This window comes from Megalops cyprinoides, chromosome 9 (assembly GCF_013368585.1).
Source record: "Megalops cyprinoides isolate fMegCyp1 chromosome 9, fMegCyp1.pri, whole genome shotgun sequence".
Lineage (NCBI taxonomy): Eukaryota > Metazoa > Chordata > Actinopteri > Elopiformes > Megalopidae > Megalops > Megalops cyprinoides.
The window spans coordinates 22,410,681-22,524,799 of record NC_050591.1 but is presented as its reverse complement, the minus strand read 5'-3'; the positions used below and the strand labels follow the sequence as shown (position 1 = coordinate 22,524,799).

General features: G+C 43.2%; 5 protein-coding genes across 13 annotated transcripts; 3 read left to right on the top strand and 2 right to left on the bottom strand.

Annotated features, from left to right (window-relative positions):
* Nucleotides 1-2,734: 2,734 nt before the first annotated feature.
* tfdp2 (transcription factor Dp-2) lies at nucleotides 2,735-26,221 on the bottom strand. Of its 4 annotated transcripts, none has more exons than XM_036536709.1 (15): nucleotides 26,086-26,221; nucleotides 25,491-25,579; nucleotides 18,973-19,050; nucleotides 18,162-18,228; nucleotides 11,783-11,868; nucleotides 10,021-10,142; nucleotides 9,741-9,785; nucleotides 9,475-9,504; nucleotides 6,780-6,942; nucleotides 5,782-5,928; nucleotides 5,222-5,290; nucleotides 4,269-4,420; nucleotides 3,863-4,029; nucleotides 3,534-3,555; nucleotides 2,735-3,001 (listed from the first exon to the last, which is right to left on the bottom strand). In XM_036536709.1, exons 3-15 carry the CDS (start codon nucleotides 18,985-18,987, stop codon nucleotides 2,824-2,826), a joined length of 1,263 nt encoding a protein of 420 aa, XP_036392602.1. In that variant the 5' UTR covers nucleotides 18,988-19,050; nucleotides 25,491-25,579; nucleotides 26,086-26,221; the 3' UTR covers nucleotides 2,735-2,823. The 4 variants fall into 4 exon arrangements, with proteins under 4 accessions (XP_036392602.1, XP_036392603.1, XP_036392605.1 ...); XM_036536710.1 differs by having other exon boundaries at nucleotides 5,782-5,925; XM_036536712.1 differs by lacking the exons at nucleotides 18,162-18,228; nucleotides 18,973-19,050; nucleotides 25,491-25,579; nucleotides 26,086-26,221 and adding an exon at nucleotides 15,071-15,140.
* Nucleotides 26,222-35,701: 9,480 nt separating this feature from the next.
* ece2b (endothelin converting enzyme 2b) lies at nucleotides 35,702-70,164 on the top strand. 4 transcript variants are annotated; one of them, XM_036536124.1, is made up of 20 exons: nucleotides 35,702-35,838; nucleotides 35,949-36,070; nucleotides 52,282-52,368; nucleotides 56,007-56,151; nucleotides 56,429-56,644; nucleotides 58,569-58,693; nucleotides 62,394-62,540; nucleotides 63,070-63,135; nucleotides 63,441-63,629; nucleotides 65,203-65,345; nucleotides 66,315-66,429; nucleotides 66,672-66,782; nucleotides 67,315-67,413; nucleotides 67,698-67,775; nucleotides 68,007-68,110; nucleotides 68,224-68,334; nucleotides 68,428-68,495; nucleotides 68,661-68,851; nucleotides 69,464-69,559; nucleotides 69,680-70,164. In XM_036536124.1, exons 2-20 carry the CDS (start codon nucleotides 36,038-36,040, stop codon nucleotides 69,854-69,856), a joined length of 2,301 nt encoding a protein of 766 aa, XP_036392017.1. In that variant the 5' UTR covers nucleotides 35,702-35,838; nucleotides 35,949-36,037; the 3' UTR covers nucleotides 69,857-70,164. The 4 variants fall into 4 exon arrangements, with proteins under 4 accessions (XP_036392017.1, XP_036392018.1, XP_036392016.1 ...); XM_036536125.1 differs by lacking the exons at nucleotides 35,702-35,838; nucleotides 35,949-36,070 and adding an exon at nucleotides 43,732-43,843; XM_036536123.1 differs by lacking the exons at nucleotides 35,702-35,838; nucleotides 35,949-36,070 and adding an exon at nucleotides 43,732-43,860.
* Nucleotides 70,165-75,105: 4,941 nt separating this feature from the next.
* LOC118783520 lies at nucleotides 75,106-79,193 on the bottom strand. Its single transcript, XM_036537435.1, has 6 exons — nucleotides 78,838-79,193; nucleotides 78,094-78,300; nucleotides 76,971-77,243; nucleotides 76,652-76,747; nucleotides 76,081-76,107; nucleotides 75,106-75,279 (listed from the first exon to the last, which is right to left on the bottom strand). Exons 1-6 carry the CDS (start codon nucleotides 78,905-78,907, stop codon nucleotides 75,200-75,202), a joined length of 753 nt encoding a protein of 250 aa, XP_036393328.1. The 5' UTR covers nucleotides 78,908-79,193; the 3' UTR covers nucleotides 75,106-75,199.
* Nucleotides 79,194-85,708: 6,515 nt separating this feature from the next.
* Nucleotides 85,709-101,034, top strand: ano7 (anoctamin 7). The gene is made up of 24 exons (XM_036537454.1): nucleotides 85,709-85,993; nucleotides 87,044-87,201; nucleotides 87,536-87,584; nucleotides 88,245-88,399; nucleotides 88,936-89,043; nucleotides 89,672-89,808; nucleotides 91,196-91,253; nucleotides 92,034-92,144; nucleotides 92,273-92,438; nucleotides 92,676-92,766; nucleotides 92,944-93,040; nucleotides 93,129-93,272; nucleotides 93,865-94,002; nucleotides 94,314-94,412; nucleotides 94,525-94,627; nucleotides 94,945-95,056; nucleotides 95,885-95,939; nucleotides 96,398-96,495; nucleotides 96,818-96,981; nucleotides 98,101-98,306; nucleotides 98,456-98,595; nucleotides 99,218-99,308; nucleotides 99,788-99,907; nucleotides 100,316-101,034. Exons 2-24 carry the CDS (start codon nucleotides 87,109-87,111, stop codon nucleotides 100,475-100,477), a joined length of 2,697 nt encoding a protein of 898 aa, XP_036393347.1. The 5' UTR covers nucleotides 85,709-85,993; nucleotides 87,044-87,108; the 3' UTR covers nucleotides 100,478-101,034.
* A 1,751-nt stretch (nucleotides 101,035-102,785) lies between these two features.
* Nucleotides 102,786-108,979, top strand: rnf168 (ring finger protein 168). Of its 3 annotated transcripts, none has more exons than XM_036537190.1 (7): nucleotides 102,786-102,992; nucleotides 104,568-104,973; nucleotides 105,164-105,234; nucleotides 105,495-105,665; nucleotides 106,228-106,319; nucleotides 107,312-107,387; nucleotides 108,037-108,979. In XM_036537190.1, exons 2-7 carry the CDS (start codon nucleotides 104,637-104,639, stop codon nucleotides 108,817-108,819), a joined length of 1,530 nt encoding a protein of 509 aa, XP_036393083.1. In that variant the 5' UTR covers nucleotides 102,786-102,992; nucleotides 104,568-104,636; the 3' UTR covers nucleotides 108,820-108,979. The 3 variants fall into 3 exon arrangements, with proteins under 3 accessions (XP_036393083.1, XP_036393084.1, XP_036393082.1); XM_036537191.1 differs by having other exon boundaries at nucleotides 104,565-104,973; nucleotides 105,167-105,234; XM_036537189.1 differs by having other exon boundaries at nucleotides 104,565-104,973.
* The last annotated feature ends 5,140 nt before the right edge of the window (nucleotides 108,980-114,119 follow it).

Sequence of the window (114,119 nt, the reverse complement as noted above, 5' to 3'; positions counted from 1 at the left end):
TAGAAGCAGTCACACCATTTGCGTAAGTGAAAATACATACGTGCGCAACATAAATCTCATCAGGCAGTCAGTGTCTTGGACTACACGAATTGTCTAATTAGCTTTAGTAACTAAAATAGCAAAATGCATTAGTACCACCAACCTACTTGCCACGATTGACACTAAATGCCGGCCAGATAACCCGCCGACTTCGCCCCACTAGCTGCGTATTGTGCCAGCAATTTCGTTTTCATGTAATTTTATTTAGATTCTTATTTTACCTTACGGTGCAGTTCTTCTTTAAGACAGCACTGCATTATTGTCTCAGCACAAGACTGGCACTTGAGGACATTACTAGTCCTTGTATAAATTCAGCTCTGCAGCATGCAAAATTGCTCGTTCTGAACAGTTGATAAAGACTAAGAACTAAGAAGGTCGACTGAGGACATATCAGGGGGTCTCCGAATGCCTTTAAACATACGAATCGTATCAGCATCTAAACGGTACACATTTGGTGAAACGCCTGAACCAAACGTTGCCATAAAGACAGGCGTGCGATACACTGCACACAATGTTACTGCTGGGCCATTACAAAGGAACGTGACAGGGGGCTGACGCTGTGCTCTCTCAGAACCTCTTAGGTTGAGACTTGGGTCAACCACCAGACCATTTTTGCCTTCCGGTGCAGCACCTTTCCTGAAATCTCTTACGGCGCATGAAGTGTCTTGCAAACTCCAATCACATCCTGTAACAGCCCCCTTTCGTTTATGTCTGTCACATGCATCAAATGAAATACAACTAACCAAAACAGTATGATTTATTTAGTTGTTTAAAGGTTCCAAAGAACATAATTGTTTGACCGGGCATCTCCTGGCAGTCAAGCGACATCATCCGTTACGAATGAAAAGTCTGCTAAATGAAGTAATGTAATGTAATGAAAAGTGCATAAAGCAGACGTTGGATTTTAAGAGGGTATAAATGTAATGCTTTCTGTAGCGCAGATCAGTAAATATGATGCATAATTCCATCGATGAATATTTCTATGCAACAAAGGAAGCTTTTAAAACGTCCCTCTTCCAAATAAATTAAGTAAAGGGGTTGCTGTATAAGATGTTGCAAGTGGGCTTTGCGATTTTGTGATGAATTTATCTGAAATCATAGCGAGGGTTCCCTTAGCTTCTAGGATTACGTGATGATGCAGTTCGACCTCAACAGCCCCGCTGCGTGTGAGCCTGAGCGTGACAGAAATCTTCCGGGACCTGCACAGCGAGCCCCAGCAGGGCATCGCGCAAAAAGGGCTTTCCACTCTGCTGCGTCTTACGGCCAGTGCAGTGCCTGTTCTCGGCCAACATGAGGCGAAGAGAAACTCGGGGGTTTATGCCACTTTACTCACTTTATGCTTTACTCTGGAAGTGACAAGGAAGGCACTTGTGATAAGATGATGGGTCAAAGATAGGCTTTATCAGTACAAAACCTATTCAGTGCTCTTTTGGGTTAAAATGCATTCTTTCTTAAAGATGCGCAAAGACCTACTGCTGTGGGAAGTATCATGTTGGTTCAAGAGCATGGAGCTATTCGACCTTGTAAAGGTAAGTTTTCCTTCATACACACATATGAAAAGGCAGACCATATATTTGCAGACCCTACCCTGTATCACGCTGTGATACAGAACCTACATTTCTGTATCAGGAAGACAAAGTAGCTCGTGTTTAGATTCTGATGTTCCCATCACCACCCGTGCAGGGACCAAGTATGTAAGCATGTGTCAAAACTGTATTACACAGATGGACAGATATCAAGAGACCACGTGTGTGTGCTGATTTGTAAAGCTATGTACTGGATGTAAACTGCACATACTCAATACAAGAACGGCAATAACCAAAAGTTAGGTTTATATACGCATATATACATTCAAGATTATACTTACAAATGCACACACTCTGGGGAACCATAAGGAGTCAGGGGTTTTTCCAGTAACAAAAGGATTCAGTCCATTTTCAATCCCTCTGAGTCACAGAAGATCAGATGTAAAGGCTGTGATTGAATGAAACCTAGGCACTGGGGTGACTATTCCCTACTCAGGTGCACACTTCTCCAGACACTGACGGTCACAAGATGACTGAGGAGCTGTGGATATTAGATTCCCATACAAATGCAGCCAGAGGCAAGGAATAAACACTAGAAAATCACCAGGTTATTTTTTGAAGAGCAAGAAAAACAGAAACAGAATTTGTACAAAGTGTTTGATTTTTTTGTTTTGTTAAAGAAACATACAAATAACCTATCAGTTTCATGTAACTTAGATTAAGCTTACACCTTTTTGAGATTTTAGATCAGGGTTAGATGAGTTCAATTGTGGAATCTATCCCTTGTCCCAAAAATGAACACAACAGAAACAAAATTAGCATAAACCAACACAACACATTACTAAATAGGTTTTTATGTTTGAAAGTAGCTGGCGAAATATAAATATGAATGATATCTTTAGTTATTTTTTTAAAAAACACATCCTGCAGAATAAAGAAAGAAAACTTAGAATTTCGCAGACAGTGGGACAAATGCTCTTGCCTTCTGTGACAACAAGCATCTAGAAGCATATCACACCCCCTACCCCAAGCAGACTGCAGCAAACCCCTGCACTGGAATTAAAGCTCCCCACGCCCACAGACAGAGAGATAAAAAAGAGGGAAAATTATATTTAAAAAAAAAAAAAAAAAAAAAAAAACTCTTAATATAAACTACTGAGGCAGCGTGTTTCCCGTCTTCTTGCTCCTGCCATACATGAGTGGGAGTCCTGCCCCTGAGGGGGACAGTGCTGGCCGTCTGATGGGTCGAATCTGTCAGTCATTCAGGGGAGGAAGGCTCGTCCTCTTCGTCCTCGTCCTCCTCGTCCTCGTTGAAGGAGCTGGGCGTCTGTCCACGGGATTCAGAAGCGTGGGAGGGGGCGGTGCTACTGTGGCTGCGGCTCTGCCCACCAATCAAACACGAGGTGTCCTGGTCCGCACAGAGGCCTGACAGAGCACTGCACATCCCCAAAACACAGACACTGTCAATCACATAACAAAGACCCCCCCTAGCATAACAGACACTGCCTAGCATAAACTATAGCCACAGGAAACTTTGACAGACCTGACTTTTAAAGTTGAGGGTTTGTAAGTAGACAAATGCAGTTAAAAAAGGGACATACTTTCAATAAAGGTTGGCTGTCTTCAGGAAAAATACATTAAAACTGACATCTAAATTGACATCTCCAATATATCAACATGAAATTTTCCACCGAAATTTCCATTTAGACAGCCAATCTGCACCTCTCAAAAGCTGACAGTGTATGTCCTATACCACAATCCCTCTCCCTGAACCAAATGCACTGTCATGTACTACAGCCCCCCCTCTTAAACACTTTCATATACATATACTACATCATGAGTAATCGGCCGTTAGAGAGCAGGAGTGTACCTACTCTGAGTGTTTGCAGTATTTTGTATTAGTGTGTACGTAAGCACTACCTGATCAAACAATCTGCAGTGTTATATGGGTGAGAGGAAGGGTCATACCTGTCAGAGCTGTTTGCCATGCCTGTGGGGAGAAAAAGACAGCTACTGAAACACAGTCACACCCCTCACACACCCAGACCCAGCCTCCTGTTAAACCCTCACCACCAATCTTTACACCTGACACCTGCCCCCCCCCCCCTGCTTCCCACAGTTGTCAGGTCAGGGTTTTCACTACCTCATCTCACCGGCTAGGGAGTCCTGACACCCGCAGCCAAGCTTCTCATAACAACCCATACCTCTGTCACTACGGCAATATCAAGCTGGTCTATTACGAACTGAGCTGAGCTCTGTTTGGATCATATGCAAGAGAGCTGGGGGCAGTGTGTTACCTGTGACGTAGCTCTCCAGGGATTTGGGGACGAGAGACTTGGCGACCCGCAGGTTTTCTGGGGAACACTTCCCGCTCTCCAGACCCAGAGACATCCCCATGCGCTTCAGAATCTCGATGTCGTCATGGATCTCAAACGTGTTGTCAAAGTTGAAGAGGTACTCGCACCTGTGATGGAAGTATCAGGCAAAGTGGTATGAATGGTCAGCGAGTCCTTGACTCTCCCCCCAGCACTGCTATCCACTGAAACTGCAGTTCTCATTGATCAGACTAACCATGCTGTTAGACTGCAATTCATAAATCATCACAAACCAGTCAGAGTGTGACGACTTATGATTTGTAACCCATCTGGTCTAGTGCCTTATATTTGGTGATGTCACGAATGTGGCTGCAGGCGGAGTACCCACTTGTCGCCAGAGATGGAGCAGTCGATGACAGTGCGGACGCTGGTGTTGAGGATGATGAAGGGCAGCTGGATGACAGAGCCAGGAGGGGGCGGGGCCTGGGATGACATCTCGCTGGCCTGGTTCCTCTGGACCAGGCTCTTGAACGCGATTTGCTGAGTGACACCATGAGGGAGTGAAATATTAGGATCGCACGCGTTTGTGGAAACCTTCCCACGAGCAAACATAGTGCATACATAAGCACGCATTATCAAACATACACCATGCTCACTTATGCACATGTTCATGGTGACAATCTCTACAAAAGCACAGTCACACACACATACACAAACCCCATACCCTCTCAGATATAGTCATGCAATGCCCACGCTCATAAAATAATACATCTTCCATCTATGGGGTCAAGATGAAGGGTAATCTATTTGAAATGGACCCATTCAGTATATCCACAGTACCAGTACACATCTGATTTTATACTAGAAAGCCTAGTTTTCCAATTATTGGGAAAGCCAGTTGAGATCACATGGAAACTCCCAACACTCATCAGATTTATCCTTTACAAAGGGGCCCTAAATCACAGTTTTATCTAATCAATACAGTCCTTTCAGATGCTGGCGAGGTAACCTGTAGCAGTTTCAGTTAAACAATGAACATATGGCCTCCTATACCCATTACTGGAAACATATACAAACACACAAATTAAAACTGAAATTGACAGAAGGTATTTGGCATAAATCAATGGTCCAGAAAATCCAATCCTTATCTGGGTTGTAAATTTGAGAGCTAACTTAATCCATTATTGGAATTGCTGGTGTGTGCGCTGGGGGGGGGGGGGGGGGGGGGTCAGATCACTGTGCAGTTCAAAACCGACATGCATGCTACACACGCACAGATAAAGACAAACAAACACACACACGCACACACGCACACACACACACACACACAGTCAGCAGTACCTGTAGTATTAGCTCCTGTAGCTGAGCCCTCTTTTGCCTGATCCTCTCCATACGCTTCTGCTTCTCCAGCTGCTCCCGAGTTTGGAAACAAAACACACAGTGCGGGTGATTAGAGACAGGAGTCTTTCTCCCTCTCACTCGCCCTCCTTGTCCTTCATCTCGTTTCTGTGCCTTCCTCTCACTTTCTCAACCTCACCTTGTGAGTGAGTGTCACCACAGTGAACCAGAGGATCTGAGTGTGTAGCATAAATATAGCCTCCTTCCACAGATATTCAGTTTAAGAGAACAGAAACGTCAGTATCGTCAACTTGACAGAACAGAGGAAAATGCCTGAGACAACAATAAGATGTGGGATTGACATACAAGTAGTAGTTTTAGTAGTGGTGTAGGAGTAATCAGTTTGGAATTTACAAGTTTAGTAATGGTGTAAAAATAAGTATAAATACAGCAGTGGTGTAAGAGGAGCACCATCAATGTACATATACAGCTTGTGTACATTTGATGCCCATGTTGGTGTGGTACTGGTGCTGATGAAAGACTGCAGAGGTTCTGAGGCTCACCTCCAGGTTCTGACATTCCTGGGCTGAGTTGGTGGGCAGGCCGATCCAGCGGATCTCCTTCCTCTCCTTGGAGATGATGTTCATGGCCATCAGCACGTTCAGAGCATCATACACACGCCGGCGGATATTCTTCTGATCATACACCTGCTGGGAGAGCAAGCGCGCACACACAAGCACGTGCACAGATGTGCACACGTAAGCATGCATACACACACACAATCACATACACACATAAATACACACGCACACACCCCTCACTGTAAATAGCACCATATGGTAGAGTGGCTTCAGCCTTGCAAGTTCTGCCGTAGACAGAGCTGAGTTTGTGTGTAACACAGTCCACATTGTGTGGGTCATAGTGCATCTCATTAATGACCTCCACACTCACTCGCATCCCCACGCAGCCCGTAACGCCATCCCCAACCATCCTAAATCTTTTTTTAATTATAATTTAAACTTTCCTCAGGGAGTAAGCAGATTAGTTTTCTGGCAGGCTATTCTAGCCTTCCTGTCAGAAATAATACCGGAAAGTATTCAATGTTAGCTGACCTGGGTTCGTAGGGTGCACAGCTTTTAAATCGTTTAACCCTCGCTTTGTAGAAAGAGTAACAAAACTACACAGCTCTCTTCACAGCAATCGGGGAAAAAGCAAGTGGATTAACCACACAAACTATTCACAGGGTTTTTCACTGGGTTCATTCACATTGTTTTTTTCTTATCAATTCAAACACCAAGGCAAATAAATAAAAACCTACATAAATCATAGGTGTAGACATATAGACATCTCCACAAATGTAAAAATAAAAAATATCAAAAACTGTGATGACGATCCAGTTTTCAATACACTGTTTGGATCTTTAGTTAGGAAAAGAAAATACTGGACACGAGGCAAACTGGAGGGGGGTAAGCTCAGAGCCCTCGGTCGTGCCGAAGGTTCGATCTCTCAGATCCGTGTTCTCCCTCCCTCTCACCCCAGCCCCGCCCCAAAAGGGACTCACCGAATCGGCGGCCATCAGACTGCTGGAATTGGTGAATTCGGCCACCAGCTCGTCAGCCACCTCGTTGTAGGAGGTGGTGCCTTTCTGCTGCACCTTCTCGCACACCTTCATGGAGAAATGTCTCAGGCCTTTTCCATTCTTGTCACCCTTCTTCAGCCTCTTACTGCAGCGGGAGAGGGAAAAACGCACTGACATGGCCTCTGACACACCTCAACGCCTCGTGACTCATGTCTCTTACCACAGCAGAAGACGCTAACTCTTTAACACCGACGCACAACACCTGAACACTGACATAAATACACTTTAACGCTATACATTACTGACCATTACTCAACAGACTTGAATATGGGGTGTGTAACTTTAACAATGCAGTCTCATTAAGTCCTGGAGAAAATGTAAGATTTCAGAAAGATACACAGCAGCATAAATCCATTTTCAGCATCTGTAAATGTCCGTGACTGTGGGATCTGGGGGTTTGTCATCCCTCGTTTGTTTCTGAGGAAATCTCTCCGCTGTGCACGTGAAGCAACACCATGGTAACCTCTGCACCCACAACCCCCCCCCCCCCCCCCCTCCTCCCCCAAGGCCTTCCTGGGGGAATGCAGTCCTCATCCTCACTGGCAAAACCACACGCAAGATTCATTCAGAAGAATGAGAGGGAGGGAATGACGTGAGGAGTGAGTTTTCAGGCATCTGGATTATGCAGCAAGTACAAGATTAGCTCAGTATGAGCGAGAGCCCTCAGGATGCATGCGTTTCAACCCCTCGCTCTCTGCGCTAACATGGACACAAATCTCACACAGGCTGTGCTGAGGAAGAAACAGCCAGCCAGAGACACACACATACTCACATCTATCTACCTGCACACACACGTGCATCCACACACACACAAGTGCACGTTTCAGACGGGCAGAGCGATGCAGGGAGAGGTCTGTCTCTGTAATATTAATGAAAGCACTGCAGAGCGTGGAGTTACGTAACCACTGCTTCCAAAATCGACCTGCATGCTGCAGCAGAGCGCAAGGGGGCGGAGAAAAGGGAGAGAGCGGGGGGGGGGGGGGGGGTAGGGGGGGGGGGGGCTGCGCAGTGGCAGCTCAGGGTTCCAGTTGTCAGAGGGGATTAGTTCCAGACTCCCAGCTTGGGAAATGTGGGAATAATGAGGGAAAGCAGGCTGAAAAATGGCAAACGTGAGGGGCAGAGGAAAGGAGGGGAGAGAAGGCCAGAAAATAGGGAGATAGCTCAGACAGGACCAAAGTATTTACTCGCATACAGACTCATGTAAAGCATCTCAAAAAAAAAAAAAAAGGCACACACTAGCCACTCCCAACCACACACAGACCCACACACGCGGTCACAATTTCACACATATACACACATACACACACACAAACCATTAAGAACAGAACAGAAGAAAAAAAAAGGATTATTTGCAAACAGTCAAAGTCAGCTGCTAACTGCAAGGACTGCTCTCTACCCCCAAGCTGCAAGACTCTTCATCACAAGCACCTTGAGGAGCCAATCGCAGCCTGAAGGTCAAGGCCTGTCCCATTGCATGACGGTTCCTCTCCTTCATCCTCAACCTTGCAGTCCCTGACCCCCCCCGCACTCACCCACACCCGTGCTGACAGGTCCCCCACCCCCCACACCAAGCGGGTCTCACAGGGACTGTTTTTCAGTGACAACTTAAATGGCAATCTGCCACGAACCAGCAGAGACTCTGGTGAGGCGGAGGCGGGGGGGGGTCAGGTAGAGACGGGGGAGAAAAAAAAGGCATTAGGGGAAGGAAGAAAGGAAAGGACAGAGAGAGCTGCAGCATCCCCTGACAATCTCAGCCATGACTGGCTTATCCCTCTCACTCAGTCCTGAATTATTTACTCCCGGCACTGCACCAGCAGGAAACAGGAAGTCTCTTTAGCCTTTAATATTTCATTACCCGCACATTACCGCCCATCCACACACCTGTGCGTCTATCCACGCCAGCCGATTCACACACACCTGCACATCCACCTAGACCTGCACATCAGTCTTTAGATTCACCCAAAGCATCAGCACACTTTCCTAATGCTGCTGATTCACCGACAACTTCACAGCCACCCTTATAACTCCCTACACATCCTGATTCACATATACAACACCCACACCTTCAGACCCACCTGGACCTACAACCAACACCTGTGTATCCACCTACACCTCAGAACCTCTGCATCCATTTGCACATGCAGATTCACTCACATTGGTGATTCCCTCTATACCTACACATCCACCTCTGTACCCAATTGCACCCGTATGTAGAAACACCTTCCTTTCACTTCACCTGCCTTTCTGTGAGCGAGCATGTGCATGCATTTATGAGGGAGTCAGTGTTCCATCTACTGGGTTCTCCCATTTCCCAATGTACACGAGGGCGGGCGAGAGAGACCGTGTCCTCATTTGGCTAGCAGTCCAGTTTCACAGGGGAAACATCTAACACAGAGTGCAAAGACACAGAGATACCGGCAGGATGCAGAGATGGATTTCCACTCTTTCACTACCACAGGGCTCACAGACAAGCACTGAGACAACAGGAGCCTGTTAATGACATCACAGGAGCAGCGCCCCAGTATGGAGAGGAAGTATGGCCACAGGGGCATGGAACCCAGAGAAGTAAGACCAGATTATACCTCAGGTAAATGGGAAGCAAAGAGAGTACAGTTACCTGGATGAGTCGCCTGCACAGAGGGTGTCCCTGGGAGGAGAAGAAGAGACGGTTATCTGCTTGATCCGTTTGTACAAAAACATTTTACAAAAACTGAACATTGAATAAGAAGCAGTCGTTCCATGTTAAATCTCACTGCGCATACCATGATTTCGTCAGTCTTATCAGTTTCATTTTCAAACTGATATGAACGCAGGAAAATGAGTTTGATTTCTTGAGTGTTTATGCACAGTACTGTGTGCATGCACGCACATGAGCGTACTCACCGGTCAGAGAAGTATGACTCTATGATGTCATGAGTTCGTTTGGCCCTGGAACAACACAAAAAGAGGAAGACGTAAGAGCAGTGGGCTTCAATGTGAACAGCTGTAATGATGAAGCAGCTGGGGTGGGTGGGGTGCGTGTATGTGTGTGTGTGTGTGTGTGTGTGTGTGTGTGTGTGTGTGTGTGTGTGTGTGCGCGCGCGTAGGTCACTGATAACAGAAATGAGTTGAGCGAAAAGGCAGGTAAGGGGTGATCGAGGTGAAATGTTTTGAAGCAGCTCACCCAGGAGTCCACTCTGCAACCTGAGGGGGGCGGCTCTGGGCCACCATGGTGGGCGTGTGAGTGAACGGGCTCCCCACAAGAACGCTCCCTGAGTTGGCAACTCGCTGAGGTGTGCTGATGATCTGCATGGGGAGGGAGAGGGAGAGAGCAGAGAGGGGGTGGAATGAGGAGGCGACAGTGTCAACGCATAGCGACCTGCCTGACATGGGAGCAGGAAGCCCCTTACAGACACAGTCAGTTCCAGTACATTTTTATACAGAGAATAAAAAAAGTGATCAATATTTAATCTGAACAGAGACTGTTGGCTCCACTTGTCCTCAATCCACTTCTCAGAGTGTTCTGTTTATGAAATTGAAAGGACCATGATACAGAACACTGCAACAGAATCTGTTTCACTGAGCCAAACAAACACACAAGATGACAGAGAGATCATCCAGAAATAACAGAGCTAAAAATTGACTAGAATAATTATACCAGGCAACCCAATTACACACCGGCTTTTGACTGCACAAATGCACTCACATTTAAGGGGGAAACATGTCTGTTTGTCATATAAAGCCATTGTCTGCATTTTACAGACATGCACACGCATATAATCTTATATACACTAATATAAGAAGGTGCCTCTCTTCATAATGTGGCAAAATCCAGGGTTCTCCCTACATTGTCCAACACCACACGAGTTCACTAGAGCAGGCCTGACCTTCTTTCAATCACTGCATAATGATATAATATTACATCTTTACACATCTCCTTTCTCTTCCGAACATAACCTGGTTCTCTCCACCAGCCTAACCAGGTCGTGACCTGCAAACACACCAAGGACATCCATCACCACAGTAACTAATCACCAATGTCTCTAACCCCACAGCAGGTAACACCAAGCCCCCGACCCCAGCCTGTGCCTTTGGTGGAGGGGGGAGTGGAGCAGTGTTCACTCTGCCCGCAGAGTCACGCAGCTTCCTAACGAGCTCTCGGGCCTCTAACGAGCCTCTCTTTGACACAGTGCGGCTAATGAGCTCATTAAGAGGGGCATAGCAACACAGCACTGGTCTGTTCGCGCTAAACGAGGCTGAAGTGGGGTCCCATCTGGGCTGCCTCTACTCACTACAGGGGGGGCCCTGTGCCCTCCTATGGCCTGTGCGTGACAGGCACATGCCAGCCAGCTAGGATTCCCTCAGTACCTGGCCTTGTCATATGCTGCCACCTACAGGCCACTAACAGAACAGCAGGAGGTCCTCATTACGACCTTGCTGATTTATGGAAAGCAATGAGTACCATGCACTACAAGCAGCATTAAGAACGAAGAATCCACACACACAGAAGACACCGCATTGGGTAAAAAGCATCCAGTCCAGCTCTTCTTAGAGGAGCTCACAGCGACCCCATCCATACAGACTGCTTCAGTGACGCAGGCTGCTCTATTTTTGGTAAAGTAGGGCGTGCGCTTGACAGAGCGTAACACCCAACGCACAGAGGGAGATGCCCCTGAGAGAAATTACACACAGAGAGAACACGCACGTGTGCGCAGGCGTGAGTATGCGCGCAAGCAATCCTGGCGGCTGAGGGATGACAACAGGAGCAAAAGGTCACAACCTCACAGCGACACTGATTTACATGGAACACACACACTGTCACCACTCCCCCCACCTCCAGGCCACGCATCTAACCTCAGTCTCCTGATGAATGATGTCACCCAGTCACTCAGAGTCAGAAATATTACTGCCAGTGCAAATCCACACAGGTCATCATGGAGACTCACCATTGAGGGCCCCACATTCACACTAACTGGCCCTAAAGTGATCTTCGTTGGGTTGAAGTTAGATGGCGTTACCATGGAAATATTACCTGAAAAGCAGAAGACAAAATGAAAGCATCAGATTATGAAGTAAATTACAACAATTATGACGCAAATTATTATGATGCAAGAATAAATGATTCTTTTTATTTACAGATGATTACAAGAGAGCAGCTAAACACGCCACTAAGCTTGAGGATTTCAGACAAGGTCACAGTAAAGAAGGGAGGTTTCCGCATCTGACAGTTTTTGGACACAGCACAACTTTTTCCTGAGGTTAAGTGCACACCACTTTTTTTAAAAAAATCATAGGGGCTGTGAAGACAAGAGTGACAATGCAGAGCATAAATGGGGGGGGGGGGGGGTGATTCTTTACTGAAGCCCTACTCCCCAACCCTACAGGAGGGGGTCCCTAATACTAAACGGGTAGAGACAGGGCTGAGTTTGGGGTACGCATTACAATGGGCAAACCCAAGCAATTTCAAGGCAGGCAGGAACTGGGAGCGACTTTCCTGTTTAGCACTGCATGCGTCTCCACCATATGGCCAAGAGTTATTACTTGGGGCTACTCAGGGAAGCTACAGAGGAAAAGAGGGCACATATGTCTGCCTACCGTGCACCACCAGAAAACCGAGTATGTGCTTTAGAGAGTGACACTGACAGCCGTGAAGCACTTTCCTCAGTTCTTTTGTGGGGGAAAAAAAAAACATTGCTGCACATCAAGATGTGAATGCAGCCATGGTTTTTCAGCATGAAGAGTGAACACAGTCGTACAAACAAGGTTTGTTTTATTTTACTGCAGTCAACACACCATTGACAACTACATCGGGGCAATGTCGTCTAGAGTTTCCTAGGCTTTCCCAGCCATGTAGAGGTGTGCCAGCCTCTGCTGTAGGCATGGGCACAAAATAACGGGCTATCGATCGTCCAGGACAGGCATCCTGGATCTCTTTCTCCGTCCATAGTATTAAATTATCCTAAAAGGGCCTGCAGTGAAGCCACTGGATGAACTGAGGTATGACGCTTGCCACAACATCTATGATGCGTGCCAGTGAGCTTCACATGCTCTTCACACCATTCCTGTTTGAAGGCGAAGGAGACTAAGCCTATTCAGTCTCTCTCCTCCTAAATCCCCTGCCTCGCTCCTGACCAAGCCAAGAGGGGCATCAGAAAAAAAGGGAGAGGATAGTGTGTATGCAATACCAAATTGTTGAGGATTTTCAAAAGAATTGTGAAAGTCACCACTTTTGTCAGCTGACAGCAAGCTAACACATAAAAGTTGTAAGAAGTGGAAGTTAACGGATCAAGTGCACCTTCAGGGGCCAGAGTTTTCCTTTTGTACAGGCAGCACAGGTGCTTACAGATTTTAAGCATTAATTCCGGGCAGCCCGTTATTCCAGCTTGTCCCCATATCCTCCCCTTATTAGGGCTAGGTTAAAGGGGGTTCTGATCTTGAACAGGACCTTACCCCACAATAGGGACCAGCCTGTTTCAGGAAGGACTGCTCTGCCCACAGTAGACAGGGCCTCCCTGGAATTCCCCAATCTCTATAAGGGCCAACAATAAGCTGAGCTTCATTAGAATACAGCTGAGCCACACTGCAGTACACACACACACACACACACACACACACACACACACACACACACACACGCGCGCACACACACACAAACTCACAGAGATGCACACCTATTTAAAACAGAAACAAACTCTTATCATGAATTTCTCCAGCACATGAGCTGTGAGCACATATTATATAACTGAAAAATTCTGTGTATGTAAGGGAGTCTAAAACTTCTACATTATGCATTTCACTCTTGATTCAGCTACCAATGCACGGACTTTCAAAAGGTGAGCCCCAGAGGTAACGCATCCTTTTATTGAAACATTTAAATGCTAGATAATGACAAGAAATGAGGTAAAATCAATAAGAGTATTTCCCCTGGCATTCTACACAGAGCACCACAGATTATTCAACAGGACAGCTGGTGGTGCTTGGAATTTAGACTCTCATATCTGCCAAACTATTTGCAAATGTGCAGCATATGAAAGGACACTGTAATTTCCCCACCCATGAGATCAGCAGTGCGGCAATTCATATTCAAATTAGCGTCCTGTGGTTGGCTGTGAAATTTTTCATCATTCTGACCATAATTGGCTGGGAAGAAAAAAAAAAAAAGAAAAAAAACAGGACCATTATTTTTCAAAAGTGGGTAAAGCTCTAAAAGCTTGAGTATAACTTTAACTTTGAAATTTCATCTCATAAGGTAATACTGCCATTCAAAACTTACACTTTTTAGATGCAGAACATCCCATTATAGCTAGAACTGATCACAAATCAAGCTAATTACTACAAACAACATGTGCATAGGAGTTTAGTATTCATTAATGTAATTGGAAGTGTAATGATTTTAGCTTTTATCAAGACCAAGAGGCCTGGCCATAAGATTGTACTTTTCTACAAGCCTCAAAAATTGTTGCATGTTGTTAACATGCAACAAGTAGATATCAGAGATTATTCATAGCAATAAAAAATTGCATGGTCCATTTTCTTCTATTGCAGTATTTTTTACATATGGTTCATAAATTACATTTCATTTTGCTGAGCTTTTGAAGTCCTTATTGTTAATTATTTAAAAGACTGTTGCTTAACAACATTCAAAATAAAATATTGTTATTCATAAAATTCTTATCATTAAACAAAGTTTCACACAAAACCCAGATTAATTCTCTTACAATGACTGTGTATAAAGACACAGACAAAATATTATATGTGTACATTTTACAAAATTAATGAAAACAATTATCTACATTTTGTTACTCTCATGTTTCACAAAATGCAGTGACATGTAACTTCTGAACAGTTTTGGCTACAATAAGAAAAAAAAAAAAACCCTCAACAAGTCATCAGATAAACTGCATCACAGGTAAGTGAGAACAGCGCAGAATGACAGGAGAGCCGTCAGGAAGTGGGTAAACTGCGGCTGTGCCCGGGTATCACGCCAAGAGCGCTTTGGTTACCTGTGCGTTCCCACAGCACAGTCTGGCACTCTGAGCTCAGACCTGCACCCCTCCCCCCTCCCACATGCAGCGCCTGAAGAACTTCCACTCTGACAGAGGGAGAGGGGCACTTCCAGCCCCCCCAACAACATTCCCCCAACCCGAGACCCAAACCACAGCTAATCGGAGAGACCAAACGCAAACCTCAGCGAGAGGAGGGAGAGCGAGCGAGAGAAGAGGAATCAGACTCACTTTTACCTGGAGTGCAGGCAGCATGCTGCTCGGTCTCTGCAGCACGAGAACAGACCCCACTTGCACTCTTTGTTACCATTCAATGGAAACTTGAGACCCAGCAAGGCATTGCCAGCCGAGCACAGAGACAGTCCACCCGCCTACCCAAACAAAGTCTGAAGGCTGGGCTCCATTCACAGAGCACATGCTTGTGATCAGGAGATCAGTGTGCTGCTTCCTGGCTGACTCCGCCTGCATCCACACAGGGCAGCCATTCAGACAGAGCTTCTGCAGGGTGTGTGTGTGTGTGTGTGTGTGTGTGTGTGTGTGTGTGTGTGTGTGTGTTTGGGGGGGGCGTGTAGCACTCGCTTGCTCTAGCCTGTCTAAGAGTGTCAGAGTACTCCTGAGAACAAGTGCTGTGGGTTCCCCTACAGTGTGCTTTTCACACAGCAGCCACTCTGAGTGCTCCTATCAGATCTCCAACACCTTATTTATGACATCACCTTTTATTTCTGAGTGATACTGGTCTGATTGGTCTATAGACATTAAAACAGGACTCCAGTGTTTAGCAGAAGCATCTTATAATGTTTAAAACTGAGCACTTTAATATGGTCTGTGATGCATTTTTATTGGGAGCATACAGGAAAAAAGGAAACCCTTCTGGCTTGCTTTGTAGTTCCAATTTTACTAATTTTTAATGCTTTCCAAAAGTGCACAATTATACCAGTTTTGCATATATTTTACTCTGCAAGGGTATATCAGAGTACTCCTTAACTGTTTATACTGCAGAGCAACATGCACCTAAAAACACAGGAAATAAATGAAAAATATATTGGGAATCATTAACAGCCAGGCTGGTGACAGCTCATAAGCAAAATATTCCATGTTGTCAGTTGGCTGGCATTTAATGTTGGGCATTTGGATATACAATGACTTTTTAGGCCAAGCATTAAACTGCTCAGTGTGGCTTTGGTAACAAGAATTCATATAAAAAGACTGGCTTGGCTTTCAACTTCATCAGGCAATAAAGGTGTTTGCTTTGAAAACAGGCAGAACCCTGAAGCCCTGACATTACTAGTTATTGGCCAAACATGACCAGGACATAACTGGCCTCTCTGGAGTAAGGTGGGCTTACATCAGCCAGGGTTACTGCATCGGTAGCACCTAGCAATTCACCAGGCCTCCATAAAATGACTAGTACTAGCTTTCCAGTAAGACAGTGTTTCTCAAACCCCAGTCCAAGGAAGGTACAGACTAGTCTTTCAGTGCCCCTTGCAAAATATATATTTTACGATTGGGCAAAACCTTACTTCAATATATTAAATTTATAGCCTCTCAAACAATTTTAATCTTACACTATGTGTTAAGCCTTAACCCTGCTCTGCATGTTTTCCATCTTTCCCTGCTCTACCTACCTGACTGAACTCATCAGTGGCACTTTTGATTAGCTGGGCACACCTGATTTAATCAAGAGCTCACACTAATTTCAATCAGGTGTGTGTGGAGCAAGAATGGACAGAAGATATGCAGGACAGGGGGGCTCCAGGAGTAGGATTGACAAACACTGTGTTAAGGCAATTCAAGCTTGAGCGGACTGTGTAATCTGTCAGTAATGATGGTATGAGACCACTGCAAATGCTTAGTCATCTTTAAAAAAAAAAAATCTGCCACCAAAGTCAGAGGAGATGAAAACTCTGAGGGAACACGTACTTGAAACTGCTGAAAATGGTGTCAGCGGACACTGGACACAGTGAAATTTTCAGTGAGTATACATTTATTATCATCATCATCACCACGTTCTCGAGTACCTGAGCACTTCTGCAGACTATAGACAATAGATGCTAAAGATATTTAAAACTCAGAATATGCTGTAAGAAAAGCACAGTGGCCAAACAACCAGTTAAGTTAGCTGGCTGTTTCAAGGTTTAATACTCTGTACAACTGTAACATGCTTCTAGAAAGAGCATCTCAGCGTGAAATACTAGGCCTTTACTATGCTAAAGAGAAATCAAACATGTGGATAAGAGGTGAAAAAACAATGGCTCCTTTTCAATTTTAGCAAAAAGACAGGACAGAATCTCAGAAATATATAGAACCAAGGAAAAGGGCGGCAACATCAAAGGGATAGAGACACACAAAACCAGGGAGAGAGAGACATGCATGTGCACACGCACACACGCGCACACACACAACCACAGAAAGAGACATACAGAACCAGGAACAGGCATAGAACGAGGAGGAGAGGATGCAGAATTGCAGAACTGATAAAGAGATACTACAGTTGTAAAGAATGAGTTTTGTTTTTCACTTCCTTTTCTGAGTCAAATGTTTTGTTGGCTGTCAAAGAATTAAGACTTCAGCAAGCTGGTCCCTAGTATTACACAAGGCTGAAAAATACTGGTCTATTTATACATCTCATTAATTTCAAATCTCTAATCTATCCTGCCCCACTGCCCCCCAAGAATGAAATGACTTGTATTTGACGAGATGTTCACTGCAATTGCATCCCCGTACAGAGTTACTACTGAATGGACATTTGCTGTGACAAACTGATCTTCATTCTGGTGACCAGGCTTTTGGAACTGTATCATGGTGTAAAACTCTCGATTCAATGACAACCTTAACACACACAGAAACATACGCACAAAAACATAGAAACACCCCTGCACATGCACACACACACACACACACACACAAGCACATGCAAACGGAAACACTCATACATTCCATACATAGAGACTCCCTACATACATATACATAAGGACACACACACACACACACACACACGCACATACAAAAGGAAACACTCACACATTCCATACATAAGGACTCCCTTCCTTCTTTCATTGATTGAAGACTAGCAGACGTGAGCTGAGAATGAAACTGCCCATATAACAGACACACACTGCAGAATGTCAGGAGTGACGGACGTCACTCGTCCTGGCCAGTCAACGCAGCACCACAGCATTGTCCTACTCACCGCATGCTTCACTGCTGCAATGCCACAGGCCTGGAAGCACATTGCTGGAATAAGGAATGCGGCCCAAGTCCCACGATTTAACAAGGCCATGCACCCCTCCCCCCGCACCCCCATCCTGACAGCAGGTCTTACTTTTTGTGATGTTCTGACTGGTGCTCAAGAAAGCCTTCAGATCTCCACAAAGGGGAGCTGCTCCACCCTGCATAAAAAACAGTGGAGACACATGCAAAGGTTACAAGAGAAGATCGCACAACAAGGGGCCACACAGACAGAGGGTGGAGACAAGGGAGGGAAAGCACCAGGGAAAAAGTAGCCAGCATCAGCTCAACATACTAGCAGATCCGCTGAGTCAAGACTCACAGACATCGGATCACCGTTATGACTGAGGGTGGATACTGACTCATTTATATAATGTAAAGATCTGAACAGCGCCCGCTCTGCACCGAGTACCATTAACAAGCAGGATACTTTAACCAAAACCAGAGTACAGAGTGCCAGAGACCACATCCTCAGACCCTGACCAGACACCCCTGCACTGAGGGGCACTTTCAGAGGTGGGCCACTACCCACACAGGAGAAAGGCTGACTGAACAAGGACGTAAAGCAAATGCATTCAAGGCCCATAAATAATGACTAGCACTGGCTGCTGGCCTAGGAACAGACACCATCTTTCAAAAGCACATACATACATGTACACATAGAAAAACCGGGAGAACATTGTTGCGAGGGGCACAGTGGGTTATAGTGGGCTTGGGTGAGTTACAGACGCAGAGCCCAGAGTGGAGTGCAGTGCACATTCGGGGTACAGAGTGGGGTCTCGTCTGGTAAAGTGTGGGGATACAGGCTGGTATAGACAGTGCAGTAAAGTGGCCTGAAGGAGGGAATACAGAGCAGGGCAGAGCACAGGGTAAGGAGTGGATATGCGGGTAACACACATACTCACAGCATTGGTCATCATGTTGAGGGTCCCGGGCAGGCACGCCAAATGCCACAAATTCAGACTTCAAAAAAGAGAGGACCCCTGAGGACACACACACACAGAGCCATCAGCGAGTGTGCAAGACAGCTGAACACGTGCATGGAGTGTGACGTCAGCCAGTCCCACAACGGTTGCGATATAGAGGAGGATACAGAGGGCCCGAGCGCCCGAGGCGTCCGTGCCGTGATAAAGCCAAGCTGAGGGGAGCGGCTGCTCTGAGCTCCTGTCTAAGCAAAGAGGCAGATTCACACCCTCCCCCCACAGCCCCCGCAACCCCCCACAGCCCTCCTTCCCATAGAGAAACATGGTAAACTCATTCAGATCACAGACTAGTGAGCATAAAATGAGACTGGGATTCCACCTGTTTAATACCACAAAAAACACACACACACACAAACGCAGGTCATCACAACACATCACAACAGCATTTATGCTTAGAAGGAAGGTGTTTCTATGCACAGTTCACTCTGCACTGTAAAACAGATATAGAGGACCTGATCTCCACTGGTCCTCCACAACATAGATCAACAGAGTCACTTAAGTGAATAAGGCACAAACAGTCTTCAACATTTGCATTGTTGTAGATGACATTCACCTTTGCTCCTCACACTCTAGAACACTCAGCAGCATAGCAGCAAACCACACCAACAAGCACAATCCACAAGAAAGAGGGCTATTAGAAACCATTTTGTGTGTGTATGTGTGTATGTGCACCATTGTTTCTGCATGCTGAAGGCCTCAGGACAGCCATAAACCAAGACAGCTGGTGAGCCTGTGAGGGCTAAGGAACAAGAGCTAGGGAGCAACAGCAAGAGGGTGAAAGAGAGGGAGAGGGAGTGAGCAATCTCTATTCAATAGATCAATAGCAGGGAACCCCCCCTCGACCACCCCCAGCTACACTCCCCATAATGGGCTTTTGTCTGGAGGAGAAACTACACGGAAACAGGCAGGGGTTGAAAGTGGCTGCCTGCGGATCTCTGACAGAAATCTACTTCACTAATGGCACTATTGGGTAGGGCGGTTTGTCTGCTGCTGCCCCGCACATAGTGTGGAGGACAAAGCAGGAACACGATCACTAGAAATTCTGGACAGTGGCAACGAGACGTCACAGAAACTCGCCTGTCGTCACAGAATCTCTCCTGTCATCACAGAGGGAGCGTATCAGTCTACAGTCCCAGTGAGGGGGACATACAACCGATACTCACTTTTTCACTAATACTGAGTGGATAGACAGAGACCACCACCGGACCAGACAGAGAGATTTCCCTCTGTTTAAGGTGCTGTGTTGAACCTTACCACTGTAACTTTTCTGTGTCCCACAATAAAGACATTACAGTGCTGCACCACGTGCTCAGAGGTATCTTAACCATCACAGATGTTTTATTTAGCCCCTTACCTTTCAGGTGCTTGAAAAGACACATTATTTCCATTCCAAGTTTCAGATCTGTATAATTTAAAAACTCTTCCTTTCCGTCCCAAGCAAGCAGGCAGTACAGAATGACTGGCATGCTGGGTAAATGAACATAATCACTGCACTGCACTGATTTTTGTATTACTTGTGGAGTAACTGCTTTATCATTGGAAGCACAGCATTAATAAAATGCCATAAATTAATAACTCATGGAAATAATGCATGGAAAAAACACTTCCTAGCATCAGCAAGAAATTCATCTTTTAATTTAAACCTATACCTTCTGGACAGAGCTTCATCATCACTTACCTGTTTGATAAGCAGGATCACTTTGGCTGCCCTTTGTATGCCCTTTGCTGTACCTGTTGGAGTTTGAGGACGATCTTATAACTTGCTACTCAGAACAGGTATGGCACTGTGATTCCCTGTGACCTGACGTGATAACATTAACTTGGTCTCCTTTGGTTACATTCAATATTTCTGGCTTAATATCCCAGAATCCTACTGCCTATTTAAACTGCTTTTTAAAGCTTCAGCACAATACTGAAATCCACATGGACAATAGTGGCAATATTACAAAGTCTGGCAGTAGCTTAAGTGATCAAGAGTACACCCATTTTTTAATATAAAAGTGTGTACATAAATACAGACAGACACACACATACATGTACACATACACCCGCAAGTACAAAAGCAGTCAACATTGCAGAATTAGCTCATGTAATCAATTTAGAAATTAGTAAAACAATTTTTTAAAAGCAATAAATTGTGGCTTCCCTTTTTTATATACACACCAGCCACCACTGTTTCTTGGCAAGACAGAAGTGAGGCACTTTGCATGCTTGCCCAATGATGAGGAGGAAATGGAGGAAATATAGCAGATGGAGACAAATTACAGACAACAGGCCTACTGTGGTTTAAGGAAAGTTTATTTCTAAAAAACCTCCACATGATTGTTCGGAAAAAAAAAAACAAGGTTACTTGTATGAACTGATTTACGGTCAGTCTAAATTTCAGCATCAAGAACAACTAGTCTGCAATATTGGATTGCGTGATAAACATGAACTTGTTGCTGAAAATTGCCAAATTTGTCAGAGCACTTTGGAATCACAGAAAGTCCACATCACTGTCAGCATTCAACAAGTTCACTAGCTGCAAATACAACAGCAACTAACTGCATGCCACTCAGTACTGCGGAATAATTGTAGAAAAAAAGAAGATGTGCATCATGTGAACAGCTTTTCTCACTCTTAGGAATCACTGTAGTAATTAAGAGAGCAGCACTATCCCCTAAAAATACTGATAGGCAGGGTCTGTTTGAGTAACCTGCTCAGTAGGAAGAATTAAGAACAAACTGTAGCCCTGTTGATATTTATTCCCTGAGATCTGCAGCCAGGAATATAAAGCTGCCCATTTTCAATTATCAAGAGGATTTTCATACTGCGCATTCAAAGTGAGCACTTTATTTTCTTTAGTGCTTGCATGGCCTCTGTTTGCATTTTGAAATGCCTTGTTCTGATGCTCCACCGCCTTGTGGATTCTAAATGTTTTCACTTTAGAATTTTCAGTTTACTTTCAGTCTAACCAAAAATTGGCAGTGTTACTAACTTCAAGTGAAATTATTAATCTGAGCATCCATAATGAAACCTATGAACCTTGTGGTGATCTCCACCACAATCATTTATGTATGCACAATCTGGAGTGGCCCACTCGGACCCACCTCCATCTGTATCTACCCCAGTTCATTGCAGAGACATGATGAGACACAACCCCCACAAGCTAAAGGGTGCTGACCTGGAACGCCTGATTCTGAGCAAGCGGCTGGACAGAGGAACAATGCAGACGGCGGGTGGGGGTGGGGGGTGGTGGTGGCTACACGGATGGGGAGGGCTGCACTTGTGAGATGCGGGACACCCCACAGTGTGACCCCTCCATCTGTCGCTGTCCGAGTCTGCTTGGGGGGGGGGGGGGTGCGGAGGTGGGGGGGGGGCGGATGCTGGGACCACCAGCGCCCCTCACTCCCCCAAGCCTGTGGGGGGGCTTCCTTAAAGCGCATCACGATGAGGGAGGAGCATGTCACACTGACGGGGGGGAGGGGAGGGAGGGAGAGACTGATTCTACAGTGCGTACAGGACAGCTACATTTATACACGGGAGGAAGCAACTACATAGTGCTGTTCCACTTCATCTGGGACATGGGGGACATTTTCATATTATTGTGCTTTGATTTTACCATAATACATGAGGGTCATTCTGTGTGAAATGGGATAAACTTTGGCATATATCCCTCAGAATTCTTAAGCTGATGTATTGTTATTGATGTTTTATGTGGAGATCCAAAATTTCAAACTAATACTGTATATAATGTTTAAGATATGGTTAGCTGAGGATTCCACAAGTTGTTTCTATTCACAACTTGGACCTTTTTGTCCTACATAAAAGTGTCACAACTTTATTGTCCCATTAAAGCTTTTGATGTGCCTTGATACATTCTTGCCCTTTAAGGTCTGCTGAGAATGAGTACATGAATTAATTCTGTTAATTTTCAAAAAAACTTTTCAAATTTTTGTTTTTGGAAACTGAAATTAAAGACTATTATTTCACGCTGTTAGAATGTTGTGTGATATTCAGCAGATGTTTTTTTTTTTTTAAGCAGACTCCAATCTGGCTACACCTGGGCCCTTACAGAACACAGCAGAGGTAAGCAGTAGCCTCCTTCCTGTAACAGCTGGGCTGGCTCAGTCACTCTAATATCCAAGTGGGGATGATGTTCCTGTGGGAACCAACTCAAACTGTTTACTTAGCCAGCTTTCTGTTACATTTTTGTACAAGTTGGTTCACAATTTGGTGGCAGTCCTGAAAATTCATTTATAAAGCTGATGGGAGAACTGTCTCCATTTCAGAGATTACAGAATCATCATCATATACAAATGCTAAGGTGCTAGTATTTATGAAATGAAATACACTGTTGCTCCAGGATCTGTGTGCTAAGTAGAAAAGATAGTGGAATTTAATTTGACAGTTGGGGTTCACCTTGAAATTAACACATATTCACCCATTTAACATTGTAAGCTGGACATCACCTTAAAGTATCTTAGGAGGCAGTGTGCAAACTGGTAATCATCCACCACTAAGACAAACCATTTATATCTATTGTAAACATCTTCACTTGCAGAATTTTGTAAACCACATATCCTCATAAAAAACAAAATATCCATGGAAATCATATATGCCATCACTACCACTGACCATTTGTATACATACTGTGTCTTAATCTTTCAATCAAACACTGACCACTTTCTGTTAACAACCAGACGGGTGTCCCTGCTGGAGCTTTTAATATTATAATAATAATATCATCACTTAATCAAGTAATGTTTGTTAAAAGTATACTTGTCATTAGGATTATAATTATTACTCCATTTATTACTCCAATTATTAAATGCCTCCCCCACCGCATTCAACGGATCAAGACCTAGGGAAATCTGAGAAGCTGGCAATCATAATCTCCTGAACAGCTTTCATGACACCCCCAATTAACATGTTTCACTTTCTGTGCTCATACAGTAAACTGTATACACTTTATATCGAATTCTAACATAATGAAAGATGGTACTCTTACAATATCCATCCACGCTATTGAAATCTGAAAAATTAATATATAACTAACCCTCAAAAGCCACAAAATGTATCTGGGCACACCAAGATCTTTAAAATGACAAACTCCATTTTATGAAGATCAAAAAACGACATCTTTACGGCACCTGAGTAGGCAGAACATTGCAAAATGTGACAAGGAGTTCACATTGCAACAATTTTTTAAAGGAGACTGTTGCAATTGTGTCATTAGTCTTTCAAGCGTGAACTAGGCTTAGAACACATGACATCGCAAAGACCCACAAAGGACACTAGCCAATCAGAGCAGGAAGTATGATGCTGCAAGGTCCGCTCATCAAGGGAAACCTCACTGTTGTAATGTGAAGTGACAGATCGCACATCAGCACAAACACAAAGCCTCACAGACTCTATGCACCCATGCACACCCCAGATCTCTATCTAATGATGTGTGTCCACCTTGGTCCAACTGTGTGTGGACCTGACTGAGGAAAATGCAGCAGAACCAGTAAAGATATCTGGGGAACAGTGCGTTTAGAGGTTTGGAATGCAAAACTGCAACAATAGATACCACTGAAAACCAGAAACTCTACAGATGTAATCTGGCCTTCCCTGCAATCCCCTCCATGTCCCTGAACCACAATTACCTGCTGCTCGGGATATGAGCCGCAGTTACAGGCCATGCTGTTAAATCACAGCAGAGCTTACTGCACCAACAGCAAAGACAGAGAAACACACACATACACAACATGGTCAGCAGGTGGTGAACACTAGAGAGGCACCTGTTACATACGCTGCGATCTCAGGAGTGAGGGTCTCGCCTTTCACACAGACACACACACACACACACACACACACACACATACACCCCTCAAACCTTTCACTCCCACTCCAGGCTCCAGGGGGAGGATTACACAAGCGCGCCATTTGTAAGGGAACAGATGTCCCCATCAAATCTGACAGCTTGTTCTCCAGCCCCTGTACAGTAAGCCAACAAACCGCCTCTCACATTCCCTCCACAAATAACCTTCGAGACCTATCCTGAAGCTTTACACACCTGACCTAACCAGGTCACACAGCTAACTTGACAGACACACGCTTGACCTGACGGGGGCACCTGCTATGGAAGCACACTAAGCTCCCGGTCTGTGCCTTTAAAGTCGACCACAGCAACACACAACCCCCTTCTCCTCCTTAAGCTGCATCAGGTTAAGGCAGGTGTTTATGCCCCTTTTAACTTCTGTAATGCTTCAGAACAAGTAAAAAAATTTCTGCCACACAAAATTACCACACATTACCAAAGACAGAAAATTCTATCGCACAGGAATGCAATTCAATTAGCTAGACTAGCTAACTCGCTAGCAAAGGCTAGCAAAAAATCTGAACCTATATCGTGAACGCGAAACACACTGAACTGTTGAACAAAAGTGAAAGTATAAAACGTTGACAGGTCTTACCATATCTTTCAAACGTTCTTCGACAAACTGGTCCCTGGGCCACGACCTTCCGAGTCGGCGGTGTGTTTCGTTTTGCCTCAGGGCAGGTACTGTCAAAAACCCAAGCTTACACTCAGCTTTCAAAGAAACTAGCTAATGTTAACTAGCTAGCTAGACAAAAGCTGTACGGTACAGCTGGCTGACTGCAGTCACACCAAAAATCTAACCAGTTAACCCACGTTTCACCAGTCTCGTCGAACTTCACTTCAGTGTTAGTATATTACAGCCACTACCTTAATCAAAACAACTATGTAGTTAAATAGCAATATAAGTTATCTGATAATTAAAATAACAAAATGTACTTCAGGTTAGCGCATACTTTGCATCTGGAATTTGAACTAATTTTAAGAACCACAAACTCAGTCCTATAGTTGCTTTACAACTATAGCTAGCTAGCTACTTCACGGATTTGCCTATAGGGAGGGGGCTAGCTAGCTAATTACATTTTCCATAATTTAGCCACCTCGCTAGCCCGCTAGCACTGTTTGTTATTGCTCTGTTTAGCTAGCCACGTCTGTACTAGAGAACAAACTGGTTAGACAATTCGCTTATTTACCTTTGGCTGGATGTCTTGCAAGTGCTGTAGACGGCTCTCGAAAAGAAATTAAACGCAAATAAATATGACCAGAAATTACTTCAGGCTCGAGTTCGCAACTATCAGCTAGTGGGCAGAACCGCAACTACTTTATGCCGTCTTTCCCTGCTTCCTGTGTCAGATTCCGCACACAAGCTTGGCGGTGGCGGCCAGCTGTCGCCTCTGATTGGTCACGCGTATCAGTGACGCATGACGCCATATGGAAGCAGATTGGACCTTCCAGCTAATATGTAAACAGTTTTGCCAAACGCGACCGAGGCAGCATAATGCACATGCCACATGCTCGTCTGACGCTTTAATGCTTAAGGTCGGCGTGTTGCGTGGGGCTAGCTTCGTCACCAAAGAACCTAGCAAAGACAGTAGCATGCCAACTGACATACGGAGAAGGAATAGTACAACCAAAAAAACACACTTCAGAAGTTGATGTTTTAATGTTTTCTTTATTATTATTATTATTATTATTATTATTATTATTGTAGTATCCAAAGTGTAAACACTTGCCTACAGTTTTTATACTACTCGTGAAAATAAATACCATAAGGTTCCACCCTGCTTGCAGATTGTTGCTCTTCAAAATTTTGATACTACTCCTTCACACTGTACTTTTGAAAACGCAAACGCCTGTGTACAAATACACGCTAAATCCTCTCGACTTTCTGTGTTGAATTCTAAATAATCTGTGCATACCATTGGGACATTACAATGGAGAGGTGAATATTCTATTGTACTTTTGCGTGACAAAATACCAAAAGACTCGAATGAGAACATATAGGAACATGCAGTCGCCCGCCTGCTCAAATCACGCACATGCTAAACAACGTAGAATTGATCATTCTGTTGCACATAATGGATAACAGCAGGAGGGCTCGCCAATCGCCCAGGATATGCTCTTGTGATCACCCGCAGGTGGGGGAGACTGTAAAATACTGAATTTTACAAGTATATTAAATATACTTATGTGCAAACGAGGATTTTCCAGACACAATCATTTCTTGCTAATGGAGTGTGATATCCACACAGCTACTGTAAATGGCCATCATGCGCAAAGGATGGAGCAAATCATAAATTCTGTAGAAGCTACAATGGAAATCACAATCATGGTTCTGTACACTCTCTGATAAAGTGTACAGAATAAGCAAACCTACACACACAAATGTGCACATCCACACATACTGGAACATTACTCACAGAAGCCCAAACATTACATTCAAACCATTGTGACATCACAAAGGAGAGCTGATACTGTACTCATAATCATACCCCTAGTTCGTCATACACATTTAGTAGAACACAAAACTAAGCATGAACATGCACATACCTTAACAAACCAAACAATTCACATGGAATCCTTCAACATTCCTTGTACAAACCCCAGCATTACTCTCAATCTACTGTGATATCACAAGTCCTGAAAAGCATTCCAAAATTCGACCATACCAATAACGTTACTCCCAAACACATGCACACAAACAAACACAACAAGCAGTATATTTTCAATATACATATAGTGGAATACAAACCTGAACACAAGCATACAAAAACCTTAACAAACCAACAACCAGAAATGGAAGAACTCACATAGAATCCAATGCAAGATTCACGAGTATTCCTTACATTACCTTGAAACTATTATGACATCACAAAGGAGAGCTGAACATTCTGTTGAGTTAAAAACATTGACCCTGCAAACAAAATTTTTCTGCTAACGAAGCACACACACTCCACAGACATACACATACCATCAAAGCTAATATTGCAATTAATATTGTTAATACAAACCAAAAACCAAACCAATCCCATTGGTATTTACCCAATCCCACTTACCCATACCATGCAATGCCATACACAGAGAAACACAAATAACTGTCAAATGTTCAGGCTCCCAGTATGGATGCTGTATTCTGATACTGTACTCTCATTAACCCCTGCATTGCACCTGAAAACAGTGCCCTCACATTATAAGAAATATTTATATAATAATAAATGGCATATAGTGATTGAAAGCAATGGGACAGAATCATTACAATGCAACCAAGTCTCTACTAAAACTGTTTAAATACTCTGCTTGTAAGAATTAATCCACATGAGAATAATTTTGCTCATGTGTAATAGGATACTCAAAGGATTGTAATGGTGCAGAAAAAAACTCATTTGAAATTGAAATGTGAATCTCCTATCTGACAGAATTTACCATAGCACCTAACACTTCAAACATATTGTGAAAGGTTGTGCAGTTTAAGTAAGCTCGTGGATACAAGTCCACATGACAGAAAAAAGAGGAATACAGTCTACTAATGAAAAATAGAACCTTCTTGAGTCTTAAGACAGAGTATGAAGAGCAAATGGAAAAAAAGCTAATGCAAACTGACAAAGTCCATATGACTGAGGATGTACTAGGACTAACTGGATAGGTCTGTGGCCAAACAGCGGCGGTACTACAACACTGTCGACTAAACAGCACCAAATATCACGGAAATACAGAGAAAAATTAACAAAATAAAAATGTATTATGTACAAATGTAAAAATGTATAATGTAAATGTAAAATGTATAACTATTGTACAATCAAATATATTCTGTTCCATCTTTGAAGAATTTAGCTAAGGGCAGTGTTCCATTTAAATGGAAAAAAAAATCACATTGTATCAGACATAAATACCCATTTTATCCATCCATTTGTCATTCTGCTTATAAGATTCGCAATGTATAAAAATGAAACTGTCCCGATGTGATTCTGATAAACGGAGGGCACTGCACCATAGCTGACTGTGCCCGTTATAAAATGAGAGAATGAATAATATGCTTGTGCTTGTATGGCAGGGCAATATTCAATATCAAACCATTAAACTGCATATTGCAGAGGCATGATTTATGCCTCATTGAAAGGTGAAAATTTCCTGGAACTTTGCCGGAGAATAAAGCATGCATCGACAACATACTGCACTTGTTCTGAAAATGCTATGAAAATTCTTTCGGGTCTTTCGGACTTTCTGGTCATACTTGCATGTCCCTCGGGCCTGTGCACACTAGCTCAGATCATTCGCTGCAATATAAACAAAAGACATGAGGTACCTGCCAACTGTGGGTGCTCATTTGCAGGCACACATTAATGCTGCTTGTTTGTTTGTTGTACAAAAATTCAGTTGTGGTGCACACTTGTGGTCTTGGCCCAACATGTGTGTGTGTGAATGGTGGCGTCCTTGTGTAAGGTTTTGTGTTGTTTTCTTGGATGCACTTTGTGCTTGATGTCTGCTGGGCATCAAAAATATAAATGTGATGCTAAATGTACTTGCATCTTGGCAACAGGCATATTGTTCTGAATCAGTTTAATAAAATAAACCAAAATGTCTCTTCACAAACTGCTGGATCAGACATGACATCAACTGTACATCCACTATTGTACATGTTATTGATATCCATGAAAGAGAATTTTATGGACTTCAGTAGCCCTGGTAAGAGTCCAGTGTGATTGGTTGAATATGTTTGACCAGGGGTTAGCAGAATCTGAAATTCTTTCATGCATGTTAATTAACACAACAGTTTATCAGTGTCAATTTAACGTTGATTAGTTTAACATAGACTATATTATTCTTGGTGAGGTTTGACTGTATATCATTTTATTGAGGTTTAACTACACATTGCAGTTGGTAAGGGATTACTTCAAATTACTGTTGGTGGATTACTGTTCATATCTATTGATGAGGTTTTATATAGATTACACTTTGTGAGGGATTACTTTAGAATATTGTTGGTGGATTACTGTATATTAAGAGACATTTTACTATAGACTACTGACAAGAGTTTTTAAAGATTTATCATGTTCTACTCGTTGTGTATGTGTTAATATTTCTGTTCATTTCAAATCTGTAGCCACATATCTAACAGCCTTAAAGACATAACCACTTAGAAAATGGATATATAAGTGTAGGCCTACAATCTGCACTATAATAATAGCTATTTCATTTAAAGAGATATTTTTCTTCTGAGAGAACTAGGTGATGAAAATGATATAAAAAAGAGTCACCTGGATATTAAGGGAAGCCCTTGAAGAAAGCAAGTTGCAGTGCTCTCCCCTGCAATTCCATTTTTTAAAGTAGCGTTTGTGCAAACATAATATTCTCTTATAATGTAGCTTATTCCTCTTATTAAGATATAAATACATTCTCGAACATCAGTAGTGACTTAGAAAAATTTAAGTTATTTGTGAGAAGAATATCTGAAGCACTCGAAAGATTATTGCCACCAAGTTTCCTTGCCAAATTTGGTGGAACTAATATGTCTTTGATTATTTTTCAGTTTTTACAGCATCAATTACATGCATAAAACTGTCAGCACCCTAAGAAACCCATTACAATCATTGGCTTCTATTTCTTACACTAGTTAAAAACACAGCAGAAATAGGCCTATACATTTCCCTGAAGTCCACAAGAAGGCACATTGTACAATTATCTGTATTGTATGTGGACCGACTGATGTGGTGGGCTCAGTGGGTAGGTTATAAGTGAATCTGTGCTGAATCTATCCAGCATTTATTGAAAAACACTAATATCTGTAGATGAGTTCATTGCGCGCAAGACATTGCACAGTATATTCAAGAGGTCATGTGACAAAGAGGCGAAAATGTAAACTAACTTCGCTAGTCGCTACTTGTGGATTATAGTAATCGGTATGCGTATATTTTTGCGGTGAAAAACACATAGCAGTCTGATACTTGGCTTGCTTGGTACTTGGCAATTTAGTTCTTGAAAGCTGGGATTGCAAATTACTCACGTCCCTCAGGAAATGCACGGCTGTTGCTCAAGCTTGACTCGCGACCAGAGTAATTTCAAACAATTGTTACCATTCTATTTAGCATTAAGAGCTGAATAGTAACGAAACGATACAGTAGGCCTACTTGTTGCGCCTGTGTTGCTTTATATTTATACATTGTGGCTGAGAGAGAAGGAAGAGGGTGATACGAGCGTAAAACCCATTACTTGACACTGTGGGAAGGAGTTCTAACGGATTTGCCGAAACTATGAGTACTAAGACTGTATACTTCTCCTGGCCACTAGAGTGAGCCAAAGCACTGTTGGCCCGCATATGTGAAAGTGAAAAAACGTTCTTCAATAATATACAGTATATTCATAAATTAATTATTTCAATACATTTAAATATTTATCAGCATATTTACAAATATGTCGACATCTAATTTACATTTGACACGTTCATTTATAAAATAATGAGAATGAGAAGGAATGCAAAATTCTGGCTTGTCCCAGAAGCCCAAATGAGAAAATATTGATTATAAATCAGTCCACCCATTTTGCATACCTGCTGTTTTTGTTGTCCTTGTTTTTTTAATGTGTTCTGAACTAACAGCTCTTTTTATCTTGTACTGTTTAGAAATGCTACATACATGAATTAGAACCTTAAAGTGGGAAATATTGAAAAAGGTAATATTGGTGGAATCAGAATTGATGTTCTAGCAGAAGTTGAGAGCTGGAAAGAAACCTGGGTGCTTTGAATCAAAACCACAGGGTGTTTTTGTCACATTATGAGCTGAAAAGCTCACGCTGGCCTAGTAAACCACACAAAGTACAGCTCTGTTACTCTAAATGAAGAAAAAAGTAGGTAAATAGATGAATAAATGATGTTTGAGTGGAAAGCCATTATATATTCAGCGTTGCTGCGGTTTTTGGTGAAAATGTCCTGGGTTGAGCCTTGAGTTTTGTGTTTAATAATAGATTTCGCAAAGCCCTGGGAACTGAATAATTGACAGCATCTTGATAGTGATTTTGAGGGTCTTGCAGGGCTGCAACTTTGGTTTTTTTCTTCTCCAAGATTAAAAAAAGAAAAACAGGCAAGGCAGTCTTAACTACAGAGCCCAAAAACTTCACAACAATCAGTGATTAACTGCAGAGCCACACAAGTGAGCAAAGACTGGTAATTAGTAACAGAGAACCAACACTTATATGAAGAGCTTCAGACTTCAAGAAAGTGCCTCAGAATATAGGCCAGACTTTACTCAGCCCTTCAATCTATTACACCAGGAGAATTCTACCTTAATTGAACTGATGCACTGTTGTTTTACTATGTCACACATTCACCAGGATGAAGCATTAAGCACTTCTGCAGAAGGCTTCCTAATTTCCTAGGGGTATGAAAGGAGGTAACATATGCAGGATTTTCTTTGGGAGCATGTAGTACCACAGTTAAGGTGAGCCGGACCAAGCTCAATGAAGATTGCTGGCAAATGGTCACTGACCCACATGCATTGGGACATGGTTATGAAATTATTCACAAAAAGCTGAATCTACCACATTCCACTGTAGTTATTATGTAGTTAGTATGCATTAAGAAATTTAAGGCTACCGGTAAAGTGGCAAGGCTGTCAGCAAGGGGACACAAGTCAATAATGCCGCCATAGGCTGTGAAGCAAGTAGTTCAAGAGGGAATTGTAAATCCAACAGCAACAGCTGGACAGTGACAAAAATGGCACTTTCAGGATACAGAATGTGAAAATTCTACATCATCTGAATAAATGTGGTCTTCATGGCCAGGTTGCAAGGAAAAAGCCTCCTCTGAAGTCAAACCACAAAAAGATGTGACGTGAATTTGCTGGAATACATCTGAATGGTGCTTGGAAGCATGTTTCATGGTCCCATGACATGAGAACTGTGCTATTTTGTCATTGTCATTGTGTTTGATGAATCCTCTGTTGAGAAAAGATCCGTGCACATTTTGAAATATGCTGGGTTCCCCAGCCTCATACCTGGTTCCCTCTGTCAAAGGGCTCATGCTTGGATGAAAATGGACATTGCAGCATAACACCGATCCAAAGAATAAATCCAAATCTACAAAGACATGCTTAACACAGTACAAAATGAATGTCCTCAACTGGTCATCTTGATTTCCAGACCTTAGTCTAATCTAGCATTTATGGTCTGAATCCAAGAAAGTAGTTCATAAACAAAATCCAAAAGATCTGAATGACCTAGACCAATTCTGGGTGGAGAAATGGTTGAAAATATCCTCTCAGAAACATTTTAACCTCATAAAACACAACAGAAAGCCTTTTGGCTGTGTAGTTACAAAATACTAACTATAGGGGTATGAATAAATGTGACCCTTTTCTGTACATTGCTATTAAAAGCATAACATTTGCTTTTATTTTTTTTTTCAGTTATATCATCTTTTCTGTTGCCGTTTAATGATGAATAGATAAAGATTAATCTTCTTTTCATCTTTTCACTCATGCACTGAACATGGACAGCATGCACTATGATCACCAGTCCTCTTGTTTTCTGAGAAACAAGTACAGAGCAGAAATAAGCTGGAAATTCACTCTCAGCCAATAACCATCACAGTTATGCCTTTGGTGCAAATAAAGATCAATCAATTGGTATATCCCCTCCCCCATCAAACACCGCCCAACCCTCCCTCCCTCTTCCTCTCCTTTCTCTGGAGATACTCTGGCCTCTGCTGAAGACAGTTGCTATGGCAATACTATGACAACGCCTCAGCTCATCTCCGTTGTGATGCCATGACCAACCCCGAACATAAAATTCAAACATTATCGCTGGGAGGTGTCCGTGTGTGTGTGTCCGTGTGTGTATGTGTGTCTGTGTGTGCTTGCGTGCTTGACAGTGCCTACCTAAAGGCCTTGAGGGTGCACAAATTGTCTTCCTGTTTGTTTCACCACATGGAGAAAATCCAGAGCCCATGCCTCTAATGAAGTGAACTTAAATCATAGAAGAATACATTTATAGTGACATCTCACACAACACGGCCTCCAGGCCCACACTAAGACAGAACCCAACCTACATGTACACAGTTTGTTTCACACACGCGCAGAAATACACACACACATACAACACCTTCTGCCAGTGTTACATAAGCAGTGTGCAGAAAACCCTCTGAGCTCTCACATGCAAACGAACAGAATTGCACACACACGCACACAAATACACATACACCTTCCACAGTATTCTGTAAGCATTATGATTACAGTTTTCTGAGGTATGTCACACATGCAAATCCCAAGGTAAAACTGCGGAGGTTTTGCACTGATGCAGGATGTAAAAAAAAGAAACTCCAGAGCCACACTCAAGGTGAGCATTGTGTGTGTGTGTAACATATATGCATTGTCTGTGCATGTGCAGATCTGTAGCATTCTTTGAGTATGTGCAGTTCTGTAGTGTTGTCTGAGTATGTACAGTTTGGTAGAGTGTGTTTTTGTAGTTTTGCCTGAGTGAGTGTTGTGCTGTTTGAGAATGCACAGTTCTTTTCTGTTGTCTGAGCATGTGAATGATATAATGTAATGTAATATACTGTACTGTTTTCTGAGCATGTTCAGTTCTGTAATGTATGGCTCTATAGTAATGTCTCTGTTGCATTTTGTAACAAAAAGCAGCGTATCTGAGTGTGTGCAAAGAGGTGCTCGCAGCTTTTAAATGCTTATCGCTCTGCTGTCCTTGTATCTCACAGGGAAGAAAAAGGAATTAAAAAAAAAAAACTCAGTGTTGCAGAGTCAACAGTGGGGCCTTGGCATTTGATCAGAGAGTGAATTGAGGTGTTTAGAAATCTGGACTGTATGCAAGTCCAAGTGCTGTGTGGTGCTGTGCTGCATATGTGTCACACACCCTTTCTACTCTATTGCCATCGCCATGACAGTCATCAGGACTTTTTACCAATGGTATCCAAAAGTTACTGATTCTGACGATTAGTGAGTCTATGTGGTGATTCCTGGACTAATTGGTATGTCATGTCTTGATTTAAAGCCAATCAGAGAGCCTTTGTGTTTTGGTTCAGAGCCAATCAGTGAGTCTATGTTTTGGTCGAGGGCCAATAAAGCACTCTGCAGCAGCTGCTGGCCACTCTGGAGGTTCGATTGATGAAGAGGGCGGTGGGGACAACACTGCAGAGAGATTAAAGTGAGGGTCCACACGTACATACACAACATACCACATTCACAGATATACACACACACACACACACACACACACACACACACAAATATACTTTCTCAGATGCCTGTTTGTGTGCACACAAGCTCACACAAACCTCTGCCTCTCTCACACACACACTGATGCACACGTGCATACACACGCTGTCTCTGTTGCGTAATAAATATACACAATCCATTAATAGGTCTTAAATTAAAAAAAAATAAATAAAAAAGGGAAAAATGGATCTGCATCAAAACGCAACACATCTGATCATAATAAGCCAGCAAGTTAGCAGAAACCAGTGCAACCATTTTCTTTTGAGTTAGTTGCTTTGGTATATAGTCACATTTGCATATTGCTCATGTTCTGCAAAACACCTCTACTCTTTGCTGAACTCCGGGTATCTCAGAGCTGCCTCACACAGTTTAGAAACAGAGAATGGTTTGAGATAATGACCTGTTGATTTTACATTTGACTTTCTAGTGATATAGCTTTGGTAATATAGGGAAATATGTCATGCCAATAAATCATTTGAAATTGAATCAGACGGAGGAGGGGGGAGGGAGAGACTGAGAAAAAGAGATAGAGAGAGAGAGAGAGAGAGAGAGAGAGAGCAAACTGATTGTAATCTCCTGCAGTCGTGCTTGTGCTTCTGTGCTGCCACATAGACGCTAAGAGAGGGGAAAGCACGCACACGGCAGAAAGAGGGGTGTCTTGGCAATGGAAAATCCATTATTATGATCACATTAGCTAGTTACTAAGAACATTGGATATACTGATATTAGGTAACTGGGAGCTCGACATAAACTCGCACGCACGCACGTTAAACCAATTTGAAGCAAGTGCGAAAACACAGAATGAATAACAACCAGGGTGATTTTGTCTCTTTCCACAGGACATGAACGGGATGGCATCGCGATCCAACCAGTGGAATCTCGAGCAGAGATAGAGAGTGCCTCGCTCGTGTTCGCAGCCTTCTGCACGATGAGCGTAGCTCTGCAAGATCTGCGGAACAATGTAAGTGGTGACGATGTTTGTTTTTCCCACGTCATTTTGTCGTATCTGTCTTGTTGTTGATCACTGAAACAACTGCAGTGAATGTTATGAGTGTAGCGTAATACTACACGGCAACCCTTCGATTTTTTGTTTGTTGTTGTCACTCTCTGATGTTTGGCATTACACGATGCTTACATGATGCTTAAAGATGTAGCCAGTTAGCTAGCAGAGCAGATAGAGTTTTTATTAGTGTACGTTTCGGAACGAGTAGCGTGTTCGATAGTTCTCCTTTCCATTCACACATACAGAGGTCTCACAAGTAGCGATGTTATCTAGTCATAATTTATGTTTATCACTGCAAATCAAAGATATCCGGTGTTTCGCGAGTGAGCGGTGTGTAATCGTAAAGCGTCTGACTCTTTCCAGAAGTGCTACGGATTGACAGGTACTATAGTACTTTTACATCTTTACTATGCGGCGGCGGATTAACATCGAGTAATGTAATATATACAGTGGTTCTAACAGTCTTGTTTGCTCACTGGCTTGACAATTATCTCGTAAGACCTGTAGTTCTAGAATCTAGTTGATGGCTGGCTGGCTCTGGAAAATGCTGCTTCCCGATGATAATAACGCATCTAATGAAATTAACATAATTATTTCCTGGGCAGTCAGGCGTTTCTTTGTATAAATAATTGTAGAAAATCCTGTTTCTGCATTGAACCCATGAATAGCTAGATCTCACAACTAGCTAGTTAATTGTGGTCACTCCCGGCGGTCCCTCTGGCTATTTACATAGATTGACGGCCACGGTAAGGCTTCGTGGTGATGTTAGTTAATTATTAGCTGTAATCTCATCAACTACGTCCGGTGCCCTTCGGGTTTCTACCAAAGAAAGGCTAAATGTAGTTGGTTCCTGTAATTAAATCAGCCTACCGAAATAGTTGTTTGTCAACACAATAGGCTACAATACCATTTCACTCTTCCTTAACGGTTTCCTGTTTTTTCCAATAAGGCCAGCTAATAGTTGTTATCTGTCTTACGTGAAAGAATATCCTTATAGTGACAGTGGCTGAAGTGAAAACCGTTTTATTGAAGACCAGTACGTTACACACTTCTCTAAAATGTTACTTTAGGCGATCTGACAGTCAGCTGTTGCATACAAGAACATGGAATACTCCTTGACTTCCATCTACTCCTTCTTCTACTTATTTATTCTACCATGAATAATGGTTATAATTCTCGTTTTGGCATCACTCGTTTAGATATCGTTCACTGAAGGTTGTAGTCATGGCTGTTTGTTAATGCACTGCATGTTTCTTTCGATGTGCAGTGTAGTCTAGGGGTGCCTCGGGACTGAAATAATCAGAAGCGCCGTGTTTTCTGGCATTGAGTTTCCATGACAACAGCGCAGCCGTCAGTCCGGTCGCGGGGATGGGTCTGAAGAGCGGCTGGCGATGGCTCGCTCGGCCTGTGCACGGATTGCCGTCTGACAGGCTGGACCTGCTACTGCGCCTTGTTACCGGTTAAACTCATTCATGACAGGAACTAAACGCTGTATGAATCCGAAAAAAGAATCTGTTACAGGAAACAAAGCAACCACAAGCATTTTCCTGCAAGAGATATGGAGAACAGTAATGCTGTCTGCAATGAGGGAGGACAAGCAGAACGAGACAGAGAGCAGGAAAAATTTGCTGCCCACCCTTTGACTCAATGGAGAATGGAGCGGAACTGCTCTAATTAGGGAAACTCCAATATGCTCTAAATTAGTGCCTGTAGACTGAGGGATATTTGTATTAATTTGCCCTTTACATCTAAAGAGGATCAGAAAGAACAGTATCTGTGTGGCCAAGCCCTGGGTGCATTTAGGAGTGATACAGTGTTTCAGCTTGATCCACTACACACTGATAAAGGCAAGACAGGTTGCATGTAGATCCATTGTGCTTAAAAGTCAGAGATCTTTACAGACATGCTTGTGTGTGTGTGTGTGTGCGCGCAAGGCATGTGTGTATGCATGTTTGTGTGTGGTGAGCTATTGTAGGAAAAGGAACAGAGTGTTTCATTGCAGATGCCTTTGTGCCCTGAAGGAGGCACTGCACCTTTCCTCAGTGGGTGTGGTGGGAAAGGCCTGGAGGTGGGCTGTGATTTGTGTGACCTCTGCGTGACCTCTGCACGGGGGTCAGGGCCTTGGAGCGTGGCAGCATCCTGCCGCAGGGTGTGTGAGTGTCGGGAGATCGTGGCGCTTTCCTGTCTGCGCTGGGACTCCCATCTCCAACGGCTCCAAGGGGGCAGGCAAAGGTCACTACAACCTGGTTGAGGAAGAGGAGGGGGGGGGGCAGGAGAGTGGGTTTGGGTGTGGTGCTGCTGCTGATGAAGGGAGTGATGAAGACAGAACTGAAAGAGAGGAGATGAGTAGACTGAGACTGATGGCTGGTTTGTTGGTGTATTTAAGGTAGGCAGGCTGCAGTGTGTATGCGAGTCTGCCTGTGTGTGTGTGTGAGAGAGAGAGAGAGAGAGAGATATTCCTCTCCTGTTACATTCTAGTCCTGTCAATCACTGTCAATGTCCTTATGATCGGGCTCAGGGGGGTGGTCAGGGCAGGGTGGCATACAAGGGCTCAAAACAGAGTGACTTGTCAGCTACTGTGTACTGCGTATGAATTAATAGGTTTTCAGACTGGGCTTTAACAGTTAAACGTTTCTTCCATAATTAAACAAACAGGCGTGGCCTTTGCATTATACATGCAGACAGACTCCTGTATTACACTGAGGGGTAAACAAACCCAGGTTCACAGACAGAGAAACAGGGAGAGTACGAGAGGAGGTTTCAAGCAACGCAAGCTTCAGGGTTTTAGAAATGGTGGAACTGTATGTGAATAGGCCTCAAATTCAGGTTCTTTCTCTGCTGGTGCTCTTTCTCCATCTTCCTCTTTCTCCTCTCACTGTATCACCTTACTCTTCACCTGTCTCCCTGTCTCTCAGCACCTTTGCTTCCTCATCCTCTCTCTCCCTGAACTTCTACGCCGTGCCTCTTCTTACTTTTCTCTCTAAACCACCTGTCTTTTAAATATTTTATTTAGTTTCGTCTTTTATTTGGTTTTCACTTTTTAAGTCGATGAAAAATCATTTTCTTGAGCTTTGTGGTTTATTGTTCTAAATAAAGTAGGCTTAAAACCAAAAAGCCAGAATTTTCCACGGACTCTCTCCTCACCTTTCTCTCTCTGCACTTCCTCAGTCTCTGTGTTGCTACCTGCTGTTTCTTCGCTCCCTTCCTCTCTGCACACACCGTCTTTTCATCCTTCCCCCTCTGCACCTGTACTCCCTCTCCCTCTGCACCTCTTCTCCTTGTGCCTTCCTCTCTCAGTAATTGTCCTGGTCTGTGTATTTAGCATTCTGCCAATTCTGCACTGCAGCTGTCCAAAGGGGCAGTGATGAGGACATGGGAAGGGAGGAAGGGAGGAGTGGAGAGGGGGACTGAAGGTAAGAGAGGAATGGAGGCACAGATGGAGTCGGAGACCATGGCAGATACTGGACGCAGGGGAAGGGTATATTCAGGGACATCAAAAATGAATTAATTGCACGACTTTACAAAGTGCAGTACTGTCCCTTACAAGTGGGAAATATATGTTACTCCACCAACAGTAATGTTGTAATGTTGTAAGTAAGTGTGTGAAGTTTTATCAAATTCTTTTTTGACAGGTGTGTTTTGAAATCAGTGCTTCAGAATGAGTGGGCCATTTTTGAACATAACAGTTTTCCATCAAAATTTAGATTCTCCGGTAGCCCTAACAAAGTTTTTTAAATAAGATTTGTAATAAGGGGCCAAACGATTTTTAACAGCCTTAAAGAATTCTGTGTATTCATTTGCTGTTTGCATCCATGTTTTATGATATGCCTTTCAACTTTGGGACACTATTCAAGAGTGGTGAACATTGTGTACATATCTAATCTGACAACGAGTTATCCAGTGCTGAATGACATTTGTTTATTTACAGTGTCTGTTAGCAGTGAAAATTTACTATCTTGTGCTAGCCATTTTCATCCACTAACTAGTCCTTCACAATTTTGATAAGTCTACTACAAAGTGTAAAATTGTAGTAGGAGGTAATACATTAAGGTCAGTCAGGATCCCCTCGTCATACTACTCTTTAGCAGCCTCTGGTGACTCATCAGGTGTCTGTGAGTTGATCAGATGACGTCAGGGTGATGTGACTATTCTCTGTTTGGTGTTTGCTTGCCTGGTGTAGTGTGGGACCTTCAGTGTGGAAAAAATAGTTATTGCTGATGTGTGAGTGTATTGAAGGGCTGCATTAATTGTTCGTTAGCACTCCCGGGCAATTAGGTTACAGAGGATATAAGTCATGAGGTGAGCCTATTATACAAGCAGCCAAGCACCAACAAGGCAATTCGTGTCTACGCAAATACTGCAGACATATTTTTCTAATTATGTGAGAAATTTCATGGCTTCGTGCCGCAATGAAAAAATGTAGAACTCAACATATCCCTAGGTGGGATTTAAACTGGTGACCTTGAGATTAAATTTATCATACCCTTACAAGGCAATGCTACCAATGCAATCCCAGCTAAAGTGTTCTGTGCAGCAATCAAACAGATCAATTACAAAGATGAGCAGAAAGTGTGTATTTATCTACTTTTTTTTCCAAAATGGCAGACAGAAAAAAGGATGATCAATGCTCTGAATAGGTTGGCTCATGATAACCATTGTTCTTATTGCAGAAACTACCTGTGAATAATGTTTAAAGAGGAGTGGAGAAGTACAAAATTATGAAAATTATAATGCAAAAGGCAAATCATAAGGCAAAATGTCAAACAGTTTAAGAGGAGATGACATTTTAGTACTACATGTATTATCACCAAAATGGGTAAAATTCAGTGGCTGCTAGCCATTTTCAAACATACCACTGTAAAATTCTTAGATATGTTTAAAGATGTATTGAAATATATGTGTATGTATTTTTATGTCAGCAGCCATGATGGTTATCATACTTGAATGTAATTTGCATATTGCAAAAATGATCCTAATAGATAGGAATATATAATAGAATATAGAATGCAAGAATCAGAAAAAACTCTGTGAATTACTTTAAGATGAGCATCCAAAGGACAAATTAGTGAAACTTGCTTGTTGATGTTATAAATGGCCTTCCATTATAAAAAACAGGTAAAATAGGGTAATTCTCTTTTTAGATGAGGGTAAGAGGACATGGCCTATGATTGTTCAGGGTCTTGTGGGTGGGTGACCGGGTCTAGTGAGTTCTGACTTCTGAGCTAGTTTGTGAGACTTGGCTTCTGATTCAGAGGTCACTTTAACTATTTCTGTAAATTGCATGCGAGAAGTCTTCATGTGAATAGTGAAGTTTTCCCTTCTACAGTTAGGTATAAAATATCCTTAATTGATGAGCATGTGAGTGCTTGACTGCGCTTGTTCCTGTGTGTGAAATGCTGTGTGTGCTTTTAGTGAAGGGGGTGATGCTTTTATTACCTGGCTTGCACATCTTGAATTCAAACACAGAAAGAGTAGCCGAAATGCAGCTGAATATTTTCTTTGAAGTAACGGATCCTTTTCCCTTTATTTCCCACTTTGAGCCCCTCCTAGTTTTGTTCTCCCTCTTCTTCTTTCCTTCCTTCTCTCCTTCCTTCTGTTTCCTTCCCTTCCTCTGCTCCCTGTGTCAGTACTGCAGTGGGAACTGTGCTGTAACCTTGATGCTCAGATCAATGACGTCACCCTCCCCTCCCCAGGGAGGACTCTTCTGTCTTCCTCCCTCACTCTCTCCCTCCCTCCGTTTCGCTCCCTTTCCCTCCCTCTGCTGTGCTGTTAATTTATGACGTACTGAAGGGGAAGGCCGGAGATAAAAAGATGGAGTGAGACAGAGAGACAGCTATTTATTTAGTCAGATGGTGTAGTGTCACTGTCCACACACACATACACGTGTACACACAAAAGCACACTACACACCCCGATGCACACACTTTTGTGTACATGAAGCCTCCCAGCTTTCTACGTGCATTTCCATGCCCATTTGCACATAAGCATGTTTTACAATAGAGAAAGAGAGAATGTTCAGTGGCTGTGTCATTATGTATGCTTGTGTACATAAGTAGCAGCGTTACTGGTACGTGTGTATGTCTGGTGTGTATTCGAGCATGTGTTAGTATGTTTATGCCTCTGGTGTGCACAGTGATTCTTAAGCCTTTCCCAGATCCTTGTCATTTAACACAAGAACAGCTTCACTTTAAAATAACATCGTTGTACAGCATTAGACCAGTGTTGCTTATGTAAGATTTACATAATAAAAAAATTGCAGCTCCCTGGTTGTTGTTTGTCCTTTTGGTTGGTTTACAGTTTTGGGAGTTCACTACTGAAGTGCACTGAAGTGGCTAACTGCATCAGGGAACATTATTTGTCAGCAGAGAAGAGAATGTCCTTTTTGTGCAACAACAACAGTGAACCTCTCTGTGTTCTCTGACTCTGTTCTGGCGGTAGAACCCCCTGCTGGAAGCTCCATGAAATGGCAGGTTGACTGAACATTCTGAATGGGTTTGGATGTGAGAAGCTCAGCCTGTCACTGTGATTTGAATGGATGCTTTATTATCAGATGTTCTGCGAGGTATCTTCCTGTCCCTCTGCCCTGGCCTGTCATGATTCACAGTTTTTAAGGATGGTATGAGCAGAGGTATTCTCTCTACCCTCAAATAAGTTGATATAAAAAAAAAATCAGAAAGAAAACTGAAGTGTACTACTAAATTTAAATTGGCACAAAGGAGTGGATTTGAGCTTCCAGTGGTGTAATGATATGTTAACACCCTAAAAGTTTTATCTCTTAGCAGTTAATTACAGTGTGTCTGAGTATGTGAGTATCTGAGTATGTTTGCACATGTATATTAGAGAGGGAGATTCTGCATATGTGAGAGAGTGGGAAAATCAAGAGAAGAGTCTTAGAGACAAAATCATGACTTCCCCTCTTCCCACCCTCCCCTCCCCCATTCCCTCTCTCTTAGGAACTGGGAAGAGGGATGGGCGTTTCCTCCTTTCTTTCAGAACCTTCTGTTCTTTTTTATAACACACACTCACGCATATACACATGCACTAAATCTCACACACTGAAACAGATATACACATATGCACATACACACATACACATATGCAAACAAGTACACCCATGGACATGGACACACACACAAGAATGTATGTAGGAAAACACATCTACACACATGCACACGGGTTGAGTTTTCCATGAGTCTTTCTCCTCTTTCCTTCCTCCGTGTATCTCCATCACTGGCTTTCTCTCTTCTCCTTTCTTCATCTGTACATGCTGTTTGCTGTCTTCCCCTCTGCCTCTCTGTGTTACCTTGCCTGTATATCCCCCCCCCCCCCCCCCCCCCCCCCCCCCCCCCCCCCCCCCCCCCCCCCCCCCCCCCCCCCCCCCCCAACCCCCACAACCCCTCAGCCCCCACTGCTATCTAACCCTCTGTCTTTCTCAACAACATTGCGGCTTATCTGAGTCCCTCGACATGCGGGTTCCCTGCTCTCGCTCCCCCCCCCCCCCCCTCTCTCTCTCTGTCTCCCCCACCCTCTCCCTGCCTCCCTCCCTCCCATTCTATCCCTCCCTCTTTCTCAGTCTTCAAGTGCTGTGCACTCAGTGTTTACAGTCATTCAGTGACAAATGCACACTGAGTGAAAGACAGAGAGAGAGAGAGAGAGAGAGACAGAGACAGAGAAACGGAGAGAGAGGAGAAGAAGAAGCAGTCTTTTACATGAGTATTCTTTCCAAGAGAGGTATGACTCTTTGTAAGGTGGGTACCTGCTGCTGTGTCTGTTTCTCTCACTCTTTCTCCTTATTTCTTTCTCTCCCTAACCCCCCTCTCCCTCTCTCCCTTGCTGTCTGTGCTTGCAGTTGAAGCATGACGTGGTAGAGGCAGCTGTTGACAGCTGTGCTGGTTAGGGGGAAATGTGGGGATGTTGCAAGCAAAACTGTGTGTCCTTGTATGTGTGTGTCTGTGTGAATGTGCCTATGTGTGTGAGTGAATGTTATGAGTGTGTGTGTGTGTTTGTGTTGTATATATATTATTGTAAGCGAGTGTGTGTCAGTGGATTTATGTGAATCTGTGTGTGTGTGTGTGTGTGTGTGTGTGTGTGTGTGTGTGTGTGTGTAGTGTGTGTGTGTGTGAGTATGTGTGTGTAGTGTGAGAGAGTGTGTGTGTGTGTGTGTGTGTGTAGTGTGAGTGTGTGTGTGTGAGTGTGTGTGTGTAGTGTGAGTGTGTGTGTGTGTGTGTGCAGTGTGAGTGTGTGTGTGTGTGTGCAGTGTGAGTGTGTGTAGTGTGAGTGAGGGCTGACAGGGTCCAGCTCTGCTCTACATTGACAGGGAGAGAAGGTCACGAATTGGAGAAAAGAGGAACAGGAGATTGCTGAACTCTGACTTCCGTTCTGTGTTTTTGGTGTAGGCACAGTAAGTGTTCTCTCTTACCTCTGGGGGGTGAGGAGGGAGGGGGCTGACTGATAGCTTGGGGGATGTTTGTGGTGAGAGACGAGCTGGACAGGGATGTACAGGGTCCGCCTTCTTCTTTCAGAGGTTTTGAGAGGTTCAGTTCCTCTGTGAGTGAAATACGTAGATTTTGTGGATCAGTGCTGTGTGTGTGTGTGTGCGTGCACCTTAATGTGTCTATCTTACTGTGTGATGTATATTGTGTGTGTGAGTGTGTGTGTGTGTGTGTTTGTTGTGTGTGTGTGTGCTTTATAAGGTTGATTCCTGACGCTATTGGAGTACTGTTTTTACTCTGTTCCAGGGAAGACTGTGTGACTGTGACTGTTGTATAAGGTCAGTTGTGAATGCATAGAGAAGCTATACATAGTATCTGCCTTAACTGAACAAGGTTAGTTAGTGTTTGTTGTGACAGAGTAAAACTAGTGTGTAAGGTCATTGTGTGTCTGTTGTGACAGTGTGGGAATAGTTGAAGGTCACTGAGTTTCTGTCATGATAGTGTGGGATTAGTGTCCTTCCACAAGCATTACATAAAATGCTAAGGATTAAGTCGTTTCCATTACATGAACAGTGTTTGAACAGTGTCTTTCTGTCTTGACACTGTGGGAATATTGTTTAAGGACAGTGAGTGTCTGATGGAACAGAGTTGAATAGTGTGTAAAGTAAGTGATTTTTCACTATGGGAACCACTGTAACTAGTGGTTCCCCTAACAAGCATATCTCTGTATATATATGTGTGTGTGTGTGTGTGTGTGTGTGTGTGTGTTTGGGTTTTTTACGTGTGAGACTAGGAAGAGTGTATGTACAGCATGTGTGTAAGTGTTTGAGAATGCATTTGTCTGTGTGAGAACTTCAAAGCAGAGAGTGTGTAAGACTGAATATGTGTGAGATGCATATGAGACTGACAGTATGTGCACATAAGGTATTTGTGAGTTATGTATGAGATTAAAAGTTTGTATGTGAGGTACATTTGAGACTGAGCGGATGTACATGTGAGGTACTTGTGAGATTGAGAGTGTGTGTGAGGTGTGTGTGTGTGTAGGACTGAGGGTCAGTGCATGAGAGGTATGTGTGAGAGACTGCGTGTGGGACTGAGTGTGTGCGTGTGTGGTGTAAGTATTCTGCGCAGTGAGATTTCTTTCTGCAGAAGTAGTTACTGTGAAAGCACATGGTGATTATTGTACTTGTGATTTGGACCTCGCCCATCACGGCTTCTCATGGCGTCTGTTTGTCTGAGCACCTTAACTGGGGGGGTGCTAGGGGGCCTAGACAAGGGGGTCCCACCCATCCCACCCTCCCCTCAGTTTCTCTCTCTCCTTCTCATGCCCTCAATCTCTGTGTCTCTTGCTCTATCTGCTGTTCATTATTCTAGTCACTGCTTCTCCAAGGTTGTGCTGTGTAGGCACAAAGCATGCTTTGTGACACTGGCTTTCTCATCCCATACGAAAGTAGTATTATACAGCAATTGTGTGTGTGCATGTGTGTGTGTGTGTCTGTGTGTTTGCATGTCCATCTGTGTGTGCATGAGTATGTGTGTATGAGCATGTCAGGGCTGTGTGTCTGCTCCCCTGGGCACCCTGGCTGTGAAGACTGAGAGTTGTTACTGCGTTGTAACTGTGTTGTTAGCATGTTGTTACTGTGGGTTTACCATGTTTTCACCTCCTCGGGGCAGAGTGCTGGGCTCTCTCTATGATGGCGCTTCCTTTAAAAAACACTCGGCAGGAAACCACTTCAAACAATCGCATTCTGCTTAGTGAAAGTTCTTCGCCGCTCCCAGAGTTCGGAAAAACCGCTCCCTTCCCCTCACCGCCCTGAACACTGGCACTCACACACATTCTCACATACGGACACATGCATTCTCAGTCACACAACAGGCTCGTGCGGGCACACCGCACACTCAGCCAGTCCCTCAGCTGACGCGCGCTGTCGGCCTCGGACAGTCATTTACATTTTTACGCCTGCATTCACAGACACATCATACACACACATATCATACATTTCTGTACAATCTGTTTTCTGATGTGTTTCTGTGTGATTGTGTGTGTGTGTGTGTGTGTGAGAGAGAGAGAGAGAGAGATCAAGAGAAAGAGATGCAGAAGCTGTATACTGTGTTCTGCGGTATATGTAAAAATACAACGATTCGTTTTGGCACACTCAGCAGAGCACTGCAGTGCTGCAATCTGAAGTGCAGTATCTGCAAAAGATAACTGATTATACTGACTCTAGATCAGCCCTTGTTGTTTCTCTGTGTTTAATCCATTGTTATCACATCTTTGTACAGATAATCCTTCAATTAAAAACTGTTGATATATTGGCTGATTGGAGTCAGCAGTTATTATTTTTGTCTTTCAAAAGTGATAGAGGTCCATAGTATTCAGGGCAGAATACAGTAGAGCAGATTTCAGTCTACAGTTTGTACAGTACAGTACTTTTTTCTGTGCCAGTTTCCTGTTATTGTTGTAATTTTGGTTTTGTTTGGTGTTAGTACCACAGAATTTGGGAAATGTTTGTGGGTGCAGGCCGACACCCCCGTGGTCAGGTTTCCAGTAACCAGTCACACATGTGTCAGTATACTTCTGACCCCATCTGACCCCTGAGGCGTTTGCTCTTGCCGGCTCTGATTGGTCAGACTACAGCCGCTGGCCAATGATGTGGGCTGTGAAATGGTCCAGCACACATTGCTTTAATTTGACTCAGCAGAATCACGTGACCATCTCTGCTCGGTTGCCATGGAGATGCTGTGACGGGGTGAACTTGCTTATAGGAGAGGGAATTTAAACATGCAGAGAACCCCTGAGCTCTAGGTATTCAGCACCACCTCAGCCTAGCATCATTTATTGATATTTTAGTTTGCTTTACAGGAATGGCAGCAAATGGTGTGAAAATGAAAGATGGTAAATATCATTGTTAATGTCCTTTATACAAAGAAGCTGTGAGCATTAACATGGCTCATGACAGTTATTGAGGGTTTTTTTTTTCCACACACACAAAGAAACATTACTGTTCAGAATCTCTCAAATTCTTGATAAGATCCAGTGGAAGACTGGAAATATCTTTGCCAGCTGGTTTATCAAAAACATGTCCATGTAAACATGTCTGCTCTGCTCCACCCACTCCAGTCTGCAACATTTCCCGAAAAAATTCCCCCTCCTTCCCGCAGAAGGGCCCCAGACGAAATGGAGTAAACACCTAGGGACTTAGGGCAAGCCAGAGAGTGGGAAAATACCCATAGAGATTCAGAAGGAGACCAACAACAGCATAGGGACTCAGGAGGAGAATGAGGGAGAAATACCACAGAGACACAGAGTGACACAGAGACAGAAAAACAGCATAGATACTCAGGAGGAGAAAGAGAGGGTGAAACACGACAGAGACATAGGGCAAAACAAAGAGAGAGAAATACTGTAGAGACTCAGGGTGAAACCAAGGGAGTGACACACCATAGAAATCACCTGGGAAAAGAAGAGTGGCACACCATGGAGATTAAGGGTGAGATGAAGAAACATCATAGGCTCCATTGACACCATGCTTAAGAGAGAGAGTAGAGACAGAGAATTCTGATTTCATGTGGATTCAGTCTGGGTTGCATTGTTTTAAATATTATGTTTACTATTTATCCAACCCAGTTTTGGAATTGGCAATTGATAATTAAGCCCGTCTGACTGCAACAACTTCTCTACTCACACAGGTGTACTGTGATAGTACTGTGTCCTCAAACAGACCTTGCTCTCAGCTGAGAACTGTCTCATTGTGGAACTGTACACATCCTGTCCCCGTACTGCCGCTGTACTTACTGTATGCACTTTTGTAAGTCGCTTTGGATAAAAGCGTCTGCTAAATAAATAAATGTAAATGTAAATGTGTACCGGTGTGAGACAAATGCAATTCTCTGATACACTCACTTGCAGCCAAAGGCTATTTTTCAAGTCACATATCACACTGCAGTGAAGCTTAGTGGAGGATAGGTGAGGAAACCCTGGCTAACCTACCCATCCCTATGCTCAACAGAAAGGAGCCTATTTGTTATACCCTTGTGGTATTCTGGTCCTTATTGCTGTAGGGCTTACACTGAAAGCAATCAAAGCTTTGTCAACTCAGCTACTCAGGACCTCCATTTTTTTAACCTGCTGTGTTCACACCAAAATGCTTTTTGTATGTCCAATACCAACACAGACTGATTCACATTTAACTGTTGTCCAACTCATGTCTGGATGTTTAAACCTGTGCAAACCGGTTTTCAGCATCACATGTGTCATCCTCCAAGGCTATCATATTATGCCCCAATCAGTCTCTCACTGCCACTGAGCTTGAAATGGAGTATAAATTTGGCAGCAGCATCTTCTATGATGTTATTTTATAATGTAGAAATGGTACATATTCTGGTAGGAATCCCATATGATATAACAACAAAAGAAATATAATTTCTCAACAAATAAAACTAAATTGTATTCTGAAAAATCAGTCATATGTAAAGTGAAATAAAACTTAGAGAAAAAGTATCCAGGAAATACTGCACATACAAATTTTATGTCATAGTGCAGCAGCTGTGGTCATTGTAACTGTGTAGATTATTGTTTGTAGTGTCAATGGTTGTTTAATGTGCTTTTTTCTAATTGCAGTCTAATGTGAAAAGAAGCAGCACCATTTATCATACACCAGTCCCTGTCATTTTGATAAATTTGGGGGCACTTTAGGATTACGCTGAACTTTGATTATATAGAGAGCATTGTAGCTCAGAGTGAATGAACCAAATCCAATAAATGGCACACCTGAGAATGTGTGGGGAGAGAAGGACATCATACCGTGTCAGCAGTGTGATGCAATGATTAAGAAACTCAGCTTGTGACCCAAAGGTTGCCGGCTCAATTTACAGGGAGTAAAGTGCTGCTCTACCGAAAGCAAGGCAGTTAGCCATAACTGTATATCAAATATTCAGCTATACAAAGCTATAATATGTAAAAGCAAGATCATAGTTATCCTCCAAAACAGTCATGCAAAAACAGTCTATGTTTTGCAGTGCAAATTACACAGTACAGTACTGTGGAGTAGACACCAAAAGGAGAACAGGCATTAATGTGACGTAATTCAAGCAGCTTTCAGGCACCTGATGAATAACAGGGTGCCTGAGAGCATTGAGACAAGGACAGCCTGACTAATCTATCCACCCTTGTCCCCAGTGGAATGAAGCCAGTTCTCCCACTGTGGAATCGTGGTCGTTTTTGGCAGATGGGACAGCCAGTTTTGAGCGCAGCTCATATGGCACCCAAGACAGGCGCCTTGCTGACTAAGGCACTTAGGAGCCTCCCACTGACAGATCTGAGTGTAAACATAGCGCTTGAGACTCAGTGGGGAAGTGGTCTTTGGGGACTGTGATGCATAGAGATGAGTGTAGGAGCCTAGGATGGAAGATGGGTGAAAAAGAGGACTTACCTTTCAGAGTAGCTTATTCTTAAGGTCATTTAGAGTGTGGGTTAACAGATTTTTTTGCCAGACATTTGCTTCGGAGTATGGAGGCAGAGAGAAGGAGAGACAGAGAAAGAGGGAGAGTGAGAGAGAGAGCAGCAGCCACTTCAAGATAGAGAAGAAGGTAAAGATTGTCACCATGTTTGTTTGGTTGGCTAAGTCCAGTACCCAGTCTACCCCAGCTGATCAGTACTCAATATCTGATGGTTAAAAGTCTTTAAACTGTGAACGTGTGTATGTGCCTGTCTGCCTGGCTACATTTCAGCTCCTGCTCTCTCTCTGCTGTGTAACTTCAGTTAAGGTCAGCTCAGACGCAAGCATGCCCTCAGCAGAGATGCATTCCTGAGGGGGATGCTTTTCCTGTGAGCTCCCCTCACACAGAACTCTTGGCTCCAGTATAGAGGTCAAAGTGCCTGACCCATATCACCATGGAGACAGCAGAGGAGTGTAACAGCAGGATAGATGGTGGCTGTCTGTGATCAACTGATACAGCGTACTATTTACCCTCTGGCCTTTCTCATGTTACTGTATTACGTCTTAAGCAAAGATGGGTGTCACTGTTCCTTTGTCTGTGTGCTTTTGGTAGCAGTCAGTCTATATTTGTTTATCAGGTGAGTGTGGCTGAGAAGTGATTCAGTGCCTGGTTGTCTGTGACAGTTCTCTCTTTCTCCCTATTATTTTAGGATTGGGTTTGGTTCCTTGTTCTCCACTCAGTGAGTTTGTCTCTCTGTCCCTTGTGACTAAATCATCTGTTAAATCATGTGTGTGTCACTGCATGTGAGAGAATGAGTATGTGGGTGAGGGTGGTTCAGTGTCCTCTTTCTACAGCAGCTGAATCCCCCTGTGTGTCCTAGCATCCCTGAGGCACAGAAACAATCCAGTGTTTCAGTCCAAACCTCCTTGAAGACCAAAGAGTTTTGGCCACAGTGCTGGCATGTGAATCACTTCCACATGGCTCAGTGCATCCTGGGATAGCCGCTGGGGGAGCCCACAGCAAACATGAGCCCACAGCAAACATCACTGTCTACCTCACCACTTTGTCCTATGAGGCTGAGGTTTGTTGGAAAGGGGAGTGGGAAAAATGGAGGTTGAATAAAAATACAGAAGGACTGGGAATACTCACGTGGTTCCCTGTTGTTGATCTCCCCCCTCCTGTTCTTTCTTCCTCTTGCTCTATCATACTCTTGTAGTAAAGTTAACAATGAGATATTAAGCTTTGCGCAGTGCTGTACCCTCAGGACAGGAAGGCAGAATGGGATTACTGTGTTTCTGGCTGAGACGGGAAAAACATCTCAAGAAAGGGTCAGGTCCCCCACCCACTCACTAAATTACTGAGTTTGTAGCTCCCTCGGCAGTCATCAGCAGTTACAAAATTTTACCACTAGAGGGTGAAAAAAGTGCAGCAAATTGTGGGAGCCTTTGAGCATGGCCTAGTCAGTTAGTGTTTAGACTATCCGCCCTGAATTACTTAATGTGTTTAATGTAATATGCAGTGGAGTTGAATTTAGGGTATAACATCAGTTTTGCATAGTACATTTTAAGCCAATGTGCATAAATATTATGTTAATATGATGAGCACAAATAAATTAGATTGTTAATATGATGAGCATGAATAAGTTATATACAGGAAATTGTGGAAAGGACATAGCCGTAAAACTTTGACAAGATTTTTATTTCTTCAGCCATAGCAGTACTGTTTGAATTACACAGCAGCTATCAGGGCTGTGTGATTTTAATATTGTGACAGTATGCTTGTTGTATGTATGTATATATATATGTATGTGAATAGAGTATATTTATGTCTCACTGTAGGTGTGGATGTGCATGTGAGTAGATGTTTGACCACGGGTGCATGCAAAGGTATCTTTGTGTCTATCTTTGTGAGGATGTGTGTGTGTGTTTCTGTGTGAGGGCTTTATGTGTGTTGAGGTGGTGTGTGAGTGAGTGTATGTGTTCGGAGAAAAGGACTGTGTATGAGAGTGCAGGTATGTGTGTGTGTGGACGGGGGTGGTATGTTGTAACCTTAAAGCTTTAATAAACACAGAGGGATTTGGATACCTCTCTCCACACTCCAGTGTTTAGTCTACCTCCTTGCACTGGGAGATGGATAATGCCTGCAGGAGCTACAGGGGATGTGGGGGGGGGGGGGGGGGTCAGGATCTGAACACAGTTAGTCAGAGATTCCTTCTGATGGCAGTGTGACACGTCGAGTCTGCCAGTGTCTCAGCGCATACATTTTTCTCATGCTATTCTCTCTCTCGGCTCCTTGCAGATGTCCAACTACAAGCGCACAACATTTGAAGAGGATGAGGTGGCTGACATCCCGGCTGATGGAGCCATCTCCCCTGACAGTGTGGAGGTCAGTGTGGGGTCAGGGGTCAGTGTGGCATTAATGTGAGGTCGGAGTGATGAGGGAAGAAGGGGTTCTGTGCACCATCTCCTCTTCCTTTTGGGGGCAATGTTCACTCATCACTACAAACACACACTAACACACGTTTTTATCCACGGCTTTGCATTTAGGGAGAATTAATATGGTGAGGTTTATATGTGTTATTACTCTGTTTGTTTTCCACTGCACTCTGCGGGTACATGTTATAGTGTTAGGTCAACTGTCTGATCAAATTCATCAAAACAATTTATGTAAGAAGGTGGCCATTTGTCTGCCTACATAATACCAAAGAGCCCTGCTCTTTGTCCCCTACTGGGCTGTAAGGCAACACCAGACATTAAAATGTTTGGTATTTTCAAATGATATTTGCTGATCTTCAGACTAAGAACAGAATAGTAGCTCTTTTTTCCTGTCATTGTTGAAAGTATGGAAATACACCTGAAATGACATTTCACAGTCCCCAAACAGGGGGCTGCAGCATTGAATTTCAGCAGGAGTAGACACAAAGTGCTACATGTACTCTTGCGTTCATTTCATGGACATAGCAAACTAGCTATCTGTGGTTACAATGTGGTCTTTTTCCCCTGTATGATACCCTAAGAAAGGTTTATTTTTTGTATAGATAAGGGGTATTCCCCACCAACCCTAACTTGGTAATTGGCATACCTACCAACCTAGTTAAGGCACTGTAAGAAACTACTACGAAAATGAACAGTCTAATGATCATTTTTGACACACTCATCATAATGAATATTTACTACATATTTTTCTTTAGCACTGTGTTATATAATATAATATATGCTATATATTTTTATGTATTACAGTTATATTTACAGCTGTTTTGTACTCCTTTCATTGAGACATTTCTGGTAGTTGCTGACTGGACATATCACTATAGATGTGTAGACTACCGTGTATCATGTGACAGTTGCTTTAAGAATTTACCAGTATTGATGTTTCAGTCCCTTGACTAGCAAGCTTGTCCGGTCAGCTTCATCTTTTGAAAAAAAGAAAAAAAAATCAGGGATTTTACCTGTTATCCTCATTTCTAAAGTAACTATATCTAAATGCAACTGCTTAGATGAATGGACATTTTGCTTAATTATGTTTTAAATTTTATGGATATTAATCATAGTGGAAAGTTCAAAAGAACTTTTTTTTGATTTGCTTGTTTTTACAGAATGCATGAACAAATACAGTAAGGACATTTTTGGTTAAATTATACTTTTTTTCTGTTTGGGAGCTTGACATTTCACTTGGATATTGGTGTGCGTCAGTTGGCCAAGTTGCTTATACTCCCAGAAGCAGGGAGCGGTCACAGAAATTGTCTCACAGGATGTTTTATTTCCTACTACGCAAACAGGCTAATCCAGGTTAGATGCAATGCTGAATGAAACAACAAAACTCTCTCATTTCTCAATAACCTCTGTGTCTGCCTCTTTCTCTCACTGTAACAGTGCAATTTAATCACTGTCTCCAGTATATCTCCCAACCCTTCGGTGAGGTGTTTTCCACATATAATTGTTATGTATGAATGTAATAATTAGACCTCCATTCCCCTATTATTTCCCATTTGCATTGCATTCCCCAATAATGAATACAGCTAGTCCCCGAATTCTGCACCCATGTGAAACCTGTTCACCATGTGCTCATTCCCCTGTGAGGAGTCTGTTAACTCCCACCTCGAATGCAATGATATTATTTCAGTCAACCCCCAAGAAAGATAAGTAAGAGTTACTTAACAGCTACCTAGTCAACACTTATGTCCTCAAGTGAAAGCCACATCTCCTCATTTTAAGTCTCACCAAATCAGAGTCTAGTGCCCTAGCTCATTTCTTTGAACATTAGTTTTATTATTACTGTGTCCTAAAAACAAAACAAAAAATAATCGGCACAAGATCATATTTCCTATTATGTTCTTGTGCCGATTACGTTTAAACCGATGAGATCCGTATTCTAGTGATTGCATAGACGACGTTCTGCAGCAACAAGCCCCCACACACGCATATGAGAGCAACAACCTCTACCAGCCAACGTGAAATGAACTTGTAGATGAGGCCACTTTACTCTTTCAGTAATTGTGGAGTTTGTGAGCCTCAAAATATGGCGACGAGTGGCGTCAACGTCAGACGCCATACTTCGAGCCATAATGTGACATGAGTGGAAATGAGTCGATGAGTTTACAAATAAACGATGATGAATACAATACAAATACAATAATAGCCTTCTACAATCAATTGTTTTTGGTAGTTTTTGATAGGTCAAAAATAAACAGAAAATATATTTAATGCGATCCACGTGGATAGTTCGCTAGGTTCCGGGTATGATGGATATAGGTCGCCTGTTGATGTAGCCTACTCGTTAAATGCGATCAGAAATCCCCACGTATAATCATTAATTAGCGAGCAATTCAGTGCATTGGTGGCTACCCAACTCAGGTCTAATTTCAACTACATTACCCACTATTCGGACCTTATCCAGGCATAGGGTTCGTTTTTCTAGATCAGTGCTGCGCAGATTCACTGATCTTTAAACCGTCTGGATAGCCCTTATTCTTGTTCAGTGAGTCCGGCACATATGGCGATGCACAGACTGAAATGAATGAATCTACGCAGCATTGATCTGATCTCGAAAGGGAAGAGCTTAATTTCTGTCCAGTAACCCTTACTTATGCTATCACAATGAATTAAACACACGCTACTAAGCACCTGTCCGAGCCAGAGAGGACGTGCGTGCGAAAGGTTAGGGATGGAAACCCAGGCACCAACCACGATGTGGGTGAGTTTAAATTCCGATGGCAGCACAGTCCCCAAAAAACATGCTAGCTTTATGCTGTACTTTTCCCCCAGCAACAGCTGCCACCCTCTTGCCTGTGGTTAGGCATAAGAATACTCGTTCTTTGCCCTGTCTGTGTGTGCCTTTCTCGTTGAAGAAAATTGGTTTAACTGGTGTGATATAAAGGAGTAAACGGGCGAAGAGTAGCCAAACAGCCTCACACCGATAAAACTGGTTCTTGCATACATTTTTGAAGGGATGTTTATCTGAGCGTTTCACAGGGATCCAAGGGCATCGAGACGAAGGATCGAGTAGCCCGGAAACTCATTATTTGCAGTTAATCGGCGAAGTACGACACACATATCTCAACTAGGATTGTTCTTATCCTGCATTTCATCGATGAGCACTACCTCATTAGGAAAGTGTTTTATGAAATTATCAGCTGTTTTACTCAAAGTTACAATGTCACCAAGCACCTGGTTAATAGTAGCGTTGGATTATTTACATTTTTTTTCCCGAAAGCCACACTACATTTGCAAGTGTGTGTTAATCATGTTTGACCGGTCTTTGTATTTCGATTATTTATATTCTTTTTCTTCGAATATTGTGATTTACTTGGGTGAGCTGACTGCAGACTTAAACTGTTTCTTTTCCTTTTCCATATAGAGACAAATTGTTAAATATATATGACGCAAGCCATGTCGGGAATGTTGCCAGGATCACCTCTGCAGTCGGGTACTGCACTGACTAGGGGTGTGTGCATGCAGGCTTCTGATGCTGTGTGTGTGTGTGTGTGTTTAATGAGGGTGTGCTGATAGCCTTTTGTGTTGCAGGTTGGGTTCCGAAAGGGCGGGGTCCAGCTTCTGGGTCCGCTGGGTAGGAGGACGCAGTTGGAGGTGGTTCTGTCGGGTTTGCTGCTGGCCTCTCTGCTGGCGCTGTTTGGCTGTGCCCTGACCTTAGGCGTCCGCTACAGCACCGGTAGGATGCGCTTCCAAAACTTTGGGAATAAATGAAGTTATGATGCTCTTATTTCAACAGCAACCGGCAGGCAACATTGTTAAGAAAACCCTGTCCACATAAACTGTGCATATTATAAACCAAATATTCCAGATCAAAAGATATGTGGCCATTACCACGTCAATGTAGATGGGTGTAAAGATCAGAGACCAGTGTGGCTATGGTGTTTCTACACTTATTTGAATCAATGTTGAGACTTATTTTGTTGTAATTGTAATTGTGACCCTCTCTCCTCCAGACCCAGCTCGTAACCTGTGCCTCACAGAGGCCTGTGTCAGGGTAGCCAGTAAGATTGTGGAGGCTCTGGACCGCCAAGCAGATCCCTGCCAGGACTTCTACCAGTACGCCTGTGGGGGCTGGGTCCGCAAGAATCCCCTGCCCGATGGGAGGTCCCGCTGGAGCACCTTCAACAGCATCTGGGACCAGAACCAGGCTGTGCTCAAGCACCTGCTGGGTGAGAGAGATGTTACAACATGTCTACCTCAAGGAGAAGGGGGACATGCACACACACACACACGCACACACACACACACACACACACACACACACAGACTCGTGTAGTCTTCTGCATTTTGGTCTTGAGCTGCAGACACTTGCAGAGCAGTGACTATAAATACCCTCCTGCCAGCTGAGCAGTCTGTGCTGGATGCTCCATTGAATATTAAATTAAAATGTTCCCTAATGGGCAACCCCTCCCTCTCCTCATCTCCACTGGGCCACGGGAGAGGCCCTCTAGAACTGGTCCCAGCCAGCGTCTGTGAGTGAGAAGGAGTGCGAGTTAGCATGTTTATCAGTGTTTGTATGTGTGTGTGTGTGTGTGTGTGTGTCTGTCTGTCTGTCTGTCTGTGGTGTGTGTGTGTGTGTGTGTGAGAGAGAGTGAGAGAGAGAGAAAGAGAGATGAAGAGAGAGTGGTGTACCCATTGTGTCTGTACAAACACCTAGATGGTGCAGCTACCTTCTAGCTCAACAAACATAAACAGAACGAACCGAACTCTAAATGAACTGCAGAGGTGGTGTTGTGTTTCACATCATCAGTGGTGTGCTATGCCAGAAGTGGGTCTCGCAGGCCAGACTAACAAGACCAACAGAACACTGGGCCTTGTGCCGCAGTGGATTTATTGATGTATTCCTCGTACTGAGTATTCCAGCCTTGGGTTGTTTAATTTAATCACTGTTTTTGGACGTCCTACCAAGGTCTATTTATTGTACACAATGGAGAAATTACAGTTCAGGTGCTGGATAACAATAGTTTTTTTTTCTGAAGCGGACGTAATTTAGTGATGCCTTGCTGAGACTGCGGTGTCAGAGAATAAGTGTGTGTAACAGCAGAAAACTAGTGAAGCAGGAGCTACGCTTTCCTCTCTCTCTTCTCCTCTTCTCTTGCTTGCTCTCTCTGTCTGGTAGTGGGGGAGGCAAGTGCGGTCGCGTGGCAGTTTGAGTTTCTCTACGTTGCAGACAGAGGCTAGCAGACGCTGACAGAAATGAGCTGGAGTAGATAATGTGTTCCACAGATAGTGCAGTACAAAAGCTGTTTTGTGGATATGCAAGCCATCACACATGCTCATGAGCACAAACATTAATGCAGCTCTAAGTTGCTCTGCTGATGGAAGCAAAAGAGCAGTACATATTCAGAGACTGATGCTGCTTGTCTGTCACAAGTTCACACCAAGCAGAGGGTGTAGAGCATACTTCAGTGATGTGACTCAGCAACTGTTACATATGCTGTGTGTGTTTGTGTGTCCGCGCATGTGTGTGTGTGTGTGTGTGTATGTGTTCGTGTGTGAGTGTGATTGCATTTTTATGACTGTGTACATTTGCACCAGGGGAGATTGATATCAGGAGTAAATGGACATGAAACACAGCTCAGGGAGCTGACAGAGTAACAGGAGTGCTGTGGGTCTGGTCTGTGTCAGGGAAAAAACAGCTCCTGTTTTTGAAACCTGCCTGCCTCAAGGAGATGGATGGCAAATGGCTCTCAGCAGTCCTGCCTCTGCTCCTGCTGCTTAGGAGAGGGATGACATCTGGGACCAATCAGAGGGTTTCCGAACTATCAGGGACCAATTGGAAAATGCCTCTGCTTTTAGTGGCTAATTGGAAGGCTGCTCAGCTGTTAGGCCTCACATTAGAAACCTGACCCCACGTGCCTCACCCAGCAGGCCCCATGGAAGGGCACATATAACAGGCCTCATCTCTGCAGTTAGACCACTGTGCAGACGAGCAGCAAAATCACATTGCAAGAATCTCTACAGAGTACAGCCCTACATAGAGGAAAGGGAAACGTGCTTCCTGGCAATTAAAAAATAAATAAATAAAAACAAAAAACAAAACTAAACCTGTGTTTGTCGCATGTTTGTTCCATATGACCCCTTCATTCCCAGAGAATGGCACCTTTAACTCCAGCAGTGAGGCAGAGAGGAAGACCCGGGATTACTACCTGTCCTGCCTGAACGAACAGCGCATCGAGGAGCTGGGAGCCCAGCCACTGATCGACCTCATCGCCAAGGTGAGCCACACCACAGCGCCCCCCCAAATGCTTACATCACACCAGAGTGACACACACACATCACACCACATCAAACCAGAGTGGAACATTTGAGTAAATCATAGTCAGTATGTAGCCCTGCATTTAACAAGTGCTAGAAACATTAAGCGATATACATTTTAAACCATCCGTTTCCAAACAGGCACATAGGTCACGTCTGTAAGAGAATTCAAGTCAGGAAAGTTTTTTTTTTTTTTTTTTGTTTTTATTTTTGATTTTGATAATGTTGACTCGAGGACAGTTTTTATGTCCTCCCTCGGGTCTGTCCGTACAGAATTTAGCTTTGTAACATATTTACATGCAACCAGTGGCTTAAGTGTGGGTGACCAAACTATTGGTCGACAGCAGTTGTGCAAGTGCTTGTTGGGGGGAGAGACAAGCTTTGCTTTAAAAGCAACCAGCTGTGCAACTTGGCATTTGACATGAGTCACGTGCACCTATTAGTGATCTAATTTTTTTTAAAGTCAAATTCCAGTCACTGAGAGAATTTTAAAGCAGCCTTGAGCCTTTGAAAGTAGTCTACGGTACAGTTAAATAAAATGTCATCAAGGATGGGGAAGAGATACTATCGGGTAGCTGGCAGAGGTGCTAGTGGAGTGGAGTGATGCTGTGCGAAGGCATCAATAGGAGCTGTAGAAAACGGCCCCTTAGCTAGAGGAAATGGCGCAGCTGCTGAGAGAAGATGAGCCCTTAACTCTAAAGGCCCTGTCCTTTATATGGTACTCTCTAGGACAATGCGCTCTCAAGAACAAATCGAGTAAGAGGGAGTCTACAACAGGTCAGCCCACCATGTGATGGTTTACTCTCCTCCTTTGGGAAGAAACATGTGACTCGGAGGTAAATTGAATCCAACCTGCTGAGTTTATAATGGCCACTTGCTATGCCACTTTCAGCAGTTTCGTAGCAGTAAGTAGCACTATGTAACAATACGTAGCAGTAATATAGCAACTCTATACTGTAGTTAGTGGGAGGTGTTCTGATGTCATCCTGCCTGACAGGCTATAATATAATAAACTAGCTATGTAGCAGGCATATTAAGGTGGAGATACAAATGATGAACAGATTATACCATTTTGTTTTAGTAAAGGTTCCTATTCCAGTAATAATGAATATTTTCACAGTGGTATGATTGGGGACAGAGTGATTTGACTAATTACCCATTTATTTGTCATATACTGTAGCAGTTAGTACATGCTTTTCAGGAATAGGCTTTAAAACTTTCTTCCTGCAAGTATGAGAATATAACACATAAACGGGTTGCAGCTTCAAATGTTATATCTGTAGAATAACCCTGGAGGACATGTTGCTGGCTACCAGAAGTGTAGGGTGAACAGACAGCTGCCTATAACAAAGCTGCATGATCTTAGATTTTGTTGTGCAAGCAAGTTGTCTAAGTATGGCCTTAGATTGAAGACCTCATTTTGTGGAGTTAGAAATGACAGTTCATACATAGGTGACTGAAACGTAAGTTATAACATTTATAAGGCTGCTGATTCGAGACAATGTTAATGAGCACATGAGTATATATAATCAACATTGCCAAAACTTCAGCACCCATATTATCTTTTAGGATGCATGGTGGTAGTCATGTCATTATCTGTTAGTGGTGAATATAATGGTGCTGACTGATGATGTTTTTAAGTGCGTTCCAGAGTGTCAGCTTTTTACAGGTCCTTGACCCCTTGCTTTCATAGGCCATGGTGATGTCAGCTTATGTCACATGAAGTGATCACTCCGAATTCAGATTCTTATGTACTTTTCTGGACAACTTAAAACTGATTGTGAGATCCAATTAGAAATTTCACAGTGCTGACTGTGAAGTGCTGATCATTTTTTCAGAACAGCCCTTGAGGTCATGTCTGTAGGTTTGTGGGAGCATTTAATTTTAGTAACTAAATTTTTTTGTCCATTTACGGATTAGAAAATGGGCACTTGAAACAAGTGTTGATTCATAGCTTTGATAGTAAGCCAGTTTGAATGAAAATAAAAAACCACAGAAAAGATACAGGGAAAAAGACAGTGCTCTAGATTACTCTAGATTGTGCACGTAAAGTCATTACAGCTTCCTTTTTGCTGAAGTCATGTCATCAGCGTAGTGTGTCAGAAGGGGCAGGGTTTAGACTGAAGACAAGTGAAGAACAGAGCACTCTGTGGAACTGAAATGAAACCTGTTTGAGGCCAGACCTCTTCTCTTTTCATTTGAAATGATGCTTTATTCCCGGAGCTGATGGTGCACGCTGAGCAGAGAGAACCTTTGTGTCCAGATTTCGCCCTGCACGACCTCTGCTGTCGTTGCCTTGGCGACGACGGCCACCCCCCCATGCTCCCCTCAGATGACAGAACTCTGTGGCTGTCAGATAAAAGCCTTGAGCCACAGAGCCGGTAGGCACACGCAAAAACATACACACTCACAGACATGCATCCACATACACGTACATATGCGCACACACACTTGCACGCTGATGGTTACATGTGTACACACATGCAGATCCACAGTGGGATGTTCGGTGGTTAGTTGGTTAGTCTCTCACAGTGAACGATATCTTTTACTTGTAGATCTACTACAAGTAAAAAAATGAAGATGCAGCATGAGAGTGCAGTGAAAGTGAGAGTGCAGCGGGGATCAACTCCACATATTCAACTGAGTTTCAGTTCCCCCCATTCCTAAATTCTGTCAATTCAGTTCCATCTTTAGATCATTTTTTCCAATTCAGATTCATTTCAGCTCCATTCAGTTCTGATTAATATTGTTATTTTTCTCTTTCTATCAGTTCTTTCAGATGACCAAGTCATTTAATTATTGATTTCAATACATTTATGTAATGCAAAGTGATTAAAATTAAACAGTGGATTGGAAATGAAACTATGTATATTCCAAATTAGTTATGGTAATATATTTACATGGAATTATTGAAGAACACTTACGCTGTTCCAGAAAAAGAAGGTATTACAATAAGAAGACCAGCAGACACATGAGGTTGTCTGCTTTTATTTTTCATTTAAAGTACTCCAGTGCTTAAAGCACTGTGCAGACTACCGCAGCATGTGTGCAGTTAATTTGAGATTTATGGTTTTATGAATTGCCCCAATAAATTCATATACATTGGAAGCATGTTGAGGGACAGTCATCTGACTTGCATCTTCTCAGTCAAGCATGGTTCAGTCTTCTGCTTGCAGAATGTTGCTAAAGGCTGTGCTGTCAACAACAAGAGATAGGTGGATCAGATCACTGGAAATGAATTGAATAATGTTGGTCATGTTAACTTGATCAGACTCTGTGGCATCCCACTTCCTGTGATGTCTGAGCAGACTCCATAGATATCAGGGTGCTTTTTCTCAGAATTGCATTGCATCTGAAAATGCAGAGTTATATTTTACAATGAGCGTTCCTTGATCTAATTGCATCATTTTTCAAACTGTTTCGCTCATAATGTAAATGGGATCCACGTATGCATTCATCAGTTTACTGGCGCAATTTAAAGTGATATTTAGATAGAGTTCTTACCTTTAGATGCCTTATAAGGTTTTAGGTAGTACCACAGCTGTTCCTCACCCAGTCTTAGTCAACACAAAGTGAGGGACTATATGAATTGGAATTGACCTTATCCCTGGAATGTAACAACATGCATGTTTATTTCTGTGTATATCTGCCTTTCTGCAGACAGGTGGCTGGAACATCACAGGCCCCTGGGACAAGGACAATTTCATGGAGGTTCTGAAGACGGTGTCCGGACCGTACCGGGCCCAGCCTTTCTTTACCATAGGGGTCAGCGTGGACCCCAAGAACTCCAACAGCAATGTCATCCAGGTCAGGACCTCCTAGTCACAAGAGTCATAGGAGCAAGGATCAGGGTCTGTGCTTTTGACTACAGAGGAAATGTTATCTTCTGATTGTTTATGCACCATTTTTTCATTGTGTTGTTACCACTAATATTTTTTAATATTTGGGGGGTTTTTCTTTTTTGTGAATGTGGAGCGGTTTGTTTTGTTTTTTTATTTCTGACTTTGAATCATTATTCCAGAACATACTGCAGCAAGCACGTTTGCAGAGTTTCATCAAGGAAAGGCTTTTTGTAGCTTGAGGCTGAGGGTTAGGAGTGCCTCTGTAGGAAACTATGTGCTCTTAATCAGAGAGAGACTTTTTTTTCAGTTCCCTGGGTTGTGTGAGTAAGTGACAAGTGTTGAGCATCTGGGAACTCTAAACTGAGGGACCTGGGCTATCAACTGTGTATGTGTGTGTGTGTGTGTGTGTGTGTTTGTTGGCGTGCGGGTACATGCACACGTACAAATATTTCCGTGTGTGTGTACACGCATATTTTTGTGTCCTGTGCTCTCAGGTTGACCAATCGGGGCTGTTCCTACCTTCCCGAGACTATTACCTCAACAAAACAGCTAATGAGAAGGTAAGAGGGAGAGGGCAGGCAAACTGGAGCTTGTTGAGGGGGTTAAAGCATAAAGCCAGAACTGTGGTCCAGTCTGCTTAATTAAATTTTAAAAAACATCATGCGGCCATCTGGTCAGACTCTAGTAAACACCATGTTACTCATTTCTCCTCTGCCCTTCCACTCTTCCCATCATGTCTCCCACACATTGGCACGTCTGTTGTTCTCTGATGTCTCTCAATCCACATCTCATCTCTGTGTGTGTGTGTGTGTGTGTGTGTATGTGCGTGCGGGCACGTGTGTACGTGCGCATATGTGTTGCTTAGGTGTTGAAGGCATACCTGGACTACATGGTGGAGCTGGGCATGCTTCTGGGTGGGGACCATGCCTCCACCCAGAGCCAGATGCAGCAGATCCTGGACTTTGAGACAGCACTCGCCAATATCACTGTCCCTCAGGATGAGCGCCGAGACGAGGAGAAGATCTATCACAAGATCACCATTTCTGAGCTGCAGGTTTGTGTGTGGGTGTTTCACACTGTTACACATTGTGTGTAATAAATGTACTAAGCACAATATGGATATGAGTGTGTGCTTAAATTAGAGTGCTCTGGCTGTTGTCCTCACTATTATAGAGGCCCCAGCAGTCTGGAGCAGACAAGGGTTGGATGGGCACATTGCTCAGAACCTCATGGCCAAGCTCCAGTGGCTGCTGGATTCTCAGGCAGAAGGTTTTGGAACAAGCAAAGTCTTTGTGGTGGGGGGTTATGCTTCTGTCCGTTCTGATTAATAACTCTGAGATTACAATACTGACGGAAGCACTGGTTGTCAGGGTGGCGGTGGGGGATATCGCAGGAAATGAGGTCTCTCAGAGACTTGGAAGGAGATATCTGTCCTGTCCTGTGTTTTCTTCAGCAGCCACTGCAGAGAGAGAAGGGGTGGTGGAGGGAGGTGATGGGAAATCCAGTGTATTCACACCTTTTTTTGGAGGATTATTTTTCTGTCCTTGTTGTCATCCTTTCCTTTTGTTTGTGAAGGCCCTCCATGGTTTCTGTGGCAACGGTTGCTAAGAGATGCAGATCTTTGTTCCTTGCAGCCAATGGCAGCAGCATAATTGTTGAAACCAATGGGGGCAGGGTGACAGATGCGGAAGGTGTGATTGTTCTGTTGGATTCGGCGCCCACTTTGTTAACCCTCTGTGGTGAGATGAGAAGAGAGTGATCATTGTGCTTCTTAGTCTGGATGTAAAACTACACTAGCTTTCACTTCTTCACTTCGCTCCATTTCACTTCTTACTCTTGCCAGTGTCTAAGGACACATTCAATATAGTACAAAGGGGGACCCAAGCTGCAATCCATCAACCTGTCCTGCAGAGGGAGTCATGATTCAGTAGTGTCCAGATAACCGAAAGAAGAGCATTCCATTAAAATGGATCAGAACTGGTGATGGTCAAATGGTCTAATATGATAACATTTGTTTAACAATTGTTGGGGCTAGTACGTTTTGGGGGCCTTTTGGTTCACAAGACCAAAAATTTATATATACCAATACAGGAAGTGAGCCTTTGGCGGGGGGGGGGAATAAAGACATTTCTTGGAACTCCTGCCTTACTGGAACTTTGCGGGGACCACAGCCACTCGGTCACATATCCCACTGTCCCTTTTCTGTTCCCACTTTCACATTAAGGGCATTGTGAGTTGAGGGAGGTCCTTAATAAGTAGCTGGTTTTACTAGCTTTAGTGTAATATCTCTCCTGGGCTGGTGATTTCAGAGTGGCTGTAATTGCGTCTGGGCTCTGTGACGCAGACAGGCAGACATGTTTTCCTCTGCTGTGGGACTGGTCCTAGACAAGGATTAGGACTGAATGTTTGCATCTTTGCGTCTGGGTTTGTGTTTTTTAAATGATGCAGCTTCACTAATCCTTCAGTCATCTGAGTGGCTTGTTCATCTTACTCACAGAGTCCACCTTGTCAGTGCTATACAGTTCAGAGACTCAGGCAGAATCTTTTCAGCATCGATGGAGGAACAAGCCCTGTGGATTTGTGTGTCTGTGTGAACTCTGACCTCTGACCTCTGTATTCCTGGGCAGCTTCTGGCTCCAGCTGTGGACTGGCTGGATTACCTGTCCTCTGCATTGTCTCCGTTGGACCTGAACGACACCGAGCCTGTGGTGGTCTATGCCAAGGACTACCTGCAGCAGGTGTCTGACCTTATAAACAAGACAGACCGCAGGTGAGAGCAGCACTGCTCTGGGAGTGAACCCCCTGAGCTTTCAGTTCAGTTCAGTTCAGTGCAGAATAATGAAAATAAGTTTAAAGAGAAATGTCGTTACATTACATTACATTCAGTTAGCAGACATTCTTATCCAGAGCAACTTCCAGCACAAAAGAACAGAAGTGTATCCATTCAAGTTGAATGAGGAACAGTGTCAGACCAGTTACTAAAAACAGCATCTTTGATTAAACGATTTCCTTCCTACATTAGTCTGTCTGCTCTGATTCCACTTCCCCAACCCCTGTAGAAGCCTGTTCCTACTCTGACCCCACTCCCAGCACCTTCCCTCTCAGCATGAGAGATGGTAGTTGGCTGGCAGCTGTAGTTGTGTGAGCTGCACCCTAATGTGAGTGAGGCCAGTGAGTCCCTACTTCTAATGATGTCACATTAGTACATATTTAGGACGGGCGGGTAGGGTGTTAACTTGGGTGAGGAGTTGGCACACACACTGCCATCGTCATTCCAGCACCCTGGATTGTGATGGAACAAGTGACTCCAAAAATATACGCGAGTCTACATGAAACTATGGAAACGGCAGAAGTTGCGAAATCATGTCAGAATCGTACTCTAACAATGTGGAATGAATTAAACACAAATCAGGCAGTGGGATGTAACAATACATATTTTTTAAAAAAATCATGTACATGCATGTTAAACCTGGGCAAAGGTCCATGTAACTGTAAGCACGATCTTGAGGGGAAGTGCTTAGGGCGAGCGATCAAAAATGCAGATTGGAATACAGCCGAATGTCTGGACACTGGGAGCAGCCTTTTATGCAATTTACTGTAAGTCTCACAGGAAGTTTGGTCGATTTGTTTCATACAGTAATCCCTCTTCCCGACCCCCCCTCTGTTCTCTTCTTTCTCCCTGCTCCTTCATTCCTTCTCTCCCCACCTTCCCTCTCTCCCTCCCCGCCTCCTGCCACAGCTTGCTGAATAACTACATGATGTGGAACCTGGTTCAGAAGGGGGCATCCAGTCTAGACCAGCGCTTTGAGAATGCTCAGGACAAACTGCTGGAGAGTCTCTATGGTACCAAGAAGGTGTGTGTGTGTGTGGGTGTACATGGGAAGGCACAGATGGCGTGGATGTGGGATAAGCCTCCAGGTTGTGATGGGAACAGATCAAGGCCTGACCTACGAATTACTGCCCTGAGACTCAGTCTTTGCTGAAGCCTGATCTGACGCTTTGGTCAGATTCTGACTTGGTTCAGTTTGTGAACCGGAGTGTGCGTGCTCTCAATGTGTGCAGGAACTGACCTAGCTCTGTGTGTGGTTCCCCTCAGTCTTGCACGCCGCGGTGGCAGACGTGCATCGGAAACACGGACGACACGCTGGGATTCGCCCTCGGAGCCCTTTTCGTCAAGGCGACCTTCGACAAACACAGCAAGGACGTCGTGAGTTGCTTAGATCAAAAGATAAACACCATGAAGTGCAAGGTTTCATACTTGTGGTCACTGGGTACTGAGATTTCCAAGTGGGCAGGCTTTCTTACTGTTCACGTAGATTCAGACAGACTGTTGGTGTGGGTTTTAAGTCCGTCATGGAAATGCTTCAGATGAGAGAATTTGTAATGCTGGTTACAACCAATTTATAGATTACAGACATTTGTATTGGTAAGTTTTTGAGTAATGTGTAAAAGGTTGTTATGAGATTGGGAGAGCCAGTCACTCAGCAAAGAACTACAGTACCATTCGTCTTTAATAATGATTTGTTTCACTGCCACCTTGTGTTTGTCATGTGTAGTGCATGCAGCGTTATCTGCAGTGTAGATAACTTTTACCTGGTCATTTTCACCTCTTTATCATTCAGTTTTCATGCACCAGCCTTTGAAGTGAACAGTTATTAAAGTTTTTTTCTACCCACTTTTTTTTCTCTCTCCATCTCCCTCCTCCTGTCTCCTTCCCTTGCTTTCTCTTTTTTAAAAAGGCAGAGGGGATGATCAATGAGATCCGCACAGCATTTAAAGATGCGCTGGACAAATTGAGCTGGATGGACAGACAGACACGTCAGGCAGCCAAGGACAAGGTGAGGGGGTGGGGCCTCAGAGTGAGTGACAGGACAGAGGGTGTGGCATGTGTTTATGAGTGAAATGGCAGTGGGAGGGACCTCGGTGCATGATTGGCAGGGCAGGTCTCTGATGTCTGAAGCAGGATTACAGTTATTTCTTTGTGGCATAATGAGCATGTTGTCCTGTCAGTGCTATCAAAGCATCCTCTGTTTGATGACATTATTGAACCAGCGCACATTTTTTAGTGGACCAATGTGCATGTAACTGAAATCCCTCCCTTTTCCTTTCCATGAAAACACAGGCAGATGCAATCTACGACATGATCGGATTCCCAGATTTCATCTTGGACAACAAGGAGCTGGATGATGTTTATGATGGGGTGAGAAAAAAGAGGGGAATGGGAATTATGAGTTGGGTCACTAAGCCTTAGAATGAGACCTTTCTGTACTCCTTTGTCTTTTATCTGTCCAGTTTCTCAAGAGCAAGAAGTAGATCAGACAGTTTATTGACTCAGTGCATTTTTAGCAGATGCACAGCAGTCCTCCAGGACCAGAGTGGAAAAAAAGACAAACAGCCGCAGGGAGTCTGATTTCACTTTGTTTCTCTGCAGTACGACGTGTCCGAGGACAATTTCTTCCAAAACATGCTCAACTTCTACAACTTCTCTGCCAAGGTGATGGCTGACCAGCTACGCAAACCACCAAATAGAGACCAGTGAGTCTTCATCATCTGCATCATCATCATCATCATCATCCCACAAGTTATTTATTTGTATACACACATACACACACATACACATACTGCTGTTTTGTCTCCGCTCCTTGCAGGTGGAGCATGACCCCACCCACTGTCAATGCTTACTACATGCCTACCAAGAATGGCATTGTGTTCCCTGCTGGAATCCTGCAGGCACCCTTCTACGCCCAGGACCACCCCAAGTGAGCCTCCCAGAATACCTTCTGTGTGTTTTGTGACCCGCCCACTTCCAGCTGCAGCAGGGCTGACATCTCTCTGTGTCGTTCTCCCGACAGGGCACTAAACTTTGGAGGGATCGGAGTGGTGATGGGGCACGAGCTGACCCACGCCTTCGATGACCAGGGTGAGCTTGCCTGTCACAAAGACCTCCGCGGTTTTAATCTCAGGACCTATTATTATTCGTGGCATTTCATATTAAGCTCCCGTTTCAGCTATGTGTGTTTGTGTGTAATGCCTGCATGTGAGTGTGGATTTAAAGTTTCCCCTTTGTCAATGCTTTCTCCAACAGGGAGAGAGTATGACAAGGATGGTAACCTTCGCCCCTGGTGGCAGAATTCCTCAGTGGAGGCATTTAAGAACCGCACTGAGTGCATGGTGGACCAGTATTCCCAATACACAATCAATGGGGAGCACATCAATGGCAAACAGACACTTGGAGAGAACATTGCAGACAATGGAGGACTGAAGGCTGCTTACCATGTAAGTGGGTAGAGACTACATTCCCACACTCCCCAGAAGTTCACTTTTGAGGCCAGTTTACTATATTGCAGTGGGGGCAGTTGGTCTGTTCCTGAACTGGTGCCATGGTATCTTGGGTTGGAAAAGTGAACTCATTCATAGGGCATTGGAAAACTGCAAGCTTTTATGACAAACATAAGAATCTGGCAATTATAGGAACAATATTACATTGTTGTTGTCTTTTTTTTTTTTTTTTTTTTAAATATGATAATCATTTTAGGGATGTTTTTTATGACTAACAAGCCAGCGCTAGCACCACATTACTGTCTTTGGTTTAGATTTAGCTGATTTGGGCTTTTTATCATTTTTAGGAACAAAATTAACAAAATGAGAGCAGTGGAAATTAGCTCATTAGTCAGTTATACACCTTACCAAGTCGGTGAATAGCTAAATTATTTTGTTTGAGAACCTAGTTTCCTCAGCAGCTCAGAAACAATGCTCAGTGTCAGGCTACTACATTCCAGGCTGCTTTTTGGAGAGAAGTTTAATCTACTACTTCGGTCCATCTGCCCCCATGTTCTGTCCCGCAGTTGTCACAGTAAGAGACATGTTATGGGTGGTCTGTCTCCACAGGCATATAAGTCGTGGGTGCAAGCAAATGGAGAGGAGAAGCGGCTACCGGCGGTCGGGCTCACCAACGACCAGCTGTTTTTCGTGGGATTTGCACAGGTGAGGCAATAGGGGATAGTGTTGGGGGGGCTATCATTTCATTGGAAATGGAGCTTGGAGTTTGGTGGGAGCTGAGAGTCAAATGTATTAAGAACATCCATCCCCCCCCCCCCCCCCCAGGTGTGGTGCTCGGTTCGGACCCCAGAGAGTGCCCATGAGGGCCTGATGACTGACCCCCACAGCCCCCCCAAGTATCGGGTAATTGGTACCCTCTCCAATTCCCCAGACTTCGCCCAACACTTCAGTTGCCCAGCCGGCACACCCATGAACTCTGGCCACCGCTGCGAGGTGTGGTAGGACGTGAGGTCGAGAAGGGCGAGACGAGGGACAAGCTGCTCCCCCACAGCACTGGACTTCTTTTATCACATTTTTTTCCCTTTTTTTGTAGTAGAAAACAACAATGCTGGATAAGTACAGGGGTTCCCGGAGAAAGAAAAGGCAAAGGAAGAAAGTGAAAGGAACAGAGGGAGAGGGAAAGTGTGTGTTTATTTCTCTGTCGCTGGTTGAACACAACAGTGTCACCTCACTCTACAGCTCTTGTTGGTCTCTGCATTCTCCGAGGGGCAGGCTTGTGTTTATTTATTGTGAGCTGAACTGGGGGGGGGGGGGGGGTGACGAAGGAAACTCCCCTTATCTTTCTGTGCTTCTGTGTTTCCCTGGCTTTGTGCCCTGTTTACAACTTCAACTTCCTGTTGAGGGGGAAGAAAACTGTGACCTCACAGGAAGTGCTGGACTCCACTGTGATCTCACAGGAAGTGCTGAACTGGCCGTGATTCAGACTGCAAGGATTCCCACTACTCGCTCACACACCTGTTTTCTTTTTTTGTCATTTGCGTGTTTCGATGTCAACAAAGTTTGAAATTAGATGCTCATTTTATACTTCTTCTGCCAAAGAATAATCTCTCTTAACATGGTTATCTGTGTGTAAAGGGGAAGTGCCCTCTGGAGTCCTATCTAGTCAAAGGAAATGCAGAAGCTGTTAGAGGAAATGTGCCACCAATGTGTGTGATGTTTACAGCCGGGGAGGTGTCTGTAGGAGTGCGATCCATCCTATGTGTGCATGTGGGTCATGTACATTTGTGTGCGTGCATGTGTTTAGGGTCCTGTGCTCATGTCAAGTCAGCTGCAGCAGTGCTACACTCGCAGTTATATCAGATTTAACATGTTAAATGCCACTCTGCTGTAAAAAAAAAAAAAAGGGATTTTAAGCGTTCTCACCTTTCTTGCCAAAGCATTGGAGACTATTCTTAATACTTGTACAGGTGGCAGCGATGTTGCCGTGACTTCCCCGACCCACCCGCAATGACGTTGTCGAGCCACACCCTGAATGTTAAGTTCATTCTGTGTGAAGTATTGACAACGCTGTCACAATGGTTTCGGTTTGTGCTGAAGAGGAGGAGATGGAAGCTGAATGGTGGTGGGTGTGGCCTGGCCCCGATGTGCTGTCTGTTCCCAAGCTGTCCTGGCATCTGTGCCAGGCTGGCCTGCCCCTGTGCCAGGCTGCTTCTTCCCAGTCACGTTATTTGTCATTGCTGCTACTGGAGACCTCCAGCTCCACGTAACCTTTCTCAGTGCTGACACCTGCTGGCCGCTTGGGTCCAATGCACCGCATTGGTGCAACACTGGCAGCTCTGACTGTGTTGTATGTATGTGTGTGAGAGACTGATGTCGTTGAAGGTGAAAGTGATCCAGATTTTAATGTGTGCCATGTTTTTATATGTGTCCATGCAGCGCGCATCTGAACTATCTGGCCTGCCACCTGTTCCACCACCTGTGACTGTGTCTGTTGTCCAACAGATGTCACCGATTTGAACAGGCCAGAGGTCCCAAGCAGGGCTTAGACATTAAAGGTCATGTGTGAATGTGTGCAAATGTGTGTTAGGGTGGATGGGCGGGTTTGTCGTGGGGGGAGGGGGGGTAGGTAGCCTTAAGTATTTACGAGAAAGGAATAAAAAAGTCTAAATGTCTATTTAAAGCGCAAGCAAAAATTGAAACTTGAAGTGTAAATGCCTTTAAGCAGCAAGCTCTTGCCATTAAGTGATCTCGCTCTCTCTCTGAATTGGTGTGCCGTAACCCTGATTCCTCGCAAAGGTTTTCTCTGTGCGCTTCCTCATCTTCCCTATGACTCTGCCAGGTGGCCCACCAATCAGGCATCACCTGATATCTCGCAGAATTGTCTTACCAGGTTTGATTCTGAACTGAGAGAGTGGTTCTGGAGGAAAGTGATTCGTTTTGTGACAAAGTTGTGTCAAACAGTGCAGTGTTAGAAACTCTGACTGGGGCCATGATTATTCTGCACTGACTGGACAGGAAGGAAATGCTGAAATAGCCTGTCTGCACTGTCTGATATTTCTGTGACCACTGCAAAGTGTTTCATGGTTAACCTGTGTTGAATTTTGCCTTATTTAATTTCAGTTCATGTCCTGATTGAATGTGGTATTTTTATTTTCTGTATCAATTGTTTATTTTTTATCAGAGTGCTTTATTCCAACCCACAGTATTTCCATCATTTCGTTAGAATTTTTCATCTGTTCTTGTTGAATAGAAGGAAAAGGCCAGTTGTACCTGACATGGGGAGACATATAGTCCCACCTGCATTCTGCTGTAGTACATGACTGTAAATGGAAACAAAACTGAAATAAAGGATATATATATATAAATAAATAAATGAAAGATTCATCTAGTCATGTGTATGCAAAAATCACTTAACGAGAATGCTCTGAAGAACATACACAATAATGCACACTGAATGACAGCTGTTAGTAACCATTAACCATTGGTTCTCAACATACACTTAGCAATGTTTTTTGCCAGATTTGTATTTCATTATTCTGTCATTCATGAACATGCTGAGAAGCTTTTTGACGTACGTTAGGAGCTTCTGACACAAAAGAAGAAAGAATTTGAACGTACTGTACTTGACAGGAAATGGAGAGTACCTGGCTGGGTAAAGAAGTGGGGGGGATGAACAAAAAAATGAAATAATGGCATCACTAAATGGATTTATTGACACAGAATAAGGACTAAACCTACCGGTTGTTCCCAGTGCAAGGTTCCTGTGCAGAAGATGAGAAAACCAGATAGTGTTTGTGTTCTTTTTGATTTCACAGAAAATTTCAGCCACTGCTGCCTACATGCAGATACACATACAAACATATTGCGCTAAAAGGTAGAGGCCTACAGCAGGGGTGGTCAATTTGTGACTGTAGGGACCCTTGTGGCCCTTCAGAGCTTCATATGTGGCCCCTGAATGAAAACAAAAACATCCATTACAGATTGAGCTAATGCTATGACAAAAAAAAATGTTGGAGACTGTAAAATATGATGAATGCTATAACACCATAGACAAACATGAGGATGTTTAAGCCCGCTACACATCAGGCTAATGTCTCCCAATGAGACTTGTCATCTGACCCCTTATACAATATGCAATTTGCAGTGAACAGGACAGATTGGTGCAAGTCTGTCTTGCAAAATTCCACATGTAAATCCCTGAGGAGCCTTTGGCCATGTCTGAGCCAATTGGATCTGAAAGGAGCACTTGGCATACCAACATGGTGACGCATCTGTTGGGGGTACGGAGTGTTTGCACTGTGAAATAAAATGTGAAGAAAAATAAACTCAGAGCACACAACTGCATGCTCTTCGCCAGGTCCTCAGTTTGACTGTGCTTTGTTTTGTGGAAAGAAATTGGAGAGAGAAGGAAGAGTAGTTGGTGGACCTGGTTTCAAGCTCTGTGACAGTGTTTTAGGCAACATACTATAAAAAGTATGGCGTTAAACAAATACAGAGCAACAAAACATGTGGTAATGTACAGTGGGCCTCATGGAAATACAATACATAAAAGTAAAATAAACAATTGTAAGGGATATTGAATATTGAAGAAAGAATGAATGGTAATTACGTCTGTCTTTCTTTTCTATTTTTTTTTTCTTCAATCAGTCCCATTGTTCTTGTGTTTATTTTGCCCATCTTCCACAGATTCAGCAGGAAAAAACCCTGGGGTCTGTGCCAGTAGGTGCCATATGTCCATCTGGTGAAATGTCCTGACCAAATGTCTATGCCCTGCCAAACAAATGCAGCCTGTTAGGATTCTGTTGGTCAGGAGTGGTCAGTTTGATGTGCAGAGGCATTCGTGCCAGTTATTCTGGTGTAACAGGGAATGGGACTAGCTGCAGTGATGCAGGGAGGAACCAAACCATCGGAATATTGCATCACTCAGAACATTCTCAGCTTTCTCTAGTATTGCACACATCTAATTTGCATAACAGTTTCTCCATACCTGCTCACTGTTCACAAACCCACCCTTCCCATCCCACAGAAGATTCATGTGTTATGTATTGTTTTGCCAGAATAGCTGGTTTTGGGGGGGTTTTAAATCAGCAACATTCAAATGACCAGAATATGCCACTCATCCCATCACTCATTTTGTTCTTCACCAAGCCTGTTACAAAGCATGATGACTTTTTATTTGGCTGCTGTGTCATTCTAATAATTGCTTATGAATTGTGTTTCATTGCGGATAGCTTCAGCATTGCTATTGGAATTGCTGACATGGAACATATAGCTGTGCTGCAATATGAAAGTTTCAACAAATCTGACGAGTTTTATTTCTGTGGCAGAGGGTCCTGCAAAATCCAAAAATACGTGGCTGTCCTCAGAAAGTAAGGGAAATTAATGCAGTGGAAATACACTTATTGAAAATACATAATGTTTGGCAATGTAGTTTTTTTATTTTAAAACCAGTATGACAAATAAAAGCAATTAACACACATCCTTCAATGAACCACAGGAAAACAACAGAAGCCCATCTGTACTGAAAACTGGTGCTAACTGTAGCCGGAACAGCTGACAAAACACAACTCACACTGAAAGACAACAGCAATGAACTCAGTTTCCCTGACAGCTTTACAGTACATTACATGCATTTGCATTACATGTAAAACGCAACTAATGTAATGTAAGGTAATCATAGTACAACTGTCATTTCAAAGGGTTCCCACACAAAAATGGCATTACATGAAATTACTTTCAGGTAAAGACACATAATACATAGCTAAATAAACACAAAGTTTAAAAATCATAATCAGAAACACAAGACATAAAACAGACAAGGCACTGACTGGCTGGAGGTCACTTGGTGTCAAACAAGTCAATCAGTGGCAGCTGGATCACTCCTTGTCTTGCCCAGGGCTTGTTTGTAGCCTTTGTCTGACGGTTACTGTGGCATACTTTGCACCTCACACCTGCACAAGCTGCAGCCAAGGTGCTAAACTCACTACATTACCTGCAATGGTAGTAGACAGACCCTCTTTGGTTTCCTACACTGAGGATTGTTGGATCTACACCAACAGATGTTGAATCCAGTTTTATTTGGACCAGCCACAATACCCTGATGTCACAGACCAATACAGATTATTATAAAACAAAGAGTCACAACTACTGACTCAGTCTCTGACAGAATTCCAATGTCAAAAATATGAAAGAGGCTTCTGTAACGACCTTCTCTACACTGTGTCAGAGGTGACATAAGAGTTGCACTGAAGGGGAGTATTGGAATGGTGGACAACGGTGAACATGGAATGGTTACGTAGCAACTATTCCACAGGAAGAAGTGAATGATTGGGTTTGGAGGCCATTTCAGAGGGGGTGGTACCCATGGGTCTCTTGGACAACCTCACTGAGGTTTGGAGGGTAGTGGATGATAGAACCCACAGCAGCTGTGCAAGGGAAACAGAAAAGCACATCTGGGTGAGACTGCAGGTAATGTTACTGAGCTGAAAGTGAAGTGAATATTGGTTGAGTTGATTTTAATGCATGCAGACTTGTTACAGGGAAACTTTGCAGAAAATCTCAAATTTAATACCATTCCTTATCTTTAGTACAGTGAACATATTTTAATATCTAAGAATGAGCCAATCTAAAAATTTTTGCATGACCGTATCTGAGCTAAATTCCATCCATTGCTCCACCTCTCTCTCTGTGAAAATTACAATTGCAAATCATGTTATTACTCACTTCAAAAATATTACTTACACTCATATATAAACTCTAAGTTCCACATATACCCACTATATGTCCTGGTTTTCATTCTAGCCGAGCTATCATTTAGTACAAGTAAAGGAGTGTCTGCAGGTTATTTCTTTTCATTGGAGCCCTTTCAACAAATGAGTAACACAGACAGGTTGTAAAATTTATTATGGTTAAATGGTTGCTGCATGTGGCCCGGAACCAGTATCTGAACAACTGAGTAAGCTATACAAAGACTGGTACAAATATGTTCAAAGGACAGGTAACCAGAAAATTCATGCTGAATAAATCACTTCATATTAGCACCTCATAGCTACACCTCCAACAGCACACTACTTGTTTCAAAGAAGTTACAGATTTTACTGTAGAGGATTTGAGATGTCAAATAAAGATCAGTACTCAGTTAACAGCTTAGTGAAACGTGATTGGGAGGGTTTGTCTGCTGTGAGGTGAACAAGTCAAAACAGGAGCTACAAAAAAAAGGTTCCTACCTCCAGCATATCCTGAACCTTTGGAACCTGAAGAGAAACAACATGAGATTACACTGTCTCACAATATGAGCAAGAGTGGCTGTAAAACAGAAATCCACCCGGTAAATCAGTCTTATTGTGACAAAAAAAAAAATGAGCTTAGAAAAAAGGGACTTTAAGGATGCATCTAGTTTCAGTCTATGAGCTTCATCATAAAGAACACAGTAGGATGCAGATACTGTACTATTTACCATTTAATTACTTCATACACAAATTATGAGTAATGAATATAGGCCTGCTATGAGTATCATGCAGTGTCTGAAGTATCTTTGGATTCTGAGATGAATGATTGACTTTGGATTATGTAAAAGAGTAACAAATTAAATATATGCATGGGCTGATATTGACTTTTTTTAAAGAGCTTGTGAAATCTGCAGAGATGACCCTTAAGTTCACGAAAGATTTGTTTTTTTAGTTTTAGTGGTCTTCTCATATAGACATATACCCCACTACAGGAGCCTAAACCATATAGCACAAATCCCTCTGAATGAGTATAACCACCACTTGAGCCAATTTTGGCAGTCTCACCCACCTTGTTTTTTAAAGACCAAGACGCTGACAAGTACCAGCCCCACCAATAACAGTGCTGCCAGGACTGGCAGCCAAAAGGAAAATGCTTCCCGTCTCTCTGTAACAAAAAGCAGCACATTTCTGAGTTACACCTGGGTTCACGCCGCCTTACACATGGGGTGGAATGCATCACGTTGATGCAAGCCCTGATGTATGCTCAAGGTAAGTACTTGTGACACTACATTTCAGCAGCTTGTTGCAGTCCACACCTTGGCATTGCCTGGATACAGTGAATTACAGAAATGCTGATGACCAGATGTGCTGTCAGCGTTATTATTCACCTGGCTCCGTCACAGTATCTTTGGAGTGCGTGATGTCCTTCAGTAGCTGTATGCAAGCTCTCTCCAAACGCATCCTCTCATGCTGCGTGCGAGCCTTGTCACTGTCCCACAGCTCCTGGAGCACTCGTGCCTGCGGGACGGTGGCCATCCAGGTGTCCGTGGTTTTGTCCAGACTCAGGAACCTGGTGCCGTCATACTGCACCTGGTCTGACACGCTCAAAACTCTGTACTCATCCAGCCGGCACTCACGTAAGCGCCGGTACGTATGGTTACCTGAAACACATACAGAGGGGAAAAAAGCTTGATATCTGCACCCTTAGTTGTAAGATTAACTGACAGTCCCAGTGCTCTCTTTTTCCAAGTCTGTGGCTCCTGGTCATTGGGGTCTGTCATGCACCCTGCCTGAGTGGCTTACTGCTCTACATTTCTCAGCTCTGGCTCTGGGCAGGTTGGTTTTCATTCTGGCTGAGACCTCAATGAAATGAGTTTTATTGAGCTGTTGACAAGTACCACACCTGCAGTTATTGGATATGCATTTGTCCTAGTAGGAGGACACAAGTAAAGGTATTTCTGTAAGTTATTTACATTCATCTGAGCTTCTGGAGCAAACTGCTTATAGAGATGGGTATTTGGACTGTACTAGTAAAAAGAAATTAGTTTTTTGGTCCTTGATCCTGTAATTAAACGCAGAAAATACATGTCAAATAGACAACTTACATACCAATACAACTCCAGTAGCCTTTTATTCCGATAACAATGTATAACACATTGAACGAAGATGTCAAATGACTAGGCAACAGCTCAATCAAACGTAATTAACTCTCCTGCCAGGAGAAAGGTGGACAAGGATAACGGACAAGGATAATCTGAGCAATCAGGCAATCTGATGTGGACATGTTAGCGAAAATGGCAGGGGAGAGGAAGTATCACTCCACCCCCTTCATGACAACAAACCCTCTCAAATTCTCATTTAAGCATTTCGGACAGGACACGACTACGTCGACTTAAGGGACAAATTCGATCAAATCTCAACGCGATCTGGAATCCCAAAACCGGGGTGCCAAGATCGACGACAAAATAAAATGTACAACGATAATATAAAATGTAAATACAATGTACTTACTCGCTGTGGTGTGGTTCGAACTATCCACCATTATCTTAAGCGAATTTATTAAGAAAGGATCGTGTTTGGTCTTGATGAAGAACTCATGAAGAATGTTCCGGTCTTGAACATCACTCCACAGGACGGGGACTCCATTTAAAGCCACCGTTGCCACGGCAGTCTCTGCTCTTCCCACCACTTCCGTATATACAAACTGAATTACAGTCTCTGTAGAAAGTCGTAAACAAACGTTACGTCTAATCAGCTGACTTAAATAATAATGAAAATATATATTTTTTTTATTTTTTGCATGTGGACATTTATCGTAGGATCAAATTGGATTATTTGCAGAAAAACGTATGGGCTGCATTAGCTTGCCTCCTGTGGTAGTGACAAAACGTGATTCCATGGACAGAAATCCATTGTTGTTTCCAGACTGGCGATACTAATGTGTGATAAATGTCCATACCAATATATACCTATATTTTAATTTAAAGTGTTCAGATAAGTTCAATGCAGGCCTACAGCACTGAGCGTGGCTCATAACACGATATTGGGAAGAAAAAAAAAACAGGACGTAACATATCGTTTCATTTTAGTTATTTCCAGAATTATTTAGCTTTAGTTGACTGAAAAATGCACTCTATTTAAATTTCAACAACTATATTTAACAGCACGCATAATACCGCTACAGTCAATGCACAGTTAACAAGATGGCCAAATTTGTTTGTTGCATTGAGAATCGACAGTTTAACTTCACCTTACCTTTCTGCAGGGATACTGTCAGTTTAAAGAGCAGCAAACACATTAAAAACCCGACCTTAAAATACTCCATGACCTCTCTTCGGAAAACTGTAAAATTGAGATACGCTGCACCAGCCAGAGAATAAATAGCTGGGTGGTGGTGATGTTTTTTTTTTTTTACTTTCGGTTTTTAGTCGCCTGTCTACGGATAAATTAAAATTAATTATTCGACCTTGTAATTCAATTAAAGCTATACGGTTTCTCTAATTTCACTGCACATTACGCAGACATTGCCGTTTTCCTATGGTTATTGTTTTACTATTGCAAGACAACTCCTGACTGAAGCGGTTATCTTTGCAAGGTTACTGCTACAGGTTATTAGCTACAGATGAGGAGAGGGGAGGTCCCATGCGTGAGCGTCATCATGTCAAGGCATTTAAATTTGTTCTATTATAAATACGTAACATTATTTTTCAGCTGTTTTGCGCAAATGCATGTAAAGTCAAGGTTTTGGCTAAATGGGTGGCTATTGGTGCGCTGTCAGCGATAAATATGCGTAGAGTTTAATATTACTGCGCTGTCGTTGAGCATCCGCGCTCTGTTGAATACTACAGCGAACCATGTTGATGTATTAACACTAGAAACATAATCTTGAATGTAAAGTGTAATAGGTGCATGATCTATTGTTTCTGTAAATGATGCATTTACAACCAATCACGTCTATAGAATTTCCTTGGTTGTATAGGTTCTGTAGCCTATTGTTAGGTCTCTGAAATGGATGTTAAAATAACATGAATGCTATATATGCATACATACGTACACTCACTTAACTCTTACTTTGTTTTTCTTTTTTAAAACCTGCTGTGCAAACCACGAATGATTTCAAAGTTAAATGAGCCTCTCCCATCGCTGGAAAACCGGTTTATTTTACTTCCTTAAAAGTTTTGTGCTCAGGTGTATAGTTTCGAAAGAATTTATTTAACCAATAATATAATGGCAGAGAAACTTTGAAGAGCCAATCGAAGTCAGCGGGCGGTGTTACAAAGTAACCACCCAGCAGACAAACTGGTTAGGAAAGCTTGGTGTAACTGCGCTGGGCATGCAGTCCTAGCTGAAGTTGCGTTGGTGTTATAGAGGGTTAGTTTTGCAGTTTAGCTAGTAATGGTTAAGGTTTAATTCAGAAAAGGAAGACGAAGAGTCATAAACGGTTATTTTCCTGGATACTGTTTCTGTCATGTTAGTAGACAAAGATGTCCCTTCCAGATGCAGTTTAGATGACCCATATGCGATATGCAAGGAATACATTTCACGTGGAAAATATGTTTATTGTTGCGGGAAAATCGTATTTGTATATAAAGTTAGGTATTTACATGAGCCTACAGCAACGAGCCATTTATTGACATACGTTCCAATAGCAAAAATTAGCCTCCTATTGGTCAACGAAATTAGTGTAGGCAGTCTGGCAGTGAACTTCGAGTTTACAATGGACAATGGACTGTATTTGAAATGTTAGGGGAAAAAAGCACTACAGGTGTACTTGGCAGTAGAATTTTTATACTCACTACTTTTAAACACGTTCCTAGCCTTCTGTTAGGCTTAATATAAGCGTGTAGCCATCTTAAAAATATCTTGCTTCTGGGGGAATTGGGTCAGCTAAGGGTCAATTATGGTCATTTAATTCCTTTCCATCCTTTATTTGAGTAACAAACAGTCGCCACGTGTGTTCACAAGATCGGTACGGATTTCCACAAACGGAAAAAATATGAGAACGTTGCAACAAGAATCAGAGAAAGGGACCATCACTTAGACTGTTGGATTTTATCTCTTCACGTATTGTGCCTCTGCAAATCCAGTTGTTAGCAGCATGCTAAACAAAGTTTACGGGAATTCGTCCCTACTGATCTACATCATTGGTTGGTTCCATCAGAAGCCCCGGAGCGACGTGGAAAAACAGGCTAGTGCGACAAGCTCAACAAAACAGGGATAATTCACTGAGTTTGCAAGTTGCATAACCAGTCTGAGGCAACCCTTGGCTCACAAGGAAATCTGAAATTGTAATCGAGTAACCTAAATTACTATGACGACAAATCGTCAGTCTCCAACCGGTTCAGGGGGAGGTTAATTTGACGCAGTACGAGTTTGTATTTAAAAGCACGCGCTCTTTACTAATGAAATCAGATTTTCAGAACTCCATCAGTCACTGTCACTGCTCCTCGAGGATCTTGTTGATATCTGGGCTCGCATGGTAAGGCTAAGGCCGTATTTGCATGGTCAGGGTATCATATAAGTAGCCTATTTCCCCACAAAATTCCTTCGACAGCTACATTTTAGGTCTATGTACTGTTAATAATTATTAACAAAAGGGATTATTTGCTGTGAAACATTCTGACAGTTTTTCATGTTGCACCTGGCAACCACCACTGTCTTTTAATTAATACGGCTAAACTACTCATGATAACCAAATTTCTTGCCTTGCCTGTATTACTGTGGTTTCAAAGTTTTGACTGGCATGCATGCTTATCACTTCTTACAAGTCAAGCCTGAGTTGGCTAGATCTTTAATTTGTGCTGTATTGGCCTAAACCCGCCCTAGATTATCTTATTAACTGAAGCCTGATAAATTAGAGTAAATTTTAGTTTGCCAAACCAACTTTGTGCAGTAGTCACTATGTAGCTGGCATTTAACTCTGACAGCTAAAGTTCCCTGAATTTTTCTGCTCCCCAAGAAAATGTAAGTGTTGAATTCTAGCTGCTTGTTTCAGTTGTCTTTAAAGTCTTTGGAGGCTTTTAGCAGTGGCAATAAGGAAATTATTAAGCTTGTTTACTCTTAAAAGGCCATGGGCGTCTCTACATTAGGGGCTGTGGGGCCCGGCCCCACCACTAGATGGCGGTATTGAGTTCTTTAATTGAGTTTCTTATCTCTCAGACACAGCAGTTCAATGAATAAAATTCATTTTGAATAACTCAGTCTTTGATAGATATTATCTGTAATATCTCTTTTAAAATGCACTCAAAGAAATAAAAATTGTTTGTGCACTGTACTGTACCCTAAGGCGCTTGATGCTGGCAAGTATCCTCTGTGCCTGTCATAACGGATTTTCTATGTTGGCCTGTGGGGCCCAATCATCTCGGCCCCACGACCTACATAAAGGTCAACTGCAGGGCGCAGAAATCATAGCTGTGTGACACATCTGCATAGATGTGTCAATTGGCTAGCTAGCTGTAGATCTTCTCCTGACTGTAGGTGTGTTAGCTGTCTCCTTACGATCGCGTTATTGATACGAGATTGCATTATACTGTCGTAGTAACCTAGCTGTAGCTGTCCATAGCTGTAACTTTTGAAATAGCCTATCACCATGAACGAGGTTGAAAACCCCTTGACCACCAAATTCAGTTCTCTACCTTTTGAAGAGAAGCTGGCGATCAAAAGGTTGGGACCCCGCCACCGTTTGCGTTTCATTCTGACATGTTCACTTGGCTGAGAAGGGGGGTCTGAGAATGAGGAGACATAGGGGAAGAATCTCAGTGTTGGTGTGGACTCCCAGCAGTCCCCTGACACAGGTGTGATCTCTCCCTCTTATCACTCTCTAATCCTGGGGCAAGTAGTAGCATATTCCACATATCCATCAGGTATAACTGCATCGCACCCCTTTTCTTTCTATCTTCTTCAGGTATCAATGAAGGACCAATCAAGACCTGTCAAGACCAATGGATATGGAAACCACTCCCCTTGACCCAGAGGAAGAGGTGAAGGGGCCTCCAGTGAAGATGGATTGGACCATATCTGGGGAAGCAGTTTTTTTGTTTGTGACAAAGCTTACATCCCTTTTCACCCACCTCTGTTCTTACTCCCTTTCCTCCGATCTGCTGTTTTCCCATAGAGCATGGGATTAGTTCACTGTCGGGCTGAAAATATTGAGTGCCTGGAGGTGCTACTAAAAATGAATGTAAGAACTATCCCACAACCCTCTGTGTCTTTATTTGAGCCTGGCCCCAGTGTCGTGTGCTGTCATTCAGTTTGAGTGTTTTGAATGAACACCATTACGGAATGTCCCAAGACTGATTACTGCCTAATTATGCCATCGCCTATGTATCCCCGCTGTTTCTAAATCTGAAATCACTCTCTTTCCGTTCATTTCCTGGAAATTTCAGTCATCAGTCATGGATACACGTGTGTTCTATTGTGCTGGAAGTCGCACTGGATAAGAGCATCTGATAAGTGAATGTAATATAATAACTAAAAAAGAGCTTAAAAGCAACAAGAACATGGGACTGTGGTATTTCTTCCGAAAAGCGATTAAAGGTCCTTTTCCTTCTGCACGCATCACATCTCCCCGTGTCCTGAATTGCCCTCACCCCCATCCCTTCCTACTCTGCTCCAGCATGGCCAGCTCAGTCACTCAGCGCTGGCACTGTAATTAGCCATGATTATGATTAGTGCATGAGTGTCTGCCAGCACAAAGGGGAGGTGATTTAAAGGCTGATAGCAGATGATTGATAGATTAAAGCAGGGGAAATGGAGCTGGTGACAGGCAATCACAGAGTGTCTCAGACTGACTGGCTGAGAGACTTCCTGCGCTTGGATCAGTCTATGCCCTTCTGCACTGCCAAATTTCTATCACACACAACCAAACACAAATAACTTATACCCACTCAAGACCCATAGAAATCTCTCTAATGGACACAAAGACACACTCATATCATTCTCGTACATGCTGTCAGACTTGCACACAGATGTAAGCGTGCATCCCTTCACATTTCACTTCACACTGGTACTGGCATTGCTTTAGTTAACACCCACAGCAGCAGTGGCATTCTTTTTTTTTTATCTGACTACACAAGAGCAACATTGTTGCCCACCCTTCCCACCCTCCCCCATTGCTAGCTATGTGATTACAGTAAGCTGTTTCATTGCTTTTTCATGCCCTCTGGTATTAACTCTGAATCGCAGTGCAATCATTGATGGTTAGATATGATGAATACTGTAACTAAGAAAACACAGGGTGGCAGTGGGGCCTAATGATAAGGAACAGGGCTCATAACCAAAAGGTTGCTGGTTAGATTGCCTGCTGGGACACTGCTGTTGAACCCCGGGGCAAGGTACTTAACGCACATTTGCCTAAGTAAATATTTAGTTGTATGAATGGATAAAATTGTATTCTATGTAAGACGCTCTGGATAAGAGAGTGACAATAATGTCATGTAATGTAACTACACATGGCCAATTGACTACGGTGGCTCTGAAGTGCAAAACACGAAAACAAAAAGGAAACGCAAAAATAAAAACTTTTGGCATTGAGGTGCAGAGGCAACCTACAAAAACAAAAAGGAGTGGTCCTGAGGTGCATTTTTGCACTCCAGAGCCACCGTAATTCCTTCCTGCTTTTGCTTCAGGAGTTATACCTTCTCAGTTTTTGAGGAATTAAGATATTCTAGGGATAGGACCATTAGCTGCTTGGAAGCACAGTATGTAGTCTGCAGTATCCTATTGCTGTAAAGAATCTTGGTGTGGCTGTTGTGTGACACCAAAACATTAGTGTCTCTCTACTCACCTTCACACTCTTTGGAACATATAGTCTTTGAGAGTTCATTTTACGAGGAAAGGAGACATTTTGTAGGGATAACAAATGTAGTAAGCAATATGTAAAAGTCATTTTTGCCTGTCCATTCTGTGGCCCCAGGCTTGTGTTGTCTGTATTAAATATGATGTTTCTGACATATACTCTAGTGCAAGGTGCAATGCTAACACCTATTCACGTGTGTTGTTACCTGGTTTAAACTAACTACACATTCATGTTCTGTACCAGTTGACACTAGACATTGACGTTCAGCAAATGCATATTCTATATTTGCATTTACAGCCATATTGCAGGGTTGCAATATGTCTTTTCTCTGCAGGTTCACAAAACCTGCTCTAGGTGGCAGCAGGCTTACATTAGATTTTTTCAAATGTATATCATAAAACAAATATTAGCTGTATGTCAAATATTTAGTCTGAAATGAATTCAGATAGAAAAACCAGTGACGCTGAACGATTTGAGGTAACGCTGAATACCAGGACTCGCACGCATCCCATAATCTTTTTGCACAGTAAAGGGTATTCTGCAGCCCACAGAACAAACTAAGAGGCTTTGGTTTCCAGCCAGCACAGTGCAGGTTTCTTGAAGAATAGTGCAAAAATCACAGGGCAAAACAAACTGAAATAAATCAAATCCAAAGAGACCAGGATGCTTTGAAATTATCTTCCATCTGACAAGGGAGCTTGATGCAGTTTGTCATGAAAATGTCCTTCCATTTCTGCTACTGGAAACAAAACCAAAATTGTTTCTCGTTTGTTGTTGGAAACAATCAGTTTAATTCTGATCATTTACTGAGGTGGAATTATGTGATACAAATGCTGCTGGCTTGAAATGAGGCTGGTACAGTACTGCCCTGCTGATCTGAAATTATTAGCAAAGGTGTGGTGGATGGTGGTTTGGTGGGGTTGCAGTTGCAGGTTTTTATTCTCACAATTTGTGGCACCATATTTGTATATGACTGTGCTCCAGCTAGCTGTCAATCTCTTCACATTCCATCTTTCTGTATCCAGACAGATCAAGGGCAGGAGGCACATTGGCAGGCATGACCTTAGGGAAGTCACCAATGAGATGGGTCACAGGTGGGTGTGAAGGTCCAAAGAAAGGACACATACACAAACACACACACACACACACACACACATACAGTCTCTGTCCAGGATGTTCTTGTCATTTGTTAATGTTTGGTTGGTCCTATAGCCTCAGGGGGATAGAGGAAGGGAGGGAATGAGCTCCGCCTTCTCAGCAAACATGAGTAAGAGCACTGGCTTCTCTATCTCTCTCGCTCTCATTTGCTCTCTCCCTCCCTCTCATTCAGCCTGCCTCCTTCCTCTCTCTCCCCCCCTCTCTCTCTCTCTTTCTCTCCTGTCAGGAAATATTCTGGTCAGTGCTTTTGTTCTCATGTTTGAAACACAAACTCCACCCTGGATATCTCTGTTTCATGCAAGGGACTGAGTGGGGCTGGAACCACTGAGTCCAATCTGACCCTCCAGAACCACTGAGTTGATCTGGCAACCTGCAGAACCACTGAGTCCATGGCAAGTGTGTCCTGCTGTACCTGTGAATTTTGCTGGTGAGAGAGGAGAGACTGCAGAGTGGCAGGTATGCACGTGTATTAGTGTGATTGTGTATATATTTGTAGCTGTTTGTGGAAGTTTGTGCTCTGCCTGTGAGTCCATGCCTGCATGTGAGTGAAATTGAGCATGTATGTGTTGTGTGTATGCGAATGTGTGTGTATGTGTGTTTGTGTGTATGAGAGAGACTATGTGTTATTAGATCTCTGACAGCATCATTACCCAGAGTCCTTAGTGTTTCCTGCTCATCTGAGCTCCTGTTCTGTCATTCAGTGTCAGATCCCATGTCCTTTAAATTAAGTGGAACTCAGACTGAGAAAAGGAGAGACAAAATTATTTGAAATATGCCACAAGAGAAATTCTAATTTGTAAGGCAGCTGTGGGGCTGGCTACTCCCCATCTATGGTATAAGTGACTCACTCACTCTTGCAGTAGTTATGAAATGCATGTACCAGTGGTAACTGCCCTGGGCTTGAGGCTAAATGGCATGTGGCTCAAGGCACATAGCTCTAATCCCACAACCTGGTGTGAAACTGAGTGGTAGCTGTGGAAGCTGCTCTGGGTTCAAGCCCGACTGGGGAATGGCACATGGCTTAAATCCTGCAACCTGGCGTGAAGTAGGGTCTCACAGTGCAGTGCTGCATAGCAATCCCGGTGTTCTGGAGTCTGGGGTAACTGGGTATAGGAGATGCAGGTCAGTCTGACATGACCTGCTTATGGTAACCCACTCAGTTAAACTGACACTCTCCACGGAAAGCTGCAGTCAGGCACCGTCAGGTATGACCAGAGAGAGCTCACACCTTGCCCAAACAATAGGTGCTTGATAATAATTATAACTGCACCATAATGACTCTAAAACTGACTCTCCAGTTCTGCACAACCTTCTTTGTGTATATCTATCTCTCTATGTCTGCTTCAGCAATGCTTCTGCAGTTGTTGTGGATGTGTGTGTCAAATGTATGTGTTGTGTCCGAAAGCCGGGGGTCATGAAATCTGAAGAAATTTTGATTCTGCGTGTTTGTGTGTGCACATCTGCATTTGTGCATTCCAAGGTAAATTGTATGTGTGCGTATCCCAGGGTGGTGGGTCTTGGGAGTCTGATTACAGTGAGAAAGAGGAAGACAGACTTGAAACAGGGCTGCCATGGTGAAGAAGAAGGGAGAGGGAGATGACAGTGCCACTCTCATCGCTATGGAGTCTCAGCCAGACAAGAACTATGGCAGCTTGAATGTTGGAGTAAGAATCTGAAATCTGAAAGTGTGTATGTGTGTGTGTGTGGGAGCTCCTATTTGTGTTTTGGAATGTGGCAGGAACCTTGCTTCCTGTTTGGGGTGCAATTAGTGGCTGCCTACAAAGAGAGGAAGTTGAGAGAGTGACGACAAGTCTATTAACAATGACTATTAACAGTGCTCTTTCCACCCTGATACAGTACAATAAACATACTCTGAGAAAAACTGAGAAAAACACTTTTTGATGGGGGACAGGTGTAACTAATACGCACAAGTGTTCGACAAATATTTACAGTCTGTCTGTCTGCCTATCTGTGTGTCTTCACTGTCTGTCTGTCCAGGGTCAGATGAGTACCAGGAACGTGTTCAGCAATGGGATCACCCAAATTGGTGAGGAACGTGCAGGGAATGGGAACAGTGTGTTGGAGGGGGCCTTGAGGAGTCTCACTATCGCTGCAATTACAATATACCCCCTTAGGGTCTTGATGTAATGTGCCTGTTTGCTGCCTGACTACTTTGTTTGCTCTAAAGCCACTTCTCTTTAAAACAGCCCTGTGGCTTGAGCATTGACATTTATGCTTCTTTGTAACTTCCTTAAGTCCATGTAAATGTATTTGCCTTGGAGCTAACAGAACTTTCTGGTCTCTGGCGTTGCCTCTATTGTATTAAAATTTTTTGTTTGCACATTTTCTCATGCTGAATGTGCTTACATTATGTGTATGTGCTTGTGTGTGTGTGTGTGTGTGTATGTGTGTGTGTGTGTGTGTATGTATGTGTGTGTGTGTGTGTGTGTGTGTGTGTGTGTGTGTGTGTGTGTGTATTTTTTTTGCTCTGTATGTGTATGTATGCCCACACATGCATGTATGTTTTATGTGTGTGTGTGCACATTTATTACCTGTATATGTTGTGACTCTGGGCGTGTGTGTATGTGTGTGTACATATGCATGGCTGAACCATATGTGTATTTATGCACATGCACATGTGCATATTTGCATGTGCATGTATGGGTGTGTTTGTGTGTGTGTGGGTGAGGGCTCCCTCTCTATATAGACTTTGTACTGGTGTGGGAGGACAGCCTGACACACAGCTCACCAAAGGATGGGCAAGCTGAAGACAAAGTGTCTCCTGCTCCTCATGACGCACACTGGAAGTGGAGGGAGAACTTCCTGTCCAGGCTGCAGGCTGCAGGCATCCAGCTGGAGAAGGTGCACAAGACGGCCGGGGTCAGAGGGGGGGTCAGAACTGCTCCTCACTCCCTGCAGGAGCTGCTCCTGTTTGCGGATAGCGATATCTAGGATGTTGCCGGGAGCAACATTGTGTAAATATTTGATCATTTTCTCCTCATGCAAGCATAAAGCACCTCTCTTCCTGGTATTCCACTAAGTTCCTCGGTATAGGTTATTTCAGTCAACATGCCTCACTGGTTGTCAAAAAGCCTCACTGACCTTATAACCAATTAAAGACCTCAGACTCCAGTACAGTCAAGGCAGTCATCTGGCCCATACTGTTTGAGTATGTGTTCAATAATACATGCATACTGTACTTCAGTGTTGGCAATATAATACTAGTTGCATTAGATTTTTTAAATTACGGTGGAAAGGTAAGTATATGTAAGCATACAGTAAATCAATAAGATTAAAGCATCATCAGGCAAATATTAACCTGCATATGTTTTAGAATGTAGAGTGCATGTCACTCTGTTTGTCTGTATTGTGTGTGTGTGTGTATGTGGGTTTGTCAGAGGGTGGTTGAAGAAGAAAAGACGCAGATCACCTATGTGCTCCTCAGCGCCCCCTGGAGTGTTTTGTGTTATTATGCTGAGGAGATCAGCCTCAGGGTTCCTCTGCAGGTTAGTTCGTCCTTCTCGCTCACACACAGATGCACTGACACATGATTGACTGACAGAGACTGACTGACAAAAGTCAGTGACACACTGAGAGTCTTAATCACACAGAGACACAAGCAGAGACTAAAATTCACTGATATATTAAGACACATGGTATTGGAATATTGTAGATAGTTGTGTAATTAATTACGATTGCTGCATTTATTGTAAAAAATGAGTTGTAAAATAAGGGTTATCAGACATCTCCAAAGAGAATACTTGTATTGCAGGACTTTATTATAACACATTACGCATTTCAGTGTTATATTAGGGTAAGACTGGAAGGTAGGCTGTGCATAAAATACATTCAAGTTCAATGACATCAGAGGCTAACATGAGATATTAATCTAAAGTTGCAAATCAAAATCTAATAAATTTGAATGAATAGGTAAGTGAGCAATATGAATTACAACACTATACTCTGTAAAGCTTCACAGTGGAAACATAATTTTAATGATCATGTAATAGCAGTAATTAGTGTGGGGTGCACATTGCTATTGTCAAGTAAACAGAGAAATGTGTATGTGTGTGTATCTGTGTTTTGTACACACTGGTGTGTGTCCTATATGACAAGTCTGGTACTTGTCCTCAGGTTGTGCCTCTAGACATATCCAACTGGACAGAGAAGCTCCTTGAGAAACTGTCCATCCCAAACCTGATGGCTCAAGATGTTCCCAACCAGCCAGCAGACTTCTACACATGTCAATTCCGCACCAACAAGCTGGAGAGGTACGAAGAGGGTGGGATCACTTCAAAAATGGCATCCTGCCCTGCAGATGGGCTGGTGACCCCCAGCAAACCCCTGACCTTCAACTGTTCTGTAAATTTCTTGTCCCTGTGTTACAAGTGTAGAATCGATTCAAGAAGTAGATCCACACCCAGCGTTTTCTTCCGAAGAGATGAGGCTAAGAGACAAGGTTGTGGCATACTGCCCTTATTTGGTGAATGTGTGCCTCTGTTGGCAATCTCTTATATACCTAGATGTGTGAATTAAATAGATCACACAGAACTAGGTGATGTATTCATCAGAGGTTCTGTCTGATTTATGTGGCATTGTACCACCTGGTATGGCCAGACATACAAACAGAGGGCCTACATCATATCATACATAAATTAATTGCCGTTATTTTAATAGTTATAACTTCATTTTAAAAATTCTTCAGTTCTGTTCTCTGACTTTTGCATGCATCTTTTGAATGAATGAAGATACACTTCGACCAATACACTACACAAAGACAGAAGACTAAACAGACAAGAAGACAGAAAGCAAACAGACACAATGACATAGAAAGGGTTCAAAGGATTGCTCTGCAATATTGTTGTGTCTAAACCTCAATGGGAACTGAGACCGAGTTAATGAAAAACTGGGAAAATATGTGTTATTTAGATAATTTTGCTAATTATTGATAATTTTGCTAATTATAGAGGAGAAAAGCAGGAACATATATAAACTTAGAAACTCCTGTCACAACAGCATAAAGAAAGATGACAAAGATTGTACTTAAAACTCTAAAAAGAAATCTGAAATCTGAAAAAATGTATAGCTAAAATCTTAAAATTGTTACACCAATTTTTGCAGTGTGTCCGACTGACAGCTTTTAAAGCCAGTTACTCTCTGTGTCACACTTTGGCGAGTGGAATCCTGGTCTCCTCATTTGTGGAAACAGACCTCCACTCCATGCAAACAGCTGTACCCCTCAGGGAGTGTAATCAATGTTCTTTGTCAGGGTGTGACTAAACAATCACGTATGGATGTGTTTGCACAGAGGATGGCATCAGAGAAGAGGTTATCCTCTGTAAATACATGAGTCACCTCCATTACAGAAACAGTTGCGCCAAGAGCAACATGGAGGAACTCCTGACACGTGGCACTGGGCCAGAAAACACACTCATCCCCCAAGTCGTTTAGAAATGCGATCCATGTTCCATGAATAATACTTTTCTCCAGTGCTTCATGTTTAATTCATTTTCAGTTCTCACAGGGGTTGATGCAAATTTGTGTTAAGATTTTATGTTGCTCTCATTGTGACGCCGAGTTTATCTCTCCGTGTATGTGTGCATTCATACATGTGTTTATCATCTGTATCTGCATATGGGTTTGCATCTATATCTGCAGGTTTCTGGGCAGTGACAATAAGGACACTTTTTTCAAGAACACCCAGAGGCACCAGATTGTGAGTGCATTTGCATTTGCCTGTATGCCTAACTGCCTGCCTGTCTGTCTCTTTAGTGGTTCAGTCTTGTGTTCTTCATAGTAGTCATCTATATCTAAGGGTCCTTATTTATACACACAAATCATATGTTCTGCATTTATACAACCTTTGTGTTCTAGTAAAGTTTCTTGATTGATGCAACTGCAGCAGTCCCATTAGTGATTCAGCCCCAGGGTCCAGCATCTGACACAACACTCCAAACCGAGACCCACAGAGCAGCAGCCTCGTTCAAATCCACATCCTCCTTCTCACGGCCGAAAATATTGTTGTTAATTCTGAAGTAAAATGAATAACAATGCATTATACACACATACAACAAAGAAGCATACAAAACTAAACATTCAATATAGGCGGGGGTACTCAGTGCTAAAAAAGAGGAATAGATTAATGTGTTTATCTCCTAATATGTGGTTAAGTGTGGTTAAGGAGCAGGACTCGTAACCGAAAGGTTGCCGGTTCAATCCCCGCTGGGGCACTGCTGCTGTACCCTTGGGCAATGGATAACATTGTAAAGAACTGTAACCTATGTAAGTCGCTTTGGATAAAAGCGTCTGATAAATGAATAAATGTAAATGTTGGGTGCCCTAACTCCAGCATCTCTGCTCTAAAATAACACCCTGATCTGTCCACGCACCAATCATCTCAGCCTGTGCCTGTTTGAAAACCTCCATACAGGGCGGGTTATGTCTTAAGATAACACAGCCTCTCTCTGACAATGCCCCCTCCCTGCTGCACGACCAGGTGTACGAGATTCTGGCAAGGACCCCATATGGAGTAGTGAAGAGAGGAGAGGTGGGGATTGACAGGCTGATCAGTGAGAAAATATTCTCTGCAGCATACCCCCTACATGAGGTGAGATACTATTTTATTACACCTGCACCCCCTGTGCTGGGATCCTTTGACAGTCAGGGGTAACTATTACCTGGAAAACGTTGCTGGGGTAATTATTGCTGAGATTAGCCCCCCCACTCTTCCACCAGGGCCCATATAAGGTGCCAAAGGACCATGTGGACCCACAGTCCCTCAGCCTGCGCCAGATACTACACCAGTATTGGGCGCGTTGGGCCTGCTGGAAGAAGTATCAGCCCCTGGACCACATGCGCGAGTATTTTGGGGAGAAGATCGCACTATATTTCGCCTGGCTGGGTGCGACAGAGTAACCACTCCTGGTCTCTTTATGGGCGCTGCTGCTAATGATATGGCAAAGCTTGCTGCACACATTGCCTCTGCCATTACACTTTGCCTTACCACTGCTTCCACAGTGTGTGTGTGTCACTGACTGTCAGTAATGCTCACAAAAGCACAACACCCAAACATAATCACTGTGAATCCTGAGCTATATTGAATTGAATGTCTGTCTCTGTGTGTCTCATTCTTTATCAGGGTTTTATACAGGCTGGCTGTTGCCTGCTGCTGTGGTGGGCACCGTGGTGTTCCTGTTTGGAATCTGGCTGATGGTCACTGATGTTCCAGCGTGAGTGTGAAATACTCGGGGTGGGACCCACAATGTATGCTACATTTTAACAAAAACTACAAGTTAGTACTCTTAGTAAAATAAAACAGAGAAAACACTTCATAAAAGCAAAATACAAAAAGCACAAAGCAATGAAGTCTCACATGGCAACCTAATACATGTACCTCTGTGTCACAGAAATGAAATCTGCAATAGTGGAGACACCTACATTATGTGTCCTCTCTGCAACATCTGCTCCTACTGGAACCTTTCCAGCATCTGCATCACCTACAAGGTATATGTGAATCAATATGCAAGTGTGTGTGCGTGGTTCAGTATATTTATGTGCATGTGTGTCATGTCTCTCTGCCTCTTTCCCACAGGCTGGGCTGCTGTTTGATCATGGAGGGACAGTGTTTTTCAGCATCTTCATGTCTCTGTGGGCCGTCACCTTCTTGGAGTACTGGAAGCGCACCAACGCTGTCCTGGCCCACCGCTGGGACTGCTCTGAGTTTGAGGAGGTTGAGGTGCGGGGACCCCAGAAAACCTTAATGGTCTCCTGGGTGTGGCTGTAGTAGAACTGTAATTTCGCTCTCCGATATTGGTGCTAATATCTTATCTCAGTGGTTCCGAGGTGTGCTACTGTGATGCAGATTTCACACAAGAGAATTAGGCATTTGGGACCTGAAGTGTTGAAATCTGGGCCAGCTATGTACATCACCGCACACATGTCTGGGGGCAGGGACAGGGTAACCAGAAACTTACAAATTGTAACCCTGTGCGGGGAACTGTTGGTGTGCCCGTTATAACAAGGTGCTTAACCTGACGTACCTCTGCAGATATCCAGCTGTATAAAGGGCTAGCAAGATCAATGGGAGCTAGGCATGTTGCCCTGCTAGGTGTAGCTTCTAATCAAATAAATAATTTGATGTAATACAGGGAAAGTGTAGAGACTTGGATCCCTGCTGGGAAGACCTTAGGGTCCCAGGGTCCTGAAAGGGGTGATGTCAGCTTTTGGTTTTGTGTCTGAGTACAGCAGCATATTTCTTGAGGGTGGGTGAATTTTCTCGACCAGGGCGGATGCTGTGGATGCTGTCTTGATTCATGTGTGTGACCCAGGAACGCCCGAGGCCAGAGTTCACCGCCATGGCGCCCATGACCCTGCGTAACCCTGTGACAGGTGCAGAGGAACCCTACTTTCCGGAGAGTAAGCGGTTCAACCGCACCATCACTGGCTGCATGGTCATCATTATTATGGTGAGACGCTGCACAACTGATATCATTACCCTGTATCTCTGACACTCCAATGTACTGTCTGACCGCACTGTAGTACTTCAGAGTGTATGGGAGAGTAATTTATATGATTGGCATGATCAAAATGAGCAAAAAACCCAACTTAATTTTCAGCAAACGTAAGTCATTGAGTTTTATGTGAAGACTCCAATCAGGAACCTCAAGGAAGATCTGAAGAAGAAGATCTGTCTCTCAACCCCCCAGCCAGTTAAGCCGGCAAACCACTGTGTTCATTCCAGTTCACTCAGGACTCACTGAGACTTTTCCCTCTGCAGATTACTGTAGTCCTGGTGTTCCTGATTGCCATCATACTGTACAGAACCATCCTGAGCATTATCATCTACAGGTCCCAAAATGCCTTCTTCATCTTCTCTGTGAGTATCCATCCAATGCAGTGAGGAAGATCCAGCCAGTAATAAATGTTAGGAATGATTCCTCCTCTTCTTCAGTCTTGCATTGATACTGCCTCTCTACGGCCCACTACAGGCTGGAAGGATAGCCAGTTTAACAGGCTCTGTGCTCAACCTGGTGGTGATCCTGCTGTTGTCCCGAGTGTACACCTACCTGGCCCAAGTGCTGACACGCTGGGGTAAGTGTGGAGCTAGGGTGGATCTTCTCATTGCATTGCACAGCAGAGGCAAACATGCACATACAGTTGCACTCACACATACCCACACATACACACATACCCGCACATACACACATACCCGCACATACACACATACCCACACATACACACATACCCACACATACACACATACCCACACACACACACATACCCACACATACACACATGCCCACACATACACACATAACTGCACTTTCACGCATACCCACACATACACACATAACCGCACTTTTACACACTCGTAGGTGCACTGACTCTTGTCTCTACCTCTCTACTAGAGATGCACCGCACTCAGACTAAGTACGAGGATGCTTTCATCCTGAAGGTCTTCATCTTCCAGTTTGTCAACTTTTATTCATCTCCTGTGTACATTGCCTTCTTCAAAGGCAGGTGAGTCTCCCAGGCCAGCGGCACGGTGCGGCCCAAACTTAGGCTGACTCTGGGGGGGTGGTGGAGGCCTTAAGGTTTGGGCTTTTGTGGCTCTCTTGTGGGCTGTTGCACAACATTGTGCAACAATGATTATGGGAGTCCATAGCAAGACATTGTCGGACACATTGAAAGGCTCATTTCCACTAACACATGTCCAGCTGGTCATGAGGTTGGCCATGCTGACAAAGCTGTTACCATTTCCACCTGGCTGTAGGCAAGGTGTGGTATAAAGCGGGTAGCTTCAAGTGCAGTTAGCTATCTAGTTCTGGATGTAGTCACTGGTCAGGACAGGTTATGCTATGACAGAAGTAGGCACAAGTAGATAGTGTGATCTCCCACATTTATGTAAAATTATCATCTTTATATTATTTAAATGTATTCATCATCAGATGTTATCAAAAGTAATAACTGAGTATGTCTAAGAAGATGGAGCCATTTTATGCCATGTGGCATTTAATTTCTGTTCATTTTATTCACATTGGGGTCATAACATTTAGCTAGCATGTAGGGAGCTAGCCACTTTACCACCTGCATCAGAATGAAAATTGCAAATCTTCTGAAAGTCTGGACTTCATTTCCCATCAGCACCGCTGATTCATTGAGGCTTTGCCCGTAAATCCAACCCTGGTGTAACAGTTGTGTAACTAGGAGCCTCTGCAATTGTCCAATGAACTCTTATTGAAACTTTCCTATATTTGCTACAGTATGTAGAATATCTGACATCATTTATTGGTCAATGTTTTAGTCTTAGCAGTCTTTCTCATAACCATTTATGACTCTGTTTACCAGGTTTGTGGGTTACCCTGGCAAGTACCATACCCTTCTGGGAATACGTAATGAGGATGTGAGTGGCTGTACCTCCCATTATTCTATGTGTCAGTCCATGTGTCTGCAGTGTGGACAGTGTGGTGTGTGTGCCTTGTCTGTCATTTCTACACTGACGGTTTTATGTGTGCACCATTTACATAATGGAAATGTAACATGTGTCTGTTGCATGTAATACACAGTGGAATATGTGTATTGTGTCTGTGTGTAATGACAGGGTATGTGTGTGAATGTGTGTGTATGTTGTGTGTATAATGACAAGGTGAAGTGTTCATTGCATTTAGAATGACAATGTAAATTGCGTGTTGGTGCGTTTAAAGGTTGTGTGATGTAGTTGTGTGTGCTGTGTGTATAATGGCAATGTGATGTGTGTGCTGTGTATATAATGGCAATGTGATGTATGTGTTGTATGTATAATGGCAATGTGAGGTGTGTGTCACATGTATAATGGTGGTGGAACCTCTGTGTCCCTCACAGTGTGGACCTGGAGGCTGCCTGATTGAGCTTGCTCAGGAGCTGCTTGTCATCATGGTGGGAAAACAGGTCATCAACAACGTCCAGGAGTTCATGGTCCCGTACGTTCACCTGTTTCCATCCTTCCCCCACCTCCTCCTCTTCTTCCAGCTTTAGCTTCTGCTCCACCCCAGTCTATATCTCCTTCAGCACTGCTTCCCCCTCCTCACTAATGTTTATGATCTTTTTTTTCTGTTTCTTCAGTTTCCTCACTGTGATATCTGGCCATCTCCATCTTTCCTGCACTGCCAAATGCTTCTCCTCTCATTTCCCGCTTTTTCTCTTCTTAAAACCCTTGTTAAACCCCTCATTTCACATGTCTTGCTCTTTCCCTCTTCCTCGCCTCCTTTGCCAAGCCCCCTCTTCATCTCACACTCTCCATAGAAAATTGAAGAGCTGGTGGTACAAGCGGAAGTTCCACTCCGGGAAGGAGGTTGATGGTAATCTTGAGGTGCCAGAGGAGGGGCAGCAGCAGAGCACCATGCCCTGGGAGACAGACTACAAGCTGCTGCTGTGTGAGGGACTGTTCAATGAGTACCTGGAGATGGGTGAGTGAGTCTGTCACACCTGGGCTCAGCTTGATACTGTATGTCACACCTTTATCCGTCTGAAATCTCTGAGCTCTGAGTTCAGTTCATTTATAGGAGTTGGGTTGGGCTGTTTGGGTTGAAAAACGGCTCTCTGTCTAAAGGCTTTATTAACTGTGTGTGAGAAGCAGTATCAGTTCAGATCACCACTCAGTATTACTGTTCGTTTGTTTCAAATATCCATCCTGAATATGGGTCATGATACTAAAAAAGGGCATGGTTAAATTTTATCATATCTCTGACAAATTAATGTGACACACAGCTCCTTTCCTGAGAGTTGATCTTGTTCTGGTTAAAAAATTTAGTGAGTACAGAATTCAAAACACCACAGTTTTAATGATGCTACTGTGCCATTTTGAATGAAATCTTTTTGGTGTTTCTGATGATTTGTTTTTATATGTGCTTCTACTGATTGGGGGTGCATGCACCACAGCTGCCTCACACTCCAATCAAAATCCAAAGAAAATGGACAAAATCTATGAGTGTTGAATAAAGGCTAATCATATTTTCCTCTGATTGGTCCACCCATACAAAAATAATATACTGTAAATATATATTTTGTAGCTGGATCAATATATTGAAAATATGTAAATTATTGTTGTTTTGAAAAAAAATTGCAATACATTTCTGCTTTGCATTAATATATTTGAAATGTATTTACAACTCTACGCACATACCCACCCCTACCATGGCAGAATGAAGCCAATTTATTCTGCTGCTGTGGGTTCCTGATCATTGTTGCCTGATGACATGCCTGGGATCAAATCAAGGCTGTAGGGGTCAGCCTACACTCAGAACAAGTACCTGGTATTCCTGCTCAAGATGAGCAACTTGCCAACTGGAGCCACATACGTTATAATTTTTACAATTGTTATTAATTCATACACCTGGATGGTTGTACCTTGCCCAAGGGTATAACTGCAGTGGCCTGCCTGGGATTACCTTTGACAATTACCTTTGACTTACAAGCGCTACTCCTTACTACTACACCACAAGGCTGTATGGAATGATGATGGGATGACCTGTGGACCTGTGATGGAGTCATGTATGTGCCTGTTATGTCCCTGTGTAACGCTGTAGTGTTGCAGTTTGGATTCATCACCATCTTCGTGGCAGCATGCCCACTAGCACCCCTCTTTGCGCTACTGAACAACTGGGTGGAGATACGTCTGGACGCACAGAAGTTTGTGTGTCAGTACCAGAGACCTGTTGCAGAGCGGGCCCAAGACATTGGGATATGGTTCAATATTCTGCAGGTCATCACGCACCTGGCAGTCATCAGCAATGTAAGACATACCTCAATCTTTTGAACCTTCCCCATAAAACACTGTAAACACTGTCAGTAGGGGTGTTTGATATGTTTAACATCCATAAGGGTCTCCTTAGGTCACCGTGAACAGAGATTACGTGACCTGACTTCCTGTCTCTTTGCAAGGCCTTCCTGATTGCCTTCACCTCTGATTTCCTGCCACGCCTCTACTACCGCTACACCGCTGAGGGAAGTCTGAAGGGCTACGTCAACTTCACCCTCTCCATCGCCCCAAGCAGCTTCAACCAGAACCATACCCAGTGCAGGTAGACCTACTCCCAACGCAAGTAGAAAAGACCTAGTGCACATACATCTGCACCTAGCACAGGTAGAACCACAGCTAGCACAGGTCATACCACACCTTTCTCATTTTGTTAAACCTCAATCATCTTATTCATATCCCCTCTCTACCCTGGTCCCGGGGTGATGGAATGGGATCCCCACAACTCTCAGGACAGCAGGATCACTGCCCATTTTCCAAAACCTCATATTGAGTCTACAGCTGGGCTTACCATACTCAGTCCCTCCCCTTTCTAACATCATGGTAAAACCTTAGTGGTAAAAGTAAAAACAGCTTAACCACTGGAGACAAAAGCTTGACGGCAGTTTTTTGCAGCTGTAAAAACCTCAGTGGTAAACATCTCATGGCAATACAAGTTTGGTGGCTGGAAGTTTGTGGTAGTTGTTTAGGGTTGTGTGCCTTGTGATGACACTTATTTGTGCTGATGCCTCCCACAATGGCAATACATTTAATGGAGGCACTAATGATTCACTATCTATAGTGAAATTAAGCTTGCCAATCCCTACTGAATCCACTTTTTGGAAGTCAATTTCTGAGAAGAGCATCTGTTTCATGCATATATGTAAATACAAATGTGAAACATTCAGGTATCGAGGCCTTAGAGACCACAAGGGACACTTGCTGCCTGAATACTTCCATCTGCTTGCCATACGTCTGGCTTTTGTCATCATATTCGAGGTGAGTTTCAATCAAACTGCAGCTCCCGCCAACCTTTAAAGCCCTCTTAAACTAAACCTTTACCTGAAAACAAAAAAATGTAGGATTTGGCCACGCACGTGTAAATAATGAAAAACTTAGACAACTAATAAAGATATGAGTTAAAACTGAGAAGCAATCAGAATACTCCATCTGTCCGCCACTGCTCCCACTGTGATCTATGCCTTCAGGTTGCTTTACCCCACTGATTGCAAGCTGTTTGATGGTGCAGGATTTTTTCAGAGACTGTGAGTGCAAATTGGTGGGAGGGATTCATCTTCTATTAACAGGAACTCCAGGCTGTACCTGATTAGTAGCGCTTTGATTTGTTTTGAAACAGAGAAACTTCCTCAGAAGAAAGAATGATTTTTTTGTTTTTAAATATACCCTGTTTGAATATACCCTGTTTCTCAATTTGTCTTTCCTCCCCTCTCCTTTCACCCCTCCCCCATTCTCTGCAGCATGTGGTGTTCTTTATAGGTCATATGATTGACATGATGGTCCCTGACATTCCAGAGGAAGTGGAGATTAAGATAAAGAGGGAGCACTACATGGCCAAGGAGGCGCTGGCAGAGAACCAGGTGCGAAGCAGCATCACATCACATCTGTGTTCCGATTTCCTACTGAAGACCGTAGTCTTTCCTACTGTTTGTGTTAGAGACTGATGCTACTGTGAAATTTCAGCGCATATCATAGAAAGCATTAACAAGCTCTTTCTCCTTTTCCCCTGTCGTCTTTGCCTTTTAACTCCACCCTCTCCCCTTCCTCAACCCCCTTTCAAATTCAATTTCTCCCCTTCTAACTTCCCCATGCTCTTCTCACTTTCTCTGTTCTCTCTTTTCACCTTTCCATTTCTCTTTCCCTTTATCCCTTTCCTTCTCTGTATTGTCTTTTTTCTTCCTTTTCCTTTCTCTCCAATCATTTATTTCTTCTCACCACTCTCCCTCTCTCTTTATGATTCTTTACCCTCTGTCTCTCTGCGTGTACAGTCCCTGGGTATGAAGGTCGTACTGGAAGAAACGGAGAAAGTGGCCCCTGAACTGAGACGGAGGCGTAAACCTGAACTTCTCGCATCCCCAACACGGGACAGTGACTCCCCGCCACCATTGCTATCTCCCATCCCTGAGGACCAACGTAGACCCTCCCTCTGACCTCTGACCCCCCAGTAGTGGGGTGTTTCTCATGTCATTGTTTTTGGGACTCATCTATGTGAGGGAAGGCTCCATTGAAGGGAGTGGCACAGCTAACACTCTCAGGAACTAATTTAGATAATTGCATCAAACAAGAAAGGAGCTGGAACATCCATAGTTTGTCCTGAGTATTTATAGAGAAAATGACTCTGTACAGAGCAGTCATACCATTAACATTTATCTTTCTAACATATGATGATATCTGTATCACAGTGACAGAACACCAGCGAATTAAAGCAATATCCTGAGTCTGGAGAGGGGAACGGGTTGAGCCGCTACTTAATAGTTGTTTTCCAGCTCCTCCCAGTGGTCAGATGCTGTCACTGCATATCATTTACAAGTACAGTGCAGCACGTTGTAGTGGACTTATATCTTTTCGTGTGATTTATGTAATTAATGTACAGATATATAAAAACATATAAAAAAATTTAACATCATAATAAGTATTCATGTAAAGATTCATAAGCACTAATTTCTACAATTATTCGAACCATATGTATAGACATATGCAGGGTAGCCACTGTTGTTTACCTACTGTGGAAAACAGTGTAAAGTATCAGAAATATGCAGATTCCACTACACCCTTACTGACAAGTGAGCAGATCATAAATACTCATATATACTACTCATATTATCATATGCAAAGTGAGACAATAAAATGATTTAGTTCCTCATCCCTTTACTTCTCGTTTCCCTTATTCCACCGCATGACGGGTGAGCAATAAAACTATTTGAAGGTTGCAGCTCTTTGCCTTTGTGTAAAATGTGCAAATATAGACAAATGAGTTACTAATTCATGTAACAATTATTTTTTATTGCTTCACAACAAAACATGTACAACAGGCGGGGTGAAGGGCTGATCCTTCACAATATTATATAAATTGAAGATATTTAGGTTAGATTCAGTTTCTTTAGAACACTTACATTCATGTCTATGACATTTGCCCAGAAACACTTAAAGTCTTATTAAAAAGTTACAGACAGTTACATCTGTTTTATCTGAACCAGTTGCACCAAAATCAGTATATTTATCACTATTATATGTTCAATCCTAACGATGTTAATCAGTCCTAAAGGTTGTGAATTATTTTTTCATGCATTGATTGATGGAAAATGCTGGTTCTTATTAATATCATTTAAAAAAGATATTTCAATAAAGTACTATGCTTCTGCTTGTTAAAGAATTGATGTTCTCATGGATAGTAAATAGTCTATCCAACAAAAGATAACCACTTCCTGTCAAAATGAAAAGGTAAAATTCATCATCGCTGAAGTGCTGACTGACCATACAGGTACTTCCAATAAATCCAGTTCTGACAGAGTATCTACTTTCATACCGAATAACATTGTTGGATGGAAACATGCTTTTATAAATTGAAGGAGCTGGGCTTGTAACCTAAAGGTTGTATATATTTTGTAGAACTGCTGCTGTGCCCTCAAAAAGGCTGTTATCCTGAATTATCCAGTTGTACAAATAATGTAAAAGGTTTGACTATGTAAGTCCCCCTGGTTATAAGTGGTTTAAGAAAATAAACTGTTTAGTTGGAGTCTGGGGGGAATAAAGTTCCAAACAGAAGCTTGGTTTTTAATGACATAGCGCATGACATTCACTCCATCTCAAAGGGAGGATGTTGAAGCTGACCATTTTAGTATCCCAGACATAACAGGCCCACAGTTCATACAAAATTTCATCCTCATCATGCATCATCAAAAGGGTAGTTATTTGACCTTTTTCCAAGCTGAAAAATTTTACAGAGCTCATTTGAATTATTCCAGTCTGTCTGTAGCCTCAGGCTACATATTTGTCATGTTTTAGAAATGTATTGATAAGCTGGATACAAGTAAAGAAAATGCCTTAAATGTAGTGCAACAGAGGGGCTCAAATGAATGACTGCTCTGTTAGATTTGGTCCTCTTTGTAATTCCAAAACCCTTTCCTTTCACAAATGTACTGCAGGTTATTGTATAAAGACAAGTTTGTCTTTCTTTCATGAGGCACAATTCGTATTCGCCACTGAAAAACCTTGCTATCAATCGCAACGATCCAAGATCTCTTTCATTGGGTTACCGCATATTATCGATCTCAGTGTTTTATTACTGAACGCATGCGTAACTCTATCGAGCACAAGGTAATGCGCATGCGCTCTACTGACTGCGCGTTGAGGTAAATCTAGCGAGTGTTTCCCGGGATTTTTTGTGTTCCGGCTGTAAAACTTTTCGGCTAAAATAGAAATACCATTATAGTTTAATATTATATTTTAAGTAAAGAATCTTACAGGTTTTCAGTTAACGTACATAACTAGTTAGTTCTTACGATTAGCTAGCTCGCTGGCTGGTTTGTGCCTTGTTTAGTCATGACTGAATAAGGTTAGTTAGCTAGCCGCGCTGGGGTAGTAATAGCAGTTAGCTAACTACCTGATGTTTTGGAAATCAAGATAGGAAGTTCGGGTGACTGAAGGCTACAAGGCCGCTTCAAGGTAAACGTTTGGCAGACGTTATCCTCAGACAGTCACCAGCTGCTAGTCACTAGTTAAATACTGCTAGCGTCACACGACTAACTTATTTGTTAAATTAGCTGGCAAGGTAAGACCATGCTGTTGTGCTGTAAATTCATTAGTCTGTTGGGTAGCTACCCTAGCATGCTAACTGCAGCTGCCCAACCACCCAGTTAGCTTGCTATCTTGCTATCTTATTTTGTCAGCGGTTGTTACAGCTCAGTTTGGGAATTTAAGTCCCGTTGTACAGGAATTCTCGGTCTTTCTATCGGTCAGTACTAACGCCCCATTCGTCCAGAGACTGCATGTCTTCCCTTTGACTAAGCCAGCTACACAGCTATGCTGCATTGGCATTGTGAAATGTGCCTGAAGCTGCAGTTACCATTCACACTGTGATTGTTTAATATTCGAGCCCACCGCCTTTGGATTGATGGGAATAAGTTTTTGTGGCAATTTGCGAGTGAATTAATAGCAATTCTGTGTGTTTTCTGAATGTGAATTAAATTATTAGTTTCCACCAACAACTTGCCTAATACTAGCTAAATTAGTTAATGAAAAGTTACTGAAAATGACATGTTTTTTCTAAAATACAAAAAAATGGCAGGTCCCTCTCTGCATTTGTTGTTTTTAACAACGTATTTTCCTATGCATTAGATCTCAAAATGTATGGATACTTTGAGCTCTGTATGCCTTTCTTTTTATTCAGCAGTCTTAAATTCTGAGCCACATTCTCCTCTTTGTGTATTTACATGTACAATTTCATGCACGTTATTTGCTGTATTTCTGGCAGCAGAGAAAACATTGTAAGCAGTTTTAAAATCAAACCCATGCCAACATGGTTATTTATTTTTAATGCAATGCATGGAATTAAAATTCCTCAAGCATTAAAGTTCACACTACCATTACATTCAACATGAGATACCACTGTATTGTTAGAACTTGAGCCATGTGCAGGATCACGTTTTGGCCAAAATTCTACTGTCAGAATAAATGTTATTTTTCAGGGCATAGTTCCAATGTGAGGAAGAAAGAGAAAAAACATAACTTTAGAGTTAGCTAGCAACGTGGCCACCTAGTCTGAATTGTTTGAACTCTGTGTAACTTCAGGCAAGGAAAATTGCTTCTGAGTGATGATAGTTAATGAACAACCTTCTGTATAGTGTGGATCAGAATGGATGTGCATTTACACCTTTGTAACTGTGATCCAGTGTTTAAAAACCACATATAATTTCCATTGTGTGTTTATCAGAATCTGTAACTGCAGCATTTCCCAGTTGTTAAGGGAAGTCCTGAATTGGCATTAACCACATTAAATGCTGGAATTGAATGGGGCTAACATCCTGCCCTGTCACACTTCTAATGAAGCAAATATTTATTAAGTTGCTTGAGCCATGATTTCCATCCCTCTTTTTAAAGAGAGCGGTTGTATATCTCAAGCAGTGTATCTCTTAGAGGGCCACAGCTAGTTCAGCTCCATCATCTTCAGTCACAGAGGCTGTGTAGCACCAGAAGGGGAGGAATGGAAATTAAAGCATTTGTGACCAATTTTCCCAGCAGGTGCATCCAGAAGTTTGTCTTCAGAACACAAAAGTAGACAGTAAGGAGGAGAGAGGGAGGGGGGAGGCTATGCCACCCGTGTCTGAAACGGAGGTGAACGTGAAGGATGGCGCAGCAGAAGGGGGGCTGTCCCAGGCAGACTGCATCTGCCCCGTGTGCTTGGAGATCTTCCTGGAGCCAGTGACCTTGCCCTGCAGCCACACCTTCTGTAAGCCCTGCTTCCTGGAGACGGTGGACAAGGCCAACATCTGCTGCCCGCTGTGCCGCAGGCGGGTGTCCACTTGGGCACGGCTGCACGGCCGCAACAAGACGCTGGTCAACGTGGAGTTGTGGCGCCGCCTTCAGGAGGCCTTCCCCGTGCAGTGCCAACGCAGGCTCACCGGGCAGGATGTAGAGGACACAGCCAGTAAGTGTGCGTTCCTCCCTCTGTCTGTCTGTGTCAGGTTCTCTCTGGTGCTGGCTGTCCGTGTCTGTGGGTCTGCTCTGTCTTTGTGAACTGGCCCATAGAGCTCACACAGTGTAGAGTAATGTGTAATCTGCTGTGTTCTCATGTTAACTGATTTTTTTTCCCCTGCTGCTGCTGCTGCTGCTTTAAGCAGCAGTCCCCCGTCCAAAGGTGTCCCAGCCAGGAGAACTACGCAGGGAGTATGAGGACCAGATCAGCAAGGTTAGTGTGTGAGTGTGCGGGTGTACATACACACACCAACACACGCTTAATATGACCTATACATTCATACATAAATTATGGATGAAACAATGTTCAGTTATTCCCATATCAGAATACAAGATAACATTCTGTTACTTGGATCAGCATTTGAATGCTTGTTAATTAACAAAACAGAGACGTTTGCATCTATTGCTCGGCGGCGGGGATGTGTGTGCTGTGCACACGCGTTGACCGCTGTTGCCCTCTGACCCTTGTCCAAGCTGGCGGAGGAGAAGCGCGCGCTGGAGGAAGCTGAGCGCAGGGCGAGTGAGGAGTACATCCAGAGGCTCCTGGCGGAGGAGGAGGAGCGTCTGGCAGAGGAGCGCAGGGTGGTGGAGGAGAGGCAGCTGGAGGAGGACGAGAGGCTGGCTAGGATGCTCAGCGACGAGCTGGTGAGCTGTGAACACAGAAATGACCCAGGTCCCCAGGGTGAAACGTCAAGGGTCAACGTGCTTGTACATCTATAGAGAGCTTTGAATATAGGAAGAGGGAAGACGTCCTGATGTCTGTCCTAGAACTTGTTCATTATGAGTGACAAGGAATGCAGTCATCGAATCACAAGTTTCAGTCCTGCTGTTGTCATGTCGTGCAACAGACATTAATATGGTTAGTCGCATCATAAGGTGCATCATGTGAGTTTTAGCAGCTGAGTGAATTTCAGGAGAGAATTTTTACAGCAGAGGTTAAGAGAATCTGAAGTAGGTAAAAAGTGCACATGTGCCATTCACTCGCATTATGGAATTTAAAGTTTGTGCTCCTTTGTATCCACAATCTCTTGTCCTGGCAAACCAGTAAGAAAAGGGGAGATTACAGTCATAGTGTCTTCAGTACATCTCATACACCCATGACAGCAACCGGCTCTTTCAGTCCATGTTTGCCTTCCCACTTAATTAAAGCTTGTTTGTTTCTTTCTTTGGTTGTAATTTTTTTTTAAGTATTTTTTTTTCCTCTCAGAATTCAAATCCAGTATCAGAATCACAGATAAAATCACCAGTAGACAGTGCTTCTACAAAGAAGAAGAAAAGCACTGCTGGAGACATTGAGAGGTGAGTCATGCTCTAGTGAGGTGTGAGAACCTCAGGTTATCAAAGTTCTCACAGTTTCCACAGATGTATTCATTTTAGAGTGAAGCCCCCAGACTCATACTGTAGGTCTGCATCTTGATAACTAACAGTGAGTCATCAGGTCAAACCTATTTGATTTGATTTCTTCAGTACATACACACCACAGTGTCCAAGTATGTTTTTTTTTTGGTCCTGTTTTCACCATTCTGAAAACACTGGCACCAGTTTTTACTATGTGCTTAAGATTGCATGATTGCTGAAAACGAGCCAGTCCCCTAGATAGGCAGCTCCCTTAGATAGGTGGTTACCAGTTTGGAAAAATTTTCTATAAATAAAACATGTAAAAAAAATTGTGGTGCATTTTTGGAGAGGTAAAAATGGATGTGTGCCAGCACAGAGTAGTTAGGTTATTCAATTATTCAAAGAGGTTATTCAATTGAATTTGAAGTTATACAGCAGATTTAAATACAATCAAAAGCAACATATTTTTCTCCCGTGGTAGTTAGATGCTTTTAAAAGCGGTCAAGGAGCTGGTATCAGTCAGGTAAGCACAATAATCTGCATGTAAAGTTGGTGTTCAGTATGGTAACTATCAGGTTCATTGTTTTTTATGTGTGTCATTTTAAATCTTTTAAAAATTTTATGCTCATTTGAGGACAGTATCTTTTTTCCCCTTCTAAATTAAACTAAATTGAATTGAATTATGTTTATAACTAGCTCTCTTAATGGTTTATTAACTGTTTCCATAGTTACCATATCTGTTTAGTGCAGTGTCAGTAGGGTCCCCCAAATCAATGTTAATATTTGAGTCTGTAACTGCTGCATTTTACTACGCTTTGAGGCAACACCACACCACATGCCAGTTGATGCACAGTGTAGAACACTTCCTTTGTGGATGCTGGAATGAGACTGTGCCTCCTGGTTAACGGCTTCTGTTGCGTTAGCTGGATATATTTGTATTGATATCATTCCAGGTTCTTGTTCCCTGTTCCTATGAGATCTCCCAGCAGCACAGAGACCAGCCCCAGTTCCAGCCTCACAGCCAACAAGGTGTGCCTCACACACACACACACACACACACACACACAAACATGCATACGCACGCACTCACCACAGGCATACGCCAAACATGCCATAAACCACACCTAATGTAAACTCTTACTCGACACACACACACACACACACAGAGTGAATGCATTGGCAAACCGAAAACAGGATTTACTGACAAGACACTAAACACACTCAGAGTAAATGTATAAATGTCATGTGAACAGTGCATGTCATTTTACTGTGGAATATGTACAACTCTTCCATGAATGTAATGCACATTTCTGAAGAAGCCTGTGTGTAAGTGTGTATCTGGCCGTTCTGCCTTGAATGGCACCAGAATCCAAGCAACATTATATATAGTGGCTCAGAGCTATCTATATATATAATAGTTGTCTCAAAATGCATGTATTTTGTGATGTAGAGATAATAAACCCCAAAATACTGTTTTTGGATGGATTTAATGACACACTGTATAACACCGCTCCTGTTGCAAGAAAGAAACATGTCTGTTACATTTCTGTGATGTAACTCTCTCTTTAAAATACACTGAACACTAAGCCCTCAAACACTCCAACACAGGAGCTGTGTGAATGTAGAGAAGGTGTTGACAACTCTTAACTTTTTTTTTTTTTTTTTTTTTTTTTGAAAGGAGAATATCTTGATGCCATCATCATCAAGGGAAATGGGGGTGGATCTGGAACCACCAATGCCCATGATTGACTTCTACGGCGATGAGCTGAGCCCCAGGCCTCACCTGAATGAGACGGAGCCCTGCCCGCTTAATGGCTCCTGCACTGGGGCGAAGCAGGACCTGGATGGGTGGACTCCCAGCAGCAATCAGGCGGGAGGAGGGGCCGGCAGCAAGAGGAAAAGCGGGGATATGGATCCAGGCATTGGGGACGGCCTAGTCAGTAAGCGCCCCTGCACCCCAAGCAACACCCCGGTCGACACCCAGGCGGGTACCCCTCTGTTTAGGGAGCTGGTGCAGGAGGAGGAAGACCGGTTAAGCCGGTGGCAGCAGGAGGAGAGTGACAGGCAGCTGGCCCTCAGACTGCAGAGGCAGCTGGACCGAGAGGAGGCCCAGCGGGCCGTGGACCGCCGGAAGGGCTCCCCAGATCAGTACGAGCTCCGTGAGAAGCCGTGCTCCACCCCTAGCCCCGCCCCCACTGCCACCTCGGACAGAAGCACTGCAGGCAGGGTCAGCAGAGATCGCTCCAGCGCTGCCCTGTCACTAAAGGAGGAGAAGAGCACGGTGAGGCGACAGTCTTCCAGAACTCCAAAAGAGAAGCAGGCCCCCCACAGGAGCTCTGGAGGCTCCACCCCTAAGCGTTCAGGCACCACCAGGTCTTCCCACCTCAGCGGCACCAGCACCCTGCCCAAGGGCAGCAAACAGACCACCCTCACAGATATGTTCTCCAGCCTGGCAAGATGAGAGTCCTGCCCTGCCCTGCCCAGTTCTCAGCTCAGGGCCTCCGAGGAAGAATGTTCTACCAGCCCTGTCCCTATGTGTTCCCTGCCTTGCCCAGCCTCTGCAGTTTTCAGATGTGCCTTCTGTAAAGACATTTAAAGCAATGGTGTGAGTGGGAGATGAAAGCCCAAAGACATTAACAGCACAGATCTGCTGCTGCTGTTTCCCAAGTTATGAAACCAAGAGTGAAGTCAAAATTTCACTATATATTTCTGTACATTTCCTTGTGATTCAGAATGATTCTAACTAATACACTTTTTTACCACTGTAAAACACTGTAATGTTGTGGTCTGACATTTCACCGTTTCACTAAATTTGGTTAAATTTTGAATTTGTTGTTTATCAGTGTTTTCAGGGTTAAAGGCAAATGAGATGGAGATAGGTCGATGGATGCATTGAACAACGCTTTTTTTATGCTTATTTGGATCCTTTTTTGTAAATCCATATGAAAGCTTGAAATTATTTTGGAATAAAAGAAAAATAAGTGCCAAAATGGATTTTGTCTTGTCTGTTAGGAGTGATTCAAATGGGGAAGCTAGGTGATAATCAGAAGTAGTCAAGTGATGTCTCAGTATTTATGAGGAATTGATGGTTTCTAGGCTGGACAGCAGTCTGAGGGCAATATCCCAGGATCCTTTAGTATAGTCTCTCACTGAGTTACTCACTGTAACTAGCTGCCCTGTTTCTCTGTGTCTGCCTCCTGCCTGATGGCTGGGGCTAAGCAGCTAGTGATTGGATGGGAGGCCTGTAGGGGAAACCCATCCTTCCTGATCAGGCGGAAAGACCAATGCTGTAGTGCAGGGTAATTAAATTGTTCATTGGTCGCATGGTGGTACTTCTGTAAATCCCAGCTTGCTGTGAGTGGCAGGGGAATTCATAAGACTAGACTTGTGAGTGGTTTGATAGTTAAGGAATTTGGGTTATAACCAGGAGGTTGCCAGATGTGGGGTTAACCCTGCTATTATTGGTACCATCAGTGTGGAAATTTTGATACATGATTAGCCCCTGATCATCTCTGCTTTCAGCTGAACTTGTTATTATTTCTATTATTTGAAAGGTTCATGGCTGTATTACTGGCTGCATGTTCCTCCATCAAAAAATAAAAGGGGTTGTTGGTGGAACATGGGCAGAGCACTGCAGGACTGAGGGACAAGCTTTATGGGGTTTAGGCATGAAAGGCCAAGATGCTTGTGGTGACAAGAAATTAGCTGGATGTTTGATAAAAAAACTATTTTTGGCAGAGTAGAAGGGGCTTGGTTGAGTTTGTTTGCACATTGTCTTAAGGTTACCTCATTGCAGTGTTGTGTACATTTTACATGTGTGGTTTTCACTCCTCATCTGCCCTTCTACCAGCCAGTTGTGTTGAAATGATTAATGAAATGGTGTCCAGCAGAGGGCACTGTTGACCTTGTATGTCAGACCCAGCTACTGATCCAATGTCTGATTTACCCATGGTTTAGCAGATTGCAAATTTTCGTTTTTGCATTATTATTGTCATTATATGGCTTTGTTTCAATGTAATTGTTTTATATTATAAAGTTCGACACTTTTAAGGTCCAGACTGACTTATTTGATGTCGAGCTGAATCTTGCAGACTTCATTATTTTTCACCCTGCTGTCCCAGATTCTTATGTCCCCATCCCAGAACTCCTCTACATTCCCCCCCTCCCCACTTGCCTGAAATCCCCTGGCTCTCCTCCCATAGCATGATTGTAGTCCTGCACTGTGGGAGAATGCAACAGTTTGACAGCTGTCAGTTTTTTTCTTGTTTCTTTTTTCTTATATACTGTTATTTGCTCCTCACAGAAGGGTGTAATGCTTAAGTAATCACCCAATAAAAAGGCGCTTTGGGCTGCTTACTGCTCCTGCCCCTGGTGTGGTGGAGTGATCTGTCAGCAGGTTGGCGAGACGGGAGTTTTTTGCCCTGTCACAGACAAGTGAGGGTCTCCATGTGTTCTGTCTGTGTCTGTTCTTTTCTGAAAAAGAGGAACGGAGAAGACCTCAGCTTGTGGTTCTGAATGCCCTGGTGCTGTCTGCTTGGGGAAATCATTTCAGTTAAGTTCATCTTTTCTTAGCTGTATGCACAAAACCAGCATCAGTAATCGCTGGTGTCAGTTCAGAACTACTCTGTTACCAGATCACAAACCTAGAAGCTGATTTGGGTTACGACTCAGAATTGCTGGTCCGGTGTTCAAGGAGTTCAAGGAGTTCTCTAATGGGTCCTAAGAGATTTTACCTCAAATGTTTCTGTAATTATGGCAATAGTTTTCTATAAGGTCTGTCATAATAAACTTGAGGTTTCTGTAATTACTGTGTTATACAACATTTGTGTAATGATCTACATAGAGTGCTTCTGCTTAGAGGGCACTGGTGTTTAGTTTTTAGTTTAGTTTAGTTCTATATTGTATATAAATGATATAGAAGTTATATATACACATATATACACATATATGTATATAAACGATAAGTTTTTGAAGAGTGGCGTCTAAAGAGTCAGTATAATCATAGAAGCAATACTCTTGAAATCTTGTCTTGCTTTGAATATTTGAGGTGTTTTTAGCTGCTTTCTTTTTCAAGGTGTTGAGTTTTTCCATTTTGGTTTGGGTGCAAACCTATGATCTGGCATCAGTGAGAATGTAGCTGGTCCCATACAGATGTCATGAGGCAACAATTTGGACTTCATTAAGGGGTCCTTATTTTCTTGGTATTAGGACCTTTCAAGTAGGGGAGCCAACTTATATATTATACACCTTATGAACCTACTACTGAGTTCATCCCTTTTGCTCAAGTTGTCCAATTATGTTTCTGCAGGGATAAGACATCCAAATTTAAAATCTGCACTCGCTCTGGAGGAACACAGACAGAGCATAAGAGCATGATTTCAATACACCAGAAGCTTCTGGATCTGAAGTAAAACCATTTCAACACCTGTACCAAAACCACACCCTGATGAGAGTGGAAGTTTGCACTTGTGACCTCAAAGGAAGCAATTGGGGAAAGTGCCTGGTAATCTGGCTGAAGATCCTTCTAATACTAACTAGATTCAAGGCAAGAAAATGTTTTATGAATACACTTAAAAATATGAATATACTTAAAAAGCTTAACCAGTAGTGCCAGTATAAGTCCATGTCACAGCAATAGCACCTATAAATCCAAGCCGTCACACACCAAAAAAAAAAAACCCTTTGTATGTCTTCTCTGTTTACTGTATCATGCAGGCCCACGCCACACCAGTGCTATTTATGGCAAGACATTGTAGCTTCCTGTAGGTTTTTGAAGTTGATATCCCCTGTGTAGTTTATTGGCTGACAGCAGTAGGTGGGACTGGAGTGCTCTGTCCTCCACTTCCTGATTCTGCTCTGTCAGTTTTTGCTCGTCAGTGCAGGAGAGGCTGAGTCAGACAGGAAACTATGGCGCCTCTCTGTAGGAAACTGCCACGCCTCTAAAGAAGTGCAACCTAATTGCAATTTTTAATTTTGAAGTGGCTTTCTTACAGATTTTCTCCCCTGGTTATTATCAGTAGAATCTTTTAACTGGTTCTACTGCCATTTTGAGGTCCGCTCGTTCTCAGTAGGCTCTTTGAGTAGTTCCCATTTAGCAAAATCACAAACTAAAATGCAGTCCTGTCCCTACCCAGCTGTATCCCTACATCCCTGTGGTAGGGAATCGGGATTAACAAAAAAGTGTGTTTGAGAGAAGGAGAGAAAGTGATTGGATATCGATTGTTCTCACCTGCACAACCATTTGTATGTGACAATAACAAGAGTAATCTGGCTACCCAATCAGCCCCCATATACTCAAGTGTTGCAATCTGCATTCCTTACTTGATACCCTGATTTCCCAGGTCATCACTGCTAAAAATATTTGACTTCCCAACTGACCTTCCTGGTTAAATGAAGGTTGAAGAATTGTGGCAGTGTATACAAAAAGATCCAATGTGACCATCAAAAACTCTACACTTTACACTCTCACTTTACAGCTAGCACTGCATATCCACACCATTCTCATGTATTTTTGCACAACAGCAGTGTTGGGTAAAGTCAACAGAAGACGCAACCATGTTTAGAGTGAAATCCTGGACTGAAAACTTCTCATGTACCATCAAAGGAGGTCTGCCACTTCAGTAATGCTCCAGCTATAATATTGGGATGACGTTCAAAAGGCCTGGTTAAGGGTGTATTCTGAACAAAAAAATAACGGAAAGATCGTGAGGTTGAAAGCGAATTACATTATTTGTAAAATGCGCCAGTTGTAATGAGTAATATAGTTCCTAAATGCAATACACATGACCAGTGTGCTCCAGATCCAGTTGTGGTTACGTGGTTAATACCTTGTGTTTGCTCATGAGAAAATTTCATCACACTGACGGTTGAAAGACATTGTGTTTACTGTGGTCATGTGACCTGGTCATGTGATGGCCACCTCATGCCACGTAGGTTACACAATGGATTGAGGTCTCAGGCTCAGTCTCGTTGTCTTGAACATAAAAGGAAGGAATATTGTGTTGCAACGTCAGAGAGAGAAGTTGTGATTCAGGCTTTCCTTACAACCCCAGATTTCTTGTGAGGAGTAGGTTTAGGTTCTTGCCATTATGGTGTAGTGCTGTATTAATATGCTTATAGTCGCCTACACAAAGAAGCAGGTGCCGTCATCACTCCTGGTCATAATATTGTGAACAACCACCCACGCCCTCAAACACTCTACACGGTATGACCCGCACCCCCCAGCTCCCTACAAGGTATGATGTGTACCCCAAAACACTCTACATGGTATGACCCAGACCCCCCAGCTCCCAACATGGTATGATGTGTACCCCCAAACACTCTGCATGGTACGACCCTGAAGTAGTCAATATGGAATGATTCTCTCACCCATAGCCAGTTAGTATATGAAGATCTTCCAGCTTTGAAGAGAAAATTTGTTGGTTGTTTTAGCGAATTACAAAAAAATCAACAAGCTTCTGACATAATATGCTGTGACAGGATGATTTTAGTACTATTTCTGATGGATAGTGTGACACGGACACTGATGTTTTGGCAAGGGTTAATGCACTGTTACATAGTCATCTGTGATGCATTCCAAAACGTGCTTGTATGAGCCTGTATTAGTCAGGTTTTAATTTTAGTGCCGGGGTTCTCCCTAGTTTGTATTTTTAGCTGTATTTTGTCAGTCACAAAGGAACCGGCCTTGTGTGCTGGGGGGCGGATTGCCTTTTGACTTCTGTTGCATAAACCCTGACTTTACAATCTGGGGATTTTTAAAAT

Excerpts from the sequence above, each read along its gene's own strand:
- tfdp2 (XM_036536709.1), bottom strand. Across the intron at positions 6,943-9,474 it reads TGTGCAGGCGACTCATCCAG|TAAGAGGCTGAAGAAGGGTG; the intron begins GTAACTGTACTC and ends CTCCCGCTGCAG. Across the intron at positions 4,421-5,221 it reads TACAGGAGCTAATACTACAG|CAAATCGCGTTCAAGAGCCT; the intron begins GTACTGCTGACT and ends GGTGTCACTCAG.
- ece2b (XM_036536123.1), top strand. The coding sequence starts at position 43,822 with ATGAGTATTCTTTCCAAGAGAGGTATGACTCTTTGTAAG. Across the intron at positions 62,541-63,069 it reads CCAACAGCAATGTCATCCAG|GTTGACCAATCGGGGCTGTT; the intron begins GTCAGGACCTCC and ends CTGTGCTCTCAG. Across the intron at positions 63,630-65,202 it reads TCACCATTTCTGAGCTGCAG|CTTCTGGCTCCAGCTGTGGA; the intron begins GTTTGTGTGTGG and ends ATTCCTGGGCAG.
- LOC118783520 (XM_036537435.1), bottom strand. The coding sequence starts at position 78,907 with ATGGAGTATTTTAAGGTCGGGTTTTTAATGTGTTTGCTGCTCTTTAAA. Across the intron at positions 77,244-78,093 it reads TTCGAACCACACCACAGCGA|GTAACCATACGTACCGGCGC; the intron begins GTAAGTACATTG and ends TATGTGTTTCAG. Across the intron at positions 75,280-76,080 it reads AGGTTCAGGATATGCTGGAG|CTGCTGTGGGTTCTATCATC; the intron begins GTAGGAACCTTT and ends TCCCTTGCACAG.
- ano7 (XM_036537454.1), top strand. The coding sequence starts at position 87,109 with ATGGTGAAGAAGAAGGGAGAGGGAGATGACAGTGCCACTCTCATCGCT. Across the intron at positions 91,254-92,033 it reads ACACCCAGAGGCACCAGATT|GTGTACGAGATTCTGGCAAG; the intron begins GTGAGTGCATTT and ends CTGCACGACCAG. Across the intron at positions 99,908-100,315 it reads AGGCGCTGGCAGAGAACCAG|TCCCTGGGTATGAAGGTCGT; the intron begins GTGCGAAGCAGC and ends CTGCGTGTACAG.
- rnf168 (XM_036537190.1), top strand. The coding sequence starts at position 104,637 with ATGCCACCCGTGTCTGAAACGGAGGTGAACGTGAAGGATGGCGCAGCA. Across the intron at positions 105,235-105,494 it reads ATGAGGACCAGATCAGCAAG|CTGGCGGAGGAGAAGCGCGC; the intron begins GTTAGTGTGTGA and ends CCCTTGTCCAAG. Across the intron at positions 106,320-107,311 it reads ACTGCTGGAGACATTGAGAG|GTTCTTGTTCCCTGTTCCTA; the intron begins GTGAGTCATGCT and ends ATATCATTCCAG.